This window comes from Copadichromis virginalis, linkage group LG9 (assembly GCF_057382275.1).
Source record: "Copadichromis virginalis isolate Kocher_CV1m ecotype Utaka linkage group LG9, C_Virginalis_male_GT1.1, whole genome shotgun sequence".
Classification (NCBI taxonomy): domain Eukaryota; kingdom Metazoa; phylum Chordata; class Actinopteri; order Cichliformes; family Cichlidae; genus Copadichromis; species Copadichromis virginalis.
In genome coordinates this window covers 18,493,206-18,637,384 of record NC_140626.1, presented here as the reverse complement: position 1 = coordinate 18,637,384, position 144,179 = coordinate 18,493,206, and the positions used below count along the sequence as shown (strand labels likewise).

Genomic DNA, 144,179 nt, shown 5'->3' with positions numbered 1-144,179 from the left:
TGTAGTGATTTAGGTGTCAGGAAACAGTAATGTGATATGTGCAAGCAGATATGCAATATCACTGCAGCAGTGGGCACAAATACCAACCTGCTCATATATCTTGAAGGTGGCCTGGAGCTGCAGGTAATTTCTGGTGGCCAGGATGTAGGTGAAAGTGGATTCGTCTGTCCCAAAACGGCTTTCACCAGCCTGCATCAGTTCAGCGAATATTAATGTTTTTCAGGGTCAATAAATCTGCCACGATGCCATTATGAATAATTTAAAAATGAAACTGTACCTCAAACAGGGCAATAGCATCTTGTTCAGCCAAATTCTCATCCACCTCATAACTCTCATCTCTGTTGCCCTGGAAGAAGACAATTAAGAGGACTTTGGTCCTTACTGAGGTCTATTTATCTGACTCACGCAACTTTATCTGGGCTCCGTTTTACTCGTGAGAGGCTGTCTGGATGTTGGCCAGTGTGTGTGTGTGTTCACATGGCATGGTTTGGCGAAGGGAGAGTGAGCTCGATTTCAGTCCAGGGACAGATGGGAGGAATTTAGTTACACGAGTAGAGTAGAAACTCAGGGCCACTTACCTGCAAAAGAGCTGTGAGAAGGTTTCTAACATCCCCGCTCGTATCTCCCTCGATATCGGCTTCAAGATCACGCTCGTGCACTGCAAGAGTGACACCGAGAAAAGTCACAAAGCATGAGGACCACCAGATATTCTTTTACCATACGATACAAGTGTGTTGGTGTTTTCTGGATAGTATTTTATGTTAGTATATTCCTAGATTTCATCCACCATTTTAGCCATTTCCTGCAACCATTCACCTATTCTCGTTTCCTTGCTGTGCATAAAAGTGTACAGCAACAATCAGAAAACTAGTTAATAGTGTAAAGTGAAGTAGTGCAGTTAGCTGCTTAGTTAGCTTCACAAGTAATATTGGAAGCAGAGCACATGACTCAAGTAAATATTTTCACATACTTGGTCATAGTCCTGGTTAAATGGGGCAGCACTCTAAACTATTAGGATTGGGCACTGGAATGATGGCATCTTTCTAACAAGCTATTATTTATTCTTTATAGCTGAGGTGACCAACAGACCAATTACTAGACAAATCTAGTGGTCTTTCTAGATTTGTCTGACCATTTCTATTTTACTCTGTGCAACATTTGTCACAGTTATATTAACCTGCACAGCCTTTTTCCTTTGTGTTTACACTCAATGTATGGAAACAGGAAGAGAACTTATTTAAAGATTTTGCAACCAGCCTTTTTATTTTTGAATACAAACCTTCTTTTACTTGAAGTGAGAAAATAAGATTTTATTATTATTTTATTATAATTAATAAATTAATAATAAAAATTGTTGAACTACTGTTGAATTGCTGTTTGTGTTTTATTTATCTCTTATGCTATTCGTTATTGGCCCGTAAAGCATCAATAAAACATTTGATAACTATAACATGGTGCTTGACTACTATATGGAAGCTTGCTATTACATTTAATAATTTTCTCATTATACGTTTATTAGCAGTGTGCCCTGCATATGCTATTGTGCTAGCTTTATGCTGTCCCAAGTAAAACAACAATACCTAGCAAAGTCAGCAAAGTCATCGCTCAGGTCTATAAAATGTAAGCTTTAGCTATCAGTGTGCTAACATAGCATATTAGCTAGTTCACCCGAAGAATAAGGACAAAGCATGCTAATAATCTGTTCAGCTAACCAGCATATCCACAGGCTGATTAAAAGCCATCAAACACATCAACCAAAGAATGTTCTAGTCATTCTAAATCCTAATAAAACAAACTCTTAAATAATCATACGCACTCTGTAGAAAATTACAACGACAAACTTGAATGATGATGTAATTCCTTCCATGCATAATTATAAAAAGAAAACTAAACAGAGGTTACTCTGTTCAAAACTCATAAGATTTCAGTGCCTATAACCACAGAGGATATAGCCAGCTATAGTGGTAAGTATAATCAACTCTCAGCGCCAGCACAATAATGAAAGGGAAGTGGAAACAGGATGGGCCTTGACTAAACAAAATGTGACATAGCACTAGAGACAAAAATAATAAGCTACTGTATGAGGTGTAGGTTGATGACTCACACTTAGTAATTTCATCAAACGGAGAAGAGATTTAAAAACTGCTAAGTTGCTTATTGTACTAACCCTGAAAGTAGCATTCCTTGAACATGGCAATGTCCTGTTAAAAAAAAAAGTAGGAAGTTAGACATTTCCTCTGAAATTGAATTGCAATATGATTGTCAATATAAATATATATTTTGCTAGTTACAGCGTTTGTAGCGGTGCAGAGGAGCTCCACCAAGACATCTTCATCAGTGCCCGGACCTTTCATTGCCTTCCTGAGCTCCTTCACAGCATAGATAACCGGCGGATCCAGCATGGCAAGGACAGCCTTCTCAAAGTTCCCTGACAGCTCTTTCTTCAACACATCCACCAATTCCTATCCCAGACAGACATGCTGATTTTAGCAGAAACATAAAAAAAAATGTTTCTTACACATTTGAAATGAGAAACATGTCAAATGGCACTCACGTCATCATATTTTTCAAAATAGGCCTGTTTAATTTCCTGACGCTGAGCTGAACTCCGGTTTGCCAGGATGTCAATAATAGCCTGCTCATCAGTTCCTGAAAAGAAGTCACAACAGATCAGATGCAGAGAAATCAGATGCATCCTTTCAAAGTTTAAAGAGACTAGTTTAATTAAATAATGTACCGTTTTCATCATATTCACAACCTACCTAACCCCTTGCAGGCTTTGCGAATGGCCTTGATGTCAGCAACAACATCAAAATCTTCATAGGGAAAAACTGTGGGCTGAGAAAACAAAAATAATAATGTTACATGCAGTAACTGTTATGGACACACACTGATTACAGCTAATCACTGTTTATGCAAGGATTTCTGATCGCAGGCAAGAGCAGCTGGCAGCTGGGGGAAGGGATGGTGCTCCTCGTTGAGGAATTCAGCAACTGAACTCTTTAAACAAACTTGGTGGAGGCCACATGAATGAAAGCAGTCAGTGAAGTGCAATCGAGGGACCAAAAGCAAGCTGAGAGGGGTTTCACAGAGAGAGAGAGAGAGAGAGAGAGAGAGAGAGAGAGAGAGAGAGAGAGAGAACAGTCTCCCATAGCAAAGATACATTAGACTACATATATGGGCATGAATATTATGGTATTTTCATATATACAGGTTCATACAACACCCCTAAAATAACATATGTGATATTTTAGGGGTGAGGGGAAACATTGATACAGCCGAGTATCTTAATATTTTGTATGGCGATAGGAACGCCAAATATCGATATGTTATTAAACAAATTCAAATACTGGACACACTTCGCTCGACAGGACAGCAACCTTCCTGCATCTACAAAAAACCTCTGCCTGATGGGAGGCAACCTTTCTGCAGTCACAATCTGCCTGGGACAGACGTAGAAAGATTGTCGTAGGCCTGTATTACTCTCTAATCTAAAATTGCAGACAATGCCAACATGTTGCCATCAGTCTGAATGAGTCTTTGTCAATAAGCCCAACTCAAGGGTCTGATCTCAGCTGGCTCCCAGCCATACTTGCCCACCTTGAGACCTCAGAATTAGGGAGACATTCAAAAAGGGGGGGGGGGGGGTATACATATACATATATTTACAAAAAAACCCTTTAATTTTGCAGTGTTTATTTATCGGATAAAATAAGTTAAATGTCACCGTTATTATTGTCCGGCGGAACTGGCCTTCGCGGTCTAAGTGGGCCGGGTACTCCGAAAGCCAGGTAGACTGGAAGTGAGCAACTGTGAAATTGGAGGGTCTAACCTTCTTCTGTTTGACGTTTATTCAGCTGTGTGGAAACCCTCCCGAGGGATTAATAAAGTTTTATTTAATCTAATCTAATCTAATAACTTTAAACTCAGCCAAACCGATTTACTCACGAACAAATAAGACACTGAAAAAAGCCAAACAATAACATGTTTACGTTATCTAAGTGACTTATATGTCATGTTTAATGTGCCGGGAGTTTGCTGTTCTCGTCAGCTCAGATATTTGAAGTTTACACAGCTACATTCTCGCCTGAAAATATGTTAAAAGTTTATTTTGCGACCCAGAAAAAGTAATAAGAGTAATATAAAAACTAAGTAGCTGCAGTAGTAGTAGCCATTGTTGGAAACTGGAATTGACTGGGCCAGTGTGGGATATGGTTTTTCAATTTTGTTGTCCGGGTGGAAAATCGAGAGAAATTCGGGAGAATGATGGCTCCGGGAGATTTTTGGGAGGGGCATTGAAATTCAGGATTCTCCCGGAAAAATCTGGAGGGTTGGCATGTATGCTCCCAGCTGGTTTTATTCTGGTTATATTTCTATAGAACACAAAGGTTTCTGAGCACAAAGGTAACAAATGTGAATTTCTGTCTGTGTAGACAACATCAGATATGGGATTTTTGATGATTTATGACATTTCATTGGTGTATTGTCAAAAAAATTTAATAACTGGCTTGACACCCTTTAATTGCAGACTGATCGCAGACTGACTCCATCCTATGGCAGCATTTGTGGCAGGTTTTACTGATAGGGGCTGGCATGTTTTTGGTTTTTTTTTTTGTCCATTTCTAAGCAAAAAAAAAATAACTTAAGTGAGATAACTGTATACTGGATAAAACAGATACTGACAAAGTTTAACTTTGAGGACCCCTTCCTGTGCCCCCTTCCCTTGTTTAGTTTCAGCTGATCTCCTGACTGATCCTCATTTCAAATTTAACACCACGGGTGCTCAAGCTTTCAGCTGTGCCGCACCTTGTTTCTGAACCCATTATCGCTGCACTTTTGTCAGCTTGAGTCTTTGACAGAGTTCAAATCTCAGCTCAAAACTCATCTGTTTTCATTTTCACATCAGTGATAATCCATCCTGATTTTTGTGTTGTAAGGTGACCTTGAGTGTTTTGAAGGCACAAACAAAAATATTAATTATTATTAATAATAATAATAATTTGCAATTAAATCACATTATAATTGCAATGAGTTTTACAATACTCAGCAAATCTTAAAATGTGAAGTCAAGATCTTCAAAATCAACTGAAATTTCCAGCCCCATAAATGGACGAGCCAAATAGCTTCTGGGAAATTTTTTTTAATGGTCAGACGAGACAAAGACTGACTTATTTTGGTTACAATGACAAGAGGAGTAAAGATGAGACTTTCAAACCTTAGACCACTGTACCAGCTGTCATGCATGGTGGTGGTAGCATCATGCGCTGGGGCTGTTTTGCTGCCAGTGGTGCTGCTACATTGCACAAAGTGGATGGAATAATAAAGGTGGAGAGTTTTGAATTCTTCAGCTTCACCTCAAATCAACTTTTAACAAAATATCAGGCGGAGTCTATGGATGTATTAGAGCCTGTATACTTACATATAAAATAAATAAATATGAAATAAATCTCCTTTGCAAGTATCCTTATAACTGGACCTTATTCTACCTATTCTTCTTTCTGCATTTTAATCAGTCCAGTTATTTTTCTTTTCCCAGTTAAAATATATCAATAGCATTTTTAAAGGAACTTTGCCAAAAACTTCTCACAGAAATTTTCTTTCTGCCTTAAAATGTTTGACATATTATAGGTTCACAAGTTATTCACAACAATGTGCCAAGCCATATTACCTATAGCAGTATATAAGGAAGCATCTGAAAGACATCTCCTGGACTATTCTGCTCTGCCCTTCTATAATATTAAATATGACTAATATTGAAAAGTCCCTGATTTCCAGATGAGATTTTAAAGTCGAGGTCTTTTGCAGTGGATAGAATATGTTTTCACTGAGATAAGCCTTTGTGGATTCAGAAAATATATTGTACTTGTTTTTTTGTTAGTTTTTTTTTTACATTTCAGGCTGGAAAATGCAGCCAGGAAGTGGTTAGTATGGTTAGTACGTTTCCAGTGGTCGAGTGTTGACAAAAACAATTCATCTCACGCTCTTCTCTCTACATCCAGCGCTGAATCATTAAAAGTATAGCTGTAGTATTTGCTCACTCAAATAAAAAGAGTAGTGTCAACCATTTGTACTGATTAATAACATGGTGATAGGACAGGATCCACAGCCTCCCGTGAAATCCTTTCATTGCGCACAGTCGAACTCATTAAAGAAAAAAAGAACTAGTGTAACGGGACCGTGATGAAATTCCGCAAAGGAGTGGCCCTTTCCTTTGCGTAAACCCCGATACGGCGTCTCCCAGACGGTGTCATTTGCAGCGTTTACACCGCTTGAACCTTAAAGAAACAGCGCTAACTGAGAATCTATATTCACAGCTCTTTATCTCGTCAGTGTAGTCGCAATAATAGAGGTTCCGTATGATGAAATGGGTTGTGCGTAAAGCCTTAAAAGTGGAGGGCGGCTCGCATTATACGGACTAAAATGATGCAAATAAAACATGTTTTAAACTCCTACAAAGACATAATCCAGCCGTCATTCCTGGCGGTGGTCGAACCGAAAGTATGGCTCATACAGACTTAAACCAGCGAAGCCAAGAGATTTTTTTTTTTAAATCTAGCCTTTAATCAGTGTTTTTCTCAGAGAGATTAGGAGGAGAATGACGCCTACTTGACAGTTGCCCATTTTCGTGGAGATGATCCGTCAGCAGCGGCTGATCTCTTGTTGAACTGGCAGCCTTTGGGTGGGTTTGGGGGATATTTGACCTCTTCTGACCAAACTGCGACTCAGCTGCACATACTGGAATGTGACGTCACCGCGGAGCACAGCGTGGCCCGGTTACGTGCGCAGTTAACGTCCACAGCCCTTCCCCCGGTTTCTGTCTGACTTAATCATGCTTACTGTAAAGATCCACTCCAGAAATGTTGCGTTATATAAGAACATATTAGTAATTCTTCCGATTAAATAGTTTAATTAGCCAATATACAAATATTTTTAATAGTCGGTATGAAGATATGGTGCACAAACGAGGATTTTATTACACAGCAACCAGGAGCGTGTACTGAAGAGAGGCATAGGGCACCAACCCCCCCCCCCAATATTGATTATATGGTCATTATTTATAGTGAAGTTACTCTTCCTGCTCACTTCATGATTAGCTCCTGATCATTTACCATTATCAAAAATATTTAAAAAAATGAGTATGAATATACTTTTTTCTCTTAATGCCCCTTCAAGTTGGGGACAGTGTGCATCTTAAACACATTTATAGTACTTGGTCATATACAAATGCATAACAAACACCAATTAGGAGTGTCATTAAATCAGAAGTTAACTTTACAATTATAATGGTCTAACGTAGCCCAGAAGTCAAAGCCATCCCACCAAAGTCGAGTTAATTAATAACTCAAATCAGGAAAATGCATTGTTTTGTTTTTTTTCCCTTTTCCTCTTCCTATGTGATACCAGAATTACAACAAAAATAATGAAAATCTGTGTGGATCACAAAGAAGAAATATTGTTTAGTTATATAAAAACAACATCGCATTTGAACATTTTGTACTTTTTGCAGATCCACTGTCCTATATGCATACCATACATTGATATGAATGGATACATTAGATGAGAACATTTTGAGAATCCATGTTGTCCCATATAGGAGGCAGCGAGGTGATTTAGATAATATATGGATTCCCTGTGGCCCTCCTGTACAATAATACAGACCCCCCCAGAAAAGATCGTCATGGATCAGTCCACTCCCTTTACAAGACTTTGTAGTAGATATAATAAATCATTGGGTAATGATTATTAGATCGCCATCAGTAACTCAGATACTAACCACACCTGGTGTGACTGCTTCTGATCAGTACAAATTAGTCAGACTTAATAAGGCATTCTACCAGATCCCAAAGGTGCTCAATTAGATTGAGATCTGGTGACTGTGGATGTCACTTAAGTGCAGTGAACTCATTGTCATGTTCAAGAAATCAGGTGGAGATGATCTTTGTTTTGTGACATGGTTCATTATCCTACTGGAAGCAGCCATCAAAAGATGGGTGGTCATAAAGGGATGGACACAGTCATCAACAACACTCAGGAGTCAGGTGGGGTGTAGTGTTTAAAGATTCTTAATTGATACTACGGGGCCCATAGTGTTGCAAGAAAACACCCCCACATCACCCATAGCCTGAGCTGTTGATACAAGGCAGGATGGATCCATGCTGCGTACACCAAATTCTGACCCTTCTGAACAATGCAGCAAAGATCAAGACTCATTAGACCAGGCGATGTTTTTCAAATCTTCTGCTGTCTAATTCTCTTGTCTGTATGAATCATTTCCTTTGTTTCCTGTTCTTGGCTGGCCAGAACCAACCCAGAATGATTTAGGTGTGATTTAACCATTTTTAATGTCTTTGACCAAAATGAATCTCATTTAATTGAATCATTCAGAAATATTTTCCTACATATATTTTAATGTTATTTTTAACTTGTTCACACATCGTGTTTTTCCCACAAAGAAGTAAAGAGACACGAAATTAAACACTTTATTCATTTATTATAGTTATTGTACCCCTTTTCTTTAATTTAACAAGCGTTTATATAATTAATAAACCAGAGTCAGAAAGATGATCTGTTAAATCGTTAAAGAATTTAGTTTCTTACAGCATAATTACCAACCTTACCAGCCTGTGCTCCAACAGTGAGTATTTTACTGTCCCTTAAAACTGTCACTGCATCATAATTACTCACCCACTGAATGATAGCGCTGCCGCTGCCCTCCATAATACACGGTTTCCAATTAAATGCCTGATATCGTCACACTTACAAAGCCATATAATCAGAGGGAATGAGTCACCTCTCTTTGATATATCATTAAATGCTGATTTCCTGAAACATCAATCAGGGAAAGTTAAACTTATTTCGGCTGATTACTCACACAGTTTAATGTGAGACACTATAATAAGCAAATTAGCAACACATTCTAAAAAATGTGAGTCATTTTCAGCGACAACAATCACTAGCCAGATTAAGTTTCATCAGTAGTGATTCTCACTGGCCTGTGTAGGATGTCGTAATGACACACATTGTAAGCTCACATGAATTTGCTGAAACCAATTAAATAACAGTTGTCCACACTGTAATTTCTCATTCATAAAAGTTTCTGCAGCTTCGGTTCTCACTTTTGCAGCTCACTTAGTAAACAAGGTCTTGTGCAATTATGCTTGTGCTGATGCAATTCAAAATTCCTCCTAACATCAGAGCTGTAGACCTGGACTAAACTTAGATTAAATATAAATAAATAAGACATATACTCACAGGATGGTTGGTGAAGTTAGGAGGGCTGAGAGAGTCCCACACAGAGTGGTCCTGCTCAACCTGACCTGTCCCTCTGATGTACACATTTCTAATGCTGGCATGTGCTCAGTGAATACCTCAGGCAGCAGAAACCCAAGAAGAGGAGCAAGAGGAAGAACCATCATGGAAGGACAGGCCCTTGCACGGTATGTACCACCAGCAAATAGAGGAAGTGGCTGACATCCAGAAATCCTACCAGTGGCTGGACAAAGCTGGACTGAAAGACAGCACAGAGGCACTAATCATGGCAGCACAGGAACAAGCTTGGAGCACAAGATCCATAGAGGCTGGAGTCTATCACACCAGGCAAGACCCCAGGTGCAGGCTGTGTAAAGATGCCCCTGAGACAATCCAGCACATAACAGCATGGTGCAAAATACTAGCTGGCAGAGCATACATGGAACGCCATAACCAAGTGGTCGGCATAGTATACACAAACATCTGTACCTGGAGCGCACGTTGTGGTGACCCCCAAGCTAGGTGAGTGGCTCCAGCAGATCCCAGGAACAACATCCGAGATCTCTGTCCAGAAGAGTGCAGTCCTAGGAACAGTTAAGATACTGCGCAGGAGCCTCAAGCTCCCAGGCCTCGGGTGGAGGACCCGATCTTGAAGAACAGACCGCCTGCAGGGATGAGAGGGGATTTTTTTAATGCTGTCTTGTCTGGGAATACCTTGGAATCCCCCAGAAGGAACTGTAAAATGTGGCTGGGGAGAACAACATCTGGAATACCCTGCTTAGTCTGCTGCCTCCACGACCTGACTGTGTTTCAAGCTTCACTACTGGCAATTTTTCCTTGGTGAAAAGCCAAAGTATCTTTAATGGATGCCAACTTTTTTTTTTTTACTGAAGGAGAAACCCTGGAGTGTTTAAATCTGCTCCAAAGCATTAAGCAATCTACTGCTACAGAATCACTGCCTCAGTTTAAACATGAAGGGAAGCCACAGCAGCCTCATTCATGGTATAGATCCCAAATAAATGAGATGTAAACTGTTTGTGGGCCAAAATGGTAATAGGTTGCTATGGTTACTTTCAGGCATCATAATGATTGTCTTTTGACTTTCTAAATTGATTGAAGTGGGTTTTTTTTGAATACTCTAAAATACTCTATTTCACTGAAAAACAATGACAACAATGTCAAATTGACCCCTTTACTAACTGACCTTTACTTGTCCCATGTAAACACAAACTGATCTATAAATACAGTCTGATTATTTATGGCAAATATTTTTAGTAATACTCATCTGGCTGTTTGCTTTTCTTATGCTTTCAAAGAATTAAGAGATCTTAAGTTCAGATATTGAGACCAAAAGTTTTGCAATAACTTTAAACCTCTTTGAGGATTTGAAACACAATTTGTTGACTCACCAGTTAAGATGAACAAGTTCAATATGCTCAATATGCATTGACTTTTTTCTGCCAGGACAAGGTGTGATTGCGGTATGCAATGAGGAGCGCAACACTGTTGCAGGCACCTGTTTATTTGGCAGCAGCTGCAAACTGAAAGCTTGCTTTTGTTTTTGTAAATTGTTCAAAATGTCTCTGTTTGTGTTGTCTTAATTTATTGTTTTCCTTGCGAGAGTTCGCTGCTGAAACAGTCCAAATTTCTGAAGGACTACAAAACTTAGACGTGTCTGGGGGAGGGTGGAAGGGTCCTGGGCTTTATTTCACAGGCGGAGGAAAGGGATCCTGCTGAAGCCTCTAACACAGATCTGGGGGAGGAAACAAAGGCGACATTCAAGAGGATCCAGGCTGTAATGTCATGCTGGCACAGCACCCAGACTCCCGTTATGACCTCAAACACATCTTGTTTGGAGTCTGAGCAGCTCCGACTGTTAATAATCACAGACAGAGGGCTGCGTTTCATCTGCTCTGACACTAAAGACCTGCCTGGAAAAGGAGGCCAAAATATTTGTGTTTAAAAAAAGAAAACTACAGGAGAAAAATAGTCTTAGCACATCTTCATGGATTTGTTTGTTTCAATATTTTAACAAATTCATCAATTCAAGATTTTACTTCAGTTTTGGCTTCTTATCTGAGCAGATCTTTTTCAGCCCTCTTTGAATTCTTTTAGTTCAGAGTGATCATGAGGCTTTCTGAGCACACTAGGCTTTTGTTTGCACAGAACAATGCTAATAAACAGTGCATTGTTTACCTGCTCTTGTGGTAAAATTCTAGCATTGTAGTGGCTTGTGGTCATTCTTGCTGTACCCAGGTGGTAGTTTGGGGCACCACACAAAGTGCTGCGTGGTCTCATTGTGTGGCAAATAAGAGCTGTGAAAACTTTGCATGCAATCTCGCTCAAATAGTTTAACTATTTGGCTGTTGAGGTTGTTGTTGTTGTTTTTACCAAAAAGAAGTATGAGGATGCATTAAAAGTATAAGTGATGCAATAAAGTACAAATGTTCTTCTTGGACTGAAGTAACTAACTTTTTAATCATCAGTGAGGTTTCAGCTTTTCACCATTTCTTTGTGTTGTCTCCTCTTCTCTACCTGCTTATTGATGTCTTTCTAGTACCAATTTTTGCTCTGCTATGGACACATTTAAAATAAGTATCTAGAGAAATGTTATGAAGATGATGTAGATGAGATGAAGTTTAACCTCTCTGCTGATACTGGATGCCTTAAAGTTCATTGTGGACTCTTTGGTGCTACTGGTGTCCTGCAGAAGATCTGACAGCGACACCTTTCCCTGGAAGAAACTCGTTGCTCTGCATAAACCTGTCGTGACATTCCTTAAAGTGGATCAACACCACCACCTAGTGGTCACAGTACTAAGTACAGTTGAAATGTGATTTCCGACTTTTCTCCTTAGTGCTTTCCCTCAGTTTTCAGATGTAATGTGTAGAAAGAGCATTTTTCTTTTTTGATTTGTTTTCAATGCAAATGTTTTAGGACACTGGGCCAAAGTGCCAAAGAGAAAATGTCTAGTGTCAGCAAAAACTACTCGTATATGACGTTAAAATGATTAAATTCCACAAGGTATTACATGCAGAAATATTCCATCGAATTGTCAAAATCTGTAAAGCCCACTGACTCTGCCAGCAGTCCTGTGAAAAACTAAGCCCTTCCTTACAACTTCCATAGGAATTAAGAGGGTAAGTAGCAGCCAGGTGCTGCTAACTATATGCACGTGATTAACTGATCATCAGCAAGTGCAAGCACTTCTTTAAAAGCAAAGGTTTTGGCAGTTTCCTGGTCTGGAGCAGTCAGGTGTGTGTTAACACAATGCCACAATCTTACCAGCAGTTGATGACCCTGCAAATTCACTCCAAAGTCTGACCTAAGAGCTACATTTCTACAGGCCTCAGTTAGCACGTTCAATGTTTAAGTTGATGACAATACAATTAGAAAAAGTTGGACCTGGGCTACAAGTAGTACCAAAGTATTCCAGAGTTAAATGTGACATCATTTATCTGATAGCTAAAAGGTCGGCTGAAATTGGATCAGGTAACAAGGTGAAGGTCCCAAGCACAGAAGCAAAAAAAGACACGCAGCAAGGCATTGCAATGTCCCCGTCAAAGTCCAGACCTCAACCTTATTGAAATGCTGCCACAGGAACTCACATGAATGTCCACAATCTCAACGAACTGAAGCAATGTCATATAGAAGAGTGAGCTAAAATTCAACAATAACAAAGCAACAGACTGATAATGTCAGACAAAAACTATTAATTCAATTCATTTGTGCTCCTTTAAGCAGTTCTTTAAGTTACTGATGCATGAACTATCCCAAATAACTGCCATTTCCATTTCAGTCTGCACCAGATTTAGGGGGGTTTAGTTATTTATTGTTTTGAAACTGAATCTGTATATTCTGTATTTGTTCCGTTGGGAACAGCGCTCCGGTTCTGAGGCTGGGAAAAAGTCATTATTGTTGGTCTTCATATAACATTTGTTGTAAATAAAATTGATGTGAAATAGTACTATGTTTATCCTTTACAGGAACTAAAAATATGCCCCTAATCTGACACATAAGCTGTGAAACTTATTGCAAGTGCTGCTTGAAATGAAGCAGTTCCTTTAGATGTTGTTTCTCAAAGTTACAGTTCCTTCCAGGGTGAGTAATGGCAACAGGGCTGGGGGATAAAAGAGATAGGGTTGAAGCAGTTTATGTTATAGGCTGTGATCTGAACGTGAAGGTGTTTGCAAGCATCTACTCTTGTGAATGCATGACAACTAGAGCTGAAAGAATTTGCTGTCAGCTTTCACAAAAAATCTCTTATGTGTATATAGACAACTTGTTTTAGCTTCTTTTTCTTTACTTTTCTCATGCTAATGGGCATAAATATAAGGAAATATAAGATGCAAACATGCCACATTCATTCACAATTTCCAGACTTGTCAAATAAAACTTTACAATAAACAAAACAAACAACAGAAACAACTATAAATAGTAACTTGATAAATACAAGAACAACGAGTCTGCTCCTTTATTGCCACTGCTAAGCTACGCCAATATTTAGTATCTTTACTGGTAGCACAGTTTGTCCAAATGTAGGGAACCCATAAGACACTGGTGGCACTGGTATCAATCTCCCTGTCAGTTTTGTGTTTAATTAATTTAAACGTAGTTTGTCAAGTCCATGTAAAAGCTCTAAAACCACATGGCTGCACTTTAAATGATCATAACCCAAAATATTGTGTTTCTCATTATAAAATGAGAATGACTTGCTACTCAAAAAATTTAAAATAGTTCTCTTTGAAGGTGATCCTACTGAATTGGTGTTTCTTCTGTTAATGACCAGGCAGTGAAAAACAAATAACTATCCATCCACCCGCTTATCCTTTTCAGGACTGCGGGGGGCGCTGGAGCCTATCCCAGCTGTCATAGGGCGAGAGGCGGGGTACACCCTGGACAAGTTGCCCGCCTGTCGCAGGGCTAACACATAGAGACACAGACAACCATTTGTACTCACATTCACTCCTGACATTTTGGTTTAAATTATTGTCATTTTGTATAACAGTGTTTGGGTGGCACTGGGATGTTCTGCCCTGGCTCCACCCATGCATAGGTCAATTACCCAGGCTTGTCCTCTCACACCTGTGCTTCCGGGATGTTTTCCATCAAGGAAGCACATTTAGGAGCTAGTGTGGCAATAGATCTCTGCCTGACCATACTATCCTCATGCGAGTAATTTTCTTGCCTTCTGTCTGCATGTTATCCTTGAGTAACCTATGTCTTTGTTCTCTAGCTTCGACCTGCACTCCAGTCTGAAAAGACCTGTTTGGCTTGGGAGGCCCGCACCTCAGAACATTAACGAAGCAGTGTGGGATCATACTGACAGAGAACAAAACAAAAGGTGCCAACATCCATAAAAGAGCTTTGAATGTGCTTCAAGAAGTCTGGAGAACTATTACTTAATACTGCTTAAAGAAATACCAAGAAAGCTTTCCTAAGAGAGTTCAGACTATGTTGAAGAACAAAGGAGATCATACCAATATTGACTTGTTAGGTTGTTAGAAGAAACTCTGTTTTTACCTTATATACTGTATTTCTATGAGTTTTCAAATACTTCACTAAATTGTTGCACCTATTTCTAGAAGAAATCTATAAAAAAGAAGAGTAGCTTAAGACAATGTTACTGCACATTACAGCACAAAGGAGATCATTAATACAAAGTACAAATAAAAGGGGCCCAAATAAGGAGCCTTGGAGGATTCCTGCAGAACATTTAAGGTAAGGAGGCTTGAGATTGCTAGTACATATACATTGCTTCCTATGGGCCAAATCTGATTTACATCACATTCTTCATGAAAATTCAAAAGTATTGTTGCATCACTCGAAATCACTTCTCTTCACATTTAAACCAAACAGGTAGTTAATGATGAGGGACAGTTGTTGGCGGTTTAATGGGAAAATATTGACCGTAAGACAATACCACTCAAAACCTCGTAAAGGCCCATTTCAGCTGGTTTACTTCAAATGTGAATCAATTGGTGGAAACGCACTCAATGGCACAAACCAGCAAGAAACTTTGCCAGTATACTCATACTGACCCCAATTGCTCATACTTTTCTTTTTATGACCTGAACAGTGTTTACAATTTACACAAATGAATACTAAAAAGCAATAATATTGAGATATTTGGTGTTTGGCACTGATCATTTCCTTCTGTTTTTGTCTATGACCTTTACCAGTGAGTAAATACAACATTACACCTGAACTGTGGACTGCCAGTTACACATCATATCACATGTCTCTTTCTCCATTCTTGTTAAAGTCACGATATCTGAACTTTTATCGGTTTTAAATGCACAATCTGAATCTAAATTCCTCTACCCTGAAGCACACATCATTTCGTGCTCCAACTTCTGCAAGGGACTCGATTTTACTCCCAGATAATAAATCAATAAACCTGTTTTGTAACCCAGACTGTCTCCTCCGCTGACGGGGGAAAAAGCCTTTTGTGAGAGCTGGAGTTATCCATTTAGCTCCCACTGTAGCAAAGCCCACTCAAAATAAGTTGTACTATCAGGCTGACTCACATCGCCTTTCAGGCCGTGACTGCAAATGTGCTCTTTGTCTCCTCGTGCAGAATTCCCCTAGGCTTCCCGTGAGTGGAGGTGTGCAGTGTGGAGTGGCTGTATTGTCATGGAGGCAGTGATTAAGTAGTCTCAGCCTGATTATGTAACTAATTCAGTACTACAGTAGTGTGGATTAAATCCCCTGACTGCTCTCATTTAGTCTGAAACATCTTTTGATTAAACACAGAGGAAATACAGCAGAAATAATAATTAAATGCTTCTGACTTTATTTTCTTTTCCTTGTTTTATTCATTGTTGATCCACAGCTGTATCAGCAGCTATGTTAACTCTGTTTTTGTTGTTATGTGGGTCTTACAGAGCTTTAGAGCATCACAAGACCTGCCTTTATATGTGCAACAATGGCTACTGAACATTTTGTATTTCTACAGTCATATGGACTGTGGCTACAAGAGCCTCCACACCATTGGTAAGACTTTATGTAACTTTATCCAAAAGTAGCTGAAGAGATTGAGGTAAGCAGCAGTTTGTGGTATACATAGAGAAAAGCAATCACATAGCAATCACACAGCTTTTGAAAACCATGTTTTTAACTCCAACACATCTTGTGCCTCATAATCACACACAATTTTAATACCTTAAATCACGTCTCAAACTCAAGCCTTGAGGGCCAAATTTTTCCCTTTTCAGATTTCAGCCTGGCCTTTAGGTTCTCAATTAATTTTTGCCCATCCTGCTGTGGCTGTGGTTGAATTAAGGGAGGGAGTCCTCTCCACTGCAGCTGCAAGCTAACAAGCTAGCTAACATGAAATGGATCCAAAAAGAAAAGGTGATGGTTAAAGCCTCGATTATACTTTCCACATATGCAAGGTCGACTAAGGTCCGTGCAGATGTCCTCATACCTGCCTGGTTTTTCTGACCACGTGGACTTGCTTGCAGACAACTTACATTGCATGTCATTGGTACAATAACTAACGAGCTACGCGTGTGTCCTAGGTGACAGACTTCCAGGTGCCTTTAAAGAAATATAACAGGACCGGCGAGATGTCTGTGTCCATGTCATCAATGCAATATATCAAGGTCTAACGCCAGATTTCTTCAAGACAGAGCTTTAAACAAGGCCTAAGTATCTGCTTGCAATAATGTTTTGTGAAGATAATTATTTTAAAAGAGCTGGGAATTGAATCAATGTGTAGGGAAAGGAAGCTTTAGAAAGTGGCTAAACTATAAAAAGGTATGAAGTTACCACTGAATGTCCTGTTTGGAGTCGAATTTCAAAGTGATGAAGGCAAATTTCATCATAGGAGAGTGAAGGATATAAAAAAAACAACAACAGCAATAGAATAATATTAAACACAAAGTGAACCCGTCTTCCTTCATTAAATAGGTTCTTTTAGATGTTAAGGAGGAATTGACTTAACCAGGCTGGCGGAGAATGAAGACAACCGGACACCTGCAGCAGATGGGGAATCAGTGAACTTTTATTGAGACAGAGACAACCTCTCAACACAGCTCACATCAGGAGATTCCCAATATTTGCTGTAAGGATGGGTATATATTCTCTAAAACTTACAGGAGGGGGTTGTGAGGAAAGTGCTGCATTAGCAGAAAAACAACTCCATAAAAGGAAATCGGCCTTGGGTGTTCTAGCCTCTTCGCTTGCAGATATCTTCCACCTGCAGGATGAGGCGATCGCTTCTTATCGCTCTCAAGGCCAAAGTCGTGAGCACATTTTTATTACACAGTTGCACAGTAACTTTAAAGCTGAACAATATTTAAAGCTGAATAATGTTTGATCAGATTATATTTTCTTCAAATCCCCCTTTTGACCCATCTTAAATGGGTCAACACACAAAAATAAGTAACATTCAAAGGAACACAGAGACGTGTCGAAGCCTGGCTCGAAAAACTCCTCGGGTCTTATCATTTGTCTTTATCTGTCATTGCAGATGAGGAGAAAAGAGTCCAGGCACCACCCTGCCCAGGGGTCGGCTGCAAGCAGTCTCGGTTCCCGACGAAAGCAGTAACAGCTGTCCTGCACACAAGGATACACGAGTCAGTGCAACCAGGGTAGTGACACAAAATTAACAGTTCCTGTAACCCAGCAACCAAAAAGCATAAGTAATGATAAAAATGTGGAGAGTACAGAATATACTATAATAATGAGAGATATAAACGTGAAAATGTGAAAGAATAAATCAACCGTAAAATAAACCCAGAACGGTAACTGCTAAGGACATTCAAAAGTGAATATGGTAAAACGTGAGGAAGGGGTGTGGAAAAAAAACAATTTATATCCAGTGGTGGGAGTACACATTCGCTCAGGCTTAAGTCCAGAGACCCTGAGAACATCGCTTAACCCTCACAACCCGACCAGACACAGTTCAACCAGATATATCCTTCAAGAGGAAGTGGGTGAGGGAAACAATTAATAACAAGTCTAATACAAAACACCACAGAGAAACAACCATTCTAGAAGCATTTAAACAAGAGAAAGACGATAATGTTCGTCACCCTCACGATCAGAGTTTTCATCATCCGTTGGCGAGGAGGTGGGAAGTTGACTAGCCAATAAAGGCATCTGCCGGGCGAGATCCTTATCCTCAGGAGTGAAAGCTGTAACAATCAGTCTCTGGAAGAGGGATCGAATGCATGGAATACAACAGCAACCGCAGGTGACTAGGACAGCAACAAAAACTGAGATGGAAACTAGGATGGAAGCTACAAGGGCCTTATATTTGCCAAACATGTTAAGCCAAGAGTCCCACATGGCAGTATCAACGCCCGAGTGTTCCTTCATTTTAACAGTAAGAGCTGTGAGACCAGTAATAGCTTTAGTGAGGGAACCATCAGGAGCTGTGTTATTGGGGATATAGGTACAGCACTCCTGACCAAAAAGGCTGCAGACTCCGCCTCTTTCTGCGAGGAGAAAATCCGTTGCGACCCTGTTTTGGAAAGCCATTAGGGAAGTGGCAGATAACTGTGCATGCACAGCTTCAAAACCATCTCGAGTGTAATTAGCCAACAGTTGCACATTAAAGTGAATGTAGTTAATTCTGTCTACATTCGCATTTATTTCAACCATCCAAAGTATCGAGGCCCATCCTGCTTTAACCTGGTCTCGCAGTTTATATTCATCGGGGACCCCACGGGGTATACCTACAGCATCAATATAGGTTGGATTATGAGCTGAACCTGGGATTAGAGAACGTTTAGAGCGGCGTTCAGAGGAGGATGGGAGGCCAACTTCGTGTACTTCTATAGAGAGATCTACTGGAGTGACTAAAACAGGTAAAATAAGAGTTATGAGAGCGCAAAGACCTGACGCATCCCGAGGGAAACCATCATATAACTTGTTTTTGCCACACCACCACCACAAATCAGCCCTAGCCGTAGGTCGGAAGTTTGGTTTCATAACCGTCATCTCAGTGCACCAAGAAGAGTTCAAGCTACCTAGTTTTACTGCATTGCCAGTCAGGTTAATACAAGTGAAATTGTTCACAGCTACATCTGAAGAAAAGAAAGGTGGTTTATTAGAGACCGAGCGTTGAGTTTTAGGAAAGTGGTTTTCCAGATATGAGCAATGACCTCGTTTTGTATTGTTCATAAGATGCAGGAGGCATGCACTATTGACTGGCGCCGGTACAACTCTTAAAGTGGGGCGGGCTCCCATACATACTATGCAGTCGGAAGCCGTCTTGTCAGCAGCTTGTTCAGCTAGTAGTAACCAGTTGTTTGTGGCTCCAGAAATACCGGTTAGAATTTGGAAGAGGTCATCTTTAGACATTTTATTTGTGTCTACAATGCGTATTCGGCCGTTTCTCCCCCCGTTTGTATATGTCACCGGAGGGCCATTAAAGGTGGGGTTATCATCTTTAACTACAGAGCTTGGAGCTGCACCAACGCTAGGGCATATTTCCATTTGCCAATACAGGGCGGTGCGATCAGTCCAAGGGGCAAGTATAAATTGTTGACAGGAGGTCAAGGCCAGATCCTTTAGGGTAAAAATTAAGCCTGAAAGATCCGGTTTTTTTGCTATTCTGAGCATATTTTGGTTTCTCCAGTGCAAAGCCTGACCCCTAGAGTGCTTGGACCAATCGAGGTCCGTTTCTGACACTAAACTGGACCACTTCCACTGATGCCAACCTCCCAGGGTTATATACCACACTGAGGAGGAGAGATGTACTGCAAGGTTAAAAAGATCCCCCCCTTGGTCTTTGGTGACGGGAGTGACTGGGAAGCTAGCGAAATCTATTTCGACTACCCAACTTTTATTGTTGGGGACACAGAGAGTAATCATTCTAGTCGTACTTGGGGTACAGGAGGTAACCGTGTCTCGTTTCTTTCTAAATCGATCGGGCGTGGGCAAAACTGGAGAGGAAGTGGTGGGCAAGACCCTAGGGGCTACATTTGTCAGATTGGGACTGTCAGAAGGGGGCGAAGCTTTTGAACTTGAAGGTGTCAGAAGTGTCGGGGGCCCTTCACAGATCAGGATTATGCCAATGGGAATGAGACCCAGGGCCAGGAAGCAAACAAAGACGCAACATCTTTGCCTGCCTGTCATTTCAGGGGGAAAGGGCCAAGACATGTTTACTTAGCTTGGGTGTCTTCTAATAGAGGATGATGGGGCAGAGAAAGGTGGTCCAGTTCCCCCCACCTCGCCAAGGGCGTGTTCTAGGAGTTAAAGAGCAACAAAAAGTATCAGTGACACAACTTTAAATGAGCTTTCAGCGGTTAAAACTATTGCAATGTAAAATGTAAATCTTAAAAACTCAAGCCAATATAAAAGCAAAGTCATAAAAGATGTTAAAAATAGAAAAATAAAAATGTTTAGTTCAGTATGAAGAACACCCCCTTTTGTAACCAGCCGGCTTGTAGGTTGAGTTTTGGCTCCCTCAAGTGGTTGGTGATGCTGTTGCAGCTCCTTCTGACAGGTCCTTCTGCACCTCTCTCAAGGTTCTTCCTGGTTCGGTGGCAGCAGCGCACTGTGTGTAATGAAACCAGGTGTCACCTTTCCCTTCGAGCCTGACAGCGTGGGAGGTCCGCTCTGTTATGCGGTAAGGGCCTGTCCAGCGAGGCTCAGCCCACTTTCTCTTTGTGACTTTCAGGAGGACGTAGTCCATTCCAGGTGTAGCCGCCTCTTTCAGCTCTTGCTGGTTTCTTTCAGCGACCTGTGAGGAATACTGGGCAACAAAACTGCGGAGCATGTTATAATATGTCCTCGGATCGAGGTCTGAATCAGCTTCATCCGACATTAACAGGCGAGAGGAGGGGCCAGGAAAAGGCCTGCCATGCTCCAACTCAAATGGAGTGTAACCAGAGGTTTGATTTACTGAGCATCTTATGGACATTAATGCAAGAGGCAATGCCTTAACCCAATCTAATTTGGTCTGTGCACAGATTTTAGCCAATTTAGTTTTTAGAGTTTGATTCATCCTTTCCACTTTCCCCTGGGACTGGGGGTGGTAAACTGAGCCAAACTTATGTTTCAAACCTAATGCGGCTTCAACCCTCTGCAGATCGTGGTTCCTGAAATGTGAACCATTGTCCGACCTTATGACCTCGGGAAACCCATGCTGTGGTATATAATGATTAATCAGACACTTCACCACAGTTCTACTGTTTTCACTTGCTGTCGGCCAGGCTTCTGGCCAACCTGAAAATGCATCCACAGCCACCTTAACAGGTAACAACAGTGCTTCCGCTAATTCCCTCATTTCTATCTCATGTTTAATAGGCTTTCCGCTGGCTGTCAAAAAACCAGCTCTTAGCCACTGCTTGAGCTCCACATGCACTGCTCCCACAGCATAAGCTGAATCACTGTATATATTCACTTTCTGTCCCTTTCCCATCCTTAAGGCTTCAATCACCGCTCTCAGTTCAGCTCTCTGTGCAGACTGTTGTCCTGTCAACTGCTCTGCTTTCACCGTTTTCCATCTCATGTCTGTCTGTTCCACTATTGCCCATGCAGCCTTCAACATTCCACTTTCAGTTCTGAAACAACATCCATCTGTGAACCAATCTTTTTCTGCATCCATTAGAGGTTCTGCCTGCAAATCTGGCCTGATTTTCTCCTGTACCTGCACAACCTCTTCACACATATGTGGTTCCCCCGATCCCATGTGATCAGCCATGTTTATGCCTTCATGTGAGTAGGTGATGTGTGGTGCTTCCAAAATGGTACTGAGGCGTCTCTGCCTGAGTGAAGTGAGTGTGAAGGCCTGTGAGGAGACGTAGGCCACCACACTGTGTGATGTCAAAATTTTTAGTGGGTGGTTCATCACTATGTGTGCTGTTTTCTGAATGATTTTTGCAAGTCCAGAAACGTGTTGTGTGCACGGTGGGTGGCGTTTTTCAGTGTTGTCAAGCATTACGCTTACATATGTCAACACTTTTCTCTCTCCCCCTTTTTTCTGGAACAGGATACCATTGATATGGGTTCCAGTTCCAGAAACATCAAGATGAAAAGGCAAAGCATAATCTGGCACAGCAAGGTCAGAGGCGACAGAAAGCTGTTGTTTTAACTTTATAAACGCCTGTTCTGTTTCTGTAGTCCATGAGAGGGGAGCAGAGAGGTTTCTCATGCCTTGTTCATTTACCAAAGCGCGCAAAGGGGAAGTAAGGCCAACATAGTCTGGGACATAGGTCCTGCTGTAACCAGTCAGGCCCAAAAATGACAACATGTCTTTTACAGTTAGAGGTTTTGGATGGTGCAAAATGGAGTTCCTGTGTTCTGGGGACAAGGAAATACCGGACTGTGAGACCATGCGGCCTAGAAAAGAAACCTGTTTTCTTGCAATCTGTAGTTTGTTTTTGCTCACTTTAAAACCTGTGTTGGCCAGGTGGTGAAGTACCACTCTGGTGGCCTCCAAACAGATGTCAGCCGTGGGGGCAGACAGCAAAAGGTCATCCACATATTGTATTAACATACAGTCAGATGGTAGTGGGCTGGTTTGTAAAAGTTCTTTCAAACACTGATTAAACAGTCCTGGGGAGAGGGCAAATCCCTGTGGTAAGCGAGTGTAACGCCATTGTCGGCCTCTAAATGTAAATGAGAAAATGTCACGCAGTGACTCACGAAGTGGGAGGCAGAAAAAGGCATTAGCCAAGTCAATGCAGGTGAACCAGGCATGAGATGGTGGGAGGTTGGTCAAGGCAACATAAGGATTAGGCACAGGCAAAGTAGGAGTGCCAAGTAAGGCATTAATCCTTCTCAAATCATGTGCCATTCTGAACTTCCCCGTGCCTTTTTTCTCAACGGGTAGGATGGGCGTGTTCCACTTAGAGCAGGAGGGCTCCAAGACACCGGCAGTGACCAAACCAGAAATTGTTTCTGCAATCCCAGCCTCAGCCTCCGGTCTGTGTGGGTACTGAGGCTGCCACAAAGGGGTAGCAGATGACAGTTGAAAAGAGACTGGCTCCACATCAACTAAACCTACATCTGTGGGTCCATGGGACCACAAACAATCTGGAAGAGAGTCGAGTAAAGGCGCAGCATCACAGTGGTCTGTGTGTTCTCTGCCATGTGACCCGCTGACCACTCCATGTTGCAGTGTTGAGGAATTAAAGCAATCATTTAAAATTTGGTATGTCTTGGTAGATGGAGAAAACAAAACCTGTGGGAGTTTTGTAGGTGTCCAGTCAGTGGCCGCAAGGGAACGTTTAACCATTCCACCCAGCTCCTTAGCCTGGTGTCCAGGATGTAAGGCCAGTGACACATGGGGAGCTGCCTCATCAGACATCATGTACCACTGTAATTGATCTGTTGTAAAAGTAACCGCTGCTGCCACTCCCTCCGGTGCCGCAAAAATGCACGACATGTTCAGAGACCAAGCCCGCCCCTCACACTGCTCTTGGAACATGTGCTGGTACCAGGTGGTGTCATGCCTGTCATAAAACAGTGTAACATGAGGTGGGTCAGGGGGAGGGACATAAGGATGTAGAAGTGAGAGCCACGGCCGCCATTGCTGAAAAGCAGTCCAAACTCCTGGTTCAGCAGGTGTTTCAACTTCCAATAATGCCCAGTAGATGTCAGCAGAGTCCGCCAAACAGGAGGAGGGTTGCAGCAGAAACTGACCACCTCCCTCTGGCCCATCAGAGCAGGGAAGTACAACCCCAGTAGGGAGAGTCACAGTTAGGCCTTGTGAAGAGCAGAGTATTGTGGCTCCTAATTTAATCAACAAGTCTCTTCCCAGTAAATTCACAGGCGCCTGTTTTGAACAAACATAGCTGTGTAACAAGGTCTGATCTCCAACAGTTGTGGGGAGGGGCACGGTGTAAGGCAGAGTTTTAGGTTCCCCAGATATGCCCACCACTGTAATCACTCTGTCAGTAAGTCTTTCACGAGCAACATCCTTAATGGTGGAGTACGTAGCTCCAGTGTCCACTAAAAAGCTGCTTCTTCTTCTATCTACAGTTATGGACAGCATAGGGTCCGCCGTTGTCCCTTCACCGTCCTGGGCAGTCTGTGGGGTGTCCTATAGCTGGGGACCACCCTCGTAGTACTCCCACCCCATCACAGGCATCTGTGGGGCCGGGGGCACTTCAACTAAAGCACCACGAGGTCCACCTCTGTGGCCAGGATGCTGATAGGGCCCACCACGGGCTCCCCTGCCTCTTCCAGCAGCCGGGTTCAAAGGGCACGCTTTAGCCCAGTGTCCAGGTTGTCCACACCGGAAACAAACATACATCTGGCCTCCCCTACCACCTCCCATCTGACCCCTTCCCCTGAAACCACCTCTGTTTCCTCCAAATGGGGAACCTCTCTGCCCATAAGGGGCCGGGGAGTGATAAGCACCATACTGGGGGGGCTGTGGATCAGTTGGCCATGGGTTCGGATACAAATCAGGGGCAACTGGACCAGGAGGGGGAGCCGCAGCGGCCACAAGCTGCTTTTTAGGCTTGTCACCTTTTCCACCCAGGTCGTTTTTAGCTTTCTGCAGCTGAACCTTCAACAGTTGCAACTGTAAATCTTCGACGCTCTCCGCTTTATCATCAGACTTAATCTGCACTTTGTTAAGATTAAAAATCAAATGTTTCTTCCAGATTGCAAAGTCACAGTCCTGCAAATCAGGATTATCCTCCATTTTCTGGCTTACTGACTCCGGAATGCCCCTCAGCACCGCCCTTCTAAACCACATGCTCTGTGAACAAGTCCTACTGGGGTGATGACCTGTATGGTTCACCCAGTCTTCAACAGCCTGATTTAGATAATGGGTGGGATTTTGCTTTCCCTCCCATTTAAATTTCTGTAAGGTGCCTTGATTTTTGGGTGGGAATTGTTTGCGCAGGGCCGGTCCAATAAACCTCAAGGCCTGCATTAGTGGCACCTCGTTCTCATGCATGGTAGTACCCGCATTTTGTTCCAGGTCCGCTGCCTGAGATCGGGATGTGCACCTAGTTATAATAGCTCTAAAATCTCCCAGTGCGAGGTCCTGTCCAGCTGTGTATTTATCCAAACCAGCCAACCAGGCATTCCCTCCCTCCGTTATGTCAGGGAGTTTGTCCACTAGGGCCTGGACATCTCCGAATGAATAAGGTTGATACACTGGTGTACGTTGCGCTTTAGTCTGGACCAGGGGAAACATGCCTGGAGGCTGAGGCACAGGGCCCTTAGATCTAGTCTGATATCCTAAACTGGGAGAGGTAGGGAGGGGTGTATTGTTAAGGTCACTGAGTTCATCATCAGTATCCTCAGTTTCTTCCCCGCCTGGTGGGTTAGCAGTGTCAGCAAAAACGTGGGCTAAACTCATCTGTGTTTCCGGATCCTGACGGCCCACCAAAGACATGGTAACTGTGACATTTGGTGAAGTGCCAGGCTCAGTTTTTGCAGTAGCGGTCAGATCTCCCTTAACAGCGACAGGAGTGCTGGCAAAGGGGTTGGACCGGGAAAGAGGGGCTGACGCAACACGATTATTCACCTGGACCACTGACCTATGTTCATTTAAGCAGCTGCGTAATGCTGCTTCTAGATCAGTTAATTGTTGTTCAGTGGGTCCCTGTCTGTTCATTCGAACCGCAAATGGTGCGCTCGCAAATGGGTCAGTTAGGCCCTCAGATCCGGTTCCAAAACAATGGGACATAGAAGAGGGGGCTCTACTACTAGCTGAGGATGTCGCCGACAGAGAGGAGCTTCCTGGGCAAAAATGCTTGGTATCTATGGGAGTTGGAGCTACGGGCGGTTCTTCTCCAATAGTCATTATTCCACCAGAGATATTAAGTACCGGATATATGCCTGCTGAGGGAGGAGTTGAGGCAGAATAGGGAGGTGGCTGAGACCTATTTTTCTTCATGTGTGGTTTTGCAGTTTCCCATAAACACACCCAGTGATTAAATTTAGCTTTGCGGCCTGCGTGCTTATCTGCTTCCTTTCTGTGTCTCACCCCGCTCATCACACCTGCACCTGCTGCTGCTGAGTTGGCTTCTTCCTCTTTCTCTTTTGCCTGCATAGCCTTATTCTGCCAAATTATTCCCCAGTTACCACTACTCCCCTCATCCTTTCCCTTTTCTTTCATTAACCTTTCAGCTGTTTTCCTCAATGACTCTTTCTGCTTTTTTGCTTCTTTAGGCTGGTGTGTGGAGTTGATGACTGTCTCAACACATGTTAATTGTTCTCCCAATGTGCTAAGAATAACACCGGGACCCCAACCATCATCATTAGTTTCTCGATCTAATTCTCCATCCATTTTACTGTCAATGGAGGAGTGTTCTTTTATTGATTTTAAAGGAGAATTTGGGCCAGCTGGGTTTCTGCCTCTGTTAGGCACTAACAGCTGGGGCGCTGCTTTAAAGGTGAGTCAGCACTGAAATATCCCTTCAGGTGTTACCAAGCTTCTACCAAACCGGAGTCTGGCGGGTAACCTTGCCTAGAGCTTCCTGATAGGGGTGCTAGTTGGTTGTCACCTTGTTCACACGTCTCATTCACACTTCATACATTACCTGCAGTCACTCATTACCCTCCTTATGTATGTAATAAATGTGTAAAAAAATTCTATGTGTGGTGTATTATTTTAACCAAAAGAGGAACCTAGTTCCTTTAATTGTGTAATCTGTGAACAACGGAGAACCAAACTGTCCTGCCCAGTGTTCCACAGCAAGCATTCAGCGTGTATTTATGTGTGTCCAATATCAAACAGAACATCAAAACATTTAAAACACTAAAATCATCGGGGTTTTAAGAAGAGATCCGTTTTCTCCTATTGATCAAAGGGACCCCTCCTTTGGACTCCAACCAGTACTTCTCCTTTTTAAGTTTTAGAGGATCTTTTCTAATAAAGTCCTCTGGGCCTTCCTAACCCTTCTGTAGTTTAGAGAATATTACTAAAAAATATTCTCAAGGCCTTTAACCTTTTAATTTGTTTAGAAAGGCGTTACTAATAAACCCTTTCAAGGTCCCAGACCTGCACTGAGGTATATATCCGACACCGGAGAGCAACCCGTCGGCTGCAACCGTGGTCAGACCTCAGTTCACTCTTATCTTTATTCACTTATTCACTTATTTCTTATTCACTTATCTCTTATTCACTTGTCTGATTCTCAACAAGCCTTAAGTAAGCCAGACAATTTTGGTTATGAATTACTAGGAGTTTGGACACTAAGTATTTTTATAATGTTCAATATAGCAGAAATAAAAGGTCTGCTTACCTTGTTTTTGTGTGCACACAGCTTTTGTCCAAACTCCGTTCACTCAGACCACGGCCGATGTCCTCCCATCCGTTCCAGTTGACCTGGAGCGGATCCTGTTCGTGACGCCAATTGAAGGATATAAAAAAAACAACAACAGCAATAGAATAATATTAAACACAAAGTGAACCCGTCTTCCTTCATTAAATAGGTTCTTTTAGATGTTAAGGAGGAATTGACTTAACCAGGCTGGCGGAGAATGAAGACAACCGGACACCTGCAGCAGATGGGGAATCAGTGAACTTTTATTGAGACAGAGACAACCTCTCAACACAGCTCACATCAGGAGATTCCCAATATTTGCTGTAAGGATGGGTATATATTCTCTAAAACTTACAGGAGGGGGTTGTGAGGAAAGTGCTGCATTAGCAGAAAAACAACTCCATAAAAGGAAATCGGCCTTGGGTGTTCTAGCCTCTTCGCTTGCAGATATCTTCCACCTGCAGGATGAGGCGATCGCTTCTTATCGCTCTCAAGGCCAAAGTCGTGAGCACATTTTTATTACACAGTTGCACAGTAACTTTAAAGCTGAACAATATTTAAAGCTGAATAATGTTTGATCAGATTATATTTTCTTCAAGAGGAAATGATATGATGAGAGAGGGGGAACAGAAAAACTACCAAGCTCACTTGCAGTTTTTATGAATTTATTTGAGTGATTGTGAATTCTACATTATTTATGTAAAAAGGGCCCTCTAAAATGGGTCTGCTGCTCATGGTGACACATGAAGATACTGCAATCCTGAACATGTCTTTTATCCCATCAATAGTAGGAAATAAAAAATAGCGCAGTGGTTGTCAGGTACACCTGTTAATGGAAAATCAGCCTTGATGAGCAAATCATAAGGAGGTCAAAAGATATCAAAGAATGGTAAACTCACTGGCTCTTCTAAGCTCCTGGAGCACTCAAAGCACTTCATTCATACAAGCACCTTTTTTTTCTCTATGTTCAAGTGCTGTTTTCTATCCAACATCCACACTCCGATGAACAGAGGTGAGTATCTTGCCCAAGGACACTTTGGCATGTAGACTGAAGCAGGCAGGGGTCAAATCACCAACCATCTGATTAGTAGATGCCCTGCTCTACCTCCTGAGCCACAGCCAGGAATCATTTTAGGCTCATGTGATGATCCGAGTTGTGATAAAAGGTTTGACATTTTCAGATTTCCAAGTTTACTACGGCAGTCTTAAGTTAAAGGATCGCTGGTGACAGCTGTAATTGTGACAAATTTAGGTGCAAGGTTAATTTGGTGTCCAGGACTCTGTGTTCCCTGCTAATCAATGGAGGAGTCTTAATCACGTAAATTTGCCTGTGTAGTCAAAGAAAGGTTTAGTGGGAAGCATCTGCTGATGGAGAAGTCGCCTCAGGCACCATAGCATTCTGGTTCACAACTGGTTGAGGTCAAGGATATTCACACCAAACGGTGGTCTTATCTCACTACCTCAGGGTTCACATAATAGGTCAAATATCACACTTGTTTTGGTGATTTCTGACAGTGGTGCCAGCAGCTGTAATCCTGCATTCACTGTGCTTACTTTTAAGAGTTTGTAACTATTGGCCTGCATTCTTTACTCGTTCTTTAAAGTGTTTGATATTCACTTTGGCTAGCGTTAATCTTGTTAAAATGACATTAACGCCATAACCGCATTAACGTGGCAAATCTCCGTTAGCGAGTTAGCACGGCGTCAGCGTTAGCGCGGTTAGCTCTATCTAACGGAGATTTGGTGCGTTAATGCAGTTATGGCGTTAATGTCATTTTAACGAGATTAACGCTGACAGCGCTAGTTATGATACAAATACATTTGAAGGCTGATGATTGAGGTTGACGTCACTTTATCACGTAACCTATGTGGTGCCTAATTATATTTCATTTTGTTTTTTGGGGGGTTTATTTTGTGTCTTAGCAACATTTTACAAAAAATACTATGAATTGCACTTTTTAAAATGATGATTTAATTTACTGAAGAAAAAAAAAATCTATCCGGCCCTGTGTGAAAAAATATTTTATGATGGCGTTGCACCAGCAAAGTAAAAGCAACTTTTGAAAAGGAAAAATAAGGGGAATAAATCTCCTTGTCTTGACCACTGTGGGCGGTGGTGGTAAAGCTACGTTTTGTTATATGTGCGTTTTTCTTTGTCTTACTATAGCCAATCATTGCAGAATGGCGCACATAGTCACATATTTCCTGCACGCATGAGTAAGAGTGAGTGACTAACAGTGTGTGAATGAGCTCACATTGGTCCCTGAGAGAGGCCGCCTCGTTCCCATCAATCAGTTGCCTGCATTCTACCTGGAGGCAGAAAACAGTGAAGACAAAGCACACTTACCTTCTGGAAATTGCTGTAATTGAGTGATTAAGACTGATGACGTCAAATGAAAGCCTGAATGAGCGCTCATTCACAAACAAACGGTATGTGGGTGACTCACCAGCATCCTGGCCTTGGGCTTTGTGCATGGCATCTGCATTCGTGCGGTAGCAGCTCCTGGTGAAAGACAGCGCCATGATTTAGAGTCAAACAGGCAGCGTTTGCACCTTTTCTACAATCAGAACAGAATATTGGATGAGTGGACCCGTGTTTGTCCTTTCCACACCAAGGGCATGTTTCTGTTGCCTACACTTGTGCATAAACCATGCCGGCGTTGTGATCGCTGCCATCATCGTACTCATAATCACTGTGGGGATGAGCCATGTAATAATAAAAAACAATTTTACTGAGATGATTATCACGTAGATCTTTAACTCCATTACTGTACATCACTTACATCCAGGGTTCACTGTCATACAAACACAGGAAGAAGACTTATGTTTTTATCCCTGCTGTCCACTCACCCCTCTGCCTGCTGGACTCTGTTTAACGTGCAGATTTCCCCTGCCCTTTATAAATCAGATCACAACATCGCATCAACTTACAACTTAATATGATCACTACTCTGGAATCAGATAACAGTATACTTAAGGGACAAAGGCAAATGTAATTTTATTAATATTTTATAATTCCTGCTAACAGAGATTTTTTTCCATAGAATTCAATAATTTCTTTTAAAAAAATGCCACAAAATCTTTTGTTTCTCTGCCAGATTTAAGAAGTTAAAGCTTAACATACTGCAATGTACTATAAATGGTTAAGATACATATTAACTCTATATGATGGAAAATTTCTTTGTTACAGCAATGAAAAATGTATTTAAACATAACCCATTACAAACTATGTTAAATAAGAAGAATAGTATATAGTTAATAAAATAAACCCATAACAATATGAGTGCTTTTAGTGGAGATAGCATCTGAATTTCAGGAGCGGGACCGCTCCTCCTTCACGCCCCCTCCGGCCTCAGGCTATAAAAACCCTCCTTCTCCAATACCTGCTGTTCTCATTTTCATGCCCCACCCTGCCCACCCTTTTTCTTTCCACTCTTCTCCTGTCCTCTCCTCTCTTCCTTTCTCGTTAGTACATGGGGGGCCCTTCAAGGCCTTCCCCAAACCGCAGCACTTTTCACACTCCTCATCACTCATCGTTACCAAAGATGTGGTCCCTGCTAGTGAAATCAGATTTTTTGATAACTTTATTTGACAAATCAAGATGTTTGTGTGGACATATACTTTAACAATAGTTAGCTAGCTAACTAAAATTATTATCACACATTTATGCAAAGGTAGGACTTATCTTTTTTTTTTTTTAATAAAAGTTAACTTTTTTCCTTGAGTTTTTTTTTTTTTTTTTTTTTACCCTGTTCATAAAGTCCATTCATTTGTCTGTGGTTCCCTGTTCAGCTATGGTTTCTTACTTCCTATTTTATTTTGCTACTTACCTGTCTATACTAATGATTGTCACTGTACTGCAGGGGTGTCAAACTCCAGGCCTCGAGGGCCGGTGTCCTGCAGGTTTGAGAGCTCACCCTGGGTCACCACACCTGAATCAAATGATTAGTTCATTACCAGGCCTCTGGAGAACTTCAAGACATGTTGAATAGGTGATTTAGCCATTTAAATCAGCTGTGATGGATCAACAACACATCTAAAACCTGCAGGACACCGGCCCTCGAGGCCTGGAGTTCGACACCTGTGTTGTACTGCCTGTATTGGCTTGTGCTGTGTTTGATTTGACTTCCCCTTCTCACATAATCTGATTAAAAGCTCAAACTAATCATGTGATCAGTTTAATCTGTACTCAGGTGTTTCTACTTTCCTCATTACCTTGTCTGTCTTTTCAAGCATCTGGTACCCCAGGTGCTGACAATCACGCATCTGGCCTGATTGATGCTTGATTAACAGCACCTGTGAGCATGGCCTTTGCTACAGCAGTTGTTGTGTGCTCCTGGCATGCCACATTTGACTTATGTGGTTTGGGGACTTAGCACAGGGCAACTTCAAGCTGGTGTGCTGCAAATTCAAGTTGCAGCATTTTTTGGACCTATACTGGAGTCCTAGTATATAGAAGTAGTACAGTATAGATATTTATTTGTGCCTTTGAAGCTCAGGAACAGTTCAAACTGTTCTATGAATTTTGTTTCATAGAACATGGACGTCAGTTCACCTAAATATATATATTTTTTATTGTTCTGCCTTGAGACTGCCACATTTGGGCCTTTCTGGTACAAGTATAACAGTCCATACCTTTCCTATACCAGTAAGACAGCGGTTAATGAGGTTTGTTTGCCAAAGAGCTTTACGGGTTAAGATTATACCGGCAACGTGATTTGTGGCCAAACTGGCCACTCATGAACCAAAATACCTGCCTTCAGAGAAGAGTGCCCGGTTGTTTCAGGTGAAATTAAATACATCCAATCAACAAACAGAGTGAAAAGTGGGCAATGAATAACACACACATGAGCACACACACACGTAGGCCTACAGGACTCCAGCATAAAAATACAAACACTGTGTTCGCAGCTGGAGTGTGTCTGTCCAAATAACAGGAGCAAGAAGGGGAATTTCTCAGAGAAACAGCCTCCTCAGGGCTGAAGGCCTTCCCTAATTGGGAGAGAGGTGTCATCGACCCCCAGCAGTTAATCATGGCACTGTGAGGAGAGAACTGCAGACACGGAGGACTCATCGTTTCTCCCCCCCCCTGCAAGACATCGTGAGTGCTTGCACAGTGTGCTGGGGAAACTCTCAGCTCCTTGTTACGTCTGCCAGGACGATAGCTTACACAGGTTCAAATAATTGTCTCGAGTATGTGGGATAATTACTGTAAAGCTATTTTCTGCTGGGCCATGTCTCTCTACTATCACTCAACTTGGATAAGCAGATATAATTTGGCTGATAAATGTCTAATAAACTCTAGATGTTGGGGAGGACTCCAGAGATTGACAGCATCTTGGGTTTCAGTAATAATAGCATTGATTGGCAATGTTTCTATTTATACTGTATATCATCCTGAACCAAAGCCATTATGTTACATTAGTCATCCGATTTCAGAGATGAGCCAGAACTAGGGTTGCCAACTCCCTGAAAAATAAATAAGGGACACCTCGTGGCCAGGGCCGGGCGACCCAGTTGTCTTCACCCTTCCCAGTGTGGTAGCTCTTTTTTTGTGTGTGAAATTATTTTTTTAACCATTTGACTTGAATTTGATTTAAGTAGATGTTTATTCTTTGTGATATGAACACATGTGAAACAAATGATCATTTAGCCATTTATTTTTAGCTCAAAAATGACAACATTAACACAGTAAAACAGGTCTCCTTCTTAAACAGAAGCCTGTCATGCTTAACTTTTGAGAATATAAGTAAATCTTTCTTTAAAAGAACTCTGTCCTGCTTAACTTAAAATAATAGAAAACAATAGAAAGAAAAACATTCTTGTAACAGTGCACATTTAGTGCATTTAGTACAATTGGCTTCAGTTGAGGTATTATTTCAGCTTTTCTAATGCTAATCAGCTGCTCCTGTTTGTAAACCCGCTTGTTCCCATGATTACGCATCTTAACTCATCATCATTATTCATCTATGTATTACTTTTATGTATTAGTCATCTATTTGTTGTAATCATCTATTCTTGCAGTTGTTTATTACACAAAATAAATTATATTATCACACTTCTGGCCACATAGCGCTGATATTCACTGCACATGCCCATATTAACTTTTTCCAGCCAGGTGTTTTCCTTTTCCCATTCTTCCCTTTCTCTGAGGGGAACAAACATTGCTGCTCTAATGCTGGGCTTACACTGTGCGGTTTTAGGCCCATTTTGAGCCGATTTTTGAGTGATCTTCATCGTGCATCGTGTAGTATACGTGGGGTAACTTTGGAAAGCTCATCCGAGCCCTTTCGATGTGGCATCACAAAATTATCATGACCACAACAACAGTGAAAATAGTGGGATTTACACTGCTGCTCAATCACAGCTGCCTGATCAATGTTTTTCATTAGCAATTTAGCAAAGTTGATGGTGGTGGTGTGTCTGTGTGAGTGTAATGCTGGGCTTACACTGTGCGATTTTTGGCCCATTTTGAACCGATTTTTGAGTCGTGCGACCGATTTGGCGATCGGCCCGATTTTGGCCTTCATCGTGCGTCGTGCATCGTGTAGTATACGTGGGGTAACGAGACGCGATTAACACCTCACGACCAGCTCCCGATCATCAATCGCTCGTGAGGGTCTCACCACAGCCGCTCACACTGCTCACGCGCAAACACGTAAACGTCGGTGAAAAAGACAGAGCAGCACGGCTGTGCAGCGTGTGATCTGGACACAAGCGATGGAGGCACAACTTGTAGAACTTTGGAAAGCTCATCCGAGTCTTTTCGATGTGGCCTCACAAAATTATCACGACCACAACAACCGTGAAAATAGTTGGATTTACATTGCTGCTCAATCACAGCTGCCTGATCAATGTTTTTCATTAGCAATTTAGCAAAGTTGATGGTGGTGGTGTGTCTGTGTGAGTGAAAGACAGAGAGAGCGAGCGACAGATTTTCTGTTATAACCTTCATTTTATGGAGGCACAGTGTGAGCACTCAGGTCGCATCAGAGCATCGGGCGGTATAGTGTGAGACCCTGCATCGTGACCTGCAAACTTCTAACCCCTGCGAGTCAATTGTGCAGTTTGAGCAGGAGCTGAATAACGTGACTGAAAAAATCGCACAGTGTCTGCCCAGCTTTAGGTTTACTGTCGTCCGAGACTTGCACCGCAGTGTCGGCGTTTGTTTCCCTGTTGGCCATGCTTCTTGTTGTGGTCATCTGTTGTCTTCCGGTATTTTCTCCGTAAGCGACCTTTCCTCGACCAATGAGATGAGCGGTAATCTGAATTGTCATACTCGAATTGTCATAAGTGTGCTGTCAGCTCATTGGTCACAAAGCAGGAAAGGGGCTGGGAATTATGTTTTCAAACAAAGCGTTAATTCCATTAAAAGTTATAGACTACTTTTGATTCTCACTGTATTACGGGACAAAGTGCGTCCCTTATTAGCTCAATACGGGACGTGTGCTTTTGTTTCGAAATACGGGACGATTCCGTATTTTAAGGGACGGTTGGCAACCCTAGCCAGAACTGGTCTCATCCTGTCAGCTGGGGGAGATAAATTGCCTATTAGCCCTCTGGGTTTATGATAATTTTGTACAATCAATCATAGTGTATGAATAGGTGTCAAATAGAGACTCATCTAACTGGAATAATAAAAGGCTGTATTCATACAGAGTGTCTATTTGTTTTCCCCTGAAATGTGTGCTTATGAGTTGTTCGCTTATACTTTTTAAAAAATTTTTTAAATCAGGGCAGCAAATCTTTCATTGGTTATTAGTGTGTAAAATTAGTACCTGGCCTTTTAAGTGTTCTTGGAGTGCGACTGGATGTTTTAGACTCCTCTCTCCTGTCATTTTTTTCTCTCTTAGACTGGTGACTGGTAGCAACACGTCACAACAAAAGAGGAAAATGTGACACGTAATTTGTGCTTTGCTAGCATGGTCGCAGTAGAGGTAATGAGATGAGAAAGGGTTTTAACTGATTGTGGTGAGATGGGGCAATTTGGAAGCTATTCTGACGAGTGAACAGATATACTGAGCTGGGACTTTCTGCTCTCAGGATTATCTGCAACTGAATTCATCTAGAAAGCAATCGTTCTCTGCTAGGGTGAATTGAGATGCTCAGCCAGCCATAAAACACACAAATAAAGATACAAACTTTGCTTAATTCACTGTAAATATGTCCAGCATGAGGTGATCTGGAGCTACACAGCTTTATGAAATTGATCACTTATTGCAAAATACTGTATAACTTGTTTTTATGGTGTAATTATAGAGTCATTATTCTTGGCATGCATGACAGACTACATGCCTGCTACCAGTCAGTCAGTGCTTAATGGCTTTATATTCAGAAAAAGGTGGCAGGCACTGTAAAAACAAAAACAAACAAACAAACACAAAAACAGTGTTTGCAGCAATTAAAATCCACTCCCTGTATATAAAAGATGTAAACATTTATGGGCCTGAAAGGTGAAGCGAATGTGAAAGTTAGACCTGCATTCCTTCTAGTGGCCAGCAGAGGGGTGTCTCATCTGGTTGCATATGAAAGTGTGATTGCGTTGATGACTACGGGAAAAGATCCATTTCCTCACTTGATTTATAAACTCAGGTTTTATGCCTGTCATATTTTATGCCTCTCTAATATTATTTTATGTTTATTTTGTAAATGAGGGTCATTATTGGAAAATGATGATGATAAATCAGAGTTTACTGTAGGAAAGGAGTAGACAATTCATTTTTCCAAGGTATCCCATTAAAAAACTGGTAGGTTTAAAATTAACTTGAACAGTCCCAGTTTTTCCATGTGGCCCTTTGGGGAAATCAATCCCCCAAACCCCTGCTTTGGGTCATGGCTAACTCGTGATTGATCATTTGCTATTGCATGGCAGTGTGGTGTCTTTTTATTTTAATTTCTCTGTTCTAATATCAGATATTTACTCTGTCACAATCTGCACTGGCACATTTTCAGCCCTAACAACCTACATGTAGGGAGTATTATGATGTAGTAGATTGCCTGTCAGTAGCAATCCCAGGCCAGCCTCTGTAATTTGTATCTACAATGGCAATTTTTAGTCTGGTTTGCCTCCGCTGACTGCCTACCTGTTGCCTATCATGCCTACTGAATGAATAAAGTCTGCTTTTATCCTTCACCTCCCCGTCTGCTGAGCCCACTTAGTAAAGAATTATTTTGCAAAGTGTCCAACCCACAGTCTGACATCCCTCCTCCACCTCCTTGTTGGTATTTGTGTGGTTGGTTTGATTCTCTGGCTCAGGAGAGAACAAGCAGATTAGAAGATATCACGAGCTGCTCAGACCTCTGGCTTCTGTATTTTCTAACCTTTCCATGTCTCTCTTCTGCCTTTCAGGCACCTATAAGTTGATTTCAGGTGACGTGCGTCCGCTCAGCCACTCACTGTATTCATTATTGACCTTAATGACTGATCTAACCCCTTAACATTCACCCTTCTTTTTATCCAAAAAGACTAAAAGCTTGGCGGCTTTTTGTTTGTTGGACTCTCACAGTAAAAATAATGTGCATCGGTGATTCAAAAAGTAACTTGTGTGGTCCTCAACACAGAAAATCTATAAAACTACAGAAATGGGCTCTAGTTAGCTGTGGTTGTGGTATCTTTAAAAATGTTTGCACCATTTAAATGTTATAGTCTTGTGTACCAAAATCATTGGATTTTAAATCTGCTGATACTTTTCAAAACATAGCCACAGAATTTTCAATTACTGTAAATTTAAGGGTCACTTTGAATAAATTTTAGGTTCAATTTATCATTTTAGTTCAGTACTGATTAATATGTGACTCCTTTATTTGTCATTTACTTCAGGTTGGTGAATCCTATAAAAAACAAACAAACCAAAGGACAACTTTGTGTCCACAGACGAATGGGGAAACACACAGAGAAACACAGGAACACGAACACTGGTACAAATACTGAGGGAAGACCGCATTTTTCATACATAATAATATAGAGGTTTTGGTAGATTTAGTTTGACACTATTAAAAACACATGGCCTTTTTGGCTCAGTATAAATGCAAACACGGAGTATTTCTCCATAAGTTTAACACATCATGCCAGGAATGAAACATGACAGAACTTAACTGATGAAGGAAATGAAAGAATCTGGTTACAGGACACAGTGTTACCCTCAAATCCAAAGCCTAAGAATTGTGTCACTGGTTTTATAATCATAAGCTATTTCGATGAGTGTAAAATAAAGCATTTTCAGAGGTACTGCCAACCTGCTCAGACATAATCTTTAAGAAAAGGTTTTACAAAAAAAAAAAAAAAAAAAGCTCTGTGTGCCAAATAAATGAACAATAAAAGAAAAATCAAACCTTAAGAGTGCATCAGGAATCTGCGAGAGTTAAAAGGTCCTTTTCGGGTACATGTTTTGGGATGTATGCAGATGACATCAGTCCTCCAGAGATGTGTCATCATGTGTAAAGAGCTGATCTGTGAGCGTAATAGAGCAGAGTTAAATTAGCTTCAAGGTTTTAATGCTCTTTGTTTCCACTTGTTTGCCTCAGCAGCAGTCACATCAGGGCATTTTTTTTAAAATAACTGAATGACCCATTCATTACATACACAAGTAATTCAATCGTGATTGTGCACCTGAATGCTGAATTGTCTGTTAAAGCGTCGATTATTTCCCAGTCCTCCTCCCTCTGGGTGTGGAGGTGGTAGTAGTGGTGTTGGCGGCAGCAGCAGAGGAGCGTAACAGGAACGCTCTGTGAGTCATGAGTGCTTACATGAACCAGGGCCTCCTCCAGTGATGAAACCACCATTGAAGCTTGTAACGCTGTGTGGGAGTCCAGACCAGAGGACAGAGGCTTGTGGGTGTGTACTACTGGCTGGGGTCTCCAGCTTATCAAACATCCAGCTGACTGCTGAAATAAATCAGACTCCACGTTAAATAAAACAAAACCAAAGTGTCAGAAAATCCAAAAAGCTCAGAGGTACATTTACCCACTGAAACTCAATAACAAGATTCAAATCCTATCTCAATTCAAAGGTCACTGACCACTCTTGACCACTCTTGTTAAGGACATTAATGGGGGGCTTTTTTTCTCACTGTTGGTCCCACATTTGTATTCTTGGAGTTTATAGAGAAGCAATGCAAGATTTATGGCTGTAAATAATCTTTATTTATCTTATACTGGGTCTTGTTGCCGCTCTTAGTTCCTCTCCCTTAAGCCATCTTTATCCTAATTGGGTGCTCCACACAAACAGACGGTTTAAACAGCATGTGCTCACAGGATATCATCATACATACATGTCCAACAGTAAAAAATGATTTAGAGCTGTATGAAGTATTATGGAGCGGTATTTCACTCATCTGCCTTCACACAGATGAACTCGAGTATCCTAATTTAGCCCTTAATCCACAGGGTTTAATTTCATGTTGGCCCACACTCGGAAGCTATAACAGCCTCAACTCTTCTAGGAAGGCTTTTTTACAAGATTTAGAAGTGTGCTCATAGGAATTTTTAACCATTTTTCCAGAAGTGCACTTGTGAGGTCAGACACTGATGTTGGATGAGGAGGCCTGGCTCGCAATTCCCACCCTGATTCATTCCAAAGGTGTTCTGTTGGGTTGAGGTCAGGTCTTTGTGCAGGCCAGTCAAGTTCTTCTAGACCCAACTCACAAATCCATTTCCATGTCCTGCTTTATGTACTGATCCACTCTACTCATCCCCAAACTGTTCCCACAAAGTTGGGAAACATGAAATTATCTAAGATTTCTTGGTATGCTGAAGCATTAACAGTTCCTTTCACTTGAACTGAGGAGCCAAGCCCAACGCCTGAACCCACACCATAATCCGGCACCACAGTACCACGCTGGAATTCACTGGGCCCCTGAGACCAACCCATTCTGCCACAAATAATTGTAGAAGCAGTCTGCATGCCTAGACTCTTGTTTGTTTGTTTTTTAAACCTGTGGCAATGGAAGTGATTGGAACACCTGGATTTGATGATTTTGATAGGTGAGTCAATACTTTTGGCAATACAGTGTATGTTGTCCTGATTATTTGAAACAGAACAGTATATACATGACAGAAAATACCATATGATAATAGGTCCACTTGGGGTTACCACAATGGAGCACCTTTCTCCATTTCACCCTATACCTAGTATCCTCCTCTGTCACACCAACCCTCCTAATGTCCTCCTTCACTACATCCACAAATCTTCTTCTTTTCCTTCTTTCTGGCACTTCCATATTCAACATCCTTCATCCAATAGATCCACTATCCTTCCTTGCACAAACCACCTCAAGCTTGCCTCTTTAACTTTGTCACAAAACTGCCCAACCTGAGCTGTCCCTCTGATCTACTCATTCCCAATTCTGTCCACTGTGGTCATAAATGCTTTAAAATTTTGTTAGGACAGGGAGAACACAGGAGGGTCTTGCCCACGTTCAGGCGCAGGCACCCCTTGTTGAGCCAACCACTCAGACTTTGTGCATTTAAATGACAAAATATATCCTTTATCCTTCACATCTGAATATTGTCTCATTTCTGAAAGCAGTTTGTCTGGGCAGCAGTGAGACAAAGTCATTAATTTACCAGTGAAAAATAAATGGTGAAGTCAAACTCTCCTCTTAAATTGTGTCTGTACTACATGAAGTTCAGTGTCGTTTCAAACTTTTTAATAGGTAACAGTTTGTGTGATTTTATACAGGAATAATGATCACAAAGTCAAGCTCCAAGTCTGGTTTGAGCTTAGACAGGTTTAAAGTCGACAAACTCTTAACTGGACTTACATTGTCACAAACTGAAAGCAGGGACTCAAGCGCAGAGCAGGTTGACGTATCAGAACACGATTTATTTACACACCAGTGCAATACTATATACAGTGACGGGAAAAGTCCAGGGTTCCAGGGGATTAGGGGAAGGCTCTCTCTTTCTCTCTCACGCTCGCTCACGTCCTCACATCCGACTCACACACGTCCGTACCGCGGGGAGGTCACAGGTCCGGGAAGATAAACTGGAATAGGGAAGGGAGAAATCACTCACAAATCACGAAGGTAGGGTGTAAAGGTATAAGACCAAAAGAAAGACTAACGTCAGTAGCTCAATCATCCAGCGATGAGAGGATCTGTGACCCAGCCTCAAATAGTAGATCGGTAATCAGCTGATCGCCAACAGCTGTGTGAGCCAAGGGTGGGAGCCAGCTGTGAGCTCTGCTCAGGCAGAGAGGTAGGGGAGAGAGAGAAAAAGCAAAAACACAAGTGTAGCCTTGTGAGGCCGGCTGGGCAGGCACAGGGACCATGACATACATTTTTTTAGATTTCAGAATATATAAAAGTTTTAAATTAACTTCCTAGGACCTGGTGTCCACATATGTGGACATCACATTTTGGGTTATTTAGACCAAAATACTCAATTTTGCTCAATTTTGCCTGATATCCATTTACGAGGACATTATACTATCAAAATATTAAACGAATATCCTCATATGTGCCTCTTATTTTTCATAAAATCAAAAATAAGGTAAAAAAAAATATCTGGTAATTCTTTGTTTTTACATTTATCGGGCCCCAATATGCCCAAATATCAAAGAGAAATGAAAAATGCATGCCGTGGAAGAGTTTGGGTCTTAGGAGGTTAATCCAAAATGACGTCCTTCTGTGGTCATGAGCTACAGTAGAGAAAAACCAGATGCTTGCAGCTGTAATTATGTTGTACACATTTTGTGTTTCCACACGCATCTCCCACATTGCTCTCCCCCCACGCATGCACCCCCCTCTTTGTGAGTCATGAGTGCACCACAAGACACGATATGTCCTCAGTGTCTTTCCCCCTCCCACTATCCACCACCCCCACCCTCCCTCCGACCCTCCCTCAGCTGTTCCTGCGTCTGAAAGATGGATGAGTCAGCAGCAGAGTATACTTTGGCTTGTGCCAAGCCATCATCTTCCGCTCATCTCCCGTCTCGCCTCCTCTCAGCCGCCGTCCATTTCTACACGCATGCCCCTGCCACGAAAGGCTGTGATTCATGTGCTGTTCACTGTCTATACATAACAGACAACTTAGCAAAGAACCAGTTTTAAGTTATGTTTTCAGATGCTTTGTTAAAGAAATTATAAAAAAAATAATACATTATAATCTTCTTGTGACAAGCTGCTAGTAACAGAGTGTATGAAAAATGCCAAAGGTAACAGTTTGGCAGGCATTAAATAGTATTGTTGCAATAACATCAGCAATGTGATTCCCAAAGAACTATTAGCTTTAAAACTCGTGTCCTTAAAATATTTGAGGAAACTGAAAATAAGTGGCAACAGGTCCTATAGAGGGACAAATCCAAATGTGAGAATTGAATTGGTTCATGCTGTTCTGAGGCACTGTGCAGGGCAACTAGGAAGTGTGTTCCGGACTCTATTTCAACACTCAATTGACAGTCACACCGTCCCCCAGCTGTGGAAACACTCGACAGTCATCCCCATCTCCAAAAGAAACAACCCAAAGTCTCTGCATGATCTTCGTCCTGTGGCCCTCACCTCCCTGGTGATGAAGGCCATGGAGAAGATCATAAAACAGCACATTGTAAGAACAACTGACCCCCTGATGGACCCATTCCAGTTTGCTTACCGTGCACGCAGAGGTGTCGATGATGCAAAAATCTTCATCTTGGACCCCATCCACAAACATCTGGAGCTCCCTGACTCCTCCGACAGACTTCTGTTTGCTGATTTCTCATCAGCGTTCAACACTCTGCAGCCTCATATCCTGGCCACTAAGCTTTCCACCCAATTTCACCGGAATGATCAGCTAATACTGTGGATATTGGACTTTTTGACCAACAGGACTCAGAAAGTTCGGGTGAACAACTCTCTTTCTGGTCTCCGTTCCATCTCCACTGGCTCCCCCCAGGGCTGTGGGCTCTCCCCCCTGCTTTTCATCCTCTCCACTGATGACTGCAGATCCACACAGCCCAACTGTCAGCTGGTTCAATATGCTCACAACACAGTTCTCCTGTCACTGCTGTCAGGCCCCTCACAACACCATGGGCCCGCTCTGCAGGAGTTTGTAGAGTGGTGTGACAGCTCCAAACTTGAACTGAACGTGAGCAAAACCAAAGAGATGGTGGTGACCTTCTCCAGTAGGCAGAGGGATCTGGCTGCTTCAGTCACCACCACCATCCACGGGAAGCCAGTGGAGGTAGTTGAGGAGTACAAATACCTGGGAACCATCTTTCACAACCTCCTGAAATTCTCTGCCAACACAGAGGAGATTCTCAGGAGGTGCCACCAATGGCTATACCTCCTTAGGAAACTCAACTCCTTTGGAGTCAGCACACCCATCAAGACGACTTTTTACTATGCCTTCCTGGAAAGCATCATGACCTTCTCCATCACCTGCTGGCTCCACTCCCTCAGCGTTCAGAACAGGAACAGACTGCAGCACACTGCATCAGTGTGCTCTAAAATCATTGGCCTGCCTGTCAGAGCCCAAAGACAGGTAGCCAAAATCATCAATGACCATTTCAATGGCTCCCCTCTGGGCGACTCCTCCGCTGCATTTCCTGCAGGACTGAGAGGAGGAGAGCCACCTTTGTCCCCAAAGCCACTCTGCTTTTTAACTCCAGCCGATAAGACCATCTCCCACACCAGAAACATAAACTACTCTACACTCTTTTTATACTACCGACACTTTATTCACTTTTAGTCACTGTTATATGTTAATTGCCCCTTGGGGATAAATAAAGTATTTCTGATTCTGATTCAGGAAGAAGTCAGGAGAGAGGGTAATGAGGGAAATGGAAACACCTAGGGAGACACAGCTGACACAAATGAACATGACGCCACCCGGGAAGTAAAACAAAACACCTTGAATGCAAGAGTTTCAAAATAAAACAGGAAACATGGAGAGACGTAGACATGATAACACAAGCTTGACAACATGAAACACAAAGACAAGAAATACATGACAGACTAACACAGGCAACAGGAAAAGACTCACAAACACAGAGACATAGGTGCAACATAACCTAGACTAAAACTCAACTAAACTCTAACTAATAATAACACAAGAACCTGTTATCACAACTTAATATAATTCCAATGAAACACGAGGAATCAAAAATACAAAATAAACTCAAAATGCTGGGTCACACACTCAGCCCCTGACAATAGCTTTCTACTGTTGCTAACAATAAGAATAAACAAACAGGAAAGAAAGAAAATATGAGTACCTGAAACCACGATGAAAAAAATATAATAACACTGTAGGTAAAAGTGTTAAAAAAAGAATCTAGGTACAGAAAAGCTCATTATCTCAACATGTGCATTCAATATTTTTTATGTTGAATGACTCAAACTGCTTTCTAACCATAATTAATATTAAATGGAGCATCAAGTTCCATTTATCCAGTATCAGCACATCACAGGTTATTTATCATAATTAGTTCTTTTCTGCTCTAATGTTTCTCAATTTTAGTTCCCTGTAGCAGCCTGTATTGATCTTGTATTTATTAGAAAGGCTCTGCAAATGCTCTTTAAAGAGCAGTCAATGCTTAGCCTTTTGCACTGATATCTGACTGCATCTCGTCTTATGGGATGTTCAAAACTGTTGTAGTCTAGAGTCAGCCCTCATTTCTTCCATATTTTGCTTCCATACAGCCAGAGTTCTCCATCCTTTGTGAACATAAAAGTTTCTATGCACATTGGCTTTCTCTCACTTTTAGTCCAGTGCTTGCAATGGATCATTTCAGAGGATTTTTGTTTTGTTTACTAAGCCACTTAACCTTGACCTATGAATCATTCAAGCATAATAAATGCACCGAACTAAAGAGATGAACCTGTGTCGTGTCTACACATAACAGTCAACTTAGCAAATAACTTTTAATGGTATCTTAAGGCACTTTGTTACCAGCAGCGTGTCACAAAGACACATGATTTAGTCCCATTTCTTCAGTCGAATCTATGAAAAATGCCTAAGATAACACAACTGGAAAGGCAGTATTTTTGCACGAGGTGATAAAGAGTTACTAGCTGAAAACCTTGTGCATTTTTGCATGGTGCACAGCATATCCCTAAAAACTGTAAAATAAATAAATAAATAAGTAAATTGGACAGTTTAGTTTAGGACAAAAGAAGAAGTGGGAGGCCTAAAAAATATCTACAGCAGATCTGAAAGTATCAGAAAGTCATGTCCTTAAGAAATCCACTAAAGACCTCAAAGGGCCTGATTGTTGCATCTGGCCTTTCAGCTGATCCATCTGCTGTTTACTGAAGACTCATCAGAAATAGTCTCAGTAGTAGGTTGGCCCAAGAGTTAAGAAGCCATTCTTAAGGAAGAAAAGCTCGAGATATATAAAATTACAAAAGAACTGGACTGAAAATATTATGTTGTTATGGATCTTATTGTGAGATTTTCGGTTCAGATCATTGTCAGTGTGCACAAAGGAAGTCAGGAGAGACGTATCATCGGTAACCATGAGTGTGTACATCCTATAAAACATGGTGGAGACTCTGTCCTGGTTTGGGGCTGTATTTTAATAAGTGGTGTTGGGGGATTTTGTCAAAACTGAATTTTAAACACACCAAAGCACTGCCAAATTTTTTGATTCCCCATGTAATATCATCTGGAAAGCATTTAACTGCAATGGCTTCATTTTCCTGCAAGACAATGATCCCAAACACACTGCCATTGCAGTAAAAGCAGACCTTGGTGGAAAAAACAGACAATAGAACACTATTAGTCATTGACTGACCTCCCCAGAGGCCAGACCTCAAAATTAAAGCAGTATAGGATCATCTTGACAGAGAACAGAACAGAAGGCAGAGGACATCCAAGAACCATTCCTGAAGACTCATTACAATTGTACATAATCTGTTTAGCCTTATATACTGTATTTGCATGTGCATGTGCATATACACACTTGATATTTCATTGAATGCTATGATTTTATGTTGCTTTAAACTAGTGCTGTCAAAATTATCGCGTTAATTGTTAAGATCAACGCGAAATGTTTAATGCATTAAAAAAATTTAACGCTGATTTTGTTTTTTTATTAATTTCCTGTAATCTAAGACCTTTAAATTCATGAGCACCTCTGGAGGAGGGGGCAACAGTGTGCTATGCTGGCGTTTGGCCTGACAGAAATGATTAGAAGAAGAAGAAGAAGTGACACCATACTACTATCTAGCTAACACTAGCTAACACACGCAAGCATGGACGAGGGCGGACTTTTGGGTGGAAAGTTTCTCTTTAAGAAGTTGCCTGATGGCTTGTTGGACAAAACGAGAGTAAGATGCACAATTTGCAACGCTGAATTCAAGTACCACAGAAGCAGTTCATCACTGGCGTATCACCTGAGAGCAAAACACCCAACTGAATCCACCTCTACGGGACCTCGCCAGTCTACGCTTCAGGAGTATGGTGCTTGTGGACGAATAACAAAAAATGTGAGAGAAAAGGTAACCAATTCCTTGGTTGTTTGGATAGCTAAAAACTGCCGACCAGTTAGCATAGTAGAAGATGATGGACTGAGAGAAGTCATTCGTGCTGCATCAGGAGATGAGTGTTACAATCTGCCCTCGAGAGGAACCATTGTGTCGAGACTGCACACTTTGTATGGGGACCAGAGGGCTCAGCAGTCCAGCAAGCTTGTGCAAGTAAGGAATGTCGCTCTCACCGGAGACCACTGGACTTCGGTGAACAACGATAATTACTTAAAATATAAAGAATAAAAAAATGTAATTGGAGCCAGGCTATTAATAAAGTAATTGAGATTAATCGCAATTAATAACAGAAAATTGTGAGATTAGTTAGTTAATTTTTTTTAATCTATTGACAGCACTACTTTAAACAGTATTAACAGAGCAGGTTTTCCCTTTGGCTTGGGTATGAAATAATTTCACCTTGGCGGATAATTATCTCAGAATAGGAAAATAACAGCACTCAGTTTTTCTTCAGGGGTCTGGAGTCAGCATTTGATATAATCTTCTGTGTCCTGCTTCGTGTAGAGAATGTCCATTGATCTTCATCCAAAAAGACCACAATGAGCCATAAAAGCATTTCAGGGCAGTCGCCAAGAAGCACATACTCTAAAGTGGTTATGATGCACAAGGTCGTTAAATGCTGGACTTTCTCCAACTGTATGTCTGCACAAAGAATAAGCAAATCAATCTGAGACAGGCATGATTATAAGCAGAAATGCATCACGGGACTGTCTTCCTGTAGGATCTGAAGCATTGTAGTGGAAACAGAGGAGAACGCACAGTTAATTTTCATATAAATATTTATTGCAGAGGAGGTATCTTTTATGTACATGCTATCACAATATAACACAATATAAATCTACCAAATATTCCCATATATTGATGCTATAAGCTTGTCATAGAGCAATAGTTATAACAAGCACAATACAGTGGGTTAGAGACAGTATCACTCACTATACAACTTGTAACAGTCCATAAAAGATAAATTTTTTCTTTTCTTTATTTTTTTTTGTTCTATCAAGGGCAGTGAAACATCGGTCCTACTAATTTCTTGAATTCATGCAGAAGCCACAAGAGCAAGATTTACGACGTTACAGCGTTGAGTAGTAGTAGTAGTAGCGATAGTAGTAGTTGTATTTGCCTTTGTGTGACTTTGTTTGGTCACAAGAAATAGAAGTCAGGTTTAAATGAAAGCAGCTAACCAACAAAAATGCACCATGGTAGAGACGACCCAATTGGAGGACAAAGAAGCTACGGGACACGGCGTGGTACAAGAACAATGGTCTTGGATTTTCACACCCGAGTAAATGGCTGAGGTTCAAATACTCACAGACTCATTGATGAATTCCAGAGAGACGGACAGTAACAAACACTTGGTTATGTATCACACTGTTTAATACGCATACAGCTATGGACTGGCAGAACTGAGAATTCCTGCAGCAAGCACGCTATTGTAAATTAAAAAAGTAGACTCAAAGTTACATAAAACAGTGACTTCATTTAGTGCTGGGATGTTGCACTGTCATTTTTTGGGGTTTAGTTTTAAAATCAACATAAATGACACCATAAAAATTCCTTCTGTTGTTAAAAATGCTAACATATTGCTTGTTTTTGGTTCTTTTTCTTTTTGGGATTAAATTCAACCAAAATCATGGAGCCTCCATTCGCTCCATTTCACTTTGAAATATGAAAACAAACACATCTTTCCATTTTGAAATAACTTTCCTACAGTGACAGTAAAAGAGGCAGCAGGTTATTCTTCTCCCGAGTTCAGTGAAAATGGCAGTGACTCCAAAGTTAGGTTTAAATAAAGAAGGGGCTTTTCAAATGTCGCTGTACTCATGCAATAAAATCCTGACTCAGATGATAGATGACGCTTAACATCTGGTTCATAAAGATCACAAGGATCCATCAAAGGATTGCAATCAATCAGTGCTCTCTGACACCTCCCACAGGCTGGAGGTGGAGGTAATTCTCAGAAAATGATATCAGTTGCTGGATTGTTTTCATTTGAGTTGTGCCAAAGAAATTTAGTAATTCAAGAAAACTCACCGATGGGTACTGGCCTGAATCATAGTCATTACCAACCCCTAATGGGTTCTGAGGAAATTGACATGAACACAGACAATTACAATCAGTAATTCTCACAAGATACCACAATGCACTGTGGATGCTTTACTGACGCACAACTGCAAATATAAATGCGGGTATTTTTTTCACTTTGATAGTTTATGGTGACTATTTAGACATTTTGATACAAAACACGGCACATCTCAAAACCTTTAAAAGATTTAGTCAGATTATTATTTGATAACTACCATGCTAAGTTTAATTATGAACTTATTAGGTTGATAAACAAATGGGGGTTCAGTCTGATTTGTATTTAAGTTGAAATGACGCCTAATATGGAGATGCAAAGAAAAACTGCAGCAGTGCTTAACCTTTAAATATAAAAGGTCACACTATTGTCAGTATTTCACATCATTCAATGACAGTTCCTTTATCCAGTTAATAAAAACTTGGATTTTATTTTGGAAGTTATGGCCACTGTTTCTATCATTTAGATAGGATCATACTTGATGAACCTTCATTCATCCCTGTCTGTGTCCAGAGTTTCCTACATTGCAGATTTCAGACTTGATGCTTAATCTGCACTAGACCATAAACTTTGAAACACTATATAAGTAAATAAAAGATGGATGTGAACAACATGACATCACTGATGAAGAGTTGAGTTTGGCATTTCGGCTGCTGTTGGGATTTCTTCTATTTTTTGGAGCCAGAAAGAACCACATGTGGAAGTGAGGATGAAGGTATAAGTCATCAACTTACCTTAACTAACCCAACCTGGTACTAGCGAGCAAAGTCCTGGAAATATTCTTCAGAGACTTTGGTTCATAGTGGCATGATCACACAGTTGCTGTAGATCCATAATGTGAATCTCACCACTGGAAGGTGCGCTATTGGATTAAGGTTTGGTGGAGGCCATTTGAGTACAGTGAACTTAACGTAATGTTCAAGAAACCATTTGAGATGATTTGAGGTTTGCGTTAGCCTACGGGGAGCAGCTATCGGACAATGGGTACGCTGTGATCATAAAAGGATCAGCAACAATACTGGGGTAGGCTGTGGCATTTAAACGGTGATGAATTTGTATTAGAGGCCTACATCCCCCAAGCTATTACAACACCACCAGCATCACCCTGAACCACTGATACAGAGTTGAACCATGCTTTTGTGTTGTTAACTCCAGCTTCTAACTCTACCATGCAAATGTTGGAGCAGAAATTGAGGCTTCTTAGACCAGAGGGAATATTTTTCCAGTCTTCTATTGTCCAGTTCTGGTGAGTCAATGTGAAATAGGCTCAGTTTCTTGTTCTTAGCTGACAGAAATAGCATCTAGGACAGGCTTCTCCAGCTATAGGTCATCGGCTTCAAGGTTAAGAGATGCTCTTCTGCATACGTTGCTTGTAACAAGTGGTTATAAGTATTTTTCTTTCTTTCCTATCAATTCCAAGTAGTTTGGCCATTCTCCTCCGACTTCTCACATCAAAAATGTCATTTTTGCCCAGAGAACTGCCATTCACCGGATATTTTTCTCTGTTTTTGGACCATTCTCTGTAAACTCTAGAGTGGGAATGTGAGAAAATATAAACAAATCAGCAGTTTCTGAAATATTCATCCCAGCTCATCTGACAACCACAATCATACTACGTTCAGTCACTTAAATCACAGATTTTTCCCATTCTAAACTTCCCTATTAGCAGGTCTTTTTGACCATGACCATGTGACTGACTAAGTCAAGATTTGCGCTAATGAACAGTGAACAGTTGAGTGTAAACAAAAACATACCAGCACTCACACTCATTACAACTGTTGTACAGACCTCTTGCATAGACTCTTAGTACATTGAAATGCATCATAATCTATAATATTTGTCAGATCACTCGCACACTGTAAAGTTGGGCATTTTCAATATTCTCAAGGGATTGACTGACTTAAACATAGTGGGCTCAAGTGCAGTGTAGCACACAAGTGTAGCTAACAAAGTCATCTATCGCTGCAAGATCCAGAAAAAGTAGCTATGTCTATGAAAAACGAGGTCCCAGAGGCACAGCAGCATTTCAGGCAGCTCATTTCTTTAACTAAAGGTTACTTTCTGTTGCTACAGCATGGATCTCCACATTTTCGATATTTATGCTAACTGCCCTTGCTGACATGACCCAAAAGCGATTAGTGTCTCCTTCATTTTCAAACAGGGTGTCTTTTGCTTTTAGGCCATTACATTAGACTATAATCTACAGATGCATAGCATGTTAATTTGTTTAATTTTGATGGATGATTATCCAGACTAAGTAATAACTTCCAGACAGTTTTAGCTAAGCCAGAAGTCTCCTTAAAAACCTGTGGGACTATCTGGCAAATTTTAGTGGCCACTACTACTAGACAGAACCCAAGTTTTAATTACCCAGAATGCTTCTGTTATTGTGTAAGAGAAGTTGCTTTCCTTTTTTTTACGTTGAGGCAGTAGGATGGTAAACACAAAGGCAAGAACAGATCTTCTGCAAATTTTTCTGCATCTCATTTGTCCTTTAAATATTGCATCCTCAGGCACACACTTACTCACATTTGGTGCAAGACGAAGATCCAAGCTGGATTCATACACAAAGCTGGTGCAAATAACTTTTCCTTCACTACTTTTGACATATGTGAACATATCTGACACATTCATGTTAACGCTGCTCTCAAATATCACCCTTTAGCTTTTGAAACTATAAAACAGGGTCTCAAAAAAGTGAACTGAAAACAACATTATAGATTTGCCAACACATTAACTGTTTTAGTAGACAAACCGATAGGCTTCATCTACTCTCGATACCTGGCTGTGCATGCTGTTTATATAATTCACCATCACAAAATGCTGAAGAAGAAGACACTCGCTTCTCTTCAGACTGATACAAGACAATGCTAGTTAGATAGGCACATACAGTACATCTCCGCAGACTTGGAAGCATTTTAATCTGCTGAGAACTACAATTAAATAGATCTAAACAAAAAACAAACAAACAAAACATGTCTGAGTTTGGTCAGTGTGTTATATCGTGTGTGATATCATGCCATGTGGTTGAAAATAAGAAGACAAAATGTACAAGTTGGACATAACCTGTCCTCAGTTCTTAATTTGTGAAATTGGCTAAAGTGCTATAGACTGATTTCTTTCCTACGCCAAGGACAAAAACTAATAAATTAACTTTAGAGCTTCGAGACCTGCATCCCTCTTTGCAACTGTTCACTTGTTCTTTGGCTTTCACTTTCCCTGTTATGCAATTCAACCTTAATTTTATACTTTCTTGTTTATACACATCAATATTTGTCTCTACAGTCTCGTCCAAGAACTAATCATAGCAAAAAAAAAGTAAGAACAGCTGACATGGTGAACATGGATGTTTAACATTGCTTATGAAGTGAAAAGACTGAATTAAAAGTTGCATAATTAGTCTACAATTTCTCTTCAGGAGTGCCCTGTAATAATCTGGAATGCTCATCATGACTTTTTTTTTTTTGTAGATTTCACTTTTTTCCAAAATAGATAAAACAGGAACAAAACCTTGGAAAGGAAGGCAACTTGTGGATCAACTTTGCTTCCAAGTCACCGTACTAATAGTAAAAGGTGATATTTAACGATTTCAAAGTGGAAAAAAAGTATACATCAATAATTATAATATATCAGTGGTCCATTAAGGTTGAGTGTCATGCTTTCTTGCTCGACGTACTATCCTCAAAGTCCCAGGGACAAACATCTGCCTTTTTAGCAGCACCTACAGGCCCCCCTTTAGGAGTTGGTTTGCTCTGTTTCACTGCAGAAGAACTTTTGTCTGTATCCGTTTTTTCCTCAAAATCCCACGGACAGACTTCCGCCTGCTTTTCTTTGGCTGCTCCAACATTAGCGCTTTTCCTTTTTTCTACCAGCAGCATTTCCTGGTGACTCTCTACATCCCACGGGCAGACCTCGGCCATTTTTTGCTGGCCGACATGTTTCTCTGAAGATTTACTCTTGTCCTTCACCTTTGTTCTGCTTTTCTCATCATCAGTGTCTTTTGATTTTTCTTGGTCAACTGTTCTTGTGAAAGGGGGCCCTTTCTTTTTAGAAGGGGACTCCTTGGTTTTGGGTGCTTGTGAGGGGCTGGGTATCCTCTCTGAATTTGGAGCAGCTGCACTGTTGTCGAATTCCCATGGATAGACGTCGACTTTTGATATTAGTGGCTGGAGTGATCCTTTAGGTGGATCTCTCACATCCATTGGAGAGGTTCCCTTTTTCTGCTTTGTCACGTCTGGTGAGTGAGCTGACTCTGTTGGTTTTTTCAGCTCTTCGAAGTCCCAGGGACAAACATCTGCCCGATGTGTTCTGGAGCTTTCAACTGAAGAGGGAGGCTGCTGGGCTTTAGACTGAGACATCGATTGCTTCGATGGTTCCGCTTGACTGGCTTGAATCTCACCTCTGTCTTCCCATGGGCACACCTCTGCTCGAATAGCCGATGACCTCTGAATCTCCTTTGGGTGCCTGCCACTGGATGGAGAATGATCAGAACCTTTCTGCTTCTGAGACTTGGCTCCTTTCGTGCTACCTCCATGAACAGTTGTGGTTTCCTTTGGTGCAATAGATACATGCTTTTGAACCTTATTTTCAGATGGAGTTGGGAGATCTTCCACCTCCCAGGGGCATACTTCTGAGAGATCATAGAGGTCTTTTCCCTTAATGGGGTCGGAGCAGATTGTCGGTTGGCTGCCACTAACTGGCTGTTTCATGATTATGCCTTTTGTGGTGCTTTGTTTGTACTCGACTGACTGGCTGATAATCATCTTGGGTTGGCATTCATTTTCTGGCTCTACATTTGCCTTTGTGTCTTTGCTCTTTGGCTGACTCTTCTTATTGCTTTCCTCTGTACCCTGGGTCTTTCCAGTCAAGCCCAAAGTCTTCTCTTTGGCACTAGCAATGACACTGAGGGACTTCTGCAGCATGGAGGCTCTAGGATGAATTGGTTTCTTGTCTGCAGAGAGATTATGGGCGCTTGCTGACTTGCATACCAAGGGAACTGATTCTGTAGATTCACTGGGGGCGTTTATGTTCTCACTGGATGTCTTCTTGACCAGCTTCTTGCCCATAAGTGTATCCAGGAGGGACCCTTCAGCTGTGTTCTCATCAATCTTATCATTTACAGTGCTGCTGGAGTCCTCATTCTGGTCCCGGACGTGATCATAGCTACTGTGTGACTTCTTCAGGGAGAACACCTTGTTCTTCAGTGTCTCTTCCTTCGCTGGTTTTGCTGGGTGAGTCGTATCCAAGGGGGTTTTCTTCAGCATGGAGATGCTGTTACGATTGCTGCCATGCTCTCCCGCCTCCTTCTCTTCACGGCTGCACTGGCGATGCACAGACTCGGGAATCTCTGTGATGCGCCTCATCAGCGAGCGACCTAACCCTTTCTTAGAGCTTCGCTTTTTCTGGAAATGAGGGTTGTTTGCTAGCATCTTCTTCCTTTTGTAAATCTCCAACTGGGAGTACAGTTTCTTCAGCTCTTCCTACACATCAATGATAAGACAGATACAAAGTTATAAGTCTTTTTTTAAAGACATTAACCTGGCTAAATAAAGAAAACAAACAAACAAAGGTCGCGCTCAAACACTGCTACAGAAAAGCACACAATCTGCTGCACAGAAAGCATGCAGTACTACCTAATGACACATGACTACAAACAGTTTTTAAATAATGCATTACAGAGTATCACATGCTGAAAAAAAGCAAAGACGGGACAGTTTAGGACAGCATCAAATAAGAAAACGGAGTGTCTTTTAGTGTTAGGTCTGAAACAGCCTCTAAGCTCAGATCCTGAATCAGTTGGATTTCAATCTGCATTTCCCTCCGTGACAGTGAATGCTCTCAAACACCGGATGTCACCATAAAACCCCCTCTTCTACATTATAGGCTTAAGGTACCCAAATATTTTGGTAGAGAGACTTCTTCAGCTCTAACAGACAAACAGATATCTCTGCTCACGTTGGCACGTTTTTCCCAAAGGCTGTCGCAAGACCTTATGCCACAGCCATTAATAGAATTGAGATGGCCCATTTCGTCTGGTGTCTGCAATAAAAAACTGCCATGGCTCAGTATTTTTGGAGGATTCAAAAGGTGCACAATGGAAATGTAAAAGTTGGTGGAAACACCCCTCACCCTGATGTCCTCAGGGTCCAGGCTGTGCTCGCTCCATGCTGACGTTATGCTGCTGTTGAGGTACGATCCAGAGCGACCCATGTCCAACTCGTCCTCATAGGCCTCAGACGCGATATCATCTCTCATGTGGGTGCCAGCAAACAGGAACTGATGGAGGGCGGTAAAATTGGTCAACACTGATTGTTTCCATTACATTTCTTAAGCAAGGAAAAGCAAACAATGCAGAAATCACAATATACATATATAGCTTACTTACTTAACCTAACATTATTTAAGAAGATGGAAACAGTTCTTTAGTGCATTACTATGTATTTACGTGTCTATATAGCAAATATAAAACATTATATTTTACTGATGAAAATAAAGACCACCATGAAAGATAATTAATAAAATAAAAAGTAAGAATAAAAACAACAATAATAACAATATCTTAAATTGGAAATGCCTAAATCCTGGACAGCATCGAATACCAAAGGAGCTAAATTACAAGTAAAGCAGCATGTAAGCACAGGCTACATATGAAAGGTGAAGCCAATGGAGAAGTGCTTTAAATCTGGGCCAGTGGGGGCAAGTTGAATGGCCAAGTTAAGGCAATTTACTCATATACAGTAGAACATTTAAATGAAACTTAAGTGCTGCACAGATTCTTCTTCTTCTTTCCTTCCCTTAGGGGTGTCCACAGGGAATTGTGGACCCTATTTCTAGTGTCCTCCTCTATCACATCACCCCTCTGCATTTCCTGACTGCCAGATCCATGTTCACCATCCAATAATCCACTATTTCTCCTCTGCACAAACCTCTAACTTTGTCTCCAAACTGCTCAACTTGAGCTGTCTGTCTGATGTAGTCATTTCTAATTATGTCCCAATGAAAGTCTCAACATCTCCAGCTCTGCCTCCTGTTTTTGTCAGTGCCAATGTCAATGCCATGAAACATACATCATAGCATTCTCACTACTGTTTTGTAAACCTTCCCTGTCACTCTTGCTGCTGCTATCCCTCAGACATAAATCACCCCCAACACTTTTTGGAGCTTAAACTTGAATTAATAAGAACTTTAAGGCTAACTGACCTAGGGAGCATGACATCTAAAACTGGAAATAAGCCCAACAGATACTCAGAGTGCTTACTGCTGATTTGTTCTATGAGTACACACTATTTTAGGCCCCAGTCACATAAGTCAAGAGACCAGTCAGCGACTCCATAGCAACCTTTGGAAAAATGCATATACCCCAGCTGGTTGCCGAGTGGTTGCTGCACCAAAAACCTTGCGATTTCATTGGTCGCTAGCAGTTTGCCAAAATTGACCACAGTTTGCATGCAAGACACTGACTCATCTATGGCAATCTGTTAGCGACCAAAGCAATCACAAGCAGGTTTTTATTACAACACAAAGTAAAAAGTAAAATAACCTCCAGTAACTACTCACTACCTGGTTGGTGAATATACTTTTTCACCCTAGCGACTTTTTTAGGGCAACCTCATAGACTAAATCTATACAAGTTGCTACACTGTGAGCATGGAGGGGTGCTTGTGATTCAGAGCTTCTGAAACTGAGGTCTCACAGTGATGGTTCACAAACTACAATTATTATTGTAGGGTCTTTACTTTGCAATATAAAGCGTCATGAGGCGACTGTTGTTGGGATTTGACGTTATATAAATAAACTTAAATTCAATTAGATACTACACCCATCTTTTCCATACATTTGTGAATGTATTGCATACATTGAAATGGTTACCTTAGGAATGAGTAGAAGACCCAGGGTGACAGTGACAGTTAGGTGAGTGTGGGTGAAGAACAGGAGCAGCATCCAGTCTGGATGCAGCTCAGGAGCGAGAGTGAACCTGTAAAAATAAAGACAGACATCCAGATGTGAAGCTGATGTTAGTCAATTTCATTGACTGCCGATAGGATTTCAGTTTCTTATATTCTGATATCTATAAAGCTGTTCAGCATCACTATTCAACCTGCTAAATCTCATCACATAAACCAGGAAAGTATTTGGACACAAAGACACGTCTTTATTATAGTTCATCAACTTTAAAGTGTTCATTCACTAACTGAAGTGAAACCTGCATCAAAGCTCTTGGATACAGATGGATGTGGGAGAGAAAGCTACCACCAGTGCAGCAGATTTAGCAGCAGTGTCTGTCTAGTCGTCAAATGCACTCCTGCAGTGTTCTACTTGGGTGATCCTCGTGCCAGCAAGGACACAATATTTTCCTCATCCGCTCAATTGGATTCACAATAAAAAGGAGTGACCTTCATCTGGTCAAAAGATTCAGTCTATGTGTACATCAGACGGGAACACACTAGGCTAGCTGTGCTGCAGCAGTTGGAGGAAAATAAGATAATTACCATCTGAAACAACAGTGGTGAGAGGAGTAGCTCCAGCCTGTTATTTAGAACGAACTAACAGGCTTTCAGCACAGTGAGACCTCGTGTGCACTAAGGATATGAAGGCATGTCTTGTTAGATGCTAATTCCACCACTGGAGAGCCTCTAACAAGCAAATGTCATGTAGCAGGCTCATTACGCTGCTGAGGTTGGCAAATGGCTAATTAACAAACAGTTACTGTGGTAATAGCTGTGAGGCATGAATGAAGGCAAACGTCCAGCATATGAAATGTCTCGAAGCTTTGAAGTCTTCTCTCCTTCGTGTTTTGTGATGAGTTTGTGTGCAGATGAGGATTTAATAACTCTGGCATGCTGTTTCCTCTCAGCCAGCAGCATTTCACTGAGCGATCTCCACCACTCCTACGACTCCAGCGGTTTCATTCCAGCATCCCATTTACCTGGACCTGGCTTATACCTGAAGATGACCACAGCCAACACGGAAGCCTGAGCTTTAACTGGTCACTATGGGATCAAATAGCAGGTTCTTCATGCAACATAAATGGATGGCGGTTGCCTTTAACTAGCCCCGGTGCACACTGGAGCCCCAGGTGGCAACCAGACGGAATTAACCCACCACACCAGGCAGTTCTCCAGTTTATTAAGGACCTCATCTGGCCATTTTCTGCAGAGGAAAGCCTCACAACAATGCTCGAGAGGCTCGTTAAAAGAACTGGCCAAGCAATCACAAGAGCCAGATGTTCAAAAAGACATCAGAACACTTAAAAACTCGCATTTCTTCCAGTAAACTATCGATCATGCACAATTTATTGGTAATGAACGATAATAAAGCTACCAATAGTTCAAGTAATTGATGCTGTCTTAGAAAAAAAAAATCACCCTGACATGGTTCATTAGTGAATAATGTGATGTAGCTGAGCTCTCAATTAGGGCGGCTCGAGCTAGGAGCGGCTGTGGCAGTGTCAGCTGAAACATCTCATTTATTAAAACTGCACATTGCAGCTACTTGACGTGTAGACTGGAGGGAGAGGGCTGATTTCACTATGATCAAAATTAACTACGAGCTGAACAGAACAGTTGAGCTAGCGTACACGGAAATCAGGCGATCTACTGGAGGATATAAACATCAAAATGACAACCTGAAGACAGACTATGATATTAAATATGGAGCCAGTACGTACTGGGAATTTTGCAAATTTAAGTGACAACATTTGCATGCTGAACACAATGTATCTATTAGTAACTATGCTTAGAGCGCTATGTGGGTGGATTCGAGCCTTACTGTTATTCCAGTGTTAAGGTTCTGATTTTTGTGTTTGTTAAACTTGGACTTTGCTTTTGTTTCCTTTATTATTCCATTTACGTGTGCACACAGAAAGGTCCTGAGCTGGATTTGAACCCAACACCTTTTAGCTGTGAGGCAAAAGTGACACAGACTGCCATCCAAATAAAACAGACAAAACAAACAAAAAACCCCACTTCTTTATCTTAAATATCTTAAATAAAAGTGTCTCTTTTTCTTTTAACTGATCCTGTCAGTTATGTTACTGTCAGTTATCATCAGTGTTAGTCATAAAATAAAAGTTGGAGCGTATTTCAAGACAGAGGATTATTACCCAAAGAATCTCTAAATTCAGTATTGTATGGGGTATAACAGAATATAATTTGTGATGCTCAAAGTGTTTTGGTAAAAATTCTAGACAAATTTATTACATAAATAAATAGAAAATCAGTTTAAAAAGTTTTCAGTTTGGATATAGCATTATAACAGATGATGTAAGCTGTAGGCTTCTTACAGTATAGCACAGGTGGGGGAGTTTACTGCAAAAAACTGTCTGTGATGAGTCAGAAAACACAGCCTGACTGTGCAAACAGCACCTTTAACAAGTCTCACTGGACCCCAGAGTAGAGCCTTCCCAGTTTCATTTCAAGACAAGCTTATGCTTCTTCCTGCTCCTTTTTGAACATGAACGTTATTTGGAGTTGTGGTTGCTCGTTTTCCTTTTGTTTTGCTTTGTTCATTTGTCTCTTTTAATTCTATTTTGTTGTACTTTTTCAACATGTTCAAAATAAAGATTCAATCAATCAATCAAGACACCTCACAGATTTTTCTATCACACCACTGTATTCTTGGTTTGCATTTTGGGTTATTTTTGTTAAATAAATTGATTTTGCTCGGTTTCAGCCCTCTTCTCTTCAACTCTCTGTAGCTTTAAATTATTTGAGCTGCTGCTGCCCATTTCCAGAAGAGGGCAGTACCTTTCCTGCCATTACCACAAACAACCTGAACCAAAAATGCAGCAGAATAATTAAATTCTGTGCCGTAACCTCAAAGTGTCTGAGAAGAGCTGCTGGTTTATACCAGGTCTGTACATATGTACCAAGAATCTGAACAAACTGACTACTTTACACAAAGCAAAAATGTTCTTATGCAGTACTGATAACATATAAGAAATTTCTAGCTGATTAAACAACCTTTCCCTCACTAGTCTGCACCACAAATACCAGCTGGTTGAGTAAATAATTACTATTTTACTCATGTGCAATAGTTAACTGTTCTCAGATGCTACACAGCAGTATGTGATTTAGAAAATGAACAGTTGTATGCAGGCTGTGAGAGAACAAGCTAGTGTATAATCACTGGAGTAATGTGCCATGAAGTACAGCACAGGCGCGTGGATGCTAACCTGCAAAGAAAGGAACACTTGGCAAACTAATCTGACATCATGAGTATGATGATTTGCAGTACAAAGTGCCGCACTGTTGAGTGACATTTAAAATATGATTTGATTATTAAAGAATGTAATTAACAGTTTCAAGTGGTTTCTAAATATAAGCACTGTTTACACAGCCAATTTTTATCCTCATCCATTAGATTAGGCTACATGTTTAATGTCTTTCGTACTATTGCTGGTCTGCTGGCTACCAAATGCAAAGCAAACTTTCCCCCTGAGCTAAGGGTGGTCCACACACGGAGCGATGTGGTGATCAGAGAACATAAAATGCCAAAGATGTTCAGCAACTTCAAGCGATAATAGGAGAAGTGAGTGGGCATGAGCAAATGCAGCAAATACCAACAATGGCGACCCCCACATATGTTGATCGACATATGAGGGGGTGGCAAATAAATTAGAAGGTTACCTAGGCAACTGAGGGCTGAATTGTCCAAAAGCAACCAACCATTGAATGACCAACAGGATGAGGAGGCATGTAACTGATAGCTGGAAAATTTGCCATTTTGCACACCTTCAAGGCTTCATCTATTTTTCCCGTCTCTGCATAAAAGTGAGCTGTGGAGCTCCGTTTCTAATTGTCATCATGGGTTTTTGCTTTGCAACATGATGCAAATTTGAGTTGAAAAATTTTAACCTGCGCAAATGCGGCTTCGCCTCTGTTTGCATTGCCCAGTGTGAATTTGCATCAAATCACCTCATGGGATTGAAAACATGTTCGCAGTTTGAAGGTTTTCAGACTTTCTGATTTCTGTCATGTCATTTCCTTAAGATTCATTCTAGCTTACTCGATGTGCTATAACCAAGAGACTATGTTGGCAGTTCACTGACCTTATAAACAAACTATTTATCTCATATAACTTTTACTAATTTTCTGGTACGATGCAATAATACGATAGAATATATTTGCATTTTTTTTAAATTCAACAAAAAAAACCTCATGGTGCCAAATCACTAGGAGGAGGAGCTCTTACCTGATGATGTAGAATATAGCTGACAGCACAAGCTCATTATGAACAGCGATGGCCATGTAGCGAGGCTCGTGGAAGGCCGACGGCACAGTCCTCACGGCGTAACACAGATAGACCGCCCACAGCAGGAAGAGGAACTCGGCTGGGAAGCGAAAAAACAAAAAACAAGCTGTAAACACAGCGAATGCTCTGGCCAAGAAATCATTTCAATGCGGCACACGCTCCTTACATGGGCACCAACCAACCAGCCACTTCACACTCCAGCGCACACATGGAGCTGCCACAGATGGTTGTAAAACACACGTATACAGGAAAGTGGCCTGCTCGACAGACTCATTTGCAACAGCTGTGGTTGTATTCTCAGGGCATTAAATGAGTCCCCGTGCACCTCCGCGGCAGCCTCACATAAGGTTTCCAAGGTATCCAGCTCCGCAACTGTAAACACGCCAGGTTGCTGCCTGTGAGGGCAAGTGAATCATGTTTCCTTACAATAGGAACAACAATCACTGCAAAGTGACTCATTACTGTAAACGCCTCCCTGTCTGTTGGACTTCTTTTTTTAAATAATTAGATCTCAAACTTTTATTTTTGTAAGTAAAACTATTTACTCGAGACAACAATAGAAATAAATTTGTTTTCTCCGTTCCTTGAAATAAAATAGCGAGTGAGAGCAACGAGGGAAATCTAACTCTTTTTTAATGGTCTATTCAGAGCATTTGTAAATTATTTATCAGTAGTTCCAGCATATTAATCCTTCAAAATGGGCAGATTTGTTCATTTTTTTGTACTTGATTTTTTTTTTTTACAGCGTTAAACAAAAAATGTTTCTGGTACGTTACCAACTAAAAGACTTCACTCACAAGTTTAGCTACCTCAAAGCCTTTTCTTTCTTTTTTTTAACCATATATTCTGTTATAGAATATAACTTCTATAGAATAACTTTCTTTTTTTGTAATCTATCATGAACCTCCATACAGTTTAGAGTGGGCTTTGTGAAACCGATTATACAGAGGATTTGCAGACAAAGAACTGCTAACCCAATGACATTAACTCATCCCTGTGTATGAACACTTCTAGTGAAACTGGGACCATTTTCCTTCAAAATAAAAGCTGCACCTTTTAAACTTCTACTTTGATGGGGAGCCTTCTCCATTTCCAGTTTGCGTTGCACTTTTGCTAACTACAATCACTTGGGTAGTAGTTAGCAAGTATTTGCAGCCAAGCTGTTCGTCGCAAATTACAGGTGACCAAGGCAACCTACTAGCAACCAAAGCAATCATAATGAGCTTCTTAGTGCAGCATATCATATTCAATATGTTGAATAACGTGCACGCATGATATCACATGAAGAAAAAGAAATCTCTCTAGGTTGTATGGTGCAATATTTTTAAAAAATACTTACTACTCACTACTCATGTACTAATTTCTATAGTGTTTCTGTGTTCTATGATATTTAACCTTGCCATGGGTGTCACAAGAAACTAACTCGCACCAGCATGTGATTTACAAGACAGGCTGTGTGAGGGATGAGGAAGAGGAGTGTGCAAAAGAAGTGTGTTCTCTTACCATGACTGCTGATAACTGCTTTTTTACTGTTTTCATGTTTATAAAGTTAGACTGCACAAGATTAATACAAGAATCTCAGTGTGCCTGTACTGTCCTCTACCTCTGCACATGCGAGCACATGATAACAACTACTGAAAGTGCAGTTTTGCTGCATGCTTGGGTCTTAACAATTCGTCTTTATTCGATAGGAGTTCATTTTTTATGGGATTGTTTCTGCGCAGAAACACAGCAGAGCAGAAAATACTACAATTATATCTCTTGCTGCGAGCAAATGCAGGTGTGGATTTCTAAATCTGAAAGATTTATTGCATCTCTGTGGGTGTAAATTATAAGCTGCATTCAGGTGGCATCAGAGTTGCCCCGCACTTCCATATTGCCAACCTATTTTTACCTCCTAATAAACAGAATGAAAATGTGTCCTCAGTATACAGTAGCGCAGCATGGCGGCCCGGCTGGGGGTCCATCTGTTTTCCCAGAACTCTAAAACGACCACAGCGCTCTCTCATGAAGCCTGAGTCAGCAGACATACACCAGCATGCAGACTTGCTCAAAGTGAGATGCTGCTCTCAAAGCATCTTTGATTTCTCATCTGTCTTCATCTGCTGCTGGTTGCCCTTCCCCTCCTGTGTACAACACAGGAAAGCATCCAAAAGCGTAGCACCAGTAGAGAGGATTAATGTCTTCTTTTGGGAAACATTTCCAAATGTACATGGAAGGGAGTTGTCTTAATCATCCAGCTTCACCCCATCACTCATTCTTCCCTCATCTCACTTTCAACTCCCATCGCTATCATGCCTAACAAATCACTTCTTAATTTCACGTGTCCATCAAGTAACCCACGTTTCCTCACCACACTTACCCACATGCAGAGTGCAGCACACTTAAATCTACTCACAGCGCCCTGCAGAGGCAGAGGGCAGTAACGGTACTTACCAACAGCCATCATATAGTCCCAGCGATCCAGGAGGCACATGCTGAACTGCAGCCCATTGGGCGTGTAGCCCACCTCGATGAGAGCCAACTTCCTGTCCGGGTTCTGACAGACAGCAGATGTCCAAGCCACCAGGAACCAGCAGACGATGAGCAGAATGATGCCCAGCAGACGTAGCACTCGCCAGCTGGTCATATAGGGGATCCTCTGGGCTGTACGGGACAGGAACACCTTCAGCACCCTGTGGAGGGAGAAGCTCACATTGAGACTGTTTCACAAAGTTTCATGTAAGCCTGTCGTCATTTCAAGTAAACAGAGTATCCATGAGAGGGAAATACCTCTACACTCAGTGTGCCTTGAGTGTATTTATCTTTTTATTTCCCATATCTGCTAGAATTTGAAACCTTCTACATGCAAAAGCTTTAAGCAAAAAATACATCACAGCTGCTTTACACACTGGTTTATTAGTCTATGGCAATATTAGTATCGGAAAAATATTGCTTCCACAATATGACATAAATACTTAACAGAAAACTAGTATTTCAATTTTCATAGACTCTTATTAAGCTTTATCCCAAAGTCAAGAGTGCTGCGGCCCACTTAAAAACCAGAAAATCCCAAGGGGCCCACTCATTCTTAAATCTTCACTTTAATCAAAATGCAAGAGAAAGTGATGTATTTCCTTGAAAAGTTTCATTCCAAAAAACATAAACAACGCAGGCTGTTAAGGCTATAAATTGTTGATGCTACTTGGGTGTATGCAAAGTGTTTAGGTCAGTGTGTGACCCATCTTCCTCCTTGGACACGAACTTCACTCACCTGTGCCAATAGCAGTCACTGAACTGAAACTCTCTGCTGTGCTATTGCAGCCTTTCAAAGGATTTTTATTGTGTGCTGCTGTGTCCAAACAAACATGCTGAAAACGCCGACGTCAACTCTGTGATCAAAAGTGGGCCTGGCAAAAAATTAACCGTGATGGTGGATGCTGATGTAAAATATTAGTCTAGTCATGCTGTCTCTTGCGAAATGAGAAGTATACGTCATATTACTTTTTTTATATGGATGAATTTACCTTTATTAGCACCATTTCCTGTGAACTGGCTCCAACATGCTCAGAATCGATGATTTTCTCGACCATATTAGTTCATGAAATTTAACCAAAACAGTTTATCTGCCTTAAACTTACTAAACATAACAAAAAGAGCTGAGTAGGGTTGAGCGATAGGACGAATATATCAACTATCGACGATAGGCTAAGGCCATTGGTGATCGTTTTTACAAGGTCGATTTATTTATTTATTTGCCCATGAGTAAGTTTGCTAATAATGATGGAGCTAATAGAAGCAGTCAACAGAAAAAAAAATAATAGCACTGTTTTAACAGCACCCTTTTTCATCTGCGAGCAAATGCACGCTCCTAAATTCTGTGCCCAAATGCGTGTTGATGGAGCTGCAGAAGTTGGTGATAGCCTTGCATACTCAGCCGCATGGTGGACACGTACACGCTTATGCAAGTTAGTCGTGTTTGAGTACTTTGTTCACACTATACGTCTGCACAAGCGGCACACCGCTTTGGTTACATCCTTAGGTTTACCTCTTTCATCCCAAATTGGCAACTTTATACTTTTTTTAGTGCTGTCAGCATAATCACGACTAACGCGATTAACAATTAACCCATCTGGAGCACAGACGGAGTCAAAGTCCCTGAAATGTCTCTGTCAACGCATTTCAGGCAGTTTGTCCAAAGTTTGTTCATTCTGCACTCCAGATGGTTTAAGCGCGTTAAAATTTTTAATCGTGATGACCACATTAACACTGACATCCCTAATTCTTTGGGGAAATTAGTTCATCCATGTTTGGCCTTCTGTGTTGTAAACAGCAAATCAGTCCGTGCATGATTACATTGCTCCGCCCATCAAAAAGTCTGCGCATACGCGAATATATCGTCGATCGACGATTATTGGACTGACGACTGTCGGTTGGAAATTTTTTACATATCACCCAACCCTAGAGCTGAGTGATCAGAAAAGAAAAAAACAAAGCAAACTTATTGTTTGTCACCTCACTAAATGGGTGAAATTTTACACTATTTATTAAAAAATGCTAATATGTTGCAAACTTATTTAAGGGCTTTGGTTTAAAAGAAAGTGTGCCTTGAGGTATGATTAAATGACATGTCAAGACTTTTTCCTGACTTCCTGCAAAGCAGCGCAGCAGAAAAAAACTGCTAGCCATCACATTTGCAGCACTTATTCCACCTGCCAAATCCACAGACTGTGGAACATGAGTTAAACTCTGCTCAAACACATCACCGGCATAGCTATTCTTAGGCTCTGCCCTTCACGCACATTGATGAAGTGTCCACTGCTCTCTCCACTAATGAGCCCCCCATCAAAAATTGATCTGTGCAATATGTTAACTTGCACCTCTAAGGGTGAACTGGGCCCCGGCTCGTGTTAGCCACATCCTCTTAATCAGTATCTCCATTAGCGCATTTTGACAGATTCACCTGACAAAAAAAGGCCCACAAATGAAGAATTTCATCACTGTCACTTTAAATACAGTGGACCACCCTGTCTCATTAACAGCTATTCACAGCTGGAGAACTCCCCCCCAACACCACTCCACTGCATCCTCTGGCGATGCTTTCTGTCCCTGAGTTCTGTTTTTGTCTTTTTCTCAGCAACTGTCATTCAGGACTTTGTTAAATATGGAGCTCATTTGGGGCCAATGCGCTCCGTGTTTTCTTAATTACTTTACCACTTAATGAGGCAGTATAGCCTGGTGATGAAGTAGCTGAAAAACACGCTGCCTTGACACATCACAGGACTCTTTATCAAAGGATTAAGAGGTCAGGTGTAATATAATCTGATAAGTGCTTCCAGGGATGGATAACAGTGTCGAACTGTGGGTGAAGTACCTGTACAACTTAAGAGTCAGCATCCCGTAGACGGTAGCGAAACCCAGCAGTCGAACCCAACGCAGAAGGATGCAACGGAAAACACTGGGCTGGAAGTAGAGAATCCCAACCTGGAAGAGGACAGAAGAAGCATTAAACAACAAAGGTCGTGAAAAGAAACTGAAAAATAAATAAATAAATAAATAAATAAAAGAGCCACCCAACTGTGAGTGTTTTTTCTATCTAAATGATAATGGGCCCTCTTTCCCTGGGAAATTTCATTTAAATTCGTGGGAAGCTGCTGCCTCATTGTGCTCTCAGTGGATGTCTCTATAAACAGTAAAGTAATCTTATTTAAATGTTGGTTTTCTCCAACTGTTCTCCTTTGGTGTCGCACAAGTGAATGAGTGGGTTTATGCAGTTTAGTTTACTGTACATCCTATCGCACATTAAGTCCCTCTATAATCAGTTACTTGCTTTGTTTCACCACAGAATCTACTCAGGAAACTATTTTGCTTGTGTTCTCTAAACCTTTTCTACTTCCTCTGCCACCTTTCATCCATCAAAGGGAATTTAAAATACAGCAAAAGTGACCATCAGTGTGTATCGCCGATGCTGCAGATGAACTCAGTGTGTTTTGGGGCTGTGAACTTTTTTTTTTTATAGTGGTTTTTGTCAGCAGATGGTGTTTCCAGGGATGTCATGAATGTGTTGACATAAAAGATCAAATGCTGCTTGAATTCTGGGACCTTTTTGCTCATGTCGGCCAAAAAAAAAAAGGAGCACCAAATTTTTATTTTTCTCATATGCTACAAAGAGCATCTCCATCTGCTGATGAAGATCATGTGCTATGATCAAAAGGTCTGGGCATCAGTTGAGCGCATACACTTGGACTTACTTCTAGGACTCTCAAGGATCAAAAGTTTTGACCGTACTAAAATTACTATGGCTAAACAGCTGCTGAGCTTGCTTCTCAATAATGAAAAAGTAACATTTGTTGAGCACTTTTCTAGTCTGATTGAGCACTAAAAAGTACCTAACAGATACAATATGTACAACAGCTGCAGAAACAACAAAAGGTTTGCTCCACTAAAAGGTATAAGATAGCTTTCTTAGAACAATACTTTAAAAAGCTTGTTGGTGTACGGCAAAACTATGTGCCAATGATCAGGTTCCCTTGATGGAAAAATAACTAAATAAATAAAAACTTCAGAAGGTTTATGGTCCAGGTATGTTGATATACAACCTATTCAAGAAGGGGCAGTGTCAAACAGAACAATAAGTGGACACGACCACCAAAAATGAAATCCAGAGGAAATGATGTGCTCACAGTTGCTATGAGACAGTAAAGCATAGTAACTAACTAAACAAATATATAACAAAGATATAAAATATAACAAAATAACTACAAATAGCTGAAATTATAAATATTCTAGTATTATTAAATATGCACGCAGTGTTACTGTATATGCATATCGTAAAATTAAATATGCATACTTGACTTACCATATTGTCAGCACCCTGTGAAGCCCAGTAAGTAAAGGAGCTTAAGCTCGCGGTTACATCCAGTAACTACTATTTTATTATTATTTTCACTGTATATTTTTCCCTTTGACACATTTTAAGGGTATGACCACTCATTTGTAATTATCTTACAAGCTTTATTAACAACCATAACAAGAACAATGTTGACACTGCATATCAAGGCTGAAAATTCCCTCCACATTGTACATGGATTGACCCCAACCATAACCTTTTGAGAAATGTCACTAAAAGATTAAAAAAAATCTAACCAAACCAAACACATAACACAAAGGAACCAAGCTAATAAATTAATAATGCTAATAATTTAATAACTCAATAGAAGATTACTTAAAACACTGATTATATTTGAATCTTGTGATTTGCCAGACATCGTTTTATGAGCAAGATAAAGCAGTGTGTGTGTGTGTTATATGTGCATTCAGCGCTCTATCTCATTTATAAATAATTATTTCAGCTTGGCCAACCTTTGGTAAAAGTTTGAGCTAAACTTTGACCAGGCTGGAATTGGTTGTCACTACTTTTTAGTGTAATTTTTAATTTTCAAGTGAAAAACAAAATGAAAGAGACTATATTGAGGGCCGGTATGAATATCACAGTGTTGTTGGTGATTTGATGAATTTAATGTCTAGCTCTTCCAGTCTGGCAGAATGAAACTCATCCAGGAATAGTCTCCCAATCTTTAGGGATTTAAATCCGCATTCCTCTCTTTAGTGCATTGTTTGAACTCCAACAACAGTGACTCAGCTCAGATAATCTTTGAAAGAAACCTTCTGTTAACAGGATAACATCATAATGAGTGACTGACGCTTACCGCTTCGCTCCTAAAATGCCTCACACACATCGTCAGGGTTCAGCCGGTGCTTTGATATTGTTGCGAGCATACAAGTAAACAACCCTTACACTACAATGATTGCATAATAGAGCAATTAGGAATGAAAAACAACTGACATGTTCTGCACATAGTGTCTCAGATATAACACTCAATGAATAAATGTCTAAGAAAGAAACAGGTAGAGAAATTTCTAATAATTAGCATTATTTTCTCCAATAATTATAACTATAGTACAATTAATAGTAGTACTACTGCTGCTGCCACTATTACGGGAGGTGAAACCATTTTGGTAGAGTCATTTTCATGAGAAATTTACCTTTTATACATCAAAGAGAAAATCCATGAACTGAATTAGTCATAACAGTAAAGTGCAGTGAAAGCTTGCCCTTGAGACACAGAGCGCATCCTCCTATGTTACATCTTCACGAGTAGATTCTTCTACAAGGACCTGAGCATGCTAAACAGTGCCCATCCATGCTGGTAAAAAAACGCTGATGGTCTTCCAAAGACATAAAAAGAGCCAGAACAAACAGAGAGAAAAAAGAAACAAACATCTGAGGCGACGTAATTATCTGTCCGTTGCAGATGTGCAGAGATTTCCCCTGCGGGATTGTTAATGTTAATCGGATTAGCTGAGGCATTAATACGTTCCCTCAGGCAGCGGCGAAGACGCAGGCATGTGGATATTTTTGCTCACTAGGTTCGAGTCAGTTAAGGGACACAGAGGACCCCACGGGAGGAACGGTGGCCCACATCTTCATCTGCTCACAGAGTCTGGAAGACCAACTGGAGAAACTTCTGATTCAAACAAAGCATGAACAGTTTGACTCGATTTTGCAAAAGGAACGTTGTGCTGAGGAAATAAAGACTTAAAGAGTGCTGAGCTGTTCATTTTCAATACATACAAGGTGCTTAATACTATATCTACTGTCAATATGTTTTTTAAAAGCCTTTTTTTTTAACAGGTGGGATTAACATAAATATCTAAACGATGTGTGACTGCTCCTCAATGCGTTACCTTTTTCACAAAATAAAGAGCAGAGGAACAGGAGCTGATAAAAAGATAGCCAGGCTGCCGCCGAGCAACTTGCTGACGCACGTTTGGCTCCACGGGGACAGGAGAGGGCACAGGAACAGGAGTAAAAATGCACAATGGGAAAACACAGCTCAGGACTCCCTTTTAGATAAACTACCAAATAGCATCTGAATCTCCATCACGTGCCAGTTTTAAGACTGGTGTTGTTTGTGATGAGACGGAAACGGGGAGGTGTTATCCGCCACATTCTTCCCTTGAGGGCTGGCTTTAAATGATCTGAATAAGCTGTCATAAAAAACTTTTTTTACACATTTAGCAGTCTGAGCTTCTCTTTTAATGGTGCGATCTCACCTCTGGTTATTTTAATGGCTCACAACAAGAAACAAAAAGTGATGGATATGTACAAACATTTAAGACATCCTTTTCATCCTTCTCTCCTGCAGTCGTGAATTGGATAATGGATGGATGGTGTGTCGTGTTCATCTTACTACAGTTCGAATGACAGATGATGAAGACATTAAAAGGTAATACCAAATCATTTTGATGATCGCTGCTGATACAAACATGGTGGAGAGGTCTAGTTCAATGACTTCAATGACTTCTGGCTTCATCGTACTTCCTTTGACTAACTTTCAAAGTGGTCACACCCATTACTAAAGTATCTTTTTGGATGATTTATCCAATTAAAAATAAGAAAACAAACAAAAAAACTACTGGTAGTGGTTGATGCTGTTTAATGCTGTCTAGCTCAACATTTTGAGGACTTCCTTTTGGAGCCACCCTCATGTGGCCATTTAAGGAACTGCACTTTTTGATGCTTCTCACTTGGCTTCATTTTTCAGCCTCAGAGGTGGTCACTTGTCCACACGTGTCTTCAAAAATTCTCAGACCAAAAGGCAAAAATAAGTCGCTATTGTCAGACATTACCATGACCCTCAGGTTTCATGATGATCTGCAGAAATTACACAATCAATTTATGCTGGCACAGTACTTCCCATCAGTAAGGTTTCTGGGAAGTTACTGGCCCCGATCCTCAGACAGGTTTCTCTTAATGTTAGTAGGTATAAAGAGTAAGATCAGTTTCTGCCCTCCTTCTCTTTTGAAACCTTCCATTAATAATCGATGTTAAGTGCTGGGAATACTGGATTCAGCGTTGTGGGGAGGGGAAGGAAAAGGATCAAATGTTATTGGTGAATATGTGTGTGTGTGTATGGTGTATATGCATGCAAGTGAGGTACAGTATACCTATCTAATGGACATCAATATCAAGGAGACAATTATGAACTAATATCAAGCCTCTATCTCAGCCCCATTTGCCTTGTCGTTTGCTTACAACATAGCAAAGGCTTCAGCTGAGCTGAGCAGTCCACTTTCCAGTTTTACTTTTTTCATTTCTTGAATCTCATCCTATTGCTATTTGAGATTTTAAAAAGTGCTAGTTCTTCTGTCAGTTTGCATGCAACAGATTTTGCAACTAGTAGTGAAGACATTTAGATAACGTAGTTTTTGTTTTGTTTTGCTTTCAGGCAGGTAGGTGAATATGTCCCAGCTGGATAAACGCCTAGATCAAGGGTCAGCAACCTTTCACACCCAAAGAGCCATTTGGACCCGGTTTCCACGCAAACGAAAACACTGGGAGCCGCAAATACTTTTTGACATCTAAAATGAAGATAACACTGTATATATTGTTTTTTACCTTTATGCTTTTTGTGAACAACTAAGGTGTGTTGCTTATGAAATCCATGAAGTGCTACAAAGAAAGTTACATTTCATTTATGTAATTAACACATTTTGAACTCTTAAAGAAATATAACCAAAGGAAAGACACCCAGCTGAACTAAAATGATCCATGTAGCAAACAAAAACTGTTGTGAGCCGCCACCCTTATATTGCCTTTGGGCTTTTGGAGCCTTGACCTGACTTTTAAAAAATAATTGGAAAAAAGCACTATGCTGCTAAAAGATGAAAAATAGATATTTGCAAAATTCTGCCTAAATATGTATTTTACCTGGTTAATGTGTGTGGTGGGGCGTGGTCTACAGAGCCGCTGCAGGGGAGGCGGACGCACCTGAGCGGCACCTGCAATCACGCCTCGCCGCCTTAACGTCTGTGCTATCTATGCTGTTGTTGGTGTGTGTCGGGCTGTGAGCTGCAAAGCTACAGCCGGCTGTATGCGTACAGCAACTGTGTGTGAAAAGGGGTCAATAAAGAGATTCTGAAAAGCGTGTTCATGGAAACATCGTCGGGTCTGCCGTGATATGTTTACAATGGGACTTCTGCTCCTGAACCTCTGTGCACAGCGTCTGCAAATCGGGGCTTTTATCTTTACGCAGGACTGTAAGCTGTCATCTGTGAGGCGTGAGCGGTGTTTGTTTTTAACATAGTTCACGGTGGAGAATAGCTGCTGACATAATGTGGATCCGAAGGTCCATAATTGGCCTACCTGGGGTTGAAAGTCTCGATAAATGCACGGCGGGTACACCGGCTTCCGCAAGTGTGATGCTTATTTTGAGCGATGAAAAAATAATAGAATATATTTGTATTTTTATATTTCAATATCACAATAATCTTCCAATTTAGAACTACAAGTTAAAAAAGAGAACTAACATAAATAAAATACACTTCAGCTAAATATTTCTAATTTATTTTCCCAAACCACACGGAGCCGCACTATAAGGACTAAAGAGCCGCATGCCACAGGTTGCCGACCCCTGGCCTAGATGATGAAGTTTTATCTGCTGGCCTGGTCTCCAGGCTCTGCAGACACCTGACTTATCACAACCTGGTTCTGCACCTGCTGTCTAAAACAAAGTCTTATCATGTGGAAGCTACAACACAACACAAAGTGTTATACAGACATATACCTGAGATGAGCTTTCATATGCAAATATAAATATTTGAAGTTGTAAAAATGCACAACTGAATATTTTTAAGAGTTCTGGAATCTTCTATGTCACTGAATTTTGACTTAAATTACAAAAATCTAAAATAATTTGCTGCTACCTTTTTTAAACAACAAATATTCTTGTTATGTGTTATTATCCTGTTAACCAATTAATAATAACTAGGAGCAGTTGGATATTATGGGACATACACATATGCTTGCTTACTAGTTTGGTCACATAAGTAGTATGTAAAAAAAAAACAATAACAAAAAAACAAAAACAATGGTAGTGTCAACAGCTAATGCACTGAGCTGCTGCCACTGGAATGGCTGATTGAATAGTTGAATTACTGAGCAGTTCAACAGGTTTACTTTTCTGTGCATTTTGTACCAGTGGGTCAAGCATCTCTTTGACATTTTCCTCTTCAGATGAGCCACAGTACTAGCTACATATCCAGCATTGCACTAAGTGAGGATGTACAACTATTAACAAAATAATCAACTTCTGTCGGAGTAAAGTTTAAGTAGCTGATTCCCACTCTGCTGGTACATGACATGAAAGAAAACAACCATGGAGGAATCGCTTCCATAGTTCAGTTATAGCATTTCCAGAAACAAAGGCATCTACTGTATTGAAATTTATTTGCTAGTGTTTTGTAATATAAAACATTGTAAATCTGAATGTTATTAAAATACTCAGACAAAAGAGAGTTTTTAGGGATTAATGTTAAATGTTAAGTTTCTATGCTATATGTCAGGACAAGTTATTGCAATTTTATTGCAGTGTTGAGGCTGTCATATTCTTCATAAAGATGAGTGTTAATATTACCCAGAATAATTACTTAATCTAAACTGAACAAGTAAATCAGATTTAAAAAAAAAAAGTCTGAGAAGTTGAAAAGTCTTACCTACACGGTATTTTTGAAAACACAGCTTTTTCTATCCGTTTGGGCCTTTTGTCCACACGTAAACGGCGTTTTGGATTACTGAAAATGGAGATTTTTAAAAACTCCTGCCAGGGTGGAGATTTTCGAAAAACTCAGTTTATGCGTTTACACGTGGACGAGGAAAACTGAGATTTAGTCACGCAACGTCAAAGCTGTGCGCCTTTTTTGACGCTGTCCTTCGTCACGTTATTGTTTACCTAAGATGAATTTCTACAATGGCGGATATAGACAAAATACTGTTGCTGATAATCTTAGAGATCTTAGAGATATTTTTTCAGAAATGGGATTTGGGATTTTTTTTTAAACGAAAAGGAAAAAAATCTCAGTTTTCCAAAATACCTGTGTATGTTTGGACGTAGCCTTAGTAAGGGCAAGGCAGATGATTCACAACAACTACTAAAACAGTTTTTTGAGTTTTTCACTTACGGTGGACGAGGTTATGGGTCTGCTTTTGAAATGAATTGGAAGAGAGCAACCTTATGGTCAATGCACTGTGTTTATTTGGATTACCTTTTGGTGCAGTTGAGGATATCTATATTTTATTCTTTCTTTTCCACTTAAATGTTGATGGTATGACATTTAGCACATTTCTCCTAAAAGCCCATTTAGAAAATTATAATGATTAAATAGAAAAATGATAAGAACTGACAATAGAAACAGGCATGGGACGAAATATATGATATATTATTATATATTATATCTATGTTGAACTAAGAAGATCTATGTTGAACAGTAAGGAGCAATGGGAGACTGAAAGTGCAGACAAACATGACACAAGCAAGATTCACTCACTCACCCACTTAGTGATTCAATCAACACTCAGTCACTTAATTTGCGGTTATCTCTCATTCCTAATCATCTCTCATTTCAGCACCCACCAGCTGGCTTCCACACTGAGATTCACTGGGTTGGTTACCCACCAGAAAGTGTCCCTGTTGATAGGACTGTGACGCAAGCCGGCCAGCTGTGGTGTGAGCATCAGCTTTCCAGGGAGCTATTGTGATGTTGGCTACTTTAACATTCTTTGAAGTTTTGTTATGTGTCACCGTTTAAAAGCTGCAGATAGTCTGTGTGATATTTGTTCTTCAATAAAATCCAAAGAATTTAACAAAGGATTTGAACTCACGTGTGAGGTTAACTTTTGCAAAAGGGGCTATAATTTGGGGTTAAACGGGAAGAATGTCTTGTTATTTTGAGTAGAAAAAACGCAATAGGAGAAAATGAATCTGCAGGTTAGAAACTACTTGAGAAGTCTTGTTAAAATGAGACAAAAACAACATTATTATGTAATATGTCATTACTACCATTTGTACAGGTTACTGTACAATAGGTTTTGTGGTACTCGGGTTTTGCTTTTGGATATTTAGACCTTAATGTGACCTTAACTGAAGAAGTCAGTTTTATCCTGTAAATGTAAACAGAACCTGTCATAGCAAACTTTTAACACAAACTTTAGCACTTTTCATTCCCCGAAGGCTTCATGTAAGAATGGCTGTACACCCACAACAAAAATATGACACCCAAACTAGATGCGCCACAGAGTGTAACAAAAATCATTTAGTGCTAGGACGCTTTGGATAATTAGCTCTCGCTGCAGGGCAAGAAAGAGATATTCAGCAAATAACACTTAAAAAAGGAAGTGGGTGGATTTTTTTATCAGACTAATGCAGTTAGAAGAAGCACTCCGAGAAGCAGCAGTGTGTAATTAAGTTGTTATGTGCAGACAATAAAAATGCAAATGCATAGGTGCAGGGTGTTTGGTGCAAAAGGTGAAAGCTTTAGGGATAGATCCACCTTCTTGTGAAGGTCAGGATGCCACAGGATATTGATCGCAGGGGACGACAGACCTCTCCCTTTGTGCCATTAAATCAGTATACTGCTTTCACTAAAGAGCAGAGAGCAAAAATTAACTGTGGTCTGTTTTCTTATGTTTTTAAAATCCTCTGTCTTCACAAAATAATGGCTGCTTAAATGCAGAGACAAAATTATTAGTGAGCTGAGTTCTTATGAAGCATTTAGAGGAAGTTTTCAGGTTATAGGGCAATGAGCTAAAAGACACTAAGGTGCTCTGTACCTCACAGTAACTCACACAGTCAACCAACTAAATGATCACCATTTTTCCTGAATGAATGTCTTTTGTCCTTTCTTCCTCCCCTCACCCCCAACTGCTCACGGCAGATGGCCGCCCCTCCTTGAGCCTGGTTCTGCCAGTGGTTTCTTCCTGTTTAAAGGAAGTTTTTCCTTCCCACTGTCGCTAAAGCGCTTGCTCATAAGGGGCCATCTGATTGTTGGCGTTTTCTCTGTGGTATTGTAGAGAGGTGCTTTATATTACATTACAATATAAAGCACCTTGAGGCAACTGAAGCTGCCCAAAAAAGTGATATAACTCAAAATTTTGAGTTAGTATCTCATTAGTTATAACTGTAAGTCAAAATTTCAACATACTAACCTGACATTTTCACTTACAGATGGAAAAAACTATTAAATTCCAGTAGTGGAAAAAATCTTCCATATGTGCTGGGCTCAGACCGCACAATATTCTGTCTGTTACTGTTATGGTCTGTGGCACTCGTGGGCTTTGTTGAGGGTTGTTTCACGTTTAAGTGCTCCTAGTTTGTGTTTCATATTCTTAAACTCTAGATTTCTAATTGTTATTATTAAGCTGAGTGGGTCCTTACTTCAGTTCTAGTTTAGTATTTATGGAGTGTGCTATTTAAATTTAGTTTTTGTTGTGTTTTCCTGTTAATTCCTGTTTGTCATTTAACCTGTGATAGACTGGTGACCTCTTTATGGTGCTCCACAGTCTGCATACGAACCTGAATTGGATGAGCATTTAAGAAAAAGGATGAATGGATAGACATTTTGCCCGAGTGAGACCTGTGAGGACTACGACTAAAGCAGATATATAACCTGTCGTTCTCCATAGTTATTACATTAAATAAAATTCAGATATTTGTATTAGAGCTATGGCTCCATTCCCAGACCTCCTGTCTCTCCAGGAAATACCTCAGCACAAACTTGAGCAGATATCAATCACAACAGACGCCATCGGATGCAGAATGAAATATGCGCTGGGAACATGGTATGTTGCAAACCAGCTTGCAGAGCACAGCAACTTTGCATAGCTGAAGCAGGTTAATTAAAACACTATACATGACTGTGTGTAAAGGTATCAAGAGATAAGAGCCAACCCATCAGCTGATGTTAATCTCACATGAAGATTAACCTCCTAAAACCCAAACTCTTCCACGGCATGCATTTTTAATTTCTCTTTGATAAATGGGCCGATTGGGACCTGATGAATGTAAAAACAAAGAATTACCAGATTTTTTTAACCTAATTTTTGTTTCCACATATGAGGATATTTGTTTAAAATTTCGATAGAACAGTAGCAGTATAATGTCCTCGTAAGTGGATATCAGGCCCTTGTAGAGTAACATTGAGTATTTTGGTCTAAATAACCCAAAATGTGATGTGGACGCCAGGTCCTAAGAGGTTAATGTTAGTTTTTGAGCAGTTTTACTGTAGTCACAGCAGTGTTTGCTGAATCATTGTTAGATAGCTTCATACTGTAAAGGTCTTACTATTTATTAACAGATTTTAAAAAATAGCCTGCAACAAACTTTGCGTAATACAAAATTACAGTTTGAATTATTTTCAGGGTTGCCAGCGATGACGGGTATAAGAGCAACATCATCCTAATGGAGCACTTACCGAAATGAAAGTGCAGAAATACAACATCATATATTAGTCATCTGTCAATTATGGAGTATAAACACATCACAATTTAGGTTCAAAAACGACTAACACCAAGCGCTAAAAACATTAGCCAGTTCCAGTCAAAAGAACAGACAGTGCCGAATTTCAGCCTTTTGTTATCACAGTTTCTTTGGAAACTGCTACCAGCTAAAAGGGAGAAAAATGACTTTCAGCCATTTAGTGTGTCTGTCTCCATCTGAGTAGAGAATGGGATTGTGCAGCCTCGGGAATCATTCTGTCACAACAAAGCTCTCACGCTACTTTTAATGTTTTGACATGAAATGGTGACAGCCATGCGGTCCGCCCATGCCCCACTTTGTCCGGTCATCATCTCCTGCTCATTCCCCGACCCTTCTATTTCTAATCTACGAAACACCTTCAGTATGAGAGAGTGGGAGGGAGCTGCGGTGGGAGGTGGAAGCAGAAGAGAGGTGGAGTGTTGTAATAGCAATGGATCCATTTTTATATGAAAGCTGACACTGCCACATGGGAAGGGCAGCTTTCTGGAGGGAGGTAATGGTTTCTTCTCCTCCCGCCGCTCCCTGAGGTGGGCTGAGTGTAAATTACATCCAGCTCAGCCTCTGCTCAGTCAAGACTGGAGCTGACTTGCACCCACCTCCCACATTCCCTTCCCTTCTCATCACCAGTTACAACCTCAGAGAGAGATATTCCCATCTTGCTAGGACACAATGAGACATATCAGAGGAAATAGCCTGCCTGCATGTCATACAACTCTCTTTTTTTCCCCACTCTCTCATAGTTCTTGTCTCTCTGCTCAAGCAAGTAGGAGCACTTGAGCTACAGCAACGCATCCTCAGCTTAGTCTCTGTATGCTCTGGGAGACTCTGGATTTTTCAGAAGGAGGAAAGGAAGTAGAGTATGAAGGGAAGGCTGCACATGCACAAAACAACTCTCCAGATCCACTCAAGTCAGATTGAAAGTGTCAGAGCAGCTTGGATGGCAGGCAGAGCAGAGAAAGGCAGACTAACGGGTGGCAGACTGTGTTTCATGGCCTGTCAGGTCAGGATCCATTATCCTCTGGCCATACTGTTTCTCATTAGCCCCCTGATGCGCTGTGAAGGCATGGCTTCGTCCTGCCATGCATGGCAAAACCCCTAAGTTGGAATGAGGCAGCACCTTGGCCCTCCTTGGCACAAAGACAATGCCGAGATTGGACAGGTGGAAAGACAGGGATGGGGAAAAGGGAGTAATACCCAAAAGACCAGTGGTGGAAAACATGGGGACTCTATAGATTCTCTACTTTGCCCCAACCAAACGACTGAGCAGAAGGTAGAGGACTATAATCTCTTCTATTATGGTTAAACACATTTTTCTTTTTCTTTTTTCTTTTAATATTTATTTAGTCAAGAAGTGAAACTCTTGAGACACTCTTTTACAACTGGATTGTGAAAAGCGTTTGGAACTTTCACAGTGAGGATTTAGCAGATTTTTTTTAAGTAACACCCCAGTCACATAGGTCAGGAGACCAGTCAGCAACCACAAGTTGTTGAAAAAAAAAGTGTTTTCCCTACAACGGCTTGACAAGTTGTTGTTGACTGTCACTAGATGAAATTGGTTGCAAGAAGGTATACAGTGCTACACCAAAAACCCTTCTTGGATTTGATTGGTTCTCTAGCAGATCGCTAAAGTTGTCTATAGTTTGCATTCGAGATGCCAACTTGTCTGCAAATACTAACTGAGTAGTATTGAAACTGAAAAGTGCAGAAGTGCAGTGCAAACACTAAACAAAGACCCTTTGTCTTTGCTAAAGTAAATGTTGCACCTTTTGAAATATGTTGGTTGCAGAGATAAGGCACAACTTTCATTCTGAAGATATACATTCTCAACCAGCATGGCAGTTTCACTCCTGCTAGTTAGTGAAACTTGTAGTTTTAGTTTGGTAGTGTTTGCAGATAAGTCATCCCCTTCCTGTTCCAACATGACTGTCAGTGCACAAAGCCAGGTCCATAAAGACCTATATGAGCGACTTTGGTGTGGAACAACTCGTCTGGCCTGCACCTGAAGAACACTTTTGGGATGAACTAGAATGGAGACTGCGAGGCAGGCCTTCTCGTCAAACATCAGTCTCTGGCCTCACAAATATACTTTTAGGATAAGTCCAAAATTGCCATAAACCCACTCGTAAACCTTGTGGAAAGCCTTCCTGGAAGAGTTGAAGCTGTTATAGCTGCAAAGATGGGCTGACATCATATTAACTCCTATAGATTAAGAATTGGATGTACTTATGGACTTTTGGCAATATAAATAAATATGAAATACTGGTGGGCAGTAAAATTAAAGTAAAGTGGTAAACACAGAATAGAAAACAACAGAAACTCATCAGCTGCCTGGTTATTTAGAAGGGAAAAAAAGAGGAAAATCTAATTAAGACATGATCTCTGGGAAGTGAACTGACCAAAATCAAAAATAGTAAATTTGATATTATCGCTTTATTACCACTTTTACATATGTGTTAACATTTATGAATGCATGAGCAGCAGCGCAGGGGGTGTGGGAGGAAGAGAGCAACAACGAGGGCTGTCTCTGGGGCAGACTGCAGTGGAGTGCACACAAGAAGGGCTGGGAAGCCTCATATGATGCATTTACATGGATGTTACTGGTTATCTGCAGTGCTTTGTTATTTTTTTCCACCAATGGGTGACTTGGGTTTCCTTGCATTGAGTGGGTAAAGGAATCAAGGATGTGATTTCTGCAGGGGAAACCTTATTTTTGGCAAAGGTGATTTCTAATGTGTGTGCATATGCATGTGCATTTTTTCCATAACTGACTACAGAGATGTGGAAGAATTAAAGGAAGTAGATTTAATTCAACCCAAGTAAATAACCTGAATTTGATCATGAAGATATGTTTGTTTCTTTGGATCAGTAGTAGCTATTATATGAGCTTTAGTGTCCCTTGGCCTTAATTTTTCACATCTATAGAGCTCAGTAGGGATTGCCCACTTTTTCAGCATCCCCAGTCCTAAAAGTAAATTTCCCATGAATTCGATCATAGGAAAATAACGGGCCAAAAATAATGTCTAAAATCTCCAAAACTGTTAATTTGACGTCCTTTAAGTTATTAGGTAATTAAACATACTACAAACATAAGCCAGGAAAAGAGTAGGCAAGTACTGAATATTTGACATCACAAGTACTGAGGTGCATTGCTAAGAGCAACAGAAGCTAGAAGGTAGATAGAAAATAACAACAAGTGAAAGAACATCAACACGGATTAAAGTGACACACAGAAAACATGAGTAAATGGAGCACAAGTGAGGCAAATGTGGAAGAGTCTCTCTCTTCTGGAAGCTGTAGAAAACTAAAATAAGTAAAGTCATGTTCAGTAAAGCAGCTTTCTGTATTTCCATGTCTATCTCCCTTACAAGTCAAGTTTCCTATCTGAATGTGTTCCTGGCTCCACCTGAAAGGAAAACGCGCCGATCCAAACAGTCACTTTGCTCCAATCGAAGCCTCACCAACAGCGTCAATAAGAAGCCACAAAGACGCAAACTGGCAAGCTCATCCAAGGATCACATTGTGATTCACAAATGCGTGTCCATCTCTCCATCTCCGCAGCCAGACAGAAATAGTCAGTTTTGGCACTGCCATAGTTTTGCCTCTTTCCCTCTGCACTGTCTGTCCCTCCCTCCTCCTCTTTCATCTCAAAGCAGGAGGGAGTGGGGGGGGAAACTGAAGTTATTGCATGTGACACACCCAGGAGAGAAAAAAGGGGGGGAAAATCGCATTACTTCACAAAGCTGAATGCCACAGGAGCAGAAAGAGATGTAGCTCTCCTGCTGCTTAATAACAGTGGAAATATTTAAAATAGGAGCAGCGGCAGCAACGGTGGAATATTTCTGAATCTATATTTAGATTGGGAGTGATGTGCCTCGCCCTCGCAGCCATGGCTCATGTGGGATTCACAGGGGAGACATGGAAATGCATCAGGGTGGAGATCAATCTAGCATGCTGCAGAGTAAAATGCAGAAAGATGTCTTTCCCCTTGCACGAACACACACACACACACACAATCGGGCCAATATATCATATATTATCAAAACAAGTTCTGTCGTGTTCAGGCTGATGGCGGACGATCAAACTGAATCCTCCTGCATTTATTCCACAAGAACATTTCAAAGTATTGTAATCTCTAAATGAGGTAGGATTTACAGAGTGAGCTACAAAGTCAAATTCCTTTGTACAGCCTCTTTACAAGCCATCTATTTTTAGCTTCCGCTGCCATCACTACTCCAGCTGGATGCAAGAATATCATCTGCTATTCATTCATTCACTAACCAATAACCTGACTCCCGGGCTTGCTTTCACTCGCAGATTTCAAACATTATTACTTTCCAGGATCTTGTCACAGCAAATTGCATTGATTATTCGGCTCTACATCAGTTGGCTTTAATTACATTTACTTTGCATTGCTTCGCTAAGCATATATCTCCACGTGATTGCGACTAAATTACAATTAGCCAATGCCCCGTGCTCCTGGGAGAAAGACATAATGGTGGTTTCATGTAAATCAATGGCATGTGGGTGTTCATCTGCAAAAAATAATGAGGTACTGCAGAAGCTGGCTGAACAGTGTCACTGATAAACCTGAATTGATTTTCACTGGTATAGATTGCATAACACTGTTAGACATAATTTTTTTGGTAAGTAAAATAAAGAAAGAGCCTTAATCTGTCGCACAGCTTACAGCTTCAGTGGATATTTTACATGGGTGGAATTACATTTATTCTTATTTAGCACTATTCAAAACTTATACCACAAGTGACAATCCAATATGTTTCTTATTTTCTACTTCAATTTCTCCCTGAATTATAAGAAATCCATTTCCAAAGCCCATTAACACACTGAAGAAGCTTTAAATCTTAAAATAGGATCATTATGTTTATTTATATCCCTTAGTTGCTGTCACATTGATACCCTTTTACAGTCTAAGTTGTTCATTTTAAAAATGGACACCATTTCAAACAATCAGGTCAAGAGAATTCCAGTGAGCCAAAAACGTCTAAAATCAACGTGCTTAAAATATGCAACGGGGGTTAGAGACCATCTCAATCTGACTCTGAGTCCTAAAACTAAAAACCCCTCCAATCAAAAACCAATAAAAGCCACAATTTCAACACAGTGTTTATGTCTGTGTTTGTGGGTGACACATATTTCTTAAATAAATCATACAAAATATACTTTGTAACAGAATCAGTTGTCTCTCCACTGAGCTTCTAATTACTTGGAAATACTCAAATGTTTGAAAAAAGCAAAACCATACCAGGTACACATACTGAAAATCAAAAAATCAGACAATGTCCAAAAAAGCCCTTTAAAGGCCTCTGGAAAGCCTGAAAAATTACTGCTCTAGACTACTTTAAAAATGAAGAAAAAAAAGTGACTCCTTGGAAACAAAACATAAAGAAGAGAAGACTTTTGGACAGTACTGTAGGTATGGGCGAATCAGTATTGACACCAGCATTGGTAATCCAATTGGACTGAGGGGACCAACATTGTTATTTCAGCTTAGACATATCTGAAGTGAACATCTGAAGCCTCAGTAAACTACCAGCATAAAACAGTTTTCAGCCAGCTGCACGTTCTGGAGTGTCAGACCAGATCATGGAATACCAGCAGCTGCAGTCCGAGACTGTGGAGTTAGATCCTGCCACAGTAGAAAACTGATGAGTTCACCAGTGCTAAAATACAAGTGTGGGGATTGCCCAATTGTATATTGATCCCATCAGTGTCTCAAATGGAAGTAAATCTATATCTAATAATAACATAATAATAATATATATTTAAATACTTGGTGTCTAGTAATATATTTAGGAAGCCGGCCCAAATAAATGTTAAATATGTATATACTAAATTTTACTTATTTAGTTGTTTTTTTCCGTCAGTGATACAGCTAAACAATTTAATTCATATTCATGAATATGACCATGTATCTGTTCGGTTTGTATCTGTGAATTTTTATGTTATATTCATTCACTGATGCAGGTATATATTATAATATATAAATGAACATATTTCAGCTGTTTACTTATCATTCTTTTGATTGGGCGCACAGTGCAGTGTTTTGTTTTTTTTTTTACTTTATCAAAATCAGTGAGGTCGCATGAGGAAAAATATCAAGCCACCCTTGCTCTAAATGGTCAGTTTTGTTTTATTTTATTCCTATATCGCTCTGGGATTAGCTCGTTTCCTTATATGGGCATTTCTGAGACGTGAAGGCGTGGCTTAGTTTTGTTTGGAGAAGCCAGGCGAGGGGCTGCCAATTAGAAGATACTTTCAGGAGGTGAGGATTAAAGAGACAGGAGCCTGGTTTTGTTCAGACAGAGAATGAACTGCAGGACTGTATATACTAAAGATACAACAAATTTTAATGTTAATTGTTAACTGTTAATTATGCAATGACGCTGCAGCAGATTCCAAGATTAGAAATATGGAGGTGGAGAAGAACACAGTAGGTCTTCTTTGAAAGTATCTACTCAATTATTTGATTCCTTGTGTCTTTAAAGCAAAGCGATTAAATGTATGTGTGAAGCAAAGAAAAAAGAAAGAAAGAATTGATCTCTAGATTGATGGATTAATAGATCAATGAATCGGTTAAAGGGAGAGTGCAGCAGGGGTTGGGTGTGGCTGACGTAGCAGAAGCTCAAGTACTAAATAATGAATTTAAAAATAAAAATAAATCTTGAATTCAAGACACTATTAATGATAAGTTTAGTTCAGAACTAAAGAAACTGGATCAAATGATGGTAGTTTGTGTTAAGAATAAATATAAATAATAAAGTCTTAAAAAGGTTACAGTAAAAATAAATTCTGTGTGCTGGTTTTAAATTAACACAATGCGTATGAAGCAGCGTGAGTGGCTGGTCAACAGATGGTAGTGTTGACAGGCTGCTGGGTTCATTGGCCAGCTCTGTGTACAGTTAGCAGGGGGTCACCAACAAGCCCTGGGATGTTAGTCTCTGCCAGTCCCATTTTATCACATGCACACTTCGGCTGTGAAATCCCTGCTTATCACAGCTCCATTCAGCTGCCACCAAAAAAGCACCTGAACAGTATGATTTATGAACTGGGGTTTGCACTGTCTGACAAGGCAAACAATCCCACTTTGTGCCGCTGCTGCAGATATGAAACTTTGTTCTCAGATATGTGATTTTGCTTTAGATGAATGAGCGACGGTGTGAAGTGAAGGTCGAGCTGAATGCCAGCCTTCAGTCAAGGAGAACATTTTTATTTTCAGCTCAAAGGAGCATGGCATGTAGATTATCAGCTAACACTTCAAAAAATGATTGCATGAAGAGATCCAAGGCTGCACGGCGACACATGCACAAGCTCACAAGAGTCTCAGGCTTACTGGAAAGTAGAGAAGCAGAGCCCCGCACAGGATGGCCTCCAGCAGGACAAGACCTGATGCTCTGATACTCTGTGGAAACACAAACACACAACAATTATTAAACTTCTGATTTATCGACCATTTAATATATAAGAAATCTGAGCACAAAATAGGAATAATATGTTTAGCCAACTGGTATCAAAGACATTCACAAGCTCAAGTTGTTCATCTTTTACTAGTACAGGGTGGTGGGACTAGTGGTGTTGTTGTAGCCCCAGGGAGATCAGTCAACACATCAAGCTATGATTATTTAACTTGAAATCTGTATAAAGCAGAGATGCAGAGAACCACAACAGCAGCCAAGTCCTGATTCTTTCAGTACCTGTGCCAAATACTCTCAGTCTGGTGACGAGAAAATATAGCAATAGCAAAATCAACTTGTAGCAGTGGACAGAGCAATATTAAACCATTAAACCAACCATTAAAGGATAAGGCAGCTCAGGAGAGACTGTGCTGGTGGAAAATTGTCGTTGGCCGATCCTCCAGGAAGGACCAAAGCCTTAACTAACTATTACTGAGGTTTTATTGGGGCCTTTTCACTGAAGAAAAATCCACCAAACAACCACATTTCAAAGCCATGCAATGGCCATAACACCAAAACAGTGATGTCAAAGAGACTCAAATGCTACATAAAGAGCAATTGTAGTGTTGGGTGGTTTGTCACTATGACCAACTTCAATTACATTACAAACAGATTGCAGAAGAAAGTTTTTCAGTTTTTAATATAAAAACATAAATGGACAGCTTTAATTGTGATGTGTGTGTACCGTAAACAGAAATAAACCAAATAACATGTACAGAACTGCCCACTTTTTAAAAGATATAACAGAAACAGGGTATCATTTAGGCGATTCTGTAAGCCAAAAAGTTTTTATTCACATTAAAAATGTATCACACAGCATGTCAAAATACTCAAGGCTGATTTAAAGAGGATGGAGGTTTGTTCCTTGTTACTTGAAAGAGGAGAAGAGCAAAGCAAAAGCTCCTCCCTTAAGCACTTTTTATAGAAGCATCCACCATTTGCAGGCGCTTTGTGTGCACCTCTTGTGTAAGATATTTAGCAACATATCGTCCTCTAATTGACAAGGCGCTTGAGGGGGGCTTTCAGAGAGCAGAGGACAGCTGTGCCACCCATTTAAAGATACATGCAAAAGAAAGCAAAAGGGCTCTCTTGGTGCACCAGATAAACTTATTTAATTAAATTGCATGAATGTAATTGAAAAGTCTGCAAAGAACTTTGAAACAAAATCTTAAACTTAGTTTAATGACATTAATTGGAATTATATAAGTAGCCTTTAAATTATGACAAAGCCCTGGAGTACCTGAAACATCCATCTGCTTTAATAATGGGGATGATCCTTTGATGAACTCTAGCCGTTGTAATGGCAGAGTCCTCGGGTGTGGAAGACAGAGCAGCTAGAAGTTCCTTTGTCAGGAATGTGGAGCATCTTCAGGCTAAACCTCAGATGTTTGATGCTCAATTCAAAGCTAGTAATTAAGACACTTAACTGACAGAAACAACGGGAGCAATGGGAGGCTGAAAAGTTCAGAGATTTAATTAGGTAGATGTTAAACTAAAGAAAAAATGTTTGAAATATTAACCATACAAAATCAAGTTTTGTGTCTTGACATGAATATATATTTATTTTTTTGTTCCAAAACACGAGACATTGTACGGTGTATTCAGGTAACACTGAACAGTGGGAGCAGTCGCAGTTTTCCCCATATGGTATCTCACTTTTTCTTATCCTGGAAAAGTACACAATACACACCCCGTCTCCTTCTGCTTTTTGTGGGAGTTTTTTCTTCCCACTGTCGCAGAAGGGTTACTTGATTGGGTTGTCTGGCTGTTGAGGTTTTCTCTCTAACATTGTAGGGTCTCACACCTGAGTTGGCTCCTGTAGTGAAATGAAACTGAATCTCCTGTTTGTCTGCTACGGTTTGCAGATCCCAGCAAGTGTAGCATCCTGAGTGTGTGTTGAGGTAGTTCTGTGTTTTGAGTCGCAAAGCTTTTGAATATTAGTATTAATATATAAAACACTCTGTTTCTAATGCATGTTTCATTTTCCGGCATATTAGAGCAGTGATGCTCAGACACCATCAACAAATTGAGTTGCTAGACTGATGAGGAATCTGTGTCATCAAAGTGCTGCTTAGTAAATGACTAAAATATAGTCTTGCTGATAATTAACAAATGTAACTCAATGCCCTCCACAGCATTCTGACGCTAGTCTAATTCTGGTACTTGAAAACTCCAGGACTGATTCCTGGAGGATCGATCTCTGTCTCTCTTCCACAGCATGTCTTTTATCCTGTCGTCCTTCTCTCACCCCAACTGGTCGCGGCAGTTGGCCGACCCTCGCTGATCCTGGTTCTGCCGGTGGTTTCTTCCTGTTACAAGGGAGTTTTTCCTCCCCACTGTCGCCAAAGTGCTTGCCCATAGGGAGTCATATGATTGTTGAGTTTTCTCTGTATGCATTATTGTAGGGTCTACCTTACAACATGAAGCGCCTTGAGGCGACTGTTGTTGTGATTTGGCGCTGGATAAATAAAATTGAATTGAATTGAGTTGAAAAGCCAAATCCCACTTTTAAAAAAGTAGTTACGTAGATCCAAGAAACAAAAGAATCACCAAAGAGATGCTACGAATTAGACTGAATTTGTAATTCGTGTAAGTAGTATGTACTACTTCATGTACGGAAAGTATAGACTTAGAGAGGGTTAGAGTCAGAGGTTACGGTTACATCACAATAACATGAAAAAATGAATGAGCTCTTTTGATCAACCACAAAATTTGTATAGGTATCCTCACCCAGGCAAAAAAAAAAAGGACAACCGTTGTATTTGAACCCAAACCACAATCTTTTTCTAAACTTAACAGAATAGTTTTTTAAGCCTTTAAGTCCATTTAAAATCTCAAACCTGACTAAGTCTCTAAATTCCTCCACTACCAGCACATCCAGCCTGTTTTCTTTTTTTTTTTCACTTTTTAGATAGAAATTGAGATCTAGAAAGGCGATACAGTAGATACAATGAGATGAAACTAGGAGGAGGATGATCCACTGTGGCGACCCCTAAAGGGAGCAGCTGAAAGTAGGTATGGGGCTTGTCAAATGAAAAAGCTCATTCAGGCAAAGAAAAACCAGACAAACACAAAAACAAAAATAAACGTGACTAATTCGCAAACTCATGCCATGCTCGAGTAAGAAACGAGTAAAATACAGTATTCTCCACGTTTGCTGATCATTCACTCTCTGTGACTGATTATAGGACCCCACCGTACCACAGGCAGCACTCTTGCATGAGCTAAATCTCAATCTTTACTTTGCATCACATCTTACATTCATACTCTTCTTTTTAAAGGTGCATGGTCTCAAGGTCATGTAAATAATGTAAAACTTAGTGAAGTTACTAAATTAAGCAGGGGATTTCAACCAGGTGTCATCATTCAAATATACATATAAACCACGCATCATTAGTAAAAGATTAAACAGATTGAATGGTGAGTGGTCTGATGTATGAATCAAAGTAAATGTGCTTTTGTGTTTGCAAACTTTGGTCGTGATCCAAGGTGGTGATTTTGACTTGATCTGAAGTGTTCGATTCATTTGAAATCATTTCAAAGCTTTATTGTGACCACCCACATTTGGAACTACTGTTTATTAGTTCGAGCGGGCTTTGATGACCATATGGCCTATAAAACATCAAACATGTTGATGTGATGTTGCAATTGTGAATTAAATTAGTGTAGATCTCTCTTATCCACTGTTGAGTCACAAAACTTTAGCTCTTCATGGCATTAATGACTACATTCTTGGTTTAAAACACATAAATATGATTATATTAAAGAAGAAGATGCCCTTTAATACCAATTCAAGATGACGTATCTGGAAAATCATTGTTTTATTATAACACCTACCTTATTCCTACGAAAGTGGTATATAAGGACCATGCTAATGAAGACGATCAGCATGCAGAGGCACTGGAAAGAGACCACAGCCATGCGAAGAGCGCCATCCTCTTGTACCACACAGGGGGTGTCATCTTTACAGTAGGCACAACCCTGCTGGCAAGGCAGGCAGTCACTGGAAGATCCCTCCTCTGTGTTGGGACTGCTATCTGCAGGTTTTCCCTTCCTCCCCATTCCTGTCAAAGAAAACATTGAAAAGAAGAAGTCCCAAAATCTTAAATACTCAAAGAAACAAACACTAAATAAAAACTCTCACAGGCTGATTTCATATTTTTTGTGTGTTCCAGGACAATTATAGCTGCATTTTTAATAATAATAAAAAATAAATAAACGGCCCGAAATACTGACACAATAACCCCGCCAACAATTTTCTGCAACTGAAGTTCATTTAGGCTAAAGTAGCACATAAATTAGTGCATTTAATAAAAATTTAAAATACTAAAAAATATCTGAATTCAAGAGCACAATGTGCTGAATAAATACATTTCTGAAATATTAAATGCAATTCCAACAGCTAAAAGTCACGGATAAATATTTATTGGATAAAATGACAAATAATTTTAGCTTATTCAGTTGGCTAACAATAGAAATGAATTATGAAATATAATGAAGTAAACGTTGTACTCTTAGTTTATAAAGCAAAACAAAAGAAAGATAAACAGTTGAAAAATGCTAGAATTAATGGTGGGACTGATAAGTTGTTAACGTAAAATAAATGAGCTAGATGATAAACTGTCGTGTGAAAAAGAAAGTACGCACTCAAGTTTTAAGTTTTTACGTATCAGGACATAAAAAGAGATCATCTGGTCCTTAAGAGGTTCAAAAACTGGTTAAATATAACCTCAGATAAACAACAGGGCAACATATTACACAATGTTACAGAATATTTAACAAAAAAATGAATGTGTGAAAAAACTATGTACACCCTTCCTCCATCCATAGGAATCAAGAGGGTAAATAGCATTTCTGCTAATCAGATGCAGATCATCGTAAACAAGTCTGAGCAGCTCTATAAAAGTAAAGAAGGCCATCATTGTACACTAAGAAAGATTATTCACAAGTGAAAAACATTCAAGACAGTTGCCATCTCTTACCAGGAGTGGACATTCAAGAAAATTCACCCCTAGATCAGACTGTGCAATGCTCAGAGAAACTCCAAAAACCCAAGAACTACAAAGCTTTGTCCAAATTTGTTCATGCAACATGACAATGATGAGCAAATCTACAACAGAACAGCTGGAATAGAAATCAAGGTAATGCCATGGCCTTAAGAGAGCTGTGCATAAACAAATGCCTTTAATAGAAATTATTTAATAGAAAACACATAACAAATAGAATACCCATACGCTATAAAATAAATCAGAATATAAAAAAGTACATTTATTAATATGGTAACACAATCTGACAGAGTTAGTTAGCTAGAAACAGAACTAGAAAATCAGTTTGCCAGTTGGTTGAAATTTTTTGCTAAAGTTGAATGAATGAATTTGAAACAATAATCAATAGTGTAGTTAAAATATTGGTTGAATGGTTTGATCGCTTTGTTATAGGTAAATATAAAGATAAAAGACTGTAACATCTACTTTCACTGAATTAGGTTTTACACAACTACCCTTGACCTGTAAATCTTTTTGATTTGTATATGTGTTTTTTGTTTTTTTTTTACTCAATAATTTGACATTCGACATCATATTTTGAAGAAGATAGGAACAGATGGTACAGCAACTGTCATTTAAATTTTCCTTGTTATTGAATTTTCCTCCAGATCTGTCCAGATGAAGTGCGTCAGTGGCAGAGTGAATCCCGACTGTATATATACTCTTCTTCGTCTCTGACCTTACAAGAAGCCATCGACACTGTGTCAACAAAAGGGAGATGGATCTCTGTGTGTGAACATGGAAAGTCAACACTGCTCAACCCTGTTCAGTCACAGGCATATCATACAAGGCTGATGACTTCAGCTCCCTAATAAAAACACACACAAAGACTTTTTTTTAAAAACTTTTTTGGTTTATCCTACCAGGAACAGAGAAGCTGTGAAATGTTTTTGAATGAAGCGTAGTATAAACTAACTATAACCACTTCAAAAGTAGCTGTTTTTTATTTGCTCAAATACATTGGTCACATTGGGAAGTAGCAAAAACTTACGCAAACTTAAGAAAAAAACTCTCTCTCAGGGTAAAGTAAGGTAAAAAAAACAAAAAACTAAACAAACCCAGGGGGACAACAAGGAGGAAGTGGACTTGTTATTGGCTTGTATAGAAATCCCCTGAGAGATGCCCATGTGGTTGGATAGATAACACATTTTGGACTTATAGAGCTTTTATAGAGGCTTTATTGGAAGCAGGCATTGTCTCAGAGATTTGCAGGGATTTTGCCTTTAAAAAGAAACTGGCCTATTTTTCAAAGCTATGACTCGGCACATCATTGATCCCTTCAAAAGGAGTACTTATCTCGGTAGCATTGAGTCATTTCCTTTAGCTCATTCTCAGTGGTTTGTTGCTGCTACGTTTGAGTGACAGTCAAAGGAAACGCAGCTACAGTAACCTCTCTCCCATATTTATATGCAAGATACACAATGTAAGATCACTGTGAGAGAAAGGGAAGAGAGTTGCACAGGCTTCCTCTGCAGGAGTGTCAGTGATGTCCCCTTGTGGATTAACAGGCTTGTTATTGGCCCCATGGTGGGCCAAACTGCAGCACAACGCCTCGCTAACAGGCTTGCTTTTCCTCTCTATTGCTGGGTTAACAAAGATGCACACACACTGAGCTTTCATGCAGATTTGAACACTTGCACATGCAAGTTTGTGTGCCTTCGCAGCACAGCAAACAACACAAATTGGCTAAATCAGACAGAACATATATTTAGCTCTCTGTGCACGAAGTGTGACGTTTTAGAGTAAAAAATGGATGCAATAAGATGGTGGAAAAATCTGAGTGAAGGGAGGTAAGGGGGAGGGAAATGGATGAGAATGGGGGTAAAATTGAAACAGACGCACGAGAACACGCTGTATGAGGTTTGAGTGGGATGAGGCAGGAGGGAAAGTGGATTGAAATGAAAGTATGGCACAGAAAGTGATGGAGGGCAGGTGAAAACCACTGGGGTTCTGTGTCTGCAAAAGCCTTTTTTAATTAACTCACAGCAGACAGAATAAACTGGAGAAAGTCGCTACCATTAAAAAGATATTTCCCTTCTCGAACCAGATTAGCCTCCCCAGGTACTGGGGCTACTTCAATTTTCAGACAGGGCGGATACGGTTATCGCAAATAGCTGACGGTCTTCGTCATAAAGTGCAGCTTTTAGCAGAGTCAGAATTAATAAAATGAACTTATTGTTAATTCATCTGCTCTATTTTAGTGAGAGAAAAAAGGATGATTATGTGGAAACATTTTAAAATTTCCAAACATTTGCTGCCCAACTGCTTGAAAAATCTGATGCTAAATAATAATTTTTTACCTTTGTGTCTCCTGTGCTTTTTACTTCCTGTTCCGCTAATTACCCGCTCTCACCTGCCTCTCATTGTGCAATCAGTCCTGTGTGTCTACATATAATCCTCCCTTCACCTTCATCAAGACGTCAGTTTTCCCCCCATGTTTTACTGGTTCTTAGTGTCTGGATACGCCCTGTTTAGTCCAGTGACTGCAGTGGACATTGTTTTTTTCAGATTTTTGCCAATTAAGGCACTTCTTTTTCATTGTTATTCCACCAAACTCTACATTCTGCACTCAGCTCTTCTCTTCACCTCAGTCCAGGACAAAGGTTTTAACTGTGGACGTTGCAAATCAAAAAGTACGATAAACACAACTTACCAATCCTTCAGTTTACTCACATTTGTCAGATCTTTCAGCCACGTTTCATGGACTGCTGTGGCGTTTAGTCAGTAAGAAAATTTCCAGACAATTTCCAGAAAATATTAAATGCCATCAAACATTTTGATATGCACAGAAGTAACTAATATATTTAACAAAGGTGAATTAAAGCCAGGGTATAATTGGGCACATACTGGCTATAATGTACGCACTTCCACCTGTGATTTCCCTGCTTTAAGTCGTAGGGTTGTTCATTGTTAGCATGTTTAGCAACACTTAAACGCAGCCACATGAATAAAGTCTGCATACAAAGGAACAATCATCTTACAGTGACTGATTTGCCATTACTTACTTGTAAAACCATTGACAGCTACTCTGTTGGGATGATAGAAACCTTTCCTGCAGTGGCACTTGTACTTGTCCAAGACAAATCCGTGACCACGGATCGGCAAACACTGAGAAGAGAAGACCAGAGACAAAAATGAGTGCAGTTTAAGCTAGAATAAGTTTTACAATCAACAGCGTTTAATCGTGACATCTTGTAATGCAGACACAGACGTGAAAACTATTAAAATGTGTCAATACCAAAGCAAAAAGTAAAGCCCGCAAACCACATTCAGCAAACAGACTGAGATCAAGTGCCTTGCGGGAGGGACACGGGTCTAATTATTTAAGTTGTGAGATTCCTCTGTCTAACTGTGCCTCCTCGTCTCTCCATATTAAATTAGTAAAGCCTCTTCCATTTGATTGAACGTGTGATAGGAAGTAGACTGAGAAGAGCAGAGAAAAACACGAGGGGCGTCAGGGGGCACCCTTGGCAGACTTTGTGTGCTGTTTGCCAAATTACAAGACATAATTAATAGCTAAATTAAGAACAGACTTATTTGCCTGATTAGAGAATCGCCATTAATTCTATTTCTTGTGGGAATGAGATTTCATCATCTCCCCAGTACAAACACATTTTCCCCTCTCATTCTTGCTCTCCTTCAAAAACTCCTTTACTGTTTTTTTTATTTTTTTCTCCACACAACGTGAACATGTTTTTCTAAACCAAGACGATAATGACTTATGAATCCAAAGAAACGACAAGAGGCCCAGAATAGCAACGGTACTTTAGCTGACACTTGACACGCTATGAAGTGTTTGTGACCTGACTGAGAGATCTAGAGGAAAGGCCGGTGGCAACGTCAAAATGAAGCACCAGTCACTGTGATGCTCTTCACAGCGGACTGGACTCGGCATGTCTTGAGAGGCTGCTATTTCTGACTGTCTCTCAAGGTCCTTGGTGAGGGCTGAATGCATTTTTCAGTCCGAGAGTGTGCGCTCCTCAGTCGAAGCCTTGAGAGGCCAGCCAGGACTCAAAAGCCCAAGGTAATTACCAGGTTACTATTCAGTGGACAACTTCCTCAAGTAAATTCCACTGAAGAGGCCAAAGTATATGAAGTGACTCTTCACTAATCTGTCGAAGACGACTTGTCGTTTTAGTGGTGAGACCCTAGAAAGACCCTCAATCTGACACCCGTGAATCTGATTTTCCTCACCACTGTACTCAAACACTATATAATACCCACACGGCTCGTAACGAAGTAGATGCTTATTTCAAGACATACCCTCTATGTCACGTATCTGTCAAGTATTGGCGGAGAGACGACCCAAATGCAGGTAAAAATCATTAGAGAGCATGTCTTTATCAGCTAGAAAAACACACGGTCCGAAAGAGAAAACAAAACAGAATCACTGGGTGCTGTCTAGTATTTATAAAATGTCCTCCCACTTCCTTTACCCAAATCCATTTACCTGGAAAATGTCAAGAAATGTATAAAGTTATATGCACATAGCATTATATTTTAGTATATTATAGTATATTTATATTTTAGAATCCTTAACAACATGGCGACAAATCTCATCTGTGTTGCAGCATCAACAGAAAATGCACACCCTGCGTGATCTCACTTTGTTGTTTGAGCCAGGCCATATAAACAAGAACCACCAGTGAAAAACGTCAATTTATCCCAACAGCTGGAATTTTAAAGGAAAAGGAAGACGTGCTTGGATGAGGAAATCAATTAAAGGCAATCCCAAAGACTAAAAATACAATGACAACCTGAATCTTCAAAGATGACAACAATCTGTTTTGATAAGAAGCAGAGTTATTCACAGGAGCCTAATGTTCATAGTTCAGCTGTGGGCTTAACATAGCGACTTGTTGAAGGTTTATTATGGCTGCCAAACAGTTAGGAACCTTTCTGGGCACATTTGACTGTTTGAAACAAAAATGAAACATAAGCAAAAGCAGACAATCAGAAAGGAGGGAAAAGAACAAAAGCAGGAAATAAAAGAGCTGAGGAACCAAACCTTCAAAGTAAAACAGGAAGTAACCAAAAGATAACTAATTAACCACAAGGCATCACGACAGATAAAGGGGAACGCTGAAAGTAGAAAATAACACTAGAGACAACCGAACACTAACAGAACTGCTGACATTTTGTTATATATTTTATGCTATTAGTGTCACATGCTTTGAATATATTCCCCCATCATGCTTTTTTAAGCGCTCTTCCACCAGTCATGTTCATGGGGAATAAAAATGCCCAGAGTTTTTCTTTAAAATAAGTTTTACAGTAGCTTCTGTTAATTTTTGTTTATGCACAGACTGTGTATTGAAGGGTGTAGCCACAGTGATATGATTCACTGGTTTGTGAAGCTCCATCTGGAAGCCTTAAACTAAGTATTAAACACTCTGTTTTGAAAACAGACATATGAAGCTAGAGCTGACTGTCAAACTACAGTTTGACACTGCATGCTCATACCGTAGCAACTTCTCATTCAGAAAGTAGCCATGCCCGAAAGCATTCCCTGCTGCTGTCATCTGGTTCTCTCTGAAGAGCAACGTTAGTTACCCAATAAACATCATGTTATATTTAGTAAGATTTGAAACTAGTGACCACAAAGAAAATAGACCAAATGTTCATTAGCAAAGTGTTTAGTGTGGCTATAGAAAACGTGACCATCAGTCTTTATGTAGCCAGAGGAGTTGCCCCCAGCTGGTCAGCTACAATAGAGGTGCGACTCCTTAGCCATCCTTTATTTACAGTCTGTGGGTTTGTTGTTATACTGTTGACTAAAGGATATTTTAAACCTCACTAGAAATAAATTATTTTATAGTGAAAGGCAGGTATATTTTGTAAAATTTAGTTACAGTGAAGATCACACAGAATTATCACCCAACCTGCACAGCATTTTAGCATCTTTAGCTCAGTGTGGTTGTTTAGTGAGAAGTTCTAGAGGTCCATCTGTGCAGCTCCAAAGAGTGTATGAACAGAGTTAGTGACTTGTTGTGTTTCACGTAAAGAGTGCTGCAGGAGCTTATGAATCAGTTTTGGAGTTAAGTACATCAGGTCTGACTCAGAGAAGTGACTCCAAATAGCAAATGGTAAATGAGTAATTATCTTAATATGCCACTCCATTATCTTACAAACTTGTTAACTTGTAATAACATATGCAAACAAGAGCACAGATACTCTAGAGAACAATGAGGGAGAAGAATATAGTTCATTATTATAAAAGTCTTACAGATGCAGAATTTGATTACTTTCTTTTGTAAAACTGCATTTTACTGATACCTTGTTTTGTACTTAATAAAATCGAGGCTTATGCAGCTTATGGACCTGATTTTTCTTTGCTTATTATTGGCTTGAAATGACAGCCAGAGGTAACTGCAAACTGCCAAGTCACTCAAAACCAGAGACTCAGATTGGACATTGATGAGTAAAATGAATGAGCGCATAAATAAGGTGCTTAGGAAGCTGTTTGGATTTCACTGGATAGTTTTAGCTCCGCACTGTCTAGAGACCAAAAAAAATCACAGAATTGAATCTGTAAAGCAGATGATTCGCCATATTGGCGAGTTGTCCATCTTTCATCTGAATCCACCTGCTCTTGCTTTAAATGAGGACTGTGGAACAACAAAAAGTCTGGTAACTGATTTCCCCACTGATTCTCCAAAAGTCACTACCTCAGGACAGGTTCATCGTGCTACAGCTACTGCCTGCCACTGTTAATATTCCCACCTGATGGAGACACTAGGGGAAACTGTCAGAGACAGGTGTGTGTGTGTGTGTGTGTGTGTGTGTGTGTGTGTGTGTGTGTGTGTGTGTGTGTGTGTGTGTGTGTGTGTGTGTGTGTGCCAGCATGCATATTTTTAGTGTGTGTGACAGGGGGAGCCAGGAATAGCCCTGGCAGTACATCCCATTCCTGCCTGCTGTGGTGACTGATGCAGGGGCTCAGATGTGGAGTTTGTTGAAGGGAGAAGCAGTCCACCTCTGAGCTACCTGCCATCAATCACATGTGATCTCAGGCAGAAGACTGGTACATTTCAAAGGACTGTAAAATGCAAAGCCACAAGAAATCTTTCATCTTAAAAAAACAAGATAATGTTCTTAGAAAATTAGTCATAAAACAGTAATTGTATCTTTTACATTGTTTTATGAACCATATTGACAATAGGTACAACTGTTCCTCTGCTCGTTAATCCAAATATCTAATCAGCCAATAGCACGGCAGCAAGTCAGTGCAATTAGGCATGTAGACATAGTTAGGATGTCTTACTGAATGTCAAACTGAGCATCAGGATGCAGCAGAAAGGTAATTTAAATGACTTTTAAACAGCATTTCAGAAACTGCTTATTTGCTGGGATTTTCCAACACAACCAACTTCAGGGTTTAAAGAGAAAATATCCAGTGAGCAGCAGGTCTCTGAGCTAAAATGTGTTATCAGTCAAGGTCAGAGTAGAATAGCTAGACTTCATCAAGCTGAAATAACCACTCGTTGCAAACCAAGGTTTGCAGAAGAGCATCTCTGAATACATAACCCATTTAAAGCTGAAGCAGATGGACCACAAGCAGCAGAAGACCACACTGGGTGTCACTCTCTGCACAACCTAAGCCCAAAACTGGACTCTCTGATGAGCTGATGACCATGCCACACATGTCACACTGTACTCAAATGGCCTTCACGGTCACCAGATCTGAATCCAGTAGAGGATTTTTGGGATGTGGTGGAACAGGAGATTCGCATTATCACGTGCAGCCAAAAAATCTGCAGCTACTGTGTGAAGCTTTGATCTCAATATTGACCTAAATCTCTGAGGAATGTTTCCAGCACCTTGTTGAATCTATCCAATGAAGAATCAAGACTGGAGGGGTTCAATCTGGTACCAGCAAAGCAGCTGTGCAGCAAGATGCAGTAAACACTTTAGGTTTGCAAATAATGATGAATATTGTAAAATATTAACATGGGGCTATAATTCTTTCCCTTATATACACTGTTACAATGGTGGACGCTCACATAGAGTAAAGTCATCCTTATGAGTAAAACTGAAAATGAGTGAAAATGAACACATCTTTCAAAATGTTTTATGGAGATGTGCACAATTCTAAGTTACCAAGAATATGACTTTTAGCAAGAAACAATTACCTGAGCCTATCACTGACAGAATATTGTCTAAGATCAACGCAGTATATTTGAAATTTAAGTCTTGGAACAATTAGTCAAATTGAAGATCATCTAGTTAAAATACCAAGCATTATGTACATGCATCTCATCAAATGTGTTTGAAATGTTTTCGAGTTTCAAGGGTTTTTTTGTGATGTAGAACGTTTTATGATGTAACTGACTAAACAACTGATTGCTGGAGGAAAGTATTTGCAGATAAATCAATAAAAGGAGGCTTTCAAATATAAATATATCACTGCCATTGTCTATTCTGCATTCTGTTATGTAGGCTAAATCTTCTCTGCTTATAAAACAACACAGTGTTATGGTATTTCAAAGGAAGCACACACAGGCAGTGACCTACTTCTATATGCATGACATCTTCTATTAATTATGGTCCAGGCAGGGAAGCTGCAGGAACCCTATTGCAATTGTTCTGATTTTTCTTCTGTTGCTTCTTCTCATTTTAATTTATATTTCCCTGCTAAACGCGGAGCTTCAGACCAGGAAGCACGAAATATAAAGACAGTATAGCAAATTCCAGCCATGTAAATAATCAAATTTCTATTTCTGAAATTATCCCAGAATAAGATGTAAGTAAATAGATTTATTCTTTACGACAGTCGCGTGTATAAGAGACGTGCAGCGCTTGTATTGTAGTGAGTGCCTCAGACACTCCAGGTTTATCCATCAGCGTTGCTCATTGTTGTTTACCTCCCAGCTGTGGCAGCTGTCAGTCACGCACACTCTGACACGCTAATTGTCATGGTGACTTGGTGCCTTTGTGTTAGAGTGCATTGTGCTCTCAGACCAACATGGCCTGCCTTCAACAGGTACGTACACACAACTGGCGGCATGCTTCACATCCACACTCAGACTCCCTATCTCTGCGCTGCCTCTAACAGACCACATTTTAATCATTAATGTCTGATTTTTTTGTGATAATTTTAATTCAAATTTGACCTGAAAAAGCACCAAACAGAAATCCATTTAAGCTCAGCTCAAGCTTTATTTAACTTGAATAATATACCTTGGAATATTACTCTTGACTTGGACACAGAGAATTTGTGGTTTGTTTCTTATTAAGGACTATTTTCAATAGTTTGGATAAACAGCATCGCTTCTGATTTCTTATGTGGCTTTATGTGGGATGATGTTTTAGACAAAAGAACGCCTCCAGCAGTTTCTGTCCTTTCCTGTTTCAGCACGACAATAATGCTCTCATGCAATAAATAAATAAATAAATAAGATTTTGTGTCAGAACCTCTGTCCTGATACGTCCTTATCAACCGACACCCAGCCTCTCTAATGCTTTTGTGACTCATGGGATCAAATTCCTGCAGCCAGGATCCAAAAATGTGGAGGAGAGCCCAAAACCGGAGGAACCAGAAAAGCAGAGGTGGATGTTTCCGTGGTAACTTAGTGTATTAAAATCAATAGAATCTAAGCGTCTGCTCTGTGGTAGGGGTCTTTTGTCAAAGATAGTTACAGTTTATTTCTAAAATTTATCTTTTTGCCGCCATGTTTCAGATTCATAGCAGTGCACAGCTGCACCTGAATCCATGTTGATCTTTTTTTAATGACCCTGAAAGGCCTCACATTGTATCTCACCTTTGACCTGTGCATTAACAGTGAATAGAGAGCATTATTGAACTCGAGACTAATTCATTTGGGCAAAGCAGGGTCAGATAACAACACCACTTCAATTGTATTCATTTCAGATCAGGCCACTTCAGGTTTTAAAATGGTTTTTACAAGTAAGTTATTATCATTATTGTGGCTATTACTGTCAGTGGATTTATAACATTAGAACCATCATTTTCCATACCCATGGCCTCTATTTGGCATAAACAAATCCTTATGGTCCAAAACCTTTTTAAATTATTGGCACAAAAAAAGAAATCATACAGTATCGTTTGTTGATACTAGATTTTTCTTTGGTAACACAATTTTTCTGACTTATTTACATTTCTGCAATACCAAAATCAATCAACATAATTTTATTTCAGGGTTTTGAGTTGCTCTAGGATGTTTGGACGTGTGTTGATGATTAGTTGTTTAGTCTGTTTGGTTTCTCTCTTTTTGTTGCTCAAAGTAATCTTGTATTTTGACCACCAGTCAGTGTTCACAGAGTCTGAATAATTGTAAGATCATAGAGTGGTGGTCCTGAGACCAGGAGGATGTCAAGAATCTGCAGGTCCATCTCTTGCATTTAAGGTTATACTAAAAGAAGCTTTAAGCTTTTACTCTTCTACTGTTCGTTTTTTGTTTTATCTTTGGGTTACTTTGAGTTTGTTATCATGTCTGTGTTTAGTTCTCTGAGTATCCCCCCTTGAATACTCATTGATGCTACAGCATCTCCCTGTTGAAGTTATGGTAAATGACAAATGGACCTGTTCTTATATAGTGCTTTTCTACTCATCTGAGCACTCAAAGCGCTTTACACAATTTGTGCATTCACCCATTCACACCCATTCGCACAAGCACATTTTTCTAAGTGCTTTATAGCTAACATTCATACACATTCATACAATTTGGGGTTAGTATCTTGCCCAAGGATATTTGGCATGCAGACTAGAGGAAGCCAGGAATCGAACCACCAACCTTCCGATGATCGGAAGGCTGGTGAGCTACAGCCACCACTTATGGTTGTTATTCATTTCCTGCTTTATTCTGTTAAGTAGTTCACTCTTTTATCTTGTTTTTGGCTTTACTACCTGTTAGTTGATTGTCTTTATTATATTCAGCTGTGCCTTGTTCACCACTTCCCTAATCAGCCCTCTGTGTATATACAGTCCAGTCTTCTGTGTGGTGTTTGTTACGTTCTCTGCTTTGTCTTCATGTTTTCATTGTTCCTTGTATTCTTTGAACTGTGGTTAGCTGACACTTTTCATTATCGCTTAATAATGACGTTTGGTTGATTTTTATTCTGTAAAGTTGCATTTTTAACACTGTCACACAGTTGGGACTTCATTGACGGTGACAAACGTTAGAGCACTTACATCGTCTGCACATCCAAATCTTGACAAATCCATTGTAAACTTGTTTTTTTTTACTATTTAGTAGGTACCAAATAAGAAGAGGATAGGTCTGAGAAGAGATAGGGTTAGCTGTAACTATTAAGTAACTAGAGTAATTATAACAGTATAATATTGTGTACACTTTCAACATCTATTTTGTCCAGGCAAAGTCTTCCTCCCTCACCTCTGTACGGCATAAAGCATGAAAGTAAAAAAAGCAAAAAACAAATCTAAAATCAAGTTTATCTTCTCTAATTGATGCAGAGGCCAGGAGTCTTCTACCTGAATGGGAAACCAGAACTACCTTAATTTTGTTAGCTAATTAGAGCCTGCCAAGGACTCTTCCTCATTTTGAAATAGCCCACGCTCTTCCAGTCCAGCATAGCACCTAATCAAGCACTAATTAGCCTCTGTAGATATTTGTAATGATCCTGCAGTTCAGCAAAAACCCAGAGGAAAATTTTTTTATCCAATCATTGCACACTGAACTATAGAATACACAGAAAGCAGGTTAGGCGGAGAAGGACGAGGAGGAGGGCAATTTATCCTGTTTGCATGTGTGTGCAGAGCAGGCAGTAAATTATCAGCTCGAGATGTGTATGCAGGCACGAGGGAAATTAGACGATGCATGTTTGTTTTTATTTTGAAGGAAGTTGTACGCGGTGTGCTGAACACTCAGGCATCCTGTTGCATTTCTCACCCTTCAGTGAGAGCTCTGAAAAAAAATGCATGCAAGTGACTTCCCATCCAGTCTCTTGTGTGGGTCGCTTCCCACTTGCTCTTTAAACCTTCTGTTTGCCTGGGGCAGCTAGTTAGAAGAAAGTTGGCTTGAAGGGGTCTAAGGAGGTTGGACTTCTTTGAGTTTCGTGAAGACATTTCTCATCTGAGAAGCTTCTTCAGTTCTAAAGGTTTGAAAAAAAGTCATGGGTTATTTTTGGTTTATGTGATGAAGCACATAATCAATAGTGGGTCAACAACCCTTTTAAGGGACAGCCCTAAGTAGGGTTTAATACCTGGGACTCGCCACCATTTGGCTTTAGAGCTGAAACTCTTGGATGAGAGGAGAAACCTTGTCATGAAACTTAAAGAAGTCCAGTCGCTTTCTTTCCAAGCTCCTTAGATTACCATAACCTGGATGACTGAGAACCTGCACAAACATTTTGGCATCAAGAGAGGAGAAAGCTATATGAGATGGCTTGTTTTCAAGCAGCAGATGAAGTGAAGAGCAGCAACGTGGCCCATTTTAAGATAAATAAGGATTATTTTGATCGCTAAAGATCATGCAAAGTTACTTATAGAGCTAGAAATGAGCATAAACAGTCCACTTTAATGATGAGAAGATCAATTAAATTAGAGTAGCAAGAATATAGTTCACAGATTTTGTAGCTGTCTATTTTTTGTGAGAGAGAATAACACAGAGGTCAAAAGAAGAGAGTGTCTGACGTCAATTTTTATTTTTGCTTCGGGCTAGTATTGTACTTTTTTCTTCTTCTTCTTTTTTTTTAGCTTTTAGGGCAAAGATGGGGCAATGCATCTTGGCACTGGTTATGGCTATGAAATTTAAGGCTTGTGCAGACTCACCAGCAAACACAGAGGCAGTGACACTGCAGACTGCTGGATGACTGTGGCTCCCTGCTCAGAGGGACAGCTAGACAGGCAGCCAGGCCTTTAAACGAGGTCAACTAGCAGGAGTTTAACCGGAGCGGAGCTGCACTGACAGCAAGGCCTCGCTTTGGGTACAGTCCAAAGACCAAAGCCTAAACACCAGCAAGATAAACAGTCTGGCCTACGGGGAGCTTAACACTGCCATCAGAATGAGACGAGTAAACACATAGAGCTTCTTAGTGCACACAACAGACACTGCATGGATATTGCTTTCATAATCACATTTGCAGCTTATGTATGTGTCAAAACAAACTAGCCAGGCAAATTTATCCACACTGTACAATGCAAGTGATTCTTGCAACTTGCAGCAGACCGTCCACCACACGAACACACACATAAGCACTGAAAAAAGAACTGTAAGCATCGTCAGTGGGCACAGGGACAGAGGTCATGAATGCCTGGGATGTCTGCTGCTTTTGTTCATTGATATATTTCAGAGGCTGTTCTGTACCTGCCTTAGCTTGTTAGCTGAGCATCTCTAGTTCATCAGGCCTTCATTTGAACTATTATAATTGAGTGAAATGTAATTTTTCTGTGTTGTGATTTTTCCGATATTCTCTTAATACAAGGCTGACAGGCAGCAACTGAAGGAATGTGAATAAAAGCAGTGAGAATCCTCAGGCACCCTTTGGCAGACCTAGATGAGGAATTACATTTCATCGATATATTAGGATCTTTCAGGAGTAAAAGACGTGGGTGAAAAGAAGCCTGCTGCCAAGTCATTGTCACTGCTACTACCTTATCTTTTTGCCCGTGCACCCTCACTGTTCTTTTCCCAATTTTTTTGTTTGTAGCCACACAGCTGCACTCATTTTACATCCAATCTCATGGGTCCCTAGACAAATGTTTTACCTTTACTTTCAACCCATCTCTTATCCTCTCTGGGCCGACTGTTTGCTTTCTGCGTCAGCTGACGCCGTGCTGCTACGGCTGGGTAGAGCGGATGCAAGACTTTGCCCGGGGGCAAATGTATTCAACCCTTCAAAGTGTTTCCACGTAAATTCAGAGTTCCAGGATTATTCACATAGCCAATTAGTGCGACAGCATTTAAAGAGGCCTGCACTGCTGGGGGCAGGGAGCCACAGTTAACACCAGAAGTATCTTGTGATCTCTCCTCACTGTGCATTATGGCCAACAGCTCTCTACCTTGATGTTGTCATCTTGAACACCACTGAAGCGAAAACACTGTGGCCCACAGAGCATCTTATTTGTGTCCAGTGGGGAGATTAATTTTGTTCATCAGCGGTTTTATTTATCCTGAGTTAACAGGATATCAGAAAAACAAACAGAATCCTCAATATTGAGGATATGGGTTATTTTTAATGTTGCATGCTTTTCCAAACTGAATACTGAAAACAGAAACTTCACCATTTAAAATTTGCAGTTTAAAAAAAAAAAGAGGAAAAACTACATATGGGGAAAAACTTTACTTTCCCTCCACATATATGTGGGGGAAAAAGTAGATTTTCCCCCCATAAACGATATTATTTCTTAAAATAAACTGTATATGTATGTAAACAGACAGTAGAAATTACAGTATTACTATATAAATATTGTAAAAATAGAGAATCGCTACATACACACTATAGAAATGACATTATTGCTCTCTGTGTAGATTCTCAGTCAACTAAATCATGGTCATTCAAGGAATGTGAATGTTAACGTTAGATATAATACTGTATGCTTTTTATTGTGTTGTCCTCTAAAACAAATAAAAAAAACTTGAATAAATTACAATATAGTCACTGAAATTTTTACAGTAAAGAAATTGCAGCCTTGCTTCAAGTATTTTAATGTAAAAATGTGTGTTTTTCAATATATAGTGTAATATATATTTTTTAAAAAGTGCTTCCAGAAGGAGCTTTGTAAATATCTGAGGAATTATGAATCATTTGAGTGAGTCTGTTTGTTCTGAGACCCAGTACTCATGTTTGTGACTATATTAGTTATGTTAGATCCTTCTGTTAAAGTTTATGTAGCAAAGGAATTCTTTTTACAGAATATGGGTGCTAACCTTATGCCCACCCTCCAACAGTCTTTTGCTTGGCCTATACCCTTCAACTTTGCCAGTATGGGTGATCCTACCTGGTATAACTCTAAGGATCACTGATGCAAGCTCCTTGACCAAAACAAGGTGGTGACCTAACAGGGGTTAGGAGGAAGGGCCTTCAACATCTTGGAGGCACATGATACTGTGTAGTGAAAGAGTTCTTGGAAACCAAAGGAGAAAACATCCACGCAAATACTTCTTGAGGTGAATAGTTAGGAAGAACAGTTGAGCAGTTATCCAATTCAGGGTCCCAGGTTAGAGCCTACCCCAACAAACCCAAACATGCATGTCTTTGGTTTGTGGTAGGGAGACGGAGTACTTGGAGAAAACCTATAGACACACAAGCACAGGGAGAATAAGGAAATCACAGAAACTGAAAAGTCCTATAACTGAACAGTTATATCAGTGGCTTGTTTCTACCCCCTGAAAAGCAGCATATACATGTTCCTAAAACAGTCTGGATTCGGTGGCACACCAACCCCTAAACGTCAGGCAGGAGTTTGAGTCATAGTTTTAGGTTTTGCTGTTTGGGTATTTGGGAGAAAATTGTAATTTGGCTTGAAATGCCCTTTATACAACATGTTATGTTACCCATTTTGACAACAGTGCACAATTTACATTGCACTTTTTCAATGTGACAATAGGTCAGTACAATTTCAAATACAGCTATCAGTCTCATGAAACTACTTTTCCAGCACAAAACTATGTAACACTCCATCTGCAGAGCTGCAGATGGATCTAAATCGCTGTTCATCCTTAAGAAACTCCTTAATCTTTCTTTTAACAGTGGAAAGAGAGTTGAATTATCTTTTACCTTTTAAAGTTCTTCCTCCTTACAATGATGCATACCTCACCAGCACAAAAGGATTTCCAGACTTCCTTTCTATCTTATCAACTCTGAAGCATAATCACAGCTTTTGCTGAGATCACTGTAGATAATTATCAATTACCCTGTAAATCGCGTCCAACATACTCTTTCAACAGCAACAACAAGAAAGGAATGTAATTAATTAAAACTTGCTCCTCTTCACCGAGAATGCACAGGTTGAAAGGACCATGGCCCGTGTGACACCATTCCTGACATGTGCGTCTTGAGGGAATCTCTGCCCCACAACGATGCCGAGTCTCTAACACCAGGGGAATTCCCAAGGTGCTAAAACAACTGCTTTTTTTTTTTAATCTTACAATACATGGGAGGCCTGCAGATGAAGAGGGAAGCGTTTTTGCTGAATGAGTGCAGAGGGAACACTTGGATGGGAAAGCTGTCAGAGAAACAAGCAGATAAATGTTGCTCAGCTAATGTGGATCACGTTCCCACAGGGGACTCTGGGATTTTCCTGAGTGTACGCCATGTCGAGTGAAATATGAAGATCCAGTGGAGAAAAAAAGGACATGTTTGGATGTAACTCAAAAGTAGGCCATGTAAAGCGCCTTTACTGACCACAAAAATACACCAATTCTTTGCACAGCATTAAATATCCATGTCTTTATATATTTTTGGAGTGTCAAAAAAATGGATAAATGGAATATTTGGATATATTACCAGTTATGACCAGCAATAATGTACTTAACCCGCCAAAAAACACTTAAAGTACATGTTTTTTTTCTGTGCTCCCAAGCCCCTTGTCAGGCTTAAATGAGCAACAAAACTATTAAATTACACAAATTGAATATAAACTAAGATTTAATTGCATGTTTAATTGCTCTCAGTGTTGGGCTGAACAGGCATTTTAGCAGGAGAAAAGTAGCAACACTAGTTTTTCAATTACGGTGAATTTTAGGGAGAAAAAAATGGCAATTTTGCATATTCGAATGATTGCAAGCACAAAAGACAAGTCATTATGGGACAGAATGAGGTCTAAAACATTTGCATGCAAATACAACTCAAATCAATCTTATTTGTGACACACTGACTAATGAATGTCAGTGTTTTAAAATGAGCCCCATCAGTTTAACCCGTCATATGTCATTTTTAAACGTTAAATGAATAGATGAGCCAAATTAAGGGACTGTATCTCATGTTTTCAAGTAAACTCTCCCAGTAGATTTGCATGTTCTTTTGCATCCACTGCCATGCAAATAAAGGGCACGTTATCATAGCTGCCAGTACAATATGCAGCCTTTTTCTTGCCTGATCTTGGTAAGTTATAGTCCGGCTGCAAGGAAAGATTGCTAGCCAATGAGATGTAAATCAGGGAAACAATGCGTGACATGGATGGCTTGTGTTGTACTGTTGGGGCCAATCAGCTGTTTTCCTTTCAAGCTTGTTGGGACTGCAGGATGTGTTTGCATTAATCGTAATGTTAGGATAGAAATCTGTTCATGCTGAAGAGAACAAATATAGTATGCTTGTAAAACCACTGCAGGGCCAAAAACCTTCCGAGTCTAATGGCCCATTTATGCTCGCCACATCAGTCGCTTCACACGCAAACAGTGATGTCGCCACAGTTATGTACCATTTTTACCAGCACTAGCTGCACTATTCTCGTAAATGATAGGTTTCACCGCCTAAACAAAAACTCCACATCAGCGTTGGTATTACTAAAAAACAGAACCAGAAGCAAGTACAAGGTTTTTTTTTTTTTTTTTTAGAAAGCTTAGTCTTTGAAACTCTTGCAACATCTTCCTCTGTATAATCTATGAATCATCTTTGATTGTGTACTGAGATCATTAAAATCGCAGGAAAAAACAACACTGTCTTAAACGTGTGTCATCAATACACACGAGGTTGCAAAAAAAGTGCAACTTGTGCCAGCGATGTGATCCGGCACTATTTGCAAGAATGATGAGCACAAATGGGTCAATTGTTCTCCCTCCAAAGTCTTGACAACAAGGACACAGAAAATTATCATTCAAACGGACAAAACTCAAAAACTACTTTTTTTTTTTTTTTTTTTTTTTAAATGACATCAGAAACAGCAGTATGCGACATTACGTGATGGCAGAGCTTCAGTTCATCCTTTGTCATTTTTTTTTTTTTTTTTTTTTTTTTAATAAATAGGACAGGGGGAATGAATGAGAGAGAGAGGGGGAGAGAAAGAAAGAAAACCCAAGGGGAGGAGAGACGGTGAGAAGGGGGGGGAAGAGAGACAAAAAAAAAAAAAAAAAAAAAACTCCTGGGTCACCTGTATGGAGAAAAAAAAAACAAACAAACAAACAAACAAACAGAGGAGACAGCAAACAACAAAGAGCAACATAATAATAGAGAAAACAAAGCACCATCACAATAAACTAGCTAGTCATAGATATCAGTATTTACTAAGTAATAAACGATATTGTGCAGCACGCAAGATAGACAGTGCACAGTGTGCTTTGAGGCAGCAGCCAAGAAAGCTTTAGTCCGCGTCTGTGAATACCCATGTGTGCATACCTGTGTGGATCAGCATGCTTGCATTCCAAAGGTTTCTCCATGTAATGATCTGCTAGGGAGTGTGGGGGGGCCACAGCTACTTTTAAACTTTCCTATTAAGGTTAAGGTTAGGGTGATGACTCAGGGTGTTTTCATCCCTGCTCTGTTTAGTCCATCTGAATCAGACTCTGGTCTGTTTTCCTCTTCCTTGGAACCAGACACAAGCCTCCTCCTCAAAAAACTCCAGTACAGTTTGTTTATGGTGAGAATGTGATTGGGCATCGATCCAAACCAACTATCAGCTGCAAGTGGGAACCACTGGTGTATTGTAGCCATGACGTTAAATATTTATTTTGGGCTATACTAGGAAAAAAATGTTGTGGAAGAAACCAATTAAATCTGGTCTTTGCATGGTTAATTATTCATTGTTGGACTAAAACATGTTGGTTAGTTTTTAATTTATATTGTGGTAAGTTTGGGAGATTGAGAGAGACAACGCGGTCATAGTGGATGAGCCCCCAGGAAATAAATGGAAGCCACTGTAATGTCCTAATGTGAGGACAACATATGTGTAGGACAGGGGGAGGGACAGAAGGTGAGATAAGACGGAGCAGCAGTTGTTTAACACTGATGCCGTTATTAATTCAGCAGTGCTGGGTGCACGGCGGAGGAATCAGCATGTGATTGAGATGATAACAGGCTGGGCCAGGACAACCTTGTGATCCAAGGTCAAGATGAAACAGTGATTCAACAGACAGAGCACAAATAACCATTTCAGCTTTTCAACAGCAGACAGAGCACCACAGTGAGGCAAAAATAAACCGCACATGCTGCTGAGTGCATAAAACGCCATGAAACGTCACCCTGAAACGTCACCCTGAAACGTCACCCTGAAACGTCACCGAGGCAGCGGTTTGGTTTTCTGAGTGCTTTCATGGATGTGCTATGTATGTTTTGAACAGGATGGTTGATGCAGCGCGTCCAAATGGAAAGCTTTTTTATTTATTTATTTATTTGATATAATAAAAAGTTTTGTTGAAAATCCTGTTCCATTTAAATTTCTTGTCAAAACAAGCACATACAGCAACTTGAATTTCTACTTCAGTGTCTGGAGTGAGATATCTTTAACAAAAAAAGTTAAGATAGGAAAAAGCAGAGTTAGCCTTTTAAACTGGCTGACTAATTTAGTTTAGTTTATTTCCTTTTTTCTCATATAAAAAAAATAAATGTAATTAAGTAATATATACTTCACAGCTTTAATTTTAAATTAAAAATAATGAAACTCAGATACAAAAATATTATAATACACCAATATAAAGTTTGAGTTGCTGTCATTACCTTTGCCAAGGAGGTTATGTTTTTGGTAGTGTTTGCATGTCATGCTCAAGAACTAAATAAATTCTGGTAAAACCTTGTAGTGGTGTAGAGCAGAGTCATGGTAACAATCCAATACAATTTGGCTTACATCCACCGCAGTCTTCAAGATGAACTTGGTGACTTATTGCTTGAAAATTGACAAAAACCCTTGTAGACTGAATGACCCTTGAAAGTATGGTGTGTATTGTTAACATATAGAAAATACCATATAAAGATTTTCAATATCATGTCACATTTGACCTCTGACCTCTCCTTCAAGGTTGATAGATTGATCTGAAAGTCAGAGTGCTATATAGAACTATTTATAATGTTAATAATAATGTTTAAATACATTTTACAAAACAATAAAATAAATACTTCATTATAAAAGTAAATCAGGTGTGCTGAAATCTGTTTCAACAAAGCAAATAACAAAACTCTGCATTTTATATTTTAGTCGAAACAAGTGCAAATTTAACCTCCTAAGACCAGAACTCTTTGATGGCTATTTGGGCTGATTGGGACCTGATGAATGTAAAAACAAAGAATAACCAGATTTTTTTTTTTTTTACCTAATGTTTGTTTCTGAGAAAAATGAGAGCCACATATGAGGACATTCATTTTAAATTTTGTTAGAACAGTGGCAGTATAATGTCCTCGTAAATGGATATCAGGCCCTCGTAGAGCAAAATTAGGTATTTGGTCTAGACATCCCAAAACGTGATGTCCACAAATGTGGATGCCAGATCCTAGGAGGTTAAAATGCATTTAAAAAGAACAACAACAACAAACAAATATGTACAAAATGCAATACTATTCCTTTAAAATGAAATACTGCCCAGAGACTGAAAGGCCTTGGTGGAGGTTTATGCCCTTGGAGTGCTTTTTGTGGAGTTTTTGTGTGTGTTTGTATTTTAGGTTTTTCTTCTTTCTTTTTTTTACTATTTCCAGTTAATAAAACTGAGTGAGAGGTTACTCATCTTACTCAGCATCCCTCAAAAAGAAACGGCACAGAACAGAGTCAGGGTTTCTTGTTACGGCGGGTGGCGTAATCATTCAGGTAATGTGTCACTGGCTTTCACAGGCTACGATCCCCCTGGACCCCACCACTTGTTCCCAGCAATAAGCTAATTGATTGAAACATTCATCATCATCCACAGCCACATTCTCTTATGAAAGCTGACCCCAGGGCAGCAAAGTCCTAGACTTTTGGAGAACATTGAAACGCACTAATGGAAGTGCCATTAGTGAGAGATGAGAGGAGGAGAGACGAGAACCCCAACAAGAGTGTGTACACTTTTTCCACAGGAAATGAAGGTAAGATTGGGGTTGATCATCCGTGGGCTTCGCGCTCGTCTCTGTTCATTCGTGTAGTTTCATCGTGATTGGTTTAAGTCAGACCTGCATCTCTAATCAAAGGAACTGCAGTGTTTGCTCCTAGCTAAATAAATGCAGTCTATAATTAAATTGATTGCTATACTACTTTTTGACAGCAGTACAGTGACAAGCCTGCTCCTGCAAACTGATGGTGATGTATGTGTAATGCCTAGCATATAATCTTCTGCATAGAAAACCCTGAGCTCATTGGCAATATAGGGAAACATCACTTGTGCTATTTTCCTGCACCAGTAAATGCATCATTGCACGTGATTAAAATATCACCGATCAATGATAAATAAATACAAAGATGTATTTTTATGATAAATAAAATGAAATATTAAAATATTAATACTTCATTATTTCGAATACTGTTTCCTTTCCTCTTTTATGTCTATATTTCGCATTATGGTTTTAAGTGCTTGAGTACTGATATTTCCTGAGGCAATGTGTGTATAGTAATGTACTGTACGGTGCAAAAGCCATCCATCCTTCTTTAGTTGGCACTATTACAAAATGCCCAAGATAGCATAGCTTGAAAAGGCATAGTGCAGCATATTTGCACCAATGAGGTGATTTCCAAAAGGCTATTAGCACTGAACCTGGTATAGTTCAGCATGGTGTGCAATGTGTCTTTAAAAATTTTGAGGAAATTGGCCAAAAGAGATGACAAAATAAGAAGTGGCAGGCTTAAAAAAAAATTCTGTCTACAGCAGAAGAACGGTATCTGAAAGTCATGACTTAACCCTTTAAGACCTACCATAGAACCAAGTCCGCCAGAGCTTATATTATATTTTTGGTAAATGGCCTGTATTTATATAGCGCTTTACTAGTCCCTAAGGACCCCAAAGTGCTTTACATATCCAGTCATCCACCCATTCACGCACACATTCACACACTGGTGATGGCAAGCTACATTGTAGCCACAGCCACCCTGGGGCGTACTGACAGAGGCGAGGCTGCCGGACACTGGCGCCACCGGGCCCTCTGACCACCACCAGTAGGCAACGGGTGAAGTGTCTTGCCCAAGGACACAACGACCGAGACTGTCCAAGCCGGGGCTCGAACCGGCAACCTTCCGATTACAAGGCGAACTCCCAACTCTTGAGCCACGATCGCCACGAACGATTTACTTGCTGTAGCGCCATTTTTGGGACCATTTCAAGTTGCTATACATCAATACAACCGTTATAGCCCAAACTTAAATAATATGTATGCATTAAGTGCATAATAACTACATAAATTGCAAAAAAGTGCAATAAACTACAAACAAATTGAAAATTGTTTTTGTGGGGTTTTTTTTACATATATTTCTAGTTAGAGAAATTTAAGAGGTTTATCCCTCAAAACTGTAAATACAAAAAAGTTGCACAAAATAGTTTCCCACCACAGGAAATTCATTTTGATTGTCTTCATAGTTTTATTTTGAGATACACCAATTTTTATATACTGCAGGAAAAACGAAGAAAAAATATTATAATGCAAATTTACAAAAAAACAGCATGTGCATCAAAATAAACTATTTCCAGCAGTGCAATTTTAGTCCTAAGCATCCCTGAAACTATTCAGGAAAGCATAAAGTCAAACATGACTTTAAAAAACACCAGCATAGGCTTATAAGGCCCCGAAGGTAAACTACATTTTCTGCGAAAATGACGTCACTCCCGGTTTCGGGCAAGTAATGGCAGACATAGTTCGCTCTGACGTCTGTTCCAACGTAGGAAGTGTTATGAACAGCTGATCGGATCGGCAAAGCGTGTTTCTGGAATATAACCGAATAAGAAACCGTGACCTAGGGCAAGCTGATGGCATAACATGTAAGTACAACTCCTCTGGTTTCATATGCAAAAAAATTATTGTGCTAGCTTACGTGGTTGCAGTTCTATAGGGATTTAAAAATAGTTACGCAAAACGGAGCGTGCCCACTCCGACCGCTTTTAAAGGGTTAACAGACCTGACAAAGGACCTGAGAGATGCATCTGACCTTTTTAGTTGATCCATTTAACCTAAATGAGATTATCCTAATGGAAGAGTATCTGTCAAGAAGCCATTCTTATGGAAGGGAAACGGGAATAATGGTCGAACCCAAAACTGGATTGAAAATCAGCAGCAAGGGGTCTTTTTCTAGGAAAATACAGAGAAGGTGTGACTTCAGCCTTTTTCACAATCTCTATGTAGGAATCCTGTGTATTAACAGGTTGAGCAGGTTGCTATTTTGTGAGTCTTTCATATCACTCAGTTGCTTCCCCAGAGATTATGTCATACACAGTTCAACTTCAGCTTGCACAGCAGCTGGTGACATCTTGATATTCATTTGTCAAATAATATTTTTTCCAACAAAATGGTATTGTTTAATGATTTCACACACAGTTTAGAAATCTGTAAGAAATGGTGAAATGAAAATGAAGTTGTCCCGTTGGGCAGGCCAGTGCGTTTGTGGCATGGACCCAAAAGCAGACACGGAAGAGACAAAAACTAAGGTGTAACAAAACGTGAGCTGTTTATTTGGCCAAAAAACGTGAATACAAATCAATGCAGAGCAAACCGGGACGAAAACTAAAACTAAAACCTAGACTGGGAAAAACTAAACTATGACAACTATGACAATAAGACATGATCATGATTCTGAGCAGGTAAATATGAGAAACTATGAGACAAACATGAACATAACCTAAACAGAATCATGAGATTCCTGAAGACATGACATGAAGAAACGAAAACAGACACACCAACACTGAACAGAGGAAGACAGAGGACTTAAATACACAGAAGGGCAATGAGGGAAGTGGAAACACCTGGGGAGACACAGCTGACACAAATGAGCAAGATGCCACGGGGGAAGCAAAACTAAACACACTGAACATGTAAACACAATACTTTCAAAATAAAACAGGAAGCATGGAGACACATGAACTGGGATGCAAGTTGCAAGCCTGACACAAGAGACAGAGAGAGGGAAAGGGACACAGAGGAGAGAGACACAGGGGGAACCTATATAGACAAGGAGATAACACATGACAAACAGAAAAAGACTCATAAACAAGGAGACATAGGTGAAACACAAACAAGACTAAACACAACAAAACTAATAATAACAATACAAGAACTTAACATATTTCAAATATAACATAAGAAATCAAAAATACAAACTAAAGAATCAAAGACAAATATTGACAGATTTTAAGACAGCATTGCCCTCAAATAACCACAGGCTTTGGATGCTGTTGGGGTTGTTGTATTTTTCCTGTCAATAATCTGAGCTTCATTGTGCTTTGCCTTAGTGTGCGCGCCTGTTGGATCAGTCATCCATGTCATCTGCCTCCATCTGAGTTTGGGCTGCCTGTACACTCGGCTGGACAAACAGCAGCTTGAGAGGAAAGAGAGGCCTGGAAATCCGGCAGGGCGGCTGGAAGCGACTGCATTTTATCAAATTCAGTTGCTGGAATGGTGCCACTTAAGCAGCTCCTAAGATGCAAATGAAAAACAGCGGATGCGCGACGCATGGAAGTTGTAGTTGTTATGCAAATAATGATGGCGAGATGCATGCATAAAGGACACTAAGTAGTAGTGACGGGTTTGCTGTAAATGCTGCTATAAAGAGCATCTGAGGGTGGAAAAGAAATGTGAATGCTGCACATAAATAAACAACCCCAACACCATCATAACAAAGTGCTTTGTTTCCAATAAAACAAAGAAAGTACGCCTTACATGGATCTTAAAATGGTCCCAAAGAAACCCATTACACATCAAATTGCTGCACATAAAGAGGGAATACCTATACAGCTTAAAAAACAGTCAATAAAACTAAATGAATGCCTATTTGCAAATACAGGGGAACCCTTTTAGTGTTTTTTACAGCATTACCACACAAAAAATCCTAAAACACTTGATTACACTTCAGTCATGCTTTCTATGCCTCCTCTATCAGCCCCAAATTGCCTGTTCATGCACTTTAAGACCAGAAAGAGGCTCTAACAGACACAAAGATTTTGCTTTTTAGTTTCTTGCAAAACATATGAATTACAACCCCTGCATTCCACATCAAAGACTAATAATGTGGTGGCTGCAGCTGCTCTTGCTCTTGGTCAGCGTACGTCCACATATACAGTTGCTCTCCCTGTCCACATAGTTTATCTAGCAGGCATGACAATAATGAGCACCTCCGCACGATAAAGCTGTCAAGCAACACAGGACACATCCTGTAGTGTGCCACAACCACAACAGCTTTCATCATTCGGCTCTGAGCAAGCACGCTCCTGACATGCTCCCGCGGTGTGAGCACACATTATTCCGCAAATCCATGCCATTAACCAAGCATTTCTCTCCTCGCAGTCACCCGACACAGAGGCACTATGTCAAATGTCTCTGCCATTGACTGTCCACAGAGAGGTGCAAGTGCTCAGACAAAGAGAGTGATTAATTATTCAAAGAGGCTCACTGCAATCCATTACATCACATGCATTATGAAGCAGCCTGATCTACGGCACCTCTTCAAAATCTATCAGTCTTAAGGATGAGGCTGAAACGCACAGGACACTACCTGCTAGGTAGACAGCAGGACAGGTAAATAAAGGGCTGCAATTAACAGCAGGAATAAAAATGTAATGACCTGCACATAACATGGCATTATTAATTATTTAATTAGTGAAACTTTAAATCTTTACTTTTGCACTTTTATTTTCATACTTTTCTCATTTTAAACTGGTCATCCACTAGGTTATTGAACCATTTTTACCAGCAATAACCTAAGTTTAAATAGGTAATCAATGTTCTGTTGCATGACCCACTTTCAGCTGTTGGACGGATGGTCTCATATTTAACTCCAGAATAAGTGCCCAGTTCACATGTCTGCAAAACCAGCCCATCCCTCCACCACCACGCTTGACTAGCATAAGATGTTTGGTTTTCTCTAAACATGACGTTGTGCTTTTATAAACGTGCTCACACTGATGCAGAGCTAATCAAACTAACTTGAAGAACGTGGTGAAATTAGAAACTAAAGATCAAAAAGTTGTCCAAAACAAGCCAAGTAATATGACTATCTGACCCAAAACCTAACTTCAGTGTTTAATGATAATAGTTTTCAAAATGGTGAATGTGAATGTCTGACATTCTCTTAAAAATAACAGTACTGAGAATTTTATCATCTTTTCCAAGTAGGCCTTGAGACAAGACGTTTTTCATTTTAAAAATGACCAGAGCTACTCTGCCAATGCTGAACATGAGTATAACCCTCCGTCTCAATTCCAGGCACCTATACTTAGAGTTAAATATATTTCTTGACCCTGGAAGGAAACCCTCAAGATTTGAACCAATAGGGTCTGTGTACTTTATCAGTTGGCTAATGACTACAAAATGACTTGGCTCATCTCTGTCTACCTAGTTTCACGCAAAGCTGTGCATTCAGTGTCAGACAAACACATCATATTTCATGACAACGCAACCTTGACAGAGGTAATAGCTGAGACGAGCTGCAGCTGCCTTTGACAAAGCTTCATGTGTGACAAAAACATAAATCTTCCCTGCAGCCTTGGCACGCTGTGGGATATATTCGCATAGATAAACATCAAGTGATGCTTTGTATCCACTGTACACTTCAGTTTAGTGGTTATATTGTTAGCAGTATCATTTAAGGTGAATCGGATCCCCACATTTGTCACAAGACATACAGATTTACTGGTTTTCCATTTGGAGCCTTGTGTAGATGTGACACAGTAGGTGTGGATTACAGTTCAGTTTAACTGAGCAAATCAATCTAGCCCCTATGCTTGGCACACTCACCTCCATAGTGGTCAGGTTGCATCGATGGGTTCCAGCAAACCAGCCATCAGTGGAGCACTGGTCGATATCAACATCCTGTAGATTAATGTCCACTCGAACCACTCCCCTGCAAGATGGAAGGACATTAAAAGAGATCTATTAGGGTCATTTCTACCTCCATGTTTTTATTCTTGGACTCAACTAGAGCTTTACATGATTTTCTAACATTTCGCGATTTGATTGTTATGGTGAACAGCTGTGGAATTGAAGCACTTTGAAATTGTATCATTCTTTCTTAAGCATATTGTATATCAGAAAAGTTGAGTGTGGAGGTTTGAATGCAAAACAAGGCCATTAGTTCAGGCAGAAAAAGTTCACGACATAAATGTGAAAACCAACACACATGAAAAAAGATCAAGTGCAAAAAAGGAAGCACAACAGACGCTTCCCTGTGACGACGGGACTATTTATACACACAGGTTTGATTGGACAGTAGAACACACGTGGTATAACTAACAAAGGACATGACAGAAAACTCAATCTTCAAATAAATCAGAAAGTAACAGAAAGAAAACAAAGAATCACTGAGGGAACTACTAAAAGAAACAATGAAATGAACCAAAACACAGGATGTAAAACTGAAACTTGGCATTACAAAAAAACACAAGAAACAACAGGAAGCAAATACTCAAAAATGGACACAAAAAATAAAGCTTGTAATCTGCTAGAATAAAGAAATCAAAACAAGAACCGAAACATTCAACAAACACAAAAATCAAAACTTGAAACATTTGGAACAACAATAAAACCTCAAGTCTAAACTCAATTATATTTGCAAGGAAATCAAAACCCGAAAACAACAAAAAGACCACGGAGTAAACAAAGTGTAGTAAAGCCAACTAAAACCCGCTGTTGAAGAAAGTCATTTACCCTTTTGTTGATTTATTGATTGAGTGATTGATTGATTTGTGTCAGACGGGATTTTTTTGGATGGTTTTCTAAATAGAAGCTTTTCAAATTAAAAGAGTTGAACTGAGGAAGGTAGATAAAGCAAGTACATTATGAGCTGTATGTTATTGTCTGATCTACAAATTTCACTTAAAAGTACAGTAAAGTTACACCAGCGGTCCCCGACCTTTTTAGCGCCACGGACCAGTTTATGTTTGACAATATTTTCATGGACCGGCTTTTAAGGTGTTGCGGATAGATGCAACAAAATAAAACCAGTACCGGTACCAAAAAAAAGGAAGATTTATTCATAACACATGGGAAAAGACCCAGGGAAACTGAGTTAACGATAAGGATTCTAAAGAATAACGCTAAAAAACGATAAAAACCCTGAAAACCATAAATTTCACACGCGAGGATTAACTCTCGCGGCCACTGAGCCGGTACCGGTCCGTGGCCCGTGGGTTGGGGACCGCTGAGTTACACTACCTTAAAATCCTCAACATGTAATTGCACAAACCTGTACTTGGAATCTTAACTGAAATTTTAATAGGTTCTAACATGTTATAAAGCAAAAACAGACATTTGTCTGCCTCATGTCTCATCTCTTCTTCCTAAGAAAGAAATCAGTCTGACAGAGATGCAATTAGCCGTGCACTACATCACAACGAGACACTCTGCAAGAGGCTGGACTCTTTGTTCCGTTTCGACCAGCTGAGCCAGGCAGGACCTTCTAATGGAGCTGTTGAGGATTTAGACTTACTTAGCTTTCTGAAGCTCTGTGAAGAGAAGGTCACTGTATGTGATTTTGAAGGTCAGCCCCTTTGATTCTGACAAATCTTTTCACTGGTGTGGCATATGTCCCTTTCACAAGTGCAGCTCACAGGACAAGCCAACAGACAGTTACATAATGCTGTATACTATATGCGTAACTATACAAGGAAAAAAAACTAAACAAGCTTGACAAAATACTTCAAATCCACAAGAAACTCTAAACTGTCTCTCAGCGACCTCAGCCCACTTACAGGCTTTCTCTCTTGGTAGACTTAAAAATGGAGCACAGCCCGAGGCAAGTGTTGTTAGAAAATCTATACCGACTTTAAACTTTATGGAAGACATGCTCTGGAGAGTTATAGCTCAGTAGGACGAGTGTCATGACACCAAGATAATGTGCACATATGAAAAAAGGTATTTCTCTGATCCAGCATTCAGAGCCTTCAAGTTTCTCACACACAACATTTTACATAAACGCCAGCCGACACAAGAGGAAAAAACCCGAGTGTTGCCGTGTAGCTTTCGAACAAAATCACCAAATATACACTTTGTTATTTGATCAGGATGAATATAAACACAAACCCTGCTCTGAAGTGAGCGGGCGAATCAGCGCTGTTATCTATTTAATCAGGCAAAACCTGCAGCTGCTTCCCTGCAAATAAATCAGCGGCCGACTTTGCACTGACCTTTAACTCCTTTGATGCCCGTTTGAACACTGACATTCACACTGGGTTTATTTTGTTATAGGATTAACAGGAAACTTTGGTCTCCCAGTTTCCAGGATTTGTGTTTTGCGTTTAAAGGAAAATTAGATTTTAAACTATTGACCCTGACCCTGAACTAGTATGGATATACATCATATACCACCGCATTAATCACCTAAGTCTAAGTTCTCATTGTCATCGAAATACTAACCCTAACCCGTAATCTGACCTTAGGCAATTAAAATATGTAATTTGTATCTTTTTTATACTGACACAACATCATATACAACATTTTTTTTTCCAAAAAAGTCTGTTTTGCCTTTCTCCTGAAACGATGGGATGGTTTGATCAATTGCTCGAATGATGTAGAAAAGTGCTACAAAAGTGTCAAAGTGGTTTCTTTGTCATGGTCCTGCGGCCATGACTCAGTGACTTTGTGTTTGTGTTCTTTATTGTTATTACTTTCATTATTATTCGTGGCTGTTTTGGGATGGTTTGTGTTTTGGGATTTTAGATACTGGGTTCTGGGTTTGTGCTCCCTCTATTGGTCCCTGGTGTTAGTGTTCCCCTGTCTCGTCAGGTTAATCAGGTCCAGCTGTGTCCCCCACCTGTGTGTGATTTCCCAGTGTCTCTCTGTGTACTTATAGTGTGTGTTTTCCTCTGTTCCTCGTCGCGTCGTCTGTGTTCATACTCTGTGAAATCCCCTGCGTGCTCTCCCTGCTGTTCTCCTTTCATGTTCAGGTTTGCTACTCCTTGGTGTAGTTTCTCCCAGTTTAGTTCATCCTTAGTTCTGTTTTGCCATCTCCACTTTATGTTTGGTATTGTTAATAAATCGCCCTCACGTCTAAATAAGTACTGCATTTGAGTCCTCCTTTCCACTCCTCACACGGCCACTGACCCGAACCGTGACAGTACGACGCGACCACAAGATGGACCCAGCAGCGCTTAATCCGTCTAAGGAGCTACGGGAGAATCTCATCGATGCCACACAGGAGCTCATCGACCTGTGGCTGGAAAACCCGGGTGGCAAGTCCCAGCGCGCTATAGAGAGGCGGCTACAGCGTCTTGTGACCGGTCTCCCATGGCTTCTAGGCTCGCTTTGTCCGTGGGAGCGGGAGTTTCTCCTTTTGGATCTTGGACTTCACCCCCCGTCTGCATTCACTTTCGAACAGCCCGATACGGTGAGTGAGCGGGACGCTTTGGCTTCCCCAGATTCCGGGACTTTGTTTTCTGGGGCTATTCAGAGCGGGATGGGAGACAGTATGGGTTGCTTACCTACCTTCGTGGTAACAGATCCTTCCCAAGTGGGCGTCTACAAACCCTCTGCAAAACTGACGGACTGTGTCTCTGCCGCTCCTTCTGAGCCAGGACTTTATCGCCATTCTCCGGCTCAGTTCTGTGTCCAGCCACAAGCTTCCCAGTCTGTAGCTCAACCGTTAGCCTCGCTAAGGGCACAATTACCTGTTCTGCCGCCGCTCCAGTTAGCCACTCAGCCATCACCACCGCTAGCATCGCTACAACCCATAGTTCAGTTAATGGCTGTCACAATTTTCACACTGTTTTTCCACCGCTGTTTCTGAGCAGGGAGAAGAAATGTTTCACAACGGACCTGTTCCTCAAAAGCTGGCAACATTAGTGACCGTTACTCGCTCCGGGGCTTCCCCAGAGGCTGGGTTACAGCCCTCAGCTTACTCTGGACCCCTGGAGGCCGAGATGCCAGCTGTGAACTGCACCGGGCTGTCACTGCCTGAGCAGGGTCAGTGCTCTGCGCAGCTGCGGCCCTCCTTATGTGTGCCAGAGGCCCATGTGCCTACTGGTTTTGTTTCATGTGTGCCAGAGGCCCATGTGCCTACTGGTCTTGTTTCATGTGTGCCAGAGGCCCCTGTGCCTACTGGTTTTGTTTCACGTGTGCCAGAGGCCCGCGAGCCTGCTGGTTTTGTTTTTTGTGTGCCAGGGGCCCCGGTGCCCACTGGTTCTGTGGCTGTTTTCGCTGGGGGGCCCGAGGAGCCCGTCCAGCCTCCTGTTTCGCCGGCTGGGGGGCCCGAGGAGCCCGTCCGGCCTCCTGTGTCGCCGGCTGGGGGGCCCGAGGAGCCCGTCCAGCCTCATGCCACGTCGGCTGGGGGGCCCGAGGAGCCCGTCCAGCCTCATGCCACGTCAGTTGGGGGGCCCGAGGAGCCTCACACGGCCACTGACCCGAACCGTGACATTCTTAATGCAAGCCTCATTTGTCTATTAATACACATTCATGCTCAAGTCTCTTTTTTATGCCAAACCACTTTTAGTATTTAGTATATTGCCTAAACAGGGTCCCGTTATACCGGCGGGCCATTATTATAACATTATACTACGGGCTTTGTACACTAAAGATGACATCATCACACCATGAACTCCAGCTTTACTTTACCTACAGCAAAACGTCAGAGGTTACAAAAATTGAGTGGTGCACAATCAGCCAAAACTTGGCTCATTTGCAAGATCAAGAACATCCACATTAGAGGAGCCAATGTTCAAACACTAACTTTCTGATTAGTAAATGCCTCAATCTTCCTCCTGAGCCACAGTCAAGCCCAGAGTTCATCAGAGAATTAAGACAACTTCCATCCATCCATCCATCTTCATCCGCTTTATCCGAGGCCGGGTCGCGGGGGCAGCAGCCTAAGCAAAGAGGCCCAGACCTCCCTCTCCCCAGCCACCTCCTCCAGCTTATCCGGGGGAACACCAAGGCGTTCCCAGGCCAGCCGAGAGATATAATCTCTCCAGCGTGTCCTGGGTCTGCCCCGGGGCCTCCTCCCGGTGGAACATGCCTGGAACACCTCACCCAGGAGGCGCCCAGAGGGCATCCTTGTCAGATGGCCGAACCACCTCAGCTGGCTCCTTTCGATGTGGAGCAGCAGCGGCTCTACTCTGCGCCCCTCCCGGATGGCCGAACTTCTCACCCTATCTCTAAGGGAGAGGCCAGCCACCCTTCGGAGGAAGCTGATTTCTGCCGCTTGTATCCGCGATCTCGTTCTTTCGGTCACTACCCACAGCTCGTGGCCATAGGTGAGGGTAGGGACGTAGATTGACCGGTAAATTGAGAGCTTCGCTTTTACACTCGGCTCCCTCTGCACCACGACGGACCAGTGCAGCGTCTGCATTCCTGCAGCTGCAGCCCCAATCCGTCTGTCGATCTCCGGCTCCCTTCTCCCATCACTCGCGAACAAGACCCCGAGATACTTGAACTCCTCCACTTGGGGCAGGAACTCATCCCCGACCGGAGTGGGCACTCCACCCTTTTCCGGCTGAGAACCATGGCCTCAGATTTGGAGGTGCTGATCCTCATTCCCGCTGCTTCACACTCGGCTGCGAACCGTTCCAGTGCGAGCTGGAGGCCATCACCCGATGAAGCCAACAGAACCACATCATCCGCAAAAATCAGAGATGAGATTCTGAGGCCACCAAAGCGAAAGCCCTCCGCCACTTGGCTGCGCCTAGAAATCCTGTCCATAAAAATTATGAACAGAACCGGAGACAAAGGGCAGCCCTGGCGGAGCCCATCACCCACCAGGAATGGGAACGAGTCCGACTTATTGCCAGCAATGCGAACCAAGCTCTTACAGCGGTTGTATAGGGATCGAATGGCCCGTAGCAATGGGCCAGACACCCCATACTCCCGCAACACCTCCCACAGGACACCCCGAGGGACACGGTCGAATGCCTTCTCCAAGTCCACAAAACACATGTAGACTGGTTGGGCAAACTCCCATGCACCCTCAAGTATCCTCGAGAGGATAAAGAGGTGGTCCAGTGTTCCGCGACCAGGACAAAAACCGCATTGTTCCTCCTGTATCCGAGGTTCAACTAGTGGACGAACTCTCCTTTCCAGCACCCTGGCATAGACTTTCCCAGGGAGGCTGAGGAGTGTGATCCCCCTGTAGTTGGAACACACCCTCCGGTCCCCCTTCTTAAAGATGGGGACCACCACCCCGGTCTGCCAGTCCACAGGTACTGCCCCTGATCTCCACGCAACATTGCAGAGGCGTGTCAACCAGGACAGCCCTACAACGTCCAGAGCCTTCAGGAACTCGGGGCGGACCTCATCAACACCAGGGGCTCTGCCACCAAGGAGTTGTTTAACTGCCTCAGTGACCTCGCTCCCGGAAATTGGCGGGTCATTCCCCTCATCCCCAGACTCTGCTTCCTCCTCGGAAGACGTGTCAATGGGATTAAGGAGGTCCTCGAAGTATTCCTTCCACCGCCTGACAATTTTCTCAGTCGACGTCAGCAGCGCTCCGCCAGCACTATACACAGTGCAGGTAGAGCACCGCTTTCCCCTCCTGAGACGCCTGACGGTTTGCCAGAATCTCTTCGAGGCAGTCCGAAAGTCTTTTTCCATGGCCTCTCCGAACTCCTCCCACACCCGAGTTTTTGCTTCAGCCACTGCCCGAGCTGCATTCCGCTTGGCCTGTCGATACCTGTCGGCTGCCTCCGGAGTCCCACAGGCTAACCAAGCCCGATAGGACTCCTTCTTCAGCCTGGTGGCTCCCTTCACCTCTGGTGTCCACCATTTGGTTCGGGGATTACCACCACAGCAGGCGCCAACCACCTTGCGGCCGCAGCTCAATGCAGCAGCTTCGGCAATGGAGACGCTGAACATGGTCCATTCGGACTCAGTGTCCCCAGTCTCCCTCGGAATGCTGTTGAAGCTCTGCCGGAGGTGTGCGTTGAAGATCTCGCGGACTGGGGCCTCTGCTAGACGTTCCCAGCATACCCTCACTACGCGTTTAGGTGCACCAGGTCTGTCCAGCGTCCTCCCCCGCCACCTGATCCAACTCACCACCAGGTGGTGATCAGTTGACAGCTCAGCCCCTCTCTTTACCCGAGTGTCCAGAACATATGGTCGCAGGTCTGGTGATGCGATTACAAAATCGATCATCGACCTATGGCCTAGAGCGTCCTGGTGCCACGTGCACTTATGGACACTCTTATGTTCGAACAGGGTGTTCGTTATGGCCAAACTGTGATTAGCACAGAAGTCCAATAACAAAGCACCGCTCGGGTTCAGATCAGGGAGGCCGTTCCTCCCAATCACGCCCCTCCGGGTCTCGCTGCCGTTACCCACGTGAGCATTGAAGTCTCCCAGCAGGACAACAGAGGGACAATTAAGACAACTTGCCTAATAGAAATCCCCCTAATTCTGCCAAAATAACTATGACACCATCAATGAAATCACCAACAACACCTCTGAATTTCTTCTGTAGTATCAGGCACCTAACCTTCACAGTAGATGTTTTTAAGCCCTGAAAGTTGTATGGTGTGGTGGTCTGAGAAGTTAACCTCTTCAAATCTTTGTCATGGTCCTCTAACCATTCCTGAAGAATATTTGAAGTGCGGCAGTACGCCTCTTCCATCAGGAAAATGCACGCAGTCTGCGTCAATGCTTAAGGAGTTAATATTAGTCAGTAAAATCTACATAAACGTTGGGAACCAAGCTTAGCCAGATGAATTGTGACAACCGTAGTTTCCGCCATTGCGTCTTTGTTTTGATATATATTGTGCATGCATAAAAACACATAACAACAAATTATATCTGATTTCATATAAACACTGATTTATTTATCATTTGCTGTAGAGTGCACATGTAGTTCATTTTTGTATCTTTAACATTTTAAAATGTCATTATCTTATTTTACAAGCTTATTTCTGATGTGTATCAGCGCAACACCAATGCTGTGTCTGGTTCCACTTGGTAAATGGACTGGTTCTTATATAGGGGTTTTCTACTCTACAAACCTTATCCAATCCTATCCATATTCACCCATTCATACAAGCACTGTTTTCTACGGTGTTGTTTTTTCTTCTTCTATCTAACATGCAGACTGGAGCAGCTCGGGGTCGAGCCACAAACCTTTCAGTTAGTGTATGACCTGCTCTACCTCCTAAGCTATAATCACTTTATAGCAAAGATACCCCACAAGACCTTTTGGGTATGCTCTAAACCTCAGCTGTCTACACGTCAGAATTTGGCTTTAAATTTTAACTGGCAGGAGCTATGCTAGCAAAGCTATTCACCTCATCTATTTTAGTGTTGTGGCTGACTGGTGATTCATGACTGAGATCTGTTGCAGGGTGTAGATGATGAAAGTTCCAGCTGATCATTGGCTATTAAGGCTTTAATTAGTGCCCAATGATTTGTTAATGCATTTCGCCCCTGGTGCCACTTTGTTAAAGTGTCATGGTCTGGAGAACACTGTTATCTGCAGCCTGTTTTTAAATGAACAACCCTCTTCACATCTTATTCAACTTGTTTTTGTAATTTAACGTTAATAATAAGGCATTTTGACTGATGACAAACCTGTATGTAAAAGAGTTGTTGATTAGATATTTGGTACGATTCTGTGGTTTCCATCATATCATACAGTAGAGTTGCACCAACCACTAATGATCAGAATCAGAATACTTGAATAATCCTTAAGGAAAATATGTGGGTTACAGTTGCTCCAACACAGTAAGAGTAACAGACTAAACTAATTAAATAATACGATATATTATAAAGGTTACAGATCTCTATGTAGTTTAGATTGATGACTAATGTAAAATTAGTTATGGCTTCATACATTAGCAACCTAGTCCTAGATGGCAGTTAGCATACTCTGTGCTCACATGAGCTGGAACTCATACAAACACCTTGTCCCATACTGCTCAGTTTTGAGACCAGGCAAAAGTGTGGTTTCCATAGTAACACCTTGGTTGAACCATGTCTTGCTGTAACTAAACAATACACAAAACAGCAGGTGGCAGAAGATGCCGTCAATGTTGACATATCACTTTTTGGGGAGAATAAAAGACAGAGTTCATGGTTTATGTAATTTAACAAAAAGACAAAAAACTAATGACAGAAAACTGCACCTGTGACAAACTGAAAGTGGGAGAAGCAGCAGGTACCAAAGGAAAGGCTATATTTACTGATCCATAAGCGTTAAAAAAAACTGTGGATATTTCTGAATGTCATAGCAGAAGAAAAGACAGGCAGAACTAGCAGCTTTATCACAGGACTGTAACCGGCTTACAGTCTTATTATTTCCATCTGTGTGTTTAAACTGTCCACCTGTTCACCATATAGTGCCCTATATCATGCCCACACCATTTTATAGTGGTGCTCAAAATCTCATCTGTAAACTTCCACTGTAGTGCACTACAAAATCATCACATGTACCACGCAGGTTCTATTATGCTTTTGTGTGCAGATGCAGTTCTTATCATTTTTATTTAAATGCTGTGGGGAGATAAGTTTCAATTGCACTGTGCAATCATTCAGACATAGCAATCCTGAGTTATCCCTGGCCCCAAGTATGATGCAGATGTTCTGCTATTGTTTTGGTGACAGATATCTGGAGCAAATTTGGGGATGTGTTGCACTGGTGTTTCCCTGTGCATGAATAGACTAGTTGTTTGTCCCAAAAAAACAAAATAAAAAAATATATTCATGTTATCAAAATAGCAATAAAAAATAATAATGTACACGCATACACAAATACTGCTGCTCTGGCATGTTCTCCAGGTGTATTACTATTACTACTCCAGGCGGTTTACTATTCCCGGTTCCCAGTGGACACCAGGTGAGTGCAATGCTCTCTTTGCCTGTACCTCTGTTATTAATAACTGCTGCTCTGGTCCTGCCTTGGGGCAAACTGACCTCGCTGCTTTCTCCTGCACTGCTGGTTGTTTCGTGTGAGAAATTACATGCAATTCTCTGTTATATAATAAGGATTGGAAATGTCGCACTGAAACACAGCAGACGCACAAGAATACGCCGATTTGTTAGTGATGGAGGAGTCATGAAACCGTTAGTTTCAGTGGCAACTGAAGTAATAACATTTGCTTAGGTTTTGCATTTGAAAAGTGAGTCTGCACAAAGAGGAAAATAGTCTGCAGTCGGCTTCTCTTTTTTTCCCCTTCTGCTCCCAACTCCCCAGGCAACCTTTAGCTTCCCAGTCAAAGAGGACATATGGTGTATAAAATGGCTTTTGGGGGGAAAAAAGAAAGAAGAAAATGTTGGAAACGGTGGTGTTGACTGGGTATGTGCTGCACAAAGACTGGGTCGTAATTGAGAGCAGCAGCGAGGAGCATGTGGCAGAGCCATCATGGTGGCCATCAAGGCCCTCGGGCATAAAGACAGGATTATCACAGAGAGCAAGAGATAGAGGTGCCCAAGGAAACAGAGTGCTTTCTCCTTTCATCCTCCATTCTTTGTGGGTCTAAAGGCCAGGCCAGCAAAGAGAGGAGCATCCCACCAGCAGGAGTCTTTCTGACTGACTCTTTCTGAGCTAATGTTAGCTGCACAAACATTAAGAAGCTGACTGTAGATATATCTGCATAATAGCTTATATTCACAAAAGGATATTCATCAAAAGATGCTTGCATTGAAGGCCTGCTTGTGTCCTCTTTGTTACAAGTCAGTCTTAGATGTATTCATCAGTGAACACTGAATTTCATACGCTTTGAGCTATAGGTCTCAAAGCAGAAAATAGACTCTGAAACTGATTAGCCTGTTTAGTCACAGGACAGGATGCTGCAATATATAACAACTTTAGCTAGTTTAGGGCCTTACACAGACCTAAAACAAACCTACTTTAAAAAAATGTTTAGTTATGTTAAAACAATGGGAAATTGATAGACTACCAAATGTGAAATGTTACTTATACTTAACAGCTGTCTGGTGTAAGTGTTCATTGCATATAAGCACTGCGATACCTAAAATCACAGGTGTCGAACTCCAGGCCTCGAGGGCCGGTGTCCTGCAGGTTTTAGATGTAACCTTGATACAACACAGCTGATTTAAATGACTAAATTACCTCCTCAACATGTCTTGAAGTTCTCAAGAGTCCTGGTAATGAACTAATCATTTGATTCAGGTGTGCTGACCCAGGGTGAGATCCAAAAACTGCAGGACACCCGCCCTCGAGGCCTGGAGTTCGACACCCCTGCTTAAGTCTTCAGTTTAGAGTTACAGCTAATTTCTCAGTTTCCAACATCCTCTTATTTTTTCACTCCTATTCTTTCAAATACTAAAATTTCTTTGTTTGAACATTTTTAACTGCTAGCTAACATTTTTTAACTAAGTGTGTAAAGAACAGTGTTGGGACTAACGCGTTATTAAGTAACGCGTTACAGTAACTACGTTATTATTGTGGTAACGAGCACGGTAACTAGTTATTATGCCAAAATCAGGAACACGTTAGTCGTTACTGGGATTTAGATAGGGTCGTTACTCGTTACTTCGTGTGGTGGCTATCGCGGCGCTTCCACAGATTCAGTAACATTAGCAAGTGGTGGAGGCCAGCAGGTGGATGAAGGAAAAGGGAGGCAGAAGGAAAAGAGACCCGAGGCGGCCACCGGTCCAAGTGTGAACTGAACTTCAGGTAAGAAGTTATGACCTGCAGTCTCTCTGGGTCAGATATGAACCAGGTTTAGGTGCAGTTTATTTTCGTTATTCTGACTTTTTCCGTACTGCGTGCTAGCTAGCATGACGGAGTTTCTATACAGCTGGGTGGTGCTATGAAGTTAATGATGTTGAACTTTATTTTGTTCATAAGTTATTAGAGTTGCCAACCGTCCCGCCTGGTATTCAGAGAAAATATTACGTGTTTCTTATTGAGGTGAAAAGGAACAGTTTGTCCCGTAAATCAGCTACAATGAAAAAGACACAAAGCTGGAGTTTTCCTGTGTCTTTGCTGCACAGCTGCCTCTTCTTCTTTCATTCTCTCCCTCCCTCTCCCGTTTCTACTTCAATCATGAAACTGATCAATGATCAGCTGATCGGCTCTCTTGTTTGTTTATCGCTCACTTTGCGCCAGAAAGAGGAAACCAGCGGATGTCGCGCTAAACAACAGCAGCACTTTTAAGCTTGATCAGCTGTTGTTAGAATTTATTTAATATTAATTTCTAGTATCAGCTGATGTTTGCTGGAGCCACAGCTGTAAAGCTGCTGGTCATGATATGGTTTGGTTATCTGGTGAGAGGGAAACATGAAGATGAAACCAGGAGATGTCCTTACTGGATCATCAGAGCTGAACAGGTGATGGAGAAACAGGTTTACCTTTTAGGTGACATGAATGAGTTGAAGGGAAGTTATGAACTGTTTCTGAGAGACAAATAACCCCAGGATCCTTTTTTAGGTAGCTGACAGCTGGTAACTGTGCAGGGGCGGGTCTAGCAAAGTGTTTCCAGGGGGGCATGTAGGGCATTAACAGGGAAAGGGGGGCACAAAGAAATACTTTTCTTTCTTATTCTTATTTAAAATGTCTAGCTTTTAAAAAATAATTATCTGAATCTTACAACAAACAATTGATAGATTGATGCATATATACCATCAAAACAGTGTACATCACTGTCACAACAGTGTTTATTTTCATTCAAAGGCTTTATGATTTTTCCTATAATGGTGGGCCAGTCTCTAGTCAAAATGCCCGGGCCAATTTTCTGTCCCAGTCCAGCCCTGTATGCAGCTCATCTGCAGTCTGGTGTTGCCTACATCTTCCTATTCAGAAGGCAGAATTTCTGAGTTCTGAGTACAATCGAAAGCACCACGACTGCAGTTTTTGTGTTGGATGTAAAAGGCGCACATGACTCTGTGACGTAGGCTAGAATCATGGCAGCAGTCAATGACGGTCCAGGCGTGGAATTTCTCTCGTGGAAATATGAACATTATCTTTTCCTTTCTATTGGTAGGTGGCACAGTGCACTTGTGGCAAGTAAGCAAACTAGAAGACTGGCAAAGTTATGAAAGAAACACATTAACAAGAGAATTCTGAGTAAAACCAAAGTTACTTTCCCTAGTAACTAGTTACTTTGAAAGTAACGAGTAACTTGAAGTAACTGAGTTACTTTTGAGAGAAGTAACTAGTAATGTAACTAAGTTACTTTTTTAAAGTAACTTACCCAACACTGGTAAAGAATAAAAAAAACATATTTAATATATTTAAGTCTCTTCTTTTCATTGTGCAGGGTTAAAATTTCAAATGTTTACTACAAGCTCCTCCACAATCAGAAGCTGAGCAATTACATTTGGCACATGGGTATGATGTCATCACGTTGCCTATCAACCACTTACTAAAATGCTAAAATGACCCATTAAGCTGTGTACACACTAGAAACGATTTCCTTATCACACGCTGCTTTGAAGTTGATGGTGCCATTCCAGGCTGTGGTTGCCTATGTGATCCTCTCACATTTGTTCTACCAAGTAATATGTCAATGAACATTATTGTTCTCTCGCACTGGCATTTGCTTCAGTTACTCACCTTAAAGTTGTGAAAAGTTTATCTTAGGTACTGCCCACTTCTCATCATCAGCAGTTATTTGCCCGTAGTGAGTTGAAGTTGCAGAACGTTATTCACTTTCTATTCACGTTCTAGAAGATCTCATTTACGCTCTTCGCTGCCTAATGCCTCTGTAGAGAGGCTTATCCATGATTTGATAGCTTAGCACAGCTAACTGTTGCCAAAAAATTCAAGGTCAAACTCAAGACACAAGAATTGGGGTTCCAATATCTACCCTTCTCATGGTAAATACAAGCCAATTGGAAGGTACCATAAATTCATAAAGCACCTTGTTTCAGATGTGTAGACACTATCCCTTCACTATTTAGATCACTAGCTAAGAAGCTAAGAAGCTAAGAGCTTCTTAGCTAAGAAGCTAGTGATCAATAGTTTAAAAGTTTACTGATTGTTTTAAAACTGCTTTATAGACAGTTATCTGGACAGTTATTGTACAGTTGCAAGGTTTATTGATAAAGCACTGGTAATGGTTAATAAATACTGTACATCACATCTATACGCATTGTCGGATGCTTGTTATGACATTATGAACAATGCTGGGCATCCTCTGCACATGGCCATTAACAACCAGAAGAGTCTGTTCAGTGACAGGTTGCTTCTCCCCAAGACAAGAACTAACAGACTTAAAAACTCCTTTGTCCCACACACCATCAAACTGTTTAACTCCTCTCTGGAGGGGAGAGGGAGGGGAAACAGGAGGACAAAGGCGGGGGGAACAACTAAACTGTAGTGCCTCTTCACCTCACTGTACAATACCTTGTGCAATACTTTTTGTAAATAGTCAATGGTGCAATAGACCTCAATACTTGAAATGTGCAATTCACTTGTATTTTTATTTTTATTCCTATTTATTATATTTATCCCCTTCGTATATTTTATTTATATTTGTCTCTGTATTTATATATGTGTGTGTATGTGTGTGTGTGTGTGTGTATATATATATATATATATAATATTCTGTAACTCTGAACTTCTGTCGGTGCTGTGCTTTTTGGAAATCGAATTTCCCAGAGGAACCCACCCGAGGGATTAATAAAGTTCTATCTTATCTTATCTTATGAAGCTGAAACTGGTTCTTGTAAATTAAGTGATATTTAACCTCCCAGTTCCCTAGCAAAAAAAATAAAAAAAATCAGTGTTTGATTATTCTGTGGAGGTTAAAGTCCAATGACTTAATCGGTGGGCATGCTGTACACTGCCTTCTGCATGCTCTATCCACGTGGCACCCTCACCTAATGTAGGTAAATATTTTGAGTATTTTTACAAAACACATCTTGAGCAGACCTGTGCTACATGTAACAAAGTGCAACTTTGAACGATGGAAGTATTCACATACTGTCTGGAACTGAAGCAAAACATTCCCTTAAACCAAAGTTAATGCAAAAGAGATGAAAACACAAAAGCTTAAAAGTCATCCTTTAGCAGTGTAGCCAAAGGAGTTGCAAGCCTGCATGAACTTGCATGCACATATCTCCTACTCCGGGTCTCGACAAGAACACGGTGCTGTCCTTTTAGGAGGGCACAATTTGTGCATTATGCCGTGGAACCATCACAATGCAGGAACCCGTGCAGCTTTCTCAAGGAAAAATGTCCCTTACGTGATGGAAATGCATTAAGCTAACAGGACACGTAGAAAATGTGAGTCGAGCCGCCGGGCACGATGCTGCTTGTCTACCATTATTTCAGTGCAACCTGGGTTATTTTATTGAGTCCTGTCTCTGGTCATCAAAAAAGACACAGCGCCTGCGGGGAAGTGGCTGTGACAGAAAGTGAATAAAGACTGCTTCTTCTTCAGAGTGCTGGCACTTTCTCTTATAGTCGGTACGCTCGTGTCATTAAAGGAAAAGTTCACCCCAAAATCCAATTTCTGTGTATTTTTTTCTCCCTCTGGCTTGTAGCGCTGTTTATCCATCTAGATTGTTTTGGTGTGAGTTCCCAGTTTTGGAAATATATTTGCTGTAGAGATGTCTACCTTCTCTTGAATATAATGGAAGTAAATGACTCTTGCCTTGTGGTGCTCAAAGCAACAACAACAAAATACAGCTGCAGCGTCTCTTTCCATAAATCACGACCGGATACTTTATAAATATATTGCAGGCTGAATATAGGAACTATTTTTTCTAGTGTCCACATTCACCTTTTTTTAACTAACCAAGTCATAATTTTTGGAAAGAGACATTGCTGCTGAGTTTTTCTAAATGTATTGTTGGTTAATCGACTACCACCAATGCCATGTAATTCTCCTATATCTCCATAACTGTGCAAATCACACCAAAGCAATCTAGATTCATAACCAATGCAGGAATAGTTTGATGAATTTTGCAGTGGACTGCCCCTTTAAAACCCTTCTTCCAATGAACAAACCAAAGTAAGACGGAGGTATGTTAGCGATTATGAATAAATGATGATAAATGATCATAAAGCATTTGAGCTACAGAACAGATTTACTGAATGAACTACTCAGTTCTGGGTACCTTTCTTTTCTATGTAAAAATATGTACCAAATTGTACAAACATGAACATTTTCCTGACAGACAAGATGAAACTGGAGCAATTCTTCCATGGCAATATTGGAGAGATACACCAAAGGACCAGCTGCAGCACTTCTGTGTATTACATATCACCTATCCTAAAGCTGAATTTCCTTCTATTTGTCGTCTTCGCTGAGGGTTATGTTGTCATTGTAATTGTCATGTTTATTATAAGTTATCTTCTGTAATATCTTCCTGTATTTTTGTCAATTTATGGAATCTAACAACAGTCCAAATCTTTATAAATTCTCCAAACGCAGCACAGCACTCAGTCCTTACTCTGTTAGACCAGGTCATTAAAGATAACCTTACATAGTTATTAGCAAAAAACAAATCCTACCAAACAGCACTCTTTAATACCTGAGTAGCTCGATTTTCCTTAATGTTGACATTTACTGGCTGAAGGCTTTGACAGGCCACCTTACTGAGCAGCGGAGTCCCACTGACGTCAGCAGTAAGAGAAGCAGCGCCTCGGGGATATTTAACCCCTGCTTCCTCCAGGTCGCACTCAATGGAAAATCTACAAGGTCGGACTCGTTTTTGCTCATCGGGTTTAAAAGCTTCCTTCTGTGTGTACAGTTTAGTTTTCTCCTTGCTGGTATGCTTAGCTGAAAATCTAATTTACCTCTTGGATGCACTTTTTTTTTTACTCCTACCACCTTTCATCTCAGTTTAGCATCAAACATTATTGCATTTAGCCTCGGGAATTGTGGGATTTGGATAGAGTCCATGGAAGCAGATGCTGCTGGCTCCTCCTGGAGCTCCAGGCCTCCCACTCTGTTACATGCTGGGTATCACAAAGCACTCGGGCTGTCCAGACAGAGCTGCATTAATAGTAAAATGAGAGGCAAAGCAAAAACGTAGAGGATCCTGCACATAGTTAGAACTTATTTGGCCTTTTTGAGAGATAAGCTGAAAATGCATACTTTTCACCATTTAGTTTTGCTTTTAAGCTTCATTTAATCTTGCTTATTCCTGCTGCTGCCGGTGAAACTGCCTGAGCTCCAGCCTCAAAGCAATTAAGGTCTGTGTTGTGAAAGGTGAGCTTGAAGTAATGCACCTGCCTCACTTTCCTTCCCTTACTTTCTTTTGTTTGTTCTAACACATTTTTCTTTATTTGTGCCTCTGCTGTCATGAGTTTCTATCTGAAGTTAGAGTGATCTGCCAATTAGGACTAGAAAGTGTCATCCTGAAGAATTTCTGAACCTCCACCAATGGCATTCACACGCTCACACACACAGATACACACTGCACACTTGGAAACAGCCAATCCTTTCTGTGCGGGCTAAGCTGTCTCCCCTGTGCCTTGAGCGCAGCTGAAGAGACAGACTGGAAAGGAAAGAGACGAAGTGCGAGAGGTGCGATTTCTTGCACCTTCGCAGAAACAACAGGTCGATCTATCGCAAACGAACGTCCGCACACTTCTGCTTCGACAAGTCACATAAGTTGTTTAGCACCTGCACGTTCAACAAGCAAAAGGGGCGACGTGGGGGGGGGGTAGTCTCGGTTTGTGTTAATTTCCATATGCCAGAGCCACGAAAAAGTCCAAACGAGTCACCTTGCTGCTTGCAACATCATCACCCTAAAGAGGAAGTGACTGAGGCTGGAAATAAAGGCAGCCCGTGCAGGGTTGTTGTTCTACATCTTTCATTATTAATTCATTGTTGTATTGATTGTGTATTCATCTGGAGGGGAAGCGGAGGAGAACTGATGTCTGAGGCAGCTATATTAGCCAGCACTTCCCTTCCTCTCCTGTTTCTTATCTGGCAGGCTGCTGAGGCGCTGGGAGGATGCAGGGTGAGCCGCCTGCTACTCTGATACAAGCGTCAGAGGAAAGATACAAACCTGGAAAAAGGGCACGACAATGTGGAAAAAAAGAAGAGCTTGACCAGAGATGGGCAGTAACGCGTTCATCTCGCGTTACTTGTAACGCGTTACTGTAATCCGATTACTTTTTTGAGTAACGAGTAAAGTAAGGGATTACTATTGCAAAGAGGGTAATTAGATTACTGTTACTTTCCCGTAAGCACGCTGCGTTACTGCGTTACTAAAACCGTGATTTTCTTGCGAGAGTGTCTCATGATAATGACGTAAGCGAGTGTGACATCGTGGCAACAGCTGTGTGCAGATCAACAATGGATAATATATGGAGTGCGGGAGAGAGTATGAGCATGCAGCGTTTAAAGCGTGGAAGTACTGACCTTACTTTGAGTTTGATTCTGTAAAAAGTGACAAAAACATTGGCGTCCGTTGTTCACTGCGTGGGAAGAAAACCCCTAAACTTCCGAGCAAGCACCGAGTAATGTGAAATTCACAGAGAAACTCGCAGATTCTTCAACTGACCAGGGTAAACCTCCGCCTACCCCACTCCTGCTGTACAGGTGAAAATAGAGCAAAAGGACCGCTAGTCTTTGATTTTATTTATTTTCTTCTGTGTTTTACTTGCATTTATTTGAAAGACTGAGTGTAAACACAAAAAAATATTTTATTTTTTGTGCTGGAATGTGCAGAAAATAGGTTTAAATGTTAAACTAATTTCTTCCAGTCAGTGAATGTTGCATATAATTAAATTTTTGCTTGATGCATAAAGTTAAAAGATTAAAACTAATAAAACAAGTTTTAAAAAAAGACTTTTCCATTTGATTACATTTTGTATGATGGATTATGCAGAAAAAGTAGAATTGGGCTGAAAGATCTATTTATCACCTATTCATGTTGTAAATCGTGTTTTTAAAAAGTAACTAAGTAACTAAGTAATTAATTACTTTTGAAAATAAGTAATCAGTAAAGTAACGGGATTACTTTTTGGGGAAGTAATCAGTAATTAGTTGCTGATTACTTTTTTCAAGTAACTTGACCAACACTGAGCTTGACTGTGCAAAATATGTATTTCAAAGCCAAGTGGTACACATGAACCAAGCTGACTGTCAAGTTTTTCAAGACCATGCCAGTGATTAATGAGAACAGCATGTCCTTTCTTAACAATTTTAATTTCTTTCTAACATTTGGGTCAACAGGAGAGAGAGAAGGAAACCAGACAGAAAGGGTAGTGAGAGGTTCAAAAGTTCTACTGCAATATTTCTCCTAGGACTATTCATCTCATCTCCATGTGTCCTGTTATATTTCAGGTTGAATCAGCACACATTTGATGCAATCTTTGAGATCCTCTCATGGCAAAAAGATGAGATTTGGTGAGTATTGACTTCATTAGTAATGGGGTAGTTCAACACTTTTACACAGTGTATACAAAGCCACTGCAAGAAGCCAATGAACCGGACTAATCATAAAGGTTGAAACCACTAGCCTGGGTCTGCAAAATTCATCTGAACCTCACTGAATGCAGCTGAAAGTACACAATTGATTAAAACTGCTTATGTGGCTTGATTTAATATGGCTTGGTATCAATCAGAAAAGCAACATGCATTTTTGAGAGAAGACTATTCTCACGTCTGTGAAGGTTCCCAGTCATCCAGGTCATCGTAGTCAAAGGAGCTTGCAAAGAAAAGCGTCTGGACTTCTTTAAGTTACTTGAAGACGTTTCACCTCTCATCCGAGAAGCTTCTCGGATGAGAGGTGAATATTCTCACATATTTATGTTCAGAGCAGGAGAGGAGAGATGAAAGAACAACAGATCTTATGCAAATGTTAAGGACTAATACTATTCCTCCCACTTCATCCTGCTTGGTAGCTCAGATCGCAACCTGATTTACCTAACCCTCTACTGTGTCCCTCTAGTCAAGAAGCAGCCTCTGACCCCACGGATGGTGAGTATATGGTCATAGGATGCTTTTGTGGCCCTGCCAGGCCGCTCTGAGGGGAATGGTTGGCCAGTCCTCTGTGAGTCGTAGTGAGAGGACATTGATGGGAGCGTAAAATTGATCAGTCTACATAAATTTCTGCACCGACTCCATAATTCCAAAGGAACAACAACAAATCATGTGTAACAAAGGACATCAAAGCACTCCTTAAAAAGAAAACGAGGACCTTCAGAGCTGGCAGTATGGAGGAGAGAGAAGCTTAAAGTATCCTAAAGAAATCCATCAAGAAGGCATGGACAACTACAGGAGAAAACTGGAGTGGAAAATCCAGCAGACCAACATGAGGGCAGTCTGGAGTGGCATGAAGTCCATCATTGGTTTAAGACCAACAAACAGCGCTGCAGTTGAAAACTGTGGAATTAACCAATAGACTAAATCCGTTCTTTAATAGCACAAACCTATGTGCTTTAACTTTGGAATATTTAAAGCTCCTTAGTTTTTCTTATTTTTACTCTTTTTTTTTAGGGAGACTTTACTTTTTATTTGAATATTTATATTTAACTTATATTAATGTCTGAAACAAGTCTGATACCTCAGTGGAAAATAAGGACACAAAAACTAAAAAGCAGCCTAAGGAGGCCACTTTTGGACTGCAACTGACTGTAGCAATGGGGTTTTGTAAAAAATAAATAAATAACAATAATAATTAAAATAATAAAAACAAATACGATATACTGTTCACTTTCAGTCTCTTTAGCATTAAGTGGTTCTTCGCTGTTTTGCTAGCTGCACTGAAATGGGAAAATCCAGCTACTGGCCATAATTTTAGGGTTTTTAGAGCATTTTCTAAATGAGGACTGTGTGGGGGAGAGCCTGTTTGAGTCTGGTGCACCAGACAGACAAGCTGAAGTCCGACACTCTGATTTTTAATCATCAGTTAGGGTGTAGTTAACAAATGGCGTGTAAATTAGCCTTTATACATGTAGTGTTTCATGTCTACTTTAAGAGTATGAGGAGATATTTAGAAGATTTTAATGCTCCAAGAACCAAGAAAAGCACTAAAATGTAAAAATTCTGATTGGTAAAACACTTAACTGTAAATTATGGTATAGATTGTACTCTCCTGTTTCTTTACTGTTCTTTACAGACAGCTTTTCAGGGATTTCACACAATACAAATACCTATACATCGCCTGCAGTGGGTTATGGAGAAGGCTTCAGCTGAACTGGTTTAATAAAAATGTCTGTAACTCAGATCCTTTGGGGACAAAAAATCTCCAAACAAAAAGTCTGGTTTCACTAATAAACTAGAGTTGGTGTGTCAGACAGGTTTGACTTCAGGTTGCTTTAGTGGGAGTCTGAGCTTTGCTGTGAAGCTGCTCTGAGAGGATTTAGTGTGGGATAACACCAGGTAGCTGATAGCCTATTACAGTATAATCACTGAAGGTTTTTGCTCATTTGCAATCCGTGCCAGCCTGTGAGCAACTAGAGTGTATCAATGAAAGATTCATTGAAGGCAGTACAAACACAACTAGTGATCTGGATTAAATATTCATTGAGGAGATGTTAGTCGGGATCCTATGGAGCTTTAACACTTGACTCTTTCAGTGCATGTCACTATTGCTGGAATAAAACATGGCTCATTATAGCATCGAGCTGCAGCCGAGGAGGTTTTATGGTTTGGAGAAATTCAACCAAATATCCTCATCTGCTGCTGCTGCTGAGCTTGTTTTTCTTACAGAACTCATTGCAGATTTAACAGCCTCCTCTCTTGAAGAAGGTAAAAGAAAGGGCACAAGGCATTTCCTGAGTGCATCCCCTGTGAGTTTGAAAAATGAATTAGGGCCTGCAGCCAGAGGTTTCCACCGCTCTTACATCCAGTAACACCCTGGGTTATTTTTAGCATCCCGCCGTCTTGTCAGACTGGAGGAGAGAAGAAACCCCCCCCCCCCCCCCCCCCCCCCCACCCTCATGTAACAAGAGGAGGCTAGTGGGAAGCTGTAAGGCAGGTATGATCACCTTATAAAGCTTTATCCAGGTTTGGAGATGTAGTGGAGGGTAAGCTCACCTGAGCACACCTTTAGGTTGACAAAAAAAGTCATTGTTACATAAATATATTGTTCTGCTGAAAAAGTGAAGGCGCTGCACATTTGTGTTAGGCTTTGGAAATGTGGTTTTATATATATATATATATATATATATATATATATATATATATATATATATATATATAGATAGATAGATAGATAGATAGATAGATAGATAGATAGATAGATAGATAGATAGATAGATAGATATGAATCACTTTTAGACTTTGTGTTGCATATATATTGTGTTCCTCCACATCATAGCGCAGGTTTGGACCCTCTGTGCTTACCTGAATTCAGGAGCCAGGTTGGATTTCAGGCCATAGAAGGCAGCAGATAAGGTCAAAAGCCAACGGGGAACAAAATTCCCATTCTCACACTCCAAGTAGGGCGCAGACCATCTGACGTGCGTCTTGTCCGGAATAAAACTCTCTCCTCTTTTCACTGAATTGTCCACCGATCTGAAATCTTGGCTCAGCGCTCTTTTATGGAAATTGGGGTTCTTCCTGTCTTTTATTTCGTGGTACCACTCTGTCTCTGCCGTGCGGTTGTGCAGATGTCGGTGGGCCATGCTGGAGAGGTCTTGGAGTACTATTTCACCGCCGGCCCTGGTGGCTTGAAGAAGCACCGAGGGCCCCGGGAAGGATGAATCCCCGCTAAAAGTAACAACCGCCCGGTGAATCTTGGCGTCTCCCTCCAGTATACTCCTGACTAACGCGTGGTACCACTCAATGTCTCGCCGGAGGTTGTGCTCCCTGGACCTGTTGGCTTGCAGGATCATGTTGAGGAAGTTTGTGGCGTGCAGCACCGTATCCAGCACGCTGCTCATGGAGTAATGCGGGGTAGCGTGTGACCTTCCCCGCAGAGAGGTGAGCTCGTACTTTCGCGAGCAGTTGGCATGCTTTAAGGTGGTCGAGTCCCCGGTGTGTAAAAAAGCCGTGACGACCCTGGGTAGAAGCTCGTCTGTCTTCTGCGGCAGCTCCGCCGTCTCCCCGGCAGCGTGATGAGGCGCACGGAGATGCGCCAGCTGCCAGCGGTGCGTCTGAGCGCCGTGAATCGCCTCCCGTGCCCCGTTATCCTCCCCGTGCCCTGACCATTCCGCGTATTTATGGTTTGATCCGATCACAAATCCAACTTGCAGCAGCAGCGACAGCCGGAAAACAGCCATCTCCCTCAAGAGAGCGACCACAGATGTTTGGGGGATTGCTGCTCGGAATTAACAGTGTCGTCGGGCGAGTGTGCTGTAGAAAAAACACAGAGAACCTATCAAATTGCCCCGCTAAACCATCGCTTCACCACTTGTAGGATATTCTTCTGAGCTCCACGCCTCTGTTCTTGAAATCACAAAAAGAGGGAAACCCGCCAGGAACCCCTTCCCTCGTCAAATGCCTTCTCCTTCCTCACAGATGCCTCATACAGCTTGTTGATGTTGAGTATCCGCTTGCAGCTGTTTCCCCCCCACCTCTCTCTCTCCCTCTCTTTCACACACTGTAGACAAGACTGTGTTGGCTTTGCTGTGCCGCGGACGTTCTCCTTCTGCGTGTAGGCTACACAGACTGAATCAAAACGAGGAGGAGGGAGGGGTAAGGGGCGGTTATTATTATATTTATATGCTTTTTTTAGGAGGCACCGAGTCGAGGAGCTTCTCACTTGGATGGCAAACGCACTCCGCCCTCTTCCGACCACAGCAAGCATTAAGCAGGCCTATAAAAGCCACGAAGAAGCAACATCAGGATCCGTGCGCTTTCAAAGCCCGTCGTCTTCGTCGTCTCATAGGGGCTCCAGGAGCGCCATTGATCCGCGTGTGGCCGCTTCTTCTGTCAATCTCGGAGCGGTGTTTGGTGGAGCGGTGAAGGAGCTGTCCGGCGCTGAAACCGATGAAGCACTGAAGGAGCTGTCCGACGCTGAAACAGACAAAGTCACCCTCAGCCGATTTATCACAATCAAGCACTTAATTTTAGATCAATTTTCGGAGACTAAGATTTTTTTTCTATCATCAGTGAGGGGAAAGCTTTATTAAATACGATTTGATTCATGATTGTAAACTTTTGGAGCAAGGTGCAGACTGGATTCATCTTTTCTTTCTAAATTTCTGCTATCTTCAAATCTGAAAGCTGAAATGCTTCTGACTAAGAATTTATCTGCGTTTCTCTGATTTTCACCTGCTTCCACAACAATTCACCTGACCTTCACATTTAAAAATATGCTGGTGTATTGTTGGATAGATGAATAAGTGCACCACCAAATCTGAAGTCATTTGGATGAGAGGTTCTCATGTTTTGGCTAAAGGTTTTTCTACAATAGAAATTAAAGCCAAGCCTCCAATCTCAGTTTAACCACAACAACAACGTGCTGCTCACTTAAACCTTGTAATGATGCCTGTGTTGGCTTAAGACTTTCTTTTTTGAGTTGTTTTCATCTAATATATGATTGTGTGTTTTCTGATTGGTTTCATTGTTGTTTATATGCCTGCAGTAATCTTTCCAAGGAGCCCTTTGTGTATAAATAGTCCTGTCTTCCCTTCAGTATGGGGCACAACATGCATCCGTCATGCTCAGCTGTTAGGTTTCCAACTGTGTGATCTTCAGTTTTTGGATTTACTTTGTTTCTGAACTTTGTTTATGGTCTAAAAAAAATCCATGCCCTCTTTATCACGCCTTTTGGTCCAAAACTGCACTGTTGTGCAGGGAAGTAAGAGCAGGTAGAAAAGTTCTGACTTTTCCAACATTTTGTCACTCTTTTGTTCTAAGATTCCAACTGGTTCCTCTAAAATACAGCTGGTATGTTTGGGTTTAATTTACATAAAAAGCCAGTCTGTGTCACTCATTGTTAATATTTAGACAGGCACGCACAGACACACACAAACACACACACACAGTGAATCTATCCTTACCGCACTTTTAAAGCAATAATTTTGTGTTTACCTACATTTGATGAGTTTAGGAGATACGACTGAATTGTAGGTACAAAAACTGACCACAAGATAACTGTGTTTAACTTTTGGGGGGCAATAAAATGTCCCCAAGCTCTAAAAACTCAATATTTGGACAATTTCCTTTGTGTGTTCCTCAGTCTGTTCCTCTCAGTCTTTTCCTGACCTAAAATGTAAAACAAACAAAAAAAAATGTAAAAACAGAAAGAAATTAGAAAAAATACAAATTTTGGTTATGTAAGTTGAATGAAAAGCTTTTAATATTTTCTGCAGTATTTCTGTCTTTATTTCTGTGACACAGTGGTGCAGAAGGTAACAGCAAAAAGATTCTGGAGTTGAACTTTCATGAGATCTTCAGTCTCCCTGCGAACCTAACATGAATGTCCAAAGCCTTGCATGGTATGCATACTCAAGACATCACTGAATGCACACATTAATAAGGCATGTAGACACACCTATCATTCACATTGGCATGCAGTAAAATCAAATGTGAGATCAGAAAACCTTTGAAGCTTTGGTTAAAATTAAAGAAGTGCTATGCAAATACCCGTTCACATTTGAATAAATAACAAATATATGTAATATATAAATTAATGTGTCCCCCTGCCTCTAATTTTACCCACTTTTTAAGAGCTTTGATTAACATTATGGTACAAAATTTTCACCAGAGGTTCAAGTGCAAATAAGCATCATACAGTAGTAGTGCTTTAGCATGTAACACCCCAGTTACATCTCAAAATATATAATTAGGTGCTGTATTTTATGAGAGAATAAGTTATCTTTTTTTGCAACATATTGTTTTTTTTCTATAAATTCTAATAAAAACTAGTGTTAGACATGTAAAAGTGCACTAACAGATGTGGGATTTTACTACACAGGAAAAAGAGGAACATGATGAGTTTTTTTATGTTATCTCCAATCCCTCTTCTTATCAGTTGATGCTCTCACATACACCCACACTCTCTCCAGCTCTGCCTTCATCCTGGGTGTAGGGCCATCTCATGTCATGCTGTGCAGTCCAGAGGCATCTCGCCTAGGAAGCAGGGCGAGGGAAGACAGGCATGACGGAGGGTGACAGAGCTGTGCAGCAGCCATGAAAGATGCAGAAAGTTAAAACCAGAAGACTTTTCTTTTTTGGGGAGGGGGGGTTAAGTTCTACTTAGAGTAAAGCTGAATCCAAGGCTCCTTACTTCTCTTCCTTTGTTAAACTCTCCATATCTGCAAGTAAAGAGCCGACAACAAGACACCGGCAGCTACCGTTGCAGCACCGCTGTACACAAAACACTTGCTCCTAAGCAATCTGATTAGCATTCACTCTTTACCCTAGAGTGGAAAAAGCAGTAAGAACCTCTTTATTCAGTTTATCTGTCCCAATTCAGTGTGTTGTTTTATTCTTTGGAAAGTCTTCAAATAAGAATACTCACAATTTACATTCTAATATTTAAAGTTTATATGCACACTAAATGTTAACCTATCTGCAGCAACAAGCATGAAGCATATCTATAATTAAGTTATTTCCTTTCTGTTTGGTCTCCAGCGGTTTATAGTTCTGTGCAAAATGCTACAAATGAATGCAACTGAAACAATAGAAAAATTCTAAACATCAGTCATGATCACAAGGATGGTGGTGGTAGCTTTGGTGGACATAACGCTTCCTTTTGAGGTGTGAGCCATCTGTATGGGTTCTTGCTTTTAATGCGCTGCCAGTTGGAGGCCATTATGATGAATATGCCACCAACACCACTTCCTGAAACTGAGAAATTGTAGTGCAGCTTAATTATGGACGGTTTGGAATAATGTGACATTTGAATGGCATGTAAATGAAGTAAAGGGTGGGGGGGGGCAATTGTGGCAGCTTTGCAATTTTTTTTGAGTCCCGATTGCTTCTGAAATCTATTTAATGGTAATTCAGGGCACTATTCAAAGCCACATACTGGCAGCGGTGGCTCAGGAGTTAGAGTCATCCACTAATCAGCTCCTCCAGTCTGCATGGTGAAGTTTCCTGAAGCAAGAAACTAAACCCCAGATTGTCCGTGATGTATCTATCGATGTGTGAGTGTGATAAATAAAGGCCTGTATGAATGAGTGGGTGAAAGGGGCTTGTAGTATAAAGCCCTTTGAGTGGTTAATAAGAGGGAAAAAGCACAATATAAATGCCACTCTTTATTGTCTAACCAGGCAGCGATAAAAAGAGTAGAAAAATAGACATTCACGTTAGTAATTCATAAACATTCATTTAACTTTTGCAGCGATTTATCCAGATAAAAGTCATCTTATCTCTCTGATTATCTTAATGCAAATAATGGCATTAAGATAACTATCAGGATTTCCTTAACTGGTAGGTTTTAGACAACATCACACGCTCGCCTGCCTTAATTCGTCATGGCATATATTCAAGGTGCTGGAAACATTCCTTGGAGACTTTGGTCCATACTGACATGATATCATAATACAGTTTGATTTGCTGGCTGCATTTGATCCATCGTGCAACTCTTCTATTCCTTTACATCCCAAATAAGTGTCTTTGTGGGTTACTTTTGCCTTCCTCAATTTTAAACAAACCATAAACACTGCAAAGTTTTTGTCTCAAGATTTTTTTTAAATTACATCTTCTCACTAAATGCAGCAAACGTATTTTAAAAAAAACATAAAACTAGTTTGGTTTATCAATTAGTAAAATTACAAAAATAAAATAGTCTCTATATTGACGTTTCTAACGTAAAATAACAGAAACATTTTATTTACTTTTACACAGAAAAAATATAAACATAATATGCTAAGATGCTTTCTTTATTTAAAAGATATAACTACTGAAAACTAGCTTTATGCTGTACAAACATATCAAAAATGTGATGAAATTAGTGTAAAATAACACAAAGAATGACAGAGGAAAAAGGAATTTTACTGTAATTTAACATTGGTTTGTTTATTCATTAACAGACATGTTGTGAAATTATAGAGGTTATCACCACAAAACTGGTGGAAAAATTGTATCAATGTTTTTTTATGAGTGTATAAAATCTGCAAGTATTGTGTCAAAAGCTATCATTACGCTAATTTCACAGTTGATGTATTTCATATTACCAAAATTGGTAAAAGTTTAGTAAAGTAATAACAATAGAAACTATTGAACCAACTTTTCCCTCTCATGATATTAAGAGGAGAGCGGACTTGCTAGCAATGCTAATGGCTGATGTGATGTTAGCCGTTTTAGCTTTTCAGCCACCTGTACAAAATAATTAGCATTAAGCAGTATACCTCTTTGGATTTAGACAGATTTATCTATTTACCTATTTAAG

At 40.7% G+C, this 144,179-nt stretch overlaps 4 protein-coding genes, 1 long non-coding RNA gene and 1 pseudogene across 5 annotated transcripts in view; 1 reads left to right on the top strand and 5 right to left on the bottom strand.

Moving 5' to 3' along the window:
* Nucleotides 1–6,763, bottom strand: part of anxa13 (annexin A13) — a 9,674-nt gene extending 2,911 nt beyond the window's left edge. The window contains exons 1-8 of the mRNA XM_085468029.1: nucleotides 6,607–6,763; nucleotides 2,763–2,838; nucleotides 2,555–2,649; nucleotides 2,292–2,462; nucleotides 2,168–2,201; nucleotides 579–658; nucleotides 278–346; nucleotides 88–189 (exon numbers count right to left, since the gene is read on the bottom strand). Coding sequence (XP_085324155.1) covers nucleotides 88–189; nucleotides 278–346; nucleotides 579–658; nucleotides 2,168–2,201; nucleotides 2,292–2,462; nucleotides 2,555–2,649; nucleotides 2,763–2,838; nucleotides 6,607–6,621 — 642 coding nt within the window. The 5' untranslated portion in view covers nucleotides 6,622–6,763. The remainder of the gene's footprint in view (nucleotides 1–87; nucleotides 190–277; nucleotides 347–578; nucleotides 659–2,167; nucleotides 2,202–2,291; nucleotides 2,463–2,554; nucleotides 2,650–2,762; nucleotides 2,839–6,606) is intronic.
* A 10,471-nt stretch (nucleotides 6,764–17,234) lies between these two features.
* Nucleotides 17,235–27,755, bottom strand: LOC146701713 (uncharacterized). Its single transcript, XR_014922222.1, has 2 exons — nucleotides 27,420–27,755; nucleotides 17,235–20,959 (listed from the first exon to the last, which is right to left on the bottom strand). It is a non-coding gene; the product is annotated as an uncharacterized LOC146701713 (long non-coding RNA).
* LOC146701715 (uncharacterized) lies at nucleotides 21,382–24,279 on the bottom strand. The gene is made up of 2 exons (XM_085469263.1): nucleotides 21,611–24,279; nucleotides 21,382–21,432 (listed from the first exon to the last, which is right to left on the bottom strand). Exons 1-2 carry the CDS (start codon nucleotides 24,203–24,205, stop codon nucleotides 21,382–21,384), a joined length of 2,646 nt encoding a protein of 881 aa, XP_085325389.1. The 5' UTR covers nucleotides 24,206–24,279.
* On the bottom strand, nucleotides 24,254–27,168 carry LOC146701714 (uncharacterized). The gene has a single exon (XM_085468028.1). The coding sequence runs from the start codon at nucleotides 26,459–26,461 to the stop codon at nucleotides 24,254–24,256; it is 2,208 nt and encodes a 735-aa protein (XP_085324154.1). The 5' UTR covers nucleotides 26,462–27,168.
* An 11,626-nt stretch (nucleotides 27,756–39,381) lies between the features above and the next one.
* On the top strand, nucleotides 39,382–42,471 carry LOC146701712 (uncharacterized; annotated as a pseudogene).
* Nucleotides 42,472–46,665: 4,194 nt separating this feature from the next.
* On the bottom strand, nucleotides 46,666–139,487 carry gpr158a (G protein-coupled receptor 158a). The gene is made up of 12 exons (XM_085468027.1): nucleotides 138,239–139,487; nucleotides 115,851–115,956; nucleotides 92,111–92,213; nucleotides 87,898–88,124; nucleotides 83,940–84,008; nucleotides 65,587–65,696; nucleotides 62,670–62,908; nucleotides 60,174–60,312; nucleotides 55,851–55,956; nucleotides 54,111–54,257; nucleotides 53,937–54,020; nucleotides 46,666–53,461 (listed from the first exon to the last, which is right to left on the bottom strand). The coding sequence occupies exons 1-12, from the start codon at nucleotides 139,114–139,116 to the stop codon at nucleotides 51,635–51,637; spliced, it is 4,035 nt and encodes a 1,344-aa protein (XP_085324153.1). The 5' UTR covers nucleotides 139,117–139,487; the 3' UTR covers nucleotides 46,666–51,634.
* Between the last annotated feature and the right edge of the window lie 4,692 nt (nucleotides 139,488–144,179).

What these genes read in the sequence shown, in the direction of transcription:
- gpr158a (XM_085468027.1), bottom strand. Translation starts at nt 139,116, where the DNA reads ATGGCTGTTTTCCGGCTGTCGCTGCTGCTGCAAGTTGGATTTGTGATC. An exon ending in GCAACCTGACCACTATGGAG is followed by an intron (nt 92,214 to 115,850) that starts GTGAGTGTGCCA and finishes TTCTCTTCTCAG; the next exon opens with TGTTTGCCGATCCGTGGTCA. An exon ending in TGGACCCTGAGGACATCAGG is followed by an intron (nt 54,021 to 54,110) that starts GTGAGGGGTGTT and finishes TTTTTATTGCAG; the next exon opens with ACACCAGACGAAATGGGCCA.
- LOC146701715 (XM_085469263.1), bottom strand. Translation starts at nt 24,205, where the DNA reads ATGCTGTCCATAACTGTAGATAGAAGAAGAAGCAGCTTTTTAGTGGAC. An exon ending in GGATGGGAAAGGGACAGAAA is followed by an intron (nt 21,433 to 21,610) that starts GTGAATATATAC and finishes ATGCATTTTCAG; the next exon opens with GTTGGCCAGAAGCCTGGCCG.
- LOC146701714 (XM_085468028.1), bottom strand. Translation starts at nt 26,461, where the DNA reads ATGGATGGAGAATTAGATCGAGAAACTAATGATGATGGTTGGGGTCCC.